Genomic DNA, 115,548 nt, shown 5'->3' on the forward strand with positions numbered 1-115,548 from the left:
CAGGTCAGGTACCATCGGCCTTCAAGTCTGCCAGAGTCGTGCCCATCCTAAAGAAACCAACTCTAGACAGCTTGGACATCGGCAACTACAGACCTATCTCTCTTCTCTCTTTCCTCTCAAAGATTCTCGAACGTTCCGTCTACAACCAACTGTCTCTCTTTCTCACTCTGAACAATCTTCAGGACCCCCACCAGTCTGGCTTCAAAGCTGCACACTCTACTGAAACTGCTCTCATTGCAGTTACAGAGAAGCTCCATGCAGCTAAAGCTGCCAGACTGTCCTCGGTTCTGATCCTTCTTGACCTCTCCGCAGCTTTTGACACAGTGGACCACAAGATCCTCCTGTCTATCCTTGCCGGTCTTGGAATTACCGGCTCTGCATGGCAATGGTTCGCATCATACCTGCAGGGACGCTCATACCAGGTAACGTGGCAGGGCGACACGTCCGCTCCTTGTAGTCTCTCCACTGGCGTTCCACAAGGCTCAGTTCTTGGTCCTCTTCTTTTCTCACTATACACCCACTCTCTTGGTAAAGTGATCTCCTCCCATGGATTCTCTTACCACTGCTACGCCGACGACACTCAACTCATGCTCTCTTTCCCACCGTCTGACACACAGGTTTCTGCCCGTATCTCAGCATGCCTCGCCGACGTCTCGTCTTGGATGGCGGCTCACCACCTCAAACTCAACCCCAGCAAGACGGAGTTGCTGTACATCCCGGGAACTGCTGGACCAAGAAACGATCTTGCCATCACCTTCGAGAACTCACTGGTCACTCCCTCTACTGAAGCCCGAAGCCTTGGTGTAGTTATGGATGATCAGTTATCGTTCTCAAGTCATGTTGCAAACGTAACTCGGTCCTGCAGATTTCTTCTGTACAACATCCGGAGAATTCGACCCTTCCTCTCTAGAGAGGCCACCCAGGTGCTTGTTCAGTCTCTCGTCACTTCCAGACTTGACTACTGCAACTCTCTTCTGGCTGGTCTCCCTCTGCGCACCATCAGGCCCCTGCAACTCATCCAGAATGCAGCGGCACGGGTCGTCTTCAATGTCCCTAAATTCAGCCATGTCACTCCACTGCTGCGTTCTCTCTTCACTGGCTTCCTGTAGCTGCCCGCATCAGATTTAAAACCCTGACGCTGGCCTACAAAGCCAAGAACGGACCAGCCCCTCCGTATCTGATGGCAATGGTCAAAAGCCGATCCGCACCAAGAGCCCTTCGAGCTTCAAGTACGGCTCGGCTCGACCCACCATCCCTCAAAATCCGCGGAAGACAAGCGTCCAGGCTCTTTTCTGTCCTGGCACCAAAGTGGTGGAACGAGCTGCCCCTGGATGTCCGAACGGCCGAGTCGCTCGCTGTCTTCAAACGCAGACTGAAGACCCACCTCTTCAGAGAGTACTTGGACGAATAGTTCTATGGTCGCCTTATTGTCTTGTGTTTAGTAATGTCTAAGCTTGGAGGTATCTTTTGTATTAGTCTATTCTAACTAGCTGAGGTTTTCTTGGGTAAATAGCAAAGCACTTTGTAAGTCGCTCTGGATAAGAGCGTCTGCTAAATGCCATAAATGTAAATGTAATGTAAATGAATGTTGCGGTCAGGGTTTGTAAACACATGAGTACATTTTGTTATTGCTGTACTGGAGTATCATTTTAGACAATGTGTACTTCCAAAGTATTGGAATTGAGTTTTTTTTTTTTTTTTTTTTTTTACTTATTTCTTTATTTTAATTACATTTCCCAGAGCAATTACAAATCTCAAGCCCATGAGATTTTCTGTATTTCTCTTGCCAGTGAGTTAACTTGCTGCAAGTGATTTATTTTTTAAATATATATATATATATAATTTGCTGCATATTTCCATATATTCCATATTATCCATGTTTTGTATGGAAATGTCCAGAAGTATCTGTGTGTAAGAACAAGTACAACACATTAGACACCACTGTTAAGAACTGTTAATACAAAGCTCAGCATGTCTGTGGTTATTTACAATAGATACCATATAACATTGATCATTATTGTGCACAATGGTTAGTGGTACATTCACATAAAAAGGAAGTTGTACAAGTTAACCTCCTGAGGCCCGGACTTTTGCTTAGCTTGGTGTGCATTTGTAATTTCTCCTATTTGGGATTAGTAGGCCCTAACAAGTATAAAAACTAAACTTAGTCATTTTTACAAAAAAACAATGTTCTCATATGAGATCAAAGGGAAGCATGGTCTAAAGAGGGTAAAGAAAAAAAGTACATAGGAAAATAAATAATTAAATAAATGCAAGAAAGGTGGTTCTTCTATGGCCTCACTTAAAGAATCTTTCATTTTTAAGAGTGTATTATAAATCATTGATTAATAGACAGATAATTGATCTGTTTAATCATTAAACATAAAACAAAGTACTTATTCCTTTAATTCCCTTGAGTGCATCTTTATGTGTATATTTTGACTTCATGCATGCAACTATAACTGGGTAAGATTTTGAGACAAGCTGTTCTTTACATAAGCTTCTTATGCTTCTTGGTACTTTTTAGATCCATGGATGACTCTAAAGGTCTCATAAGCTAGTGACCAATGTTAAAAGTCAGGGGACTGCTGATTTAGCCAGAAATAAACAGGATGTTCGACATGAAGACATGATGGGTTCACAAGGAGTTCAGTGTGAGTAGAAGACATTGGTAAAAACCTTAGGAATGTGGTTAAGACAGTGGTTCACAATCCTGGTTCTGAGGTAGCCAAGGTTGCACATTTGTGTGTTTCTTCTACTCTAACATACCTGATGGGGTGGGTCTGCCAAAACAGAAAAACCCTCAAATGAGCAGGGTAGTGATTTTCCAGGACCAGAACCGAGAGCCATTGGGTTTGGACTGTGGTCTTCAACCCTGCTCCTAGAGATTAACCTTCATGCAGACCTTTGCTCCAGTCCTGGGTTGGGTTTCCCAGAAGCATCTTGCACCTGAGTGAACATCACACTGGAAACTCTCTCTCTCTCTTAACATCTAAGATGTTTTTGGGAAAGTGGGCCTTATTCATATTCTCATCAGACATCCTTAATTTGCTGAATGAGGTGTGTTACTGTAGATTTGTGTAGTAGGTGGAACCTGCTAGAAGGTAGATCTCTAGTAAGCAGGTCAGTGACTAACATGGTGGTAATATGGAGGTGAACTATTCATTAAAGATCACCAAAATCAAGCTGATCATTACAGTAAAAGGGTTGAATGACCTATGTCGTAGGTTCTAATGCTCCTGACGATCAGATCCTTCCACATCATCTAGCAATCCCATTCATCTGCTGCTCAGCTCTCCCTCAAACATGTGGCAGAGCTGAGCTGTTCACTGTTCTCAGTGACAAGACCACCTTGTTCCCACTAGATGTCCTTGTCCCTCATTAAAAGCCACTTCTGGAGGTCCTCCTGTTCACTCTGCACTGATTGGCTGGACAGAGCCCTGCCTCCAGAAATCACTGCTAATCCTCTTAGGTCTGGCAACTCTAACTCGCCCAATCGCCTGCCTTCCCACCCTGTATCCCCCGCCTTCCTTCGGCCCCCCCACACCCCACCCCCTAGCCTGTGAACTCACTGTGTGAGGAGAGTGTAATCCAAGTGGATTACGCTGCAAAGCGGCGGATTGAGTGCTTTGGCAGTGAGTCCATGTAGCCACCCTGTCAAAACTGTTCAGTGGCTCTTTTGCACGTGGATGCAATGGCTGTTCTCATTTTGCTGAAGGTATGAGGTGTCATTTTCTCACGTGGCTGCCCGTCCTGCAGGAGGATGTAATCACCTGCAGGTGAAAGTTTTTCCACCTGATTTGGAGAACATGATTTCTTCAGTTGTCAAATTCAGAACTCAGTGGAAAAAGATGAACCCGAGATTGGATTATCTGGATTACTGAATTTGTTTGGGATTTTATTTTTCTTTTTTTTTTCTTTTTTCTTTTTTTGGACTTCCCCTGTCATCATGAAGAATGCTGAACTGGATTTCATGAAGAAAAAGACAGACCTGGACCAACCCTGCAAACCTACATCCCACCAGTGAACCCTTGAGTATGAACCAGCAGCACAGTAGATGATCAGCCTGGCAGAGGTTTGAAAATCTTGGAGACATCAGCATGACTTTTGGGATGAGAGCGGGTTTTCTGTGGAGTTAGTGGAGCTGTGAGCTCCACTGGACTGCTGTTGGATGGCAGCGCTGCAGAGGACACAGATGTGCTCCCCGGGGACGGCTGCCGGCACCGTCCGGCACAGGACCGGACCTACATGGGTCACGGTCTTCCTGCTTTACTCAGGCTGGTTTTGCCTCTTGACAAAAGCTCAGATGAAGATTCCACCAGAAACGTAAGACACCTCTCAGAAAGATCCATTTTCAAGGGAATTTCTGCCAGTATTTCAAAATGTCTGTAAAGAAAGTCATCTAGAGTGGTTTGGTGTGAAAGGCTCTATTCTAGAGAAACTTAGATCAGAATTGAATTGTGTAGATCTGAATCAGAATTGTGGTGACAGGAGTCAGACGTCTGCTGAGCTTAATGCTTTTGAAAGCTACGGCATAGAAAGCTCTTACAGAAAATAGGAACTGATTACAAATGCCCAGGCTACCTGATGCCTGTGGCCTTTTTGGGAAAGGTTGGAGGAGACACATTCAGGATGTTGTAAGGCAAATTAGCTTGCCTTTTCTCAGACTGTATTAATTTTTGTCTTTTGACAATATATATTAAAAACAGAGAAGACGAGTGTAGGTTCACAGGTCAGATAAATCAAATGGCTATAATTGCATTGTAGACAGTGTAACCCCTGGTTCCCATCACCTATAAGGAAATTTAAGTTAGTAAGTTCCTTTTCAATGCTCAGTTTCATATCAGGCCATTCTGGAATATCACAATGACTGAATTATGCTGAAATCTGGTGAAAAAAACACTGGAATTAAGGGGCAGTGGTGGCTGTGTGTGTTTGCTCCCTAAAGTGTATGAGTGTGTGTTCACTGCATTGAATTCCCTCCTAACGACTATCATTGTGTGTAGAAACATCTGATTCTATATGCTGATGTGCTGAACTCTTAATAGGACTCAGAGTGGCTCATCGCTCTAATGTGCTACCACTGTGGCCCGGAGGTCCCGACTTCGAATCTCAAGCAAAATGTTGCTTTGCCATCAGCGTCCGGAGTCCAAGAGAGCACAATTGGCTGTGCTCTCTCTCTCCGGTTGGGTAGATGGTGCTCACTCCCCTCATGACTCTTAAGTGATTTTGGCCGGGACCCCTCGCTTTTCTTTTGCGAAGCTGAATCAGCAGCAGTTCTGAAAGATCTGGTGGCTGGCTTTGCATGTAACAGAGGAGACATGAGTTATGTTCTTAACCTCCTAGTATTGGGAACATTGCTGGTGCTAGGGTGGAATCATGGACGGGTGGGTTAATTAGCAGTACCAAACTGTGAGAAATGGGGATAAATTTGATAAACGAATAAAAACAAATGTGTTATTTAAGGGCTCTTTAGAAAGGCAGGGGCACTATATATATAGAACCATAGCAACAAGAACCATTCATGGAGACAGGAACCATTCCACATGCTGCTGTGCTAGACTCTTAGTAAGGTGTTCTTTCTGGGTTCTTTAGATGGAAAACCTCTTGTAGCACCAGAAGAGATCGATTATTATTACTCTAAGTCTAAGAATTCCCTTTTTTATGTGTAGGTAAGTAGACACAGACAACATGGAGTATTTAATCTATACCCATATACTGTTGGGTCTGTTCCAGCTGCTAGAGCAACCCCTGAGCCTGGGCAGGATTATTTGGGGTTTAAGTTTAAACCACTTCAATTCCATGCAGTCTGGCATTAGACAACAGATAGTGGTTTAGGCAGTTGTTGGGTTATTTTTGATAATTCCCTCATCGAAAGGGTTTGCCTGCAAAATCCAGTTCTCATGAGACTCTCTGACATCATTCAGCAAATGGAAGAGAGAAAAACGAGAACCAGGCCATTTGACAGACGGCCGTTTTAGACTCTGCATGCATGCAGTAGGCATAATGCTAAAGGGTTATGATGTAAGGCAATATTAATCATCAAATGATTATTCATCAGTTGATTATGTTTTGCATTTATAAGCCGAGAAGGACGGGAAGGAACACTCATTATCAAATTCAGAGATTCTAGCGGGGTCTGCTTTCCATTTGCCTTGTTGCATGGCAGGTGTTCGGTTAGCTGCCTTGACCACATGCTAATCAAGTCATGTAAAGGCCTCTGTAGATAATGATCCAGGTTGCACCTATGGTGCCATGCTGGATGTTGCCCTGGTTAATATGACACTGGAGGGCAGCCAGATACTTGAGCTAGCACACAGATGGTCATATGGTTAGTCACATGGAGACAGGAACTTCATGCTAGCACTCTTCATGCCTTCCGTGCTTCTTTTATATACACGTATGTTTTGCTTTTCTGGTGTACGCTGCCAGTAATATGAGCAGAATGCATGTCATTTTTCGTTCTTTAGGACCATATTAGCCTCAGCTTTATGGTTTACATTGATTGTAGTGGAGCAAAGCACATGGATGTACCCATTCTCTGAAAATTAACCTTTTTACTGATGCATGAAATCAATGGAAGGTTGCTTCACTGAAATGTCACCACTGATCTAAATGAAAGACATGAAGGGAAACTGAAATTTTAGATTGTTCTGTTCGATAACTTTCTCTTTGCCAGTGTTTTTCTGTCTGGGTCTGTGTCTGTCTTGATCCTTAATAGCTTAATGGTGTAACCATCGAATATGCTGCCAAGCCACACAAACAACTCTCTAGATACTTCCAAAATCCCAGGCCTTGTCAGGTCAGAAGCAGTTCATGGTGCCTGGGTCAGCGTTAAGCTTCCCTGGTCACGTCTCTGAGTGTTTGCCCTGGGAGAGATTGTTTGCTTGTTTTCCATATCAACTGTTGTTGCTGTGTGCAAGTACTTTACAATTTACAATTTCTGACTGTAGCCTGTATATTGCTATAATACCACTGTGCCAAATACAATCGTGGCAGTGGCATACACACTACCATGTGACTACCATGACAGTGGTCATGGGTCTCACCACCCAAATACTGTCTGGCCAGCAGTGTTCCTGTGGTGGCCCTCTTCCACTGATGGATGGGATAGAAGGGGGTGATAAATTGTACAGCATCAGATGGGCTGGAATCAGTATACGACGTATATACATGATGGGTGTTCCTGGAATGGAATGGCTACTGGCTACGTCATTTACTCACTTGCATGTACACTAGACACCCAAAGGGGATATTGATCCATTTTTCTTCAAGTGCTGCAAATAAATCCAAAGTAATCCGAAGTTGCATTTACACCAGTGTTTAATTTCCTTGGTGTCCTGTAGTCTCCCAGGCCTGAAGATCACCTCATGCTTATGCAGTTATACCCAGTTGGGAACATTTCTTTGGAATGTTATTTAACACAGTCGGTGCTTAAGCACTAGAAAGACCGTTTTTGTCCACTATGGCAGGCTTGACAGTGGTATTTTCTTAATGTGACTAGAACATGTGTTTTGATCACATCCATTGATTTGCTTTCTTTGTCCACCAGGGTTCAAAAATGGGCCAATAGCCTTTCTGAGCAGTTGAATGCAGTTGCTTTAAAATATTCAGGAGCTGCTGTCCTACAGAAGGTAAACTGATCATTGCTTTAAATCATACCCTTACATGAACTACTTTTCTATTGTAACCCAGACATACTGTTCTGCTCTGCTTGGTTTTAGACAGGCACTTATTCTTGCCTATTCAAAATGGAATTAAACTGTTAACCTGTTAAAATGTCCAAACCTGTTCACCTGTTCACCCATTGTTACTCCCAAACTGAAAGAGATTGCTTATAAGCTTGCCTCTTTTGGAGAATAAAAGATAACAAACGCATGGTGTAGTTTGATATGAATTATTTTACACTTATTGGAAATGAATTAGATACTTTTTGTGGCAATTAACAAGCTTTTTTAAAATTTTGCTGTGCCTTTCGGTTCACGCTGCCTGCCATCAGCATCCGGAGCCTAAGAGAGCACAATTAGCCTTGCTTTTACTGGGTGGGTAGATAGCTCCCTTTCTTCCCACATCACCTCAGTGTGATGCTGGCCGGCACAGGCATCAATCTTCAGTGTATTGGGGAATTGGATGTATACAATTAGGGAGGAAAACTGAGTAAAAATTATGCAAATAAACTAAAAAAATAAATATTTACCATGCTTTTGTCATTCCGTCACATTGCTTAAACCTGACTATACAGAGCATAAATCAAATGTCAATGTAATACATGGGATACTAATGCTGTAGCATGGTGAAATGACAAAAATAACTGGTCTGGATTGAATGTGATATTACTGTGTTGTTATAAATGTAAAACTCTACTACATGTTTTACATCTGTCCCCAAAGACCTATTGCTTAGTCTGCCAATCAATAACCTGGCAGCCTTTAAAAAAACACAGGTTTGAGGATTGTTTTATTGAGTATTGTATTTTTCAGGCTGTCAGGGCTAGAACAGAGAGCCAGTGCAGTCATCTAACCCTAATGCCTCTTCCTAAACTCTTTACTGTAAGAAGATTTAATGTAGCATCGGTTCAAAATGCCTCTGTCCTGAAACAAGTTTACACTGCTGAAAGTATAAGATCCTTGAGAAACTTGGAGGTTCTTCAGTTTGAAACAGTGGAGGAACCTCTTAATGTGCTTTGAGGAATCTTTTTCTTCTAAAAAAAACTTTCTTGATAGTTCCTTAAAGCACCTTAAGAGATTCCTCCACAGTTTCAAATTGAAGAACCTCCAAAGGTTCCTCAAGGATCTTATACTTTTAACAGTGTAGTACTGATCAGTGCTGGCTCTGCTCAGTGTTCAGCTATATAGGTCCCTTTATTGGGGGTGTGGTTTGAGATCCTGTTGCTGATTGACACACATTGGCAACACTAACAAGATCTACCTAATGCTCTGGTTTAGTGCTCAGTGTCGTTTAGCATAATGCTCAGTAGGATTTGACGAGCCTAAGCTTGTTTTTGTATGTGAGGACCAAATTCTATATTTACTTGATAAAGCTATCCTCTTTTAGCCTCTATGTTCTTTATCCCCATTATGATAACTGTAATATATAGGAATATATAGAAAATATCAATGTATATATTTTTTACACTTCCCACAGGTTATTCAGGCTCTCAACCAGGACAATAATTAGGTCCACTTGCATGTAGGACAAGCACATACAGATATAGCATAGGACAATACACTGGACATTCTACATTCATCTATACTTTCATTTACATCATTATTTATTAACCAACTTAACTGGAGATTTTAAGTGGTGTTAAAAAACTATAGTCACCAGCCCAGGGGTAGACAATCGAGCTTCAGAAAGTAAAAGTCTCACCAGGACAGAAAAGCTGACTGGACTTTTACTGTCTGAAGCTGATCTTATCCACCTTGATGAGTTCCCAGAAGCGCGTGGGAGATAATGCAAGTTTCTGGCCGCTTGCTTTAATTCTTCTCCATGATACAATTAATCCAGAGATTAAGTCAGTCAGATTGAGAGTATCTGAGATTTTGCCCAGAGCCTTTGGTCTTGCTGAGCAAGCAGTTGGAACAAAATCCACTGCTGTTGACATCTAACCTTCTGTGGCGTGTCTACACACGGCCCAGCCTGGAGCAAAATTCCAAGTTCAGCTGAGAGATCTGGATTAATATTGAATTGTTTTAGCCTGTTAAAATCAGGCTCCCCATGCATGTATGTAATCATGTAGAGTACATATATATATATAACATGTGTCAAATCCAGTGTCTCACAGTTTTGTTGATTCACTCAGAAACTCAAAGACGTGGAGCCTATTATCAGGATAGAGGATGTGGATGGAACTGCCTTAGTCCAGGAATTTTCTGAGGACATTGAGAAAATGCTGGGAAGCAAAATGAAGTCGGTGAAGGTCAGTGATTTCCCTGAAATTGATGCGCAAAGTGTTAATTATTTCCATCTGCAGGTTAGAACTTCATATCTCTGCTGTAAAAAAAAATCACATAGGGTATGTTTTTATTTGAGTTTGATGGTTTAGCTGGTGTCATGATCAATCTACACCAGCTAGTGACGTTACTTTTCAGTTGTTACTACATTACATCAACCTGACCAAGCTTGACCATACTGGTTGACCAGCATGATCAAACTGGTTGACAATCATGACCAAGGTAGTCGACCAGTTTGGCCATGCTTGCCAGCAGCAGATCATTTACTGATGATTCTGAGTCAGCTCAACTCAACTCCAAACTCCAGATGTTAGGAGAACCAAACTAAGTTGAGTTGAAAAATACACAGATGCTTTATCATTTTATGTTTACTTGACTTACTTTTTTATGTTTATTGCATGGGTGCCCACACTTTTGCATACATATGTATATTGGTCATTTTTATGTACACTATAGCTGTGTCTGAAGCTGTGCTCTAATTACCATATAGTGCACTATAGCGGGGTCCCATCATTTTGTTCTGGTGTCTGACAACATAGTGCCAAATTTTCAGTGCACTGTAACAATCGCACAATGCACTACCATATTTAGTGGTACACAAACGATGTACACTAAATGGACATGAAATGCCCAAAATCCCTTATGTTGTTTGGTCTGAAGATTTGCGTGCAGATTCTCAGAGGATGACCGACTGTTGTACAGCAGGGAGCTCACTCATTTAACAACGGGTCAGAAATCGCTCACAACCTTGTCGAATTCTGTTCCCTGTAGTAGTGCTCTATACAGTGATTTTTACATGTAGGGGACAGTGGATAGGGCATCATTTGGGAGACAGCTTATAAAAATGTTAAGCTCGCTATTGCTAGATTACTAATGCAACTGTCTATGTTGCTCTGTTAGCATTTGCACTTGATGAAGGGATTTTTTTTTCTGTCTGAATTTGACATAAATATGTTCTGATCCTAAGAAATCCTAATAAGATCCTAATAAGAAAAGGTCAAATGATTTCTACACCAGTTCATTAATGAATGAATCTTTCCTTATATGAATCTCTCTCCAGCGGCTGGCAGACACAGCAGAGGACGCAGATTTATATCATGAGTATAATTCAACTTTAACGGTGAGGCCATTATCTTCAAATGTGCATATTTACGAGATGCATTGGATTGAATGTGTCTGATGAGTTTTGCCTTTTAACAGTTCGACTACTTCAACTCCATGCTGATAAACACGATGGACGAGGAAGGGAACTACATTGAACTTGGTGGGGAATTTCCTCTGGAAGAAAACGAACATTTTAACCGACTCCAAGTCAACACACTAATGAGTGACATCCAAGTCCCAACCAATGTGTACAACAAAGGTGAAACTCCAATAACCCCTAAAAGCTGAACCTTCACTACTGCCAAAATCACTATGAATAAGATTTCTACTTCTGTAGCCAATACTGTATGCCTTACTGCTCTGCGTCTCTGTCTCTGAGTTTAGACCCAGACATCCTGAATGGGGTGTATATGTCCGAGGCTCTGAATGACATTTTTATCAGTAACTTCCAGAAAGACCCAACTCTCACATGGCAGTACTTTGGCAGCTCTACAGGTTTCTTCAGGCTCTATCCAGGTACAGTGAGAAAACAGCATGACCACCTTTCTTCTACTTCTTCTCGTTGTAACTACACTCATATTTACACCAGCTAGTGACATTACTTTTTAGTTGTTACTACATTAGAAGTACCTTGTACCTGCACTAATCTGCTACTTTATCAGGCAAACCTACCATATACTTTGTAGGTTTGTAGGTTTAAAGTTAGAGTGTAGTGATTGTAGCCCATCTATACCTGATCACAATAAGACCACCACTGACAAATATACTATTACCCAGCAGTATTACCAACATTACTCTTAAAAATAAAGGTGCTTCAAATGGTTCTTTGGTCGATGCCACAGAACAACTTGTTGATGCCTGAGTAGTTTCGTTTTTCCTTTAACTTGGTAAACTGTGTTGCCTACATGTAAAGTCAGCATACCTTTTTTTGCAAAGAACTAACAGAAGAATCAGCAGAGCAAAACTGATGCAAAGTTTCAAGGCATTATGAAAGGATAAGTGGTGTAGGATAGGAAGAGTGTAGTGTAATGGAAGGAGTTTATGGAGACTGGCACCAGTAGACCCTTTTAACCCAAAAGACCTGAATGTGGGTACATACTTCATACATTTATATTATAGTTTCATGATAAATTCTGAATAATAATTACGTATTCAACAATTAGTAGAAACGGGATAATTAGTGTGTATTAAATAATAAGTACATTATGAGCAATTAGTACTTATTGGACAGTTAGTGGATACTGGATAATGAGTGATTATTAAATAATAAGTAGATTATGAATAATGAGTGCTTATTTGACAATTAGTAGATACTGGATAATTAGTGATTATTAAATAATGTGTAGATTATGAATAATGAGTACTTATTGGACAATTAGTAGATACTGGATAATCAGTGATTATTAAATAATAAGTAGATCATGAATAATGAGTGATTATTGGACAATTAGTAGATACTAGATAATTAGTGCATATAAAATAATAAATAGATTCGAAATAATTAGTGCTTATTGGACAATGCGTAGATACTGGATAATTAGTGATTATTAAATAATATGTAGCTTATGAATAATGAGTGCTTATTGGACAATGAGTAGATACTGGATAATTAGTGATTATTAAACAACAAGTAGACACTGAATAATAAGTAAGTATTGAAAAGTTACTTACTGAATAATAAGTAGATATTAAAAAAGAATAATGTTGAATAAGTAGCACTTATTAAATGACTGTAAATGTATAGTTTAGTAATTACTAAATGTATAGTACTGAATGTATAGTATAAATAATTAGTAGGTATTGAATGATTAGTAGATTAAAATGAAAATTAAAACTCAAACATATGTCTGGGGTTCAAGGAGTTTGAATCTGGCCCTTTGGAGAAAGTGTTTCAGGTACAGCAGCATTGCTAGGCTTTTTAAACACTGTGTACAGTATCTTTATTCTCTCCCATTAGGCATCAAGTGGACTCCAGACTCTAATGGAGTGGTTGCCTTCGACTGTAGGAACAGGAACTGGTGAGCGATTTTCTGCTGATGCCACAGAGTACTTGCAGTTGCAAAGCCTCAGCAATACTCTGTGTTCTACAGCCCGTTCTGTGCTTGCCCAGGGTGGCAATAGCAGATTAGCCGTGTGGATAGCACCCAAAATGTCTGCTGCTTGTAACGGGTGGCAGCACAGCCAATGAGGCCCTGATCCCACTCAAAGACTTTAATCCTGTCCTTAAGTGGTTAGCAGCTCAATAGCCAGGTCAGTGGGACTCACATGGGCACCATATGTGACTGTTTATACAGCCGTGCCTAATAGCCATGAAGCTGGTTCAGCTAGCGTGGATCGTCTTTATTTTTTACAGAAGTACGGCGAAAACAAGTCACATGACAAAAACAGTCAGTGGTGAATGGACCATTTATGTCATTTCTCTTCTCATTCTGCAGGAGTTGTCATGTTGTGTAAAATGACGTGTTATATAGTGAAAGTATGACATGAGAGATTATATAACACTGCACTCGCAGACTGTTGTAGTTTACCTTGCCTCCCCTGGTTTACCGCATGAGCGAAAGTGCTCAGACATGGTGGGGCCAAGGTTTTAGAGTGCAGAAGAGGCTGTCGCCTGGGTGCAAGGCGTGATCTTTGCTCTGAGCTTTTCCCCACTGCCTCAGGTACATCCAGGCTGCCACCTCTCCAAAGGACATCATCATAGTGGTGGACGTCAGCGGCAGCATGAAGGGGCTCAAACTGACCATTGCCAAGCACACCATTAACACCATCCTGGACACTCTGGGAGAAAATGACTTTGTCAATATTATTGCAGTAAGTGAATCAATGTTTACAGTCGTCTACACCTTATCATGGAACAAAAGGGGGGGCAGTGCCCCTGTGACAACAAGCTTGGCATACAACCTTTGCAAACACTGTGACAAAGTAGCACACCAGTGTAAAAACACTTTGTCCAGTCAGTCATTATCTTGTTTGTATGAAACATGAGAATCTATAGTGTACAGAATATAGCATTGTAAAAATTCACAAAAACAAATTATAAATAATTAAGATGTTAAATTATATTTAAACATTGACTCCTATTGTCCACAATGCACAAGTAAGAGATAATTGGTCCCTTTAACAAAGTCACTGGCTCCAGCCTGCCCCCCCACACCCTACTTCAAATGGTCTACAACCTCCAACCAACTTGTAAGCAGGACCTTCAGTCATGTTTTACACAGTATTTCAGTATCTTAACTTTAACACTCTGTCAATCACTTCCTTTTTTCTGCAGTACACTGATTACGTCCGCTATGTGGAGCCCTGTTTTAAAGGCACGCTGGTGCAGGCAGACTTGGACAACCGAGAGGTAAATCGATTATCTGTGAGATAAGTCGATTATCCACATCGCTTGATCGCGAGCCACCAAGGCAGCGATTTTTAAAAGACGCTCAGCAGGATACCTGAAGCTGAAGTAGTAGACTTCAGTGAACTATCAAAAGCGAAGGCCTATTTCTTCTGACACTGTCATTTCCTTCAGTTTAGGAGAGAGTGTCTTGCCCTGATACACTGCTCAGGCCATGTAGGGACTGGGGTGTAGACTCAGAATTACATGTGTCCTGATTTGTAATCAGGTAGTCAGTCAATGAGCATGTTACCAATGGTCATGTCAATCTGTCATTGAATGTTTAAGGAATATAAGAGCATAAGGGTAACTGGGGGGACCCACAAGTTAATACAGAGAAAACACTGTAGGAAAATTGATATTTTTTTTGTGTTCACATTTCTATGGCCTTGTATATGTTTCTGAACCCTGTTCCTGGAGGCACCATGCCCTGCACAGTTTAGTGGACTCACTGCTTTGACAACCCCCCTGCAACTCTAAAAGGGTTTGTAAATGAGCTGATTAGTTAATCAGGTGTGTTGGGAGCAGGGAAAGCACTGAAATGTGCAGGTCAGGGTGCCTCCAGGACCAGGGTTTAGAATCACTGGCCTATACTTAGGTCTATATGTTAGTGAAGGTCAGTGTGCCAGGGCCTGCTCAGCACAGATAGAGCCTAATGCAGGCCGGCAGGACTGGATGTAGAGCTGGTAATGATATTCCGGTCTTATCTACATTACATCTGTTTACAGGACTGCCTCAGATCCTCTCAGGAAAGTTCTGGAAGAGAAACTCAGTAGTAAAGATGGAATTTTTTTGGACTTTTGTCTTGCTTCCATGAAAGTGATCCAGAGGAGCTTCCGATAGGCTTGTATTTGATGGAAATGGCTCATGATTCAGATGTTAAAAGTGGTTACACATGCATGCAGTATGTTTAACACAAGGAGCTGAAGGTTTAGCAAGAGCTTTAGAGGTCCATGTAAAATTAGCTGTTTCTAACTAAGGTTTTAATAGCAGGGAAGTCTTTAAACAGCAGGTATTCTTCAAAAAGTTGAGGTGTTAATGAGTGAAAGCTTTTCAGAGCAACTGCATTTACATGTGTTTTATCCATCTACAGCATTTCAAGCTGCTGGTGGAAGAGCTGCAGGTGAAAGGGGAGGGGAAGGTCAAGAAGGCCATGAAGGAGTCCTTCCGAGTGCTGAATGAGGTCAATATCAAATGTTTACAATCACATACATACTTACCATATGGGAGCACTCTGTACTTAATTACAGACTGTAGACCCTCTGTTTCTCTGCATACTTTGTCAGCCTCCATTCAGAGGTCTTCAGAGAGCAGGTGTTATTTGGGTGGTTGGTCATTCTCAGCACTGCAATGACACTGACATGGTGGTGGTGTGTTAGCAGTGTGTGTGTTGTGCTGGTACGAGTGGATCAGACACAGCAGTGCTGCTGGAGTTTTTAAACACTGTATCCCCTCACTGTCCACTCTAATAGACACTCCTAGCTAGTGGGTCCACTTTGTCAATGTAAAACTACCACCAGGTCAATGTCACTGCAGTGCTGAGAATGACCTACCTCCCAAATACTACCAGCTCGGTGGTGGTCCAAAGAACTATCACATGATGCAAAGCTTCTTTACCAATAGAAAGATTCTTCACACAATCGCACATCTCTATCACAAACATGGTTCCTCATGGAAGCAAAAGTAGCATCTCTTAAAGAGCCATGATACAAACAAATGTACCATGATAAATGAAGTGCTATAACATACTTTTAGGCCAAATTGGTTTCATTGTTCTGAAGTCCTTCAGATTTGTGCTGGGACAGGGTCAGAGAACACATGCAGTTTTGTAGTAAATAAATCTACTGCTTATTTTGCACTGATCATGTTCTTTTGCACAAACCTGGATGACTTTCTTGGGTACTTTTTATTTATTACTGTAACTGTAAACTCCCTTATTTGTGGATAATCTTTACTATAACATTATTGTTGTAATGGTCAAAGGTGTGAAAGGTATTCTCATTCATTACTAAAATGCATTTATTTTCAGGGCAGATTTGCAGCTGAAACAGGCAGCCTAGTCCATCCCAACATTTTTCAACATCAACATTTTAATAGAACATTATCGTCATTATGGCTTTTAGAAAAATTCCCAGAAAGACTTTTGGGGATTTTTCTAAAAGCCATAATGACGATAATGTTCTATGAAAATGTTGATGTTGAAAAATGTTGGGATGGACTAGGCTGCCTGTTTCAGCTGCAAATCTGCCCTGAAAATAAATGCATTTTAGTAATATCAATTAAAGGAGCATCTCTGTGCACTACTGAGCATTAACATGCTACCTGAACATGAACCTGTAAGAAATGGCCTATAGGATGGTATTAGCTTTATTTTGAGAGTACTGGTTCCAAGGTTTAGTCTATTTTTTACTATGTAGCACTGCACAGCCTTACACACACACACACACACATACGTACATGCACATGTACTCTCTGTGTGACTCTTCCTCTCAGGCTACGGCGAATGGGCAGGGCAGCCTGTGCAATCAGGCCATCATGCTGATCACAGATGGAGCCATGGAGGATTTCCAGTCTGTGTTTGAGGAGTTTAACTGGCCTGACAAGAAGGTGATTTGTTCAATAAAAAAACACATGAACTACGATATCAAGTTATCATACAATATCGTGATGTATCAAGTGACTGCTGAACTGTGATCTACTGTGATCTACTGTACCTTATCGAAGTTATAATAAAACAATGATAAATGGTGTTATTACAAAACCGTGTCAGATCAAACATGGTACATTTTCAGGAGTTTAAGTTTTCAACTATTAATGTAATTTATTGTGAGAGGATTTTAATTCAGGTGTTTCGGTCAATTTATCTTGAAAAAGACAGTGAGAGCAAATGATGAGGTTTTGATAAGACCATATATAAAGAAAGTGTAATTTATTTGTTGTACTAATGGTTTAAACAATCAAGGTAATCGGTGGAAACAGTACGTGGACCTAAAACAATGAACGATGGAAGGTTTAACTGCAAAACCCATTTCAGTTCCAGTTTCAGCAGTGTTTTTCAGTGTAATGGAAATGGAAACTAGACAATATGCTATATGAAGGGTAATTAAGCAGTTATTAGAGAATGAAAATGTATAAAAACTAATCACAAGAATTGTTGTGGATTAGTTTTCTATACAGACAAAAATACTGTGGTAATAACTATACAAATACCTGTAATATTTATCCTGCAGTAGTGCAAATGGTTCCTGTGGTACAGTACTGTTGCTGTGGTAATGTATATCATCGCTGTCCAAAGAAAAACATGTATCTCCAAAACAGCAACTAAAACCTTACAGGAGGTGAAAAAAGCCTTCTTTACTTTCAAAGGAAGTCAATGTAAATATTTTATTCCAAGTCTTTTTCAAGCATTTCTATTGGTCCGTTCCAGACCCAGAATTATTAATACAGTGTACTGGGCAGCTACATGGTTCAAAGGATGGACAAAACCAAAAACAGACAAAAATGGAGATGCATGATTTTTATCGGACAGCAGCGATATGGTATCCTGTGGTATTGAACTTAAAACAGGAAATTTGTTCTTCTGGTAATTTTTTTGTGGTTTCTTGTAGGAATTATGGAATTTGTGGTATTATGTCTGTATTATTATTAACATTGGTTTTATTATAGTAATGTTAAATACAAGAGTCATTGCTAAAATCAGTTATGGAAAAAAATGGTTTATTTTGAATAAATGAATACAACTTTTTTAACATTAATACCCTAACATTTATATTGTTTCATTTAAAATAAGTCACATTAGTCAGTAAATACATTTAATAATTTGAATAAAAAATATATATATAGTAAAATTGTGGTAAATTAAAATATATTAATAAGGATCCAACCATAACATAAGATATCACTAAGTTACAGCTGAACATGTGGCTAAGTCTTCAGCATAAGCTAAAGCTAACATTTTTAAACTAGTTAATAAAGTAGTTTGCATTTTGAGATACTTTCCATCTTTTTGACAGCTGTGTGGTAAAGTTTCTCATAAATGGTAATGTTTGTTAACAAACTTGACATAAAATACAAGTATTAAAATGTCAGTCGTTGAGAGAACAGTTAGCGCTAGCTGGCTACAATGAAAGGTTTGCCACATGCAGTCATACATTTTTCACAGAGAAATTAAAAAATGAAAAAAATGAGTGCAATTCACCTTTTTTTGTCTTATTTGAAATATAACTACTGTTTTTCACTGAATTACAGTATTATTATATGTAGGTGTAATGTATATGTGTGTTCATAAGACTGTGATTATTGAATTAGATTAATTAGATTACATTTCAGGAGCCATTTATGCAGAAATACAGATAATAGGACTTACATATTAATAATAAGAACCCCATGGTTCTCCTTCATAATCAACATGTAATCACAATTTTATATTTATTAACAACAATAATCATATGAAATGATTCAACCATAGCTTCTGACAGTTGATTTATTCTGTGCCTTACAGGTGCGAGTCTTCACCTACCTCATCGGCCGAGATATGACCTTCGCAGACAATGTGAAGTGGATCGCCTGTAACAACAAGGGTGAATTTCAGAATTTCTAATGTTTTACATCATTTACTTTGAAAATAAACAGGTGTATGTTTTTAATGTACTTTACTACTGGAGATATGTCATGACTGTCTAATCATAAACTTCGTCTAATCTTGAATCTAAGAGATTTTTATAATCTGACAGGTTACTACACGCATATCAACACCCTGGCTGACGTGCAGGAAAACGTAATGGAGTATCTCCATGTTCTGAGTCGTCCTATGGTCATCAACCACGACCATGATATCATCTGGACTGAGGCGTACATGGACAGTGTGGTAAGAGCTCATGCTGTTCTGGCACTTCAGTGGACCTAGAAACACAGTAAATGGTGTTTCACACGAGAACCTAAAAATTATAATAAAGTATTTAGCCCTATTATATTTTTAGACTTTCAGGAGCATTGTAGAATTATGGAGTCTGCAACTGGAAGAATATGTGTGTTCCTAAAATCCGTAAGCTCCAGAGGACCCAGAAAGCTCAAGATCATTTTAGTTTAGAACATTTAATATTCATGCACCTTTCTCTGATTTTCCTTTGCTTGTGCATTGATGTGCATGACATAATTTTATTATTATTATCCCTCATATTACTTTATTTGTATGCCTAGGAAGCACCAGGTCTGCATATGTGGTGTGTGTGTGTGTGTGTGTGTGCTCTGACATTCCTCATTTCATTGTATTATTGTGTTTTTCTCCCCATCCTTTACATCCGTCTTCATTTTCATCCAGCTCCCCAACACTAAAGAGGTAAAAGGGTTAGCACAGTAGATCACCCTGTAGCCTGTGTAAGACATAGCAGAGCCTGACAGTGTTTGTGTAGTAGTCTAGCATACTGGGAAACTGACGGACTGCTGTTTTGCAATGCCCCCTGCTGTTCAGTGTGGTCATTTGCAGGGCTTGCTGATTGAAATCTGCTTTTGTCAGCAGTGACACGTTGGACGAGATGGTTTAGACTAATCCTCTCTAATTTCGCCTATAGCTCTTTAACAGCATGGCTCAGAGTCTGCTGTTGATGACCACAGTGGCAATGCCTGTGTTCAGTAAGAAGAAAGAGACGTTGTCTCATGGCATTCTGCTGGGAGTGGTGGGCACCGATGTTCCTCTGTTGGAGGTCATGATACTGGCCCCTCGATACAAGGTACAAACAGGTTAAGGGAATAGTTTGGTGAAAATCAAATTCATACAATTTACTCCTTACCTCAGATGGCGCTGGTTAGCCAGGTTTGGTGTCTGTTTGCTCTGGCTATGTAGCTGCAAATTTATTTGTATAGCTATTTTACAACTGGTGTTGTCACAAAGCAGCTTTACAGAATCAGTAATCAGTACAAAGGCAAGAAATCAACAACATAAGAAGACATGAAAACCTAAGACCCTCAGTGAGCAGCCAAACGTGACAGTGGCAAGGAAGAACTACCTCAGAGCTGGAGGAAGAAACCTTGGGAGGAACCAAGACCCACAAGGGGGACTGGACCCATCCTCCTCTGATCAGAACTATTTTAAAATTATTGATAAAAGTCCCTGAACCACCATATGAGACTGTTCTACTGCTCAGGTGTACAGTATAGTCGTAATATCATAATATAATAATCATGATAATCATGCTGTATTATAACATAATATAATCGCAGTGAAGGTCAGAGTGATGAGAGTAATCATAGTTAATAGTGGTAATATTAGTAGTGGCAGATAGTTAGGAGTCAAATTAGATTTTAACATGGTCATTGGGCAGGTAGCGGTGGCAGGAGGGTGTGCAGCTGGTCTGGCACGGGTGGTGGGGGAGCCTGTTGGTTGGACTGGTGGGTTGCAGCTGGTCTGATGCAGGTAAAGGGACTCCTGGGGGATTTCTGGCACTGTTAGCTATAAAATGCAGGCGCCTGAATTTTTCCAGTGTCTTAAAGCTTCCCAGCAATATCAGTCAGATACCTAATCCATATAATCTGCAGCATTTAAACGACATAATCAAAAGCATCAGACACCAACCCAGCTGGGCACCAATGTTGATAGATATTATCTGGGTGAATGCAGCTTGTGACGTCAAGTGACCAAAATTCAATGTCAGGACAACGTCTCATGCCAACGTCAGTTTGATGCAGAACTGTTGTCACAGCTGACGCTGATATTTTGTTGGCTTTGAGTCATGGTGTTAAGTTAGCAAAATTCAACGTCTGGCTAACGTTGAAGGTTGATATCAACCAAGTGTTGGCTTTTGATAGATATGGGACTATCATTACCAACCGAAATACGACATCTGTTCAACGTTAGGTTTTGATGTCCACTTGATTTCACTTTTTATATTTGAAGTAAGCTAAATTTGATTTCCAGTGAACTATTCCATTACTTACACCTCATTTTTGGAAGTATGAGTAGCACAACAGTAGCAACTGTGATTCTAATGATGTATGTGTCCCTTAGCTTGGAGCTCATGGTTATGCCTTTCTCATTACCAACAATGGCTACATTCTGGCACACCCCGATTTAAGGCCACTAGTAAGTATATCGGACCCCTGTCCTCAATTAACGGATCATTTTTTCTCTCCTGTGTTAATAATAATATATTCACTCTTACTCTTAAGCTGAACAGAACCTTTTTCTCACAGTATAAAGATGGAAAGAAGCTGAAACCCAAACCCAACTACAACAGTGTGGACTTATCTGAGGCTGAATGGGAGGACACTGAAGAGATAGTCAGTCTGACACATACATGCTAGTCACATGTACAGTACCAGCAAAGGTTTGGACACCTGTGCTCAGAAGATAATAGATCTAAAGAGAATAAAATCACACTGTGGACAGCGTTTGTGTGCAAAATGAACATTTGCGGTGTACAGTGTTGTTTTGTAATTAACACTTTGGGGCATTTAACACTTCTGGTGTTGTTTGTACTCATTTTGGTAGCATCCTTAATTAACACAAACTCCAGGAAGTCCCCCGACACTACTCATTGTCAATCCAGCTCTACTGGAGTGAATAACATTTAACACTGTCATTTTTACACTAATGATTTTAAACCGGCCACATCTAATAAAACTTCTATTTTAGTCCCTCCTTCTGCATTGATGCAGATTTGCACACTCAGCAGGCTCAAACAAGATCCACATTTACTGAGACCTTTGTTGGCTGCTTAAAGCTGCTTCTTGGGGTCATTTTAAAAAATCAATTAAATTAAATTAAACTGAGCATATACATTATATATAGTACTAGAATATAGTAATATATTTATTAAATAGTTACTTGTATAGTATAAAGTATTACTAGATCATTATATCGTAGGTATTTCCATACTTTTGCCTGGTACTGTATATAAACAATAAATAATCAGTTAATGAGTCTCACACCTATACAAAATAAAAAGTCTCAGATATGCAGTCTGTTTCTCTTTCAAACAGTTGAGAACTGCCATGGTGAAAGGAGAGACGGGCACTCTAACTATAGATGTAAGGTCCGCCGTGGACAAAGGGGTGAGTCACTATTTTATAGAATTTGACCACTGCATTGTTTAGTTACATCACATATACTAAACCAGTACAGGCCTAATAATTTCATAAATATCAGATGGTAGCGATGGTATTATCACTATCATCAGGGCTGCATGCTTAATACTTTATAGAAAGCATGATGTATAGAGCCAATTCAACAGTCTGTGTAAGAATGTGTTCCTCAAATTCAAATTCTGACTGTATTTATTGCCTTTCTTTTACAGAAAAGACCATTATTCCTAAAAAATGATTATTTCTACACAACCATCAATGAAACACCATTTAGGTAAAATATGTAACACTTTTAATTTCTTTTCATTTCTAATACACTTTTGTTGTCAGAGTGAAACTGATAATATTCAGTACAAGCAATATCATATGCTTCCTTCATTTTTTAAAAAGTATTTTTAGAAAATTAATTTTCATTATTAATTAGCACATTTCACACAGTTTATTCCTGTGTATGTGTTGTGTTTCAGTTTTGGAATGGTGCTGACTCGGGGTCATGGAGAGTACATGTTCTTTGGAAACGTCTCTGTTGAAGAGGGTAGGTTGGTCGTATGTGACATAATAATATGATAAATAAGATGCATGCAACAAAAGCAAAATGTTTCCCAAAGCTCTTTATTCTAAATGATCAGTCATGCTTTAGACACGTGACTGATATTGAAATAGCCTTTGCCGCTTGGTAATTCCATGCTTGTGCTTCTCTGCAGGCCTTCATGACCTCCAGCAGCCAGACCTGACTATAGCTGATGGTTGGTGAGTGCAGCTAAACAATTAAACCAATCACTGAATTGTGCTGAACCTTGTTGGTGCTATAAAACCTAATTGTAAAACCACTGTGATCATGTACTCCCATCAGCCATTGCATTAAAAACATTAGGGAAAACCTCTACAGTGGCTCCTGTCAAGGGTGGATATATTAGGCAGCAAGTGAACAGTCCGTTCTTGAAGGTGTTAAAAGCATAAAAGCACGGGCAAGCATAAGGATCTAAGCCACTTTAACAAGGGCCAGACTGTAATGGCTCACCAACTGGGTCAGATCTTTAAAACGGCAGATAGGTCTTGTGTGGTTTTTGTGGTATGCAGTGGTATGACGGGGTCATGAGTGCCTAAGGCTCATTGATGTGATCCTCGAAGGCCTTACTTACAGGCCTTACAGTTGACACAAGAGGGACCTACTCAGCGTACTCAATATCAGTAGGCAGGTGTAGTACAGTATATATACCGTGTGCCCTATATTTTCTGCTCTACCAGTCACTTTGTTCCTTAAGGTTGTACCACTTTTTTGTAGTCTGTGTATGTCTCGTATCATGTCTCATATAAGTACAATAATGTTTCTTACCCTGTCAGTCTGTTTTGATTGATATAAACTGTGATACTGATTGTGGATTTCACGGCTAGGACCTACTGTGAGACTGATATTGACCCCCATCATCGAAAACTCTCTCAGCTCCAGGCAGTAGTTCGGTACCTGACTGGGAAAGAGCCTGATTTGGAGTGTGAGTTCTACATGTCACTGAATTATTTGCCTTAGAACAACTCAAGCTCTGTTTTCTTCAGATTTAAGCGGATGTGTAAAATGCTTTTCGGCAGGTGATGAAATTCTGCTCCAGCAAACTCTGTTTGATGCTGTCGTAACAGCTCCTTTGGAGGCTTACTGGACGGCACTGATGCTGACTGACAGTGGGTGAGTGCCTTGTTTTATGTTTTATGAGCTAATGCTAGATGGAAAAGGCCGTTAATAGCAAATGTCATTAAGGGTTTATGTGGGTGTTTTGTGTCCTTTTTACCACCTTCAGTCTTCAAGTGTTACCAGTGATTATTTAGGTAAAACCTGCTCCTTGAACCAAGGAAGACCAATTTATGGACCTTAATGCAGAGCATAAACAAGACATTAGGAAAAGGTTGTTAATTATACCTTTGTGGGTAGTTAATGTAGTTATGATGTAAAAATAACTCTCCTGCAGGGTGGAGGATGGGATGGAGACAGCCTTCCTTGGGACCCGCTCAGGCCTCATGCGAGTCACCAGATACGCCGGCATTGAGAAGCGAAAGGGGAAGTGAGTAAGCCTTAAAGCCAGAGATCTTTATTTCTCCACCCATCCTGATATTTGTAATAATAGTACAAATTACAGTTTTGCTTCCCTGAGACGCAGCTTTTCACTACATTACCCTCATGAGATCCTTTTAACCCAATAACCCACAGGAAGTTCTTGACCCGGGCAGACAAGGAGAACCTTTTCACTGTGGACCACTTCCCCATCTGGTACCGTTTGGCAGCTGAAAACAAACCGGGACAGTTTTTATACTACATACCGGATGATGACGTCAACAAAGGTACCTATATGACCATTAATGTGATGATGGATATGGTCTTTTCTAAATTCCCATACACAGTACCACTCAAAAGTTTGTACACACGTGACATTTGTTTCAGGGACAGATATAAATAGCAAGTTTGGCGCCTGTACATGGTGTCTAGGTGCTAGGTATCTTCTTCGGGACTGTTGGAAAAGCATCCCAGGAGGCTCTTGATGGAGTTGAATGAGAGAATGCCAAGAGTTTATATAGCAACACAGAGTCAACTCAGAGTACTTGTAAAACAAAGCTTCTGTACATGAAACCTACAAACCTTTTCAACGTCAGGCATTTAAACATCAGCTTAATTTAACCGATTAACTAAAAACCTGTGAAGTGAGGCATGCACAGCCACAGATCTGTAGGTGACCTACAGCAGATGACTGCAGTTACCTCGTTTCCACAGGCAAGAACACGGTCGTGGCGGTGACCTCTGTGACTGTGACCGAAGGGAAAAGGACGGCCATGGCTGGAGGTATGAACGAGCTTTAATTTCTTCAGAAACAAGGCCTGTCAGTGCTCATCTGATGTTCACTGTGAACATGTTTAATATTATACATACATTCATTTGATATAGAAATATAATGTACACAGTTATAACATGTAGACTTGTAACATCTGTTGAAATATACAAAGTAAAGATTGACATTTTAATGAACTAAAACAAAAAGTAATGTTCATGGTCAGACAATAACATCTCCACATGGAAAGACAAATAGATGAAAAAGGAGGAGGGCGCTACAGTATTTCATAATACTGGGAAAGCAGTAATCTTTTTGATGTTTAGCACAATTCTGGGTAAGAGAGGTTTAGAGGTTAAAAAGAGACTTATGTTTCTGCAAACCCTGTGAAAGCTCTGCTTAGTGCATATGGGTTGTATAAGCTTCTGAAAAGATTATTGAGCTCTTTGGGCTGGAGGTTCGTTGCCAGTTTTGCTGTGTGGTAGTGTGAGCTTTAGTGGAGTGAGTCTGAGCAGAAGGCTGTGTCTTGGATGCTTTAGCATTAAAAAAAAAAAAACATAAACTTGTTCTCTTCCTAAAATCAATAATAAAATATATCCTGGATAGACATCACCAAAGACACAGTACTTTTACAGTTAGCAACACTCATTGTCAACATAGGAGTCTCATGGTACTATGCTATTTTCAAAGTATCCCAGAGACTAATTCTATTAAAATAACAAATAGGGAAAAGTTCTTTGTAAGTTGGTCCCCATTGCCATTTTGTGAGTCTCAGTTTTTCTGAAAGACAACCCGCCCCCGTTCCTGTTTGCACATCTGTTCAAAACAAAAACAAAAATAACTAAACTATTTAACTTGTTTACTGTCTGCTGATGCTACTAAGAAGCTACATTATTATGTCACACTTATACGTACCCCTATATGTACCCCTGTAAGGTTAAAAACAATAGTCAGAATGTCACCTATATGATGGTATATAATGATTATATAACCAATAATTACTATAATGATAATGACCATCATTACATCCATCATTCCAGAGAACACAGTTCCTCCACTGCTCAATGCTGGGGGACTTTATAGCCCTCTAGCCCACGCCTGGCATTAGACATGGTGGCAGTAGGTTCCAAAGAGTCCTATTCTATTGCCAATACAGTGACTAGTCAAGCTGTGCGTGTGCACATCTGTGCACATCTGTGTCAGCAACATAAAGTAGCTGAATGCCTTCATTTGACAGAGTGTCCACAAACATTTGGGCAAAGTATGTATGCACTATATATGGCTGTGCAGTGGGCCCTTTAAATACCTCCCGAAGACAGAGAGATTGATGGTACACAATGGTTGATCAGCAGATTGGTGCACTGTTAGAGGCTGCACAGATACATGAGGTCTTATTGGTCTCACACACAGACCTCTGGTGGAAACGCGATCCACTCTGTGCGTTTTGGAGCATTCTCTTCCTTACTAAGATCAGGCGCTGTCTCTTCCTCCTCTGGCTCCGTCTCCCTTTCATCCATCAGCGGCTGCTGCTGGACCTGCAGACCCCTCTCCAGTACCTGCTGCTGCTGGTGGGCTGCCAGCATGGCATAGATGCAGCCGTAGGTGGCTGCCACCACCATCATCACACACACCACTGCACATACCACCCCAGCCACCACCACGGTGACGGGCGCTCTGCGGACGCTGATAGTTCTGTGGCGTTGCCGAAAGCAGTCTGCAGTTGGGTCAGTGGAGACCAGGAAACCCTCAGCTGTCCGGAAACAGGAGGCAGAAGGGTTCCTGTTGTCTGGGAGGGGAAGCTGGGAGCAGTGTCTGAACATCTCCATTGGCACCCTGCGGAGGTCCCTACCTCGTAGAGTGGCAGGGAGAGAGCACTCTATGGAATCCACATAGCCACCTTTAGAGATACAGTAAAAAGGGACAATATCACAGTGATGCTCATTATAAAAGCAGTTAGGCTGATGCTACAACAAAACCCTGTACCACCACACAACCCTAAACTCCTGATCTGTAAGCTGTACCTCACGACTGTGACAAAGTTATGCATTCAAGTGAACTGTGATTAAGGTAACTCCTCACCTCTATAGAGCATCCATTCCAGCCAGTGTTTAAATGGAATCATGCTGCAGCTGCAATTCCAGTTGTTTCCCTCCAGCTGGAGATGCTGTAGAACAGTCAGGGGCTCCAGCACTGACCTCTGCAGGGTGCGCAACTTGTTGCCAGCCAACGAGATCCATGCTAGGGCCTGCAGCCCATCCAGGAGACCTGGGGGCAGGGAGGCCAGGCTGTTGAAGGAAAGATCCAGGTGCTGGAGCTGAGTCAGGCTCTGAAACTGTCCGGAGCTCAGCACATTTAACCTGTTGTCTCGTAAAACCAGTTCTCTGAGTCCAATGAGGTCGGAGAACACATCTACTGAAAGGTTTACTAGGAAGTTGCTGGAAAGGTCAAGAAGCTCCAGGCTGCTCAGTTGGGAGAAGGTGAAGGGGTGGAGGCTAAGCAGGTGGTTTCTGGAGAGATCTAGTTGTATCAGGCTGCTGAGGTTGGCAAAGGATCCCTGGTTTATCATGGTTACATTGTTTTCGGAAAGGGTGAGAGAAGTGAGGTTAGAAGGAAGCTGGTTTAGAATAGAGTCGAAGGAGATTGCAAGGTCAAGGCTGCTGCAGTCAGAGTGGGTGCTGTTGCAGGTGCAGATGGATGGGCAGCCTGCTAGAGGCCTGAAGACGCTCAGAATGGCCAACAGCGCTGCACAAACTACAGGGAAGAGAGCTTGATATGAGAATTTCCCTTTTGCAACGATGTTAACATGGCTAACAGTGAATGAGACCTAGTAACCAACAGCATACATGAGGTTTTGAGCTGTATTTACCATGAATGTTCATCGTGGTCCTCACACCCCACCTATACAGCATCCTAATTAATCAAGTCTTGCTCCAGTGCTTGTTTTAAGCCACCATGAAGGTTTCTGTAAGAAATTAGATTGTGTGTGAGTTTACTGGTCATTTTAAATACAGGATTTAAGAAATTAGAGCTATCTGAACATCCGGTTGTGGATTAAAAAGGGTGTTTAGTAAAGTAATGGTGTATTTTAGTGGACAGTTCTTCAAGGAAAACCTATGTTCATGGATTGGAGGCTCTTAGGCAAGATAACAGAGCAGAAAGTAGGTCTGTGGGTGTGTGTGTTTGTGTGTGTAAGATAGTAGTTTGTCTAAAAGCAGCCCAAAGGCTCTTCTTTTATCAAAGCTATACAAAGCCAAGGCAGGCTGCTCTCATGCTGTGTGGAGGTTTATTCTAAACAGAAATCCTGTTTTCAACATTGCTTTTGGGGATCTGCTGCCTTTCACCAATATACACTAAAATATGCTCTATGTTACATGATGGAAGAACATCATTAATTAATTACATTAATACATAAATAATTTGGAGAAGAATTACAGCTAGGTTTGGTTGGCTTCTACTGTAACCTTTACTGCACTCTTTTAGGATCCTTTTAACGATGCCATAAAAGATCCATTTTTGATTTCATAAAGAAACTTGTTTGTAATCGAGATTTAGTGAAGAAACTTTTAAAGGTCTGAAGAACCTTTAGCTGATGTAAAGGTTCTTCACACTGACACATCTCTATTACTAACATGGTTCTTTATGAGAGTGTGGAAAGCTTGTGCTGTGTGATAGTGTTGGATATCCAGTACTTATGTGGACACGGACAAGTCATTGTTGTCCTGAATGTCTTAGATTGAAAGCAATACAAGCCCTTTCATCCTTCTTTCGTTTGTTCTTTCTTTCATCCTTGCCCCCCTTTTCCACCACACATTTACACATTAAATCATTATCTCGTAATCAGACCAGACAGCGTCAGCAGCAGCAGCTTAATCAGGCTAGAGATGTTCAAATAATCCATAACAGAATGAGCACATCCCATAAAACCTACTGTCCGGAGCTTAAGAAGAGTTATTTTTAGAGAACAGTAACCAGAATAGTTGCAGATAATTGTAACTGTAAATATAATTCTTGTGAATTCATAGATTTGCCCATGCAAAGATAATTAATGTTATTTTATTATTAAATTAGAGCTGTTTAGTTATTTGTAAACAACATCCTTATTGGTCATATTTTGTCTGCTTTTGGGCAATTTATGCACACAAACTGTAGATTTAAATGTTTAAAAATGTTGAGCAACATAACAGTCTGGCAAATACTGTCTCTTAAACCATGTGAATGAAAGAAAAAAGACTGAGAGAATGAAGCACCGAATCCTACCTTCGCTCGGCACTCATGCAGGTGTAGAGATGTACAAACATTCTCAGAACTGAGGAAAGAAAAAGCTCCTGCTCCAAGCATGCCCGTCTTCATGTGAATGTGGGTCGCATCAGCCATCAGCAAGTATTAGAACAGTCTGCGCCTGCCCATTTATTAATGAGAGGCAGGAGTTAGGGAGAGGCAGAGCAGGAGGCAGAGGGAGAGAGAGGGAAATGAAGAGTATTTGGAGAGAGAGAGAGAAAAATAGAGAGGGATAGAGCGAGACAGAGAGAGAGAGAGGGGTCAACAGCTTAAATGCAAACGTTAGCCCCTTTGCAGACTTGCTGCTGTGCGTCTTCACTGTATCTTGTGTGACTGTTATATGAATGTAGATTCTTGCTGTTTTGCAATGTGGTAATCATATTCTTCTGTACAGTTATCATGGTAAAGTGATCATAACACTTTTTTTGTGATCTTGAGAAATCAAGTTGTTTTCTCCAGAAAAAATTGTGTATAAATGACCACAAGAAAACAATACAGAAAAATACCTATTATTAACTTCTGGCCTTTCTGTATATTATATTCACTAATCCTTATGACAATCAGGCCTTTAACCCCTTGAACTCAGGGCTTGAAGCATGGCCAGTAACTTCCATTCATAACTAGTTACAAAATTAAGGATTGGAAATCTAAACCCACCAACAGGCCCTTTAATTATTCAAATTAGACATGACCTGACATAGGGTGATGCTCCACTTACCCATGTGTTTTATTTCTGTTCCCACATGCAGCTATTGGAGTGCAAATGTCATTGGACCTACTGGAAAGAAGATTCTTGGCTACGGCTAAACAGGTGAAGAATGAAACTCGTGCTATTTCACAGGGTGAACTCATGCACACTAACATGGCACTGCGTATATACTATTCAGCATTTTGCCTCAAAGCACCCTTCTTTTCAAATGAAATGTGAAAGTTTCGCATGAATGCCTTAACCCTCTTAAAAAGCCTATGGCCCACTTTCTATTACCAGAGAATAGCCCCACCAGTTTCTACAGACGTCCCTGTAGTTACTGAGCATTACACCTTAGTGTGTAATAAGGGTAGATTGGAGTGTTAAGGGGTTAAAATCTTAATGGCTGCTGGCTGATTACACCAGACACACATAGCAGTCATTCCTAAATTAGTTAAAGGGCCCATATCCTAGTTTACTAATGCATTTTGTGAGGGTTTACGTAGCAAATACAGTCATAGTGTTACTGTGCCTTTAAGACTGATAAATGAAAATGATCTCTATTCTGATTGGCTGCCCTATGTTGTGATTCATTCAAAAAGCAAGCTGGGCTAAAATTGATATCCATATACCATGAAAGGGTGGAGCGAAACGGTTGTAGACCCAAAAACCTAACCCTAACCCTGGTGCTAATCCTAACCCCAACCTCACCCCAAAACCTAATTCTTACCCTCACAATGGCCCCTTAACCTCAGCCTAATCCAGTTAAGATCCAGTCCCAGGCTGGTGTCAGCAGCAGGTCTATAGCATACACTATAACACTATAGGTCTGAGTTTTTCAAATGAATATATAATGATATAAATATCATTGTCTTGTGACATGAACTCTTTCTCTTTACTGTCTTTCTGTCTTTTATGTTCTGGACAGTCAAATGAGACAGATGTAAGTGCACATCACACATGTTTAAGCCACATATATCAGATATGATTCTGTACACTGTCAGTGACTCTGCAGTGTTAGTTGTAAAAGTTGCCTCTTGCTCTTTCCAGTGCAGTAATATAGAAGGTTTATGTCCTCTCAGCTGTGAGAGTATTGTAAGTACATCTTCTGTTTCCCTCAGCTTTTCTGCAATCATTCAGTTTGCAACTGTGCCAGAAGTGTTGATAAGAGTTGCATGGTGTCAGCTATAATGCACAGTATGTATTTACTTATCATTGCTGTCACGCAAAAAAAAAAAAAAACATACAGTGACTCATATCTTCAAAAAGGCAACTTTTGGAGCTCAGTGTGGCTCAGCAGTCTAATGTCTAATGTGCTACCACATTAGACTCTGCCCAAGGCCCAAGGGTCTTAAGTTCGAATACCAAGCCATGTTGTTTTGCTATCAGCATCCAGAGTTAGAGAGAGCACAACTGACCGTGGGTAGATGGTGCTCTCTCCCCTTTTCACTCTAACTGGTGTGGCACTGCTGGGTGTGACATGTTAAGTTCTTAGACTCCCAGTGTCTGGAGCATTGCTAATACTAGTGGGTTTTGAAGGGGTGGGTTAACTGGCAGTACAAAACAGAAATATTCAACAAACAAAAAAAGCAAAAAAGGCAACAGAAAGAAACTAAACCTTCATCAAAAAATTGAGCATTTCTATTGGTCTGTTCATCATTAAATCTGGACATTATGCAAAGAACAGTTACCACATTCAAATTCTTAAAAATTAGAACAGTCAAAAATGGGGATATAAGGTTATTTTTTTGCATGACAGCAATGATATATAAGTAGCAATGCCAAAAGTAACTTGATTAGGCAGTTCACTTAAATATGTGTGTAAGCATTACAACCTTTTAAGACTGAATTTCCATTTCTGAGAAACTGAGATTTGTATAAGAACGTCACATATATTCATATACAGATCCCGTTTGAAACTGAATTTACATTTAATAATATAAATGTTTACTTTTTGAGAGATTGGTCATTCATGGGGCTTCGGTGAAAGTTCTGTTTGTCTTTATGAGGCCATCAGTATTAAATAAATAAACTCCTAATAGTACGATAACGGTAACTTCTTATCTGTTGCTTTAATTTTACCAGGATATTAATTGCTACCTAGTGGACTACAACGGCTTCACAGTCATGTCTAAGGAGAGAGGGGATGTGAGTATGAAACGCTTCATGTTCAGAAGGTCACATTTTTGCTCAAACATCATTTTTGACATTGGGAGTCTGTTTACAGCTGCTCTGTGTTAATTTGGTTGTGTAAACATTGCATTGACCTTCATGCTGACATGACCGCACATGCACATCTGCACATCAATGCAAATTTAATCTTGGGATATTTGAAAAATCCTAATTGTATGATGCCATGCTGCAACACCATGATGTATAGAGCGGCAGGGCACGTAACGTATCTACGGTATCTGCGGGATTACTGCACACTTATGGAGTTTAATCCCAAATTGATGTTGTGTGGTTGGGGCAGCACTGTGGGTCTTAGACATCTGTTAGCACATCTGTAGCAGAGCGCATTAGTGTGTGTGTGTGTGTGTGTGTGTGTGTGTGTGTATGTTTGTGTTTTGTGTTTGTGTGTTTTTGTTGGAGAGGGAGGGGAGGGGCAGGCATGTCATACTGAAGTAGGTTAAGCATGAACATATCGTATGCACGGTAAAGTTAACACAGGGGGAGCTGTAAACAGAAGTGCTCCCGCAGGTTCTAGCTTCATGTCAGTCTATTTCAGGGTTGTGCTTTTTGCTGGCCTCAAGCCCAGCTGCCCCATGTCTGTATACACACCTGGGCCAGATTTGCTAAATGTCTGTGACTCTTTTAAAGTCTGAGATAGCTGAAGCTGTATAGCTGCTATAGCTGAGCCCAAAATGAGTAGATAATAATTTAGCATCATGACTGTTATATAATCAGGGTAAAGAGGTGGTTGCAGATTAACTATCAATTATGCATACACACATACATTTCACACAGAGTCAAATTGCAGTATGTCATTATGATTTGTACTCATTTGTGCTGACAGATTGGAAAGTTCTTTGGGGAAATTGATGGCTCTGTGATGGCCCAGCTACTCAAATCAGGCTTGTATAAAAGGTAAGTTGTGTTTTTTTTTGTATTAGTGCACAACTAATTCAGATGATTCAGCATTTTCAGATGATTACACAATTTCCTTACATTTTATTTATTTCCCCTCTTATAATTTGTGCTGTGTTATGTAGCCCACCTAAACACTATTTTTACAAGATGATTTTCCAGCTATTCTTAATTCCAGTCATTCTCAAACAGGCTGTGACAGTATAAAAATGTGTGACTGTTCTGATTGGCTGACCCCTTCAGAAGTGAAATGAGACATACAAAAACATACAAAAACTAGCCCAACGCAGAAACAAAGAGCCCTATTTTACACCCTGCACAAGGCGCATCACGATGCTCATTGCTATCTTACACCGCACCAACAGTCAATTTTCACATCTCTGTCTGCATCGTTTATAGTATTGGGACACCTACTCATTCATTTTTTTCTTCTGAAATCAAAGGTATTAAAAAGAGTTTATCCTGCTTTTGTTTGAGTAACTGTCTCTACTGTATATGAAAATGCTTTCTACTAGATTTTGGAGCATTGCTGTGAGAATTTGATTGCATTTAGTGACAAGAGCATTAGTGAGGTCAGGATGTTGGACGATCACCACCCCACCTCGAACTCCAACTAATTTCCAAATCCAAAGTATTGGATAGAGCACCAACCATCATTCTAGAGAACACCTCCACTGCTCCACAGCTCAATGGGTTCATGTTTATCTGCTCCAAAGAGAGTACTAGGCGATACTACAGGGATCAGACAACGTATGTCAGCAATGGGTTTAGCTTTAAGTAGCTTCCTATTTACAATAAGAGTCCTTTAGAATGACATAGAAAGAGCTATTATTATATAATTATCCAAATATCGTTTGCAAAATAATACTAAAATGACCCTCACACAAATGATGTTCCTCTCTGCAGAGTGGCCCTATACGACTATCAAGCTATGTGCAAGAACAGCCATCATCACTCCAGCGGAGCCCGGCCACTGCTCAGCGTATGTGATCCTCAATACAGATCCACACTGGTCGGGGGAGCCTACTCATGCTCTTGGAGATGAGATGGAGAGGACAAAACAGTCGATTCTCTTTAGTTGTATCTGTAATGTTCACATGCTGGGAAATATTACTGGGACAGCTCAGTTAGACTGGAATTGGAACTAAGAAAGGGAAGATCTCTGGGAGCAGAATGGGCCACTGATGGCATACATAGACATGACATTTTCATGAGATTAACGTCTTCATGTCTTCTCTATTCATTCTGCAGCCTTTCTATGGCCTGATGGCAGCGGTCAAGTGGCTCTTCTCGAACCTCATGCTGTAAGTCCTTACTTCAGGTCCTCATTTTTGCACGTTTTTACTGTTTGAGGCTGCAGCTGTTGAGAAGCACTTTATTTGCCCAATTATTTTTTTTGTCTTTGCTGCTTTTAGGTTTTTGTTGGAGTTCAACATCTGCGGATTGTGGCATAATGACTATTTGGCTGATGGTAGGTCATAGCATTAAAGGCATGGTAGCATCATAGCATCATTAAATCCTATTTAATGGTGATGTGATGATGCCATCATTGTTGTCACATGTGTATAAATAAAACACACCTGGACACATTTGGAGTGTCTTTGACTTTAGAAACCCTCCCAGACCATGTAAACATCACCATTCTGTCAAACTGCCACCATGAAACCATTGTGCTGTTTTTGTCACGTTTCCTTTCTCATTTCATGTCATTTCTGCATGTACCCACCATCACTGCCTTACCACGTCCCTTTCCGCTGCTGTCCACCACCATTCCATGTCCTCTCTCGCTGTCTCACAGCCAAGTCCACATACCATGCCAGTAAGTATTTTAAGGTTAGGTCTTGGATCATTAACTAAAGGGTGTGTGTGCATGGTAATGTCCACATATGCTATTTTCTTGTTTACAGCTTGAATTTGTTGTCTCTATCTTTAGCTAAGGCCTGTTTCATCTGTTCCATCTGTTACAATCTAGACTCGAATCCTTGATTTGAACTATGACATTGATTAAATGTGTCTGTTTAATGCCCTGTTTAATACCTTACAATTTAGTCACCATTTAAAGGATCCTGCTTCTCTTGGCCTAAATGCAAACATGCGAGTTGCACATATGAGGACACTACAACCCACCATCATCAGTTATGTAGAACATAACAGCACTGTTTAAAGAAATAAGGAGAACACAGTCTTATTGCTCGTAATATGTACAGTATATGTCCCAATGTATGCAGACACAAGTGCAGGTGCAGTCATTGCTGACACCGATGTTCAACAGCTTTAAAAAGATCTCACATTGACAATATATTGAGACGCTCTGTAGCAGTGATGCATACGTAAGGTCACCATACCCAATGCTAAGTCTTATATTAAGGGGTGTAAAGAGTCCCCATCAATGGACCAATGGATTTGTGTTTCCTGGTGTGATGAAGCTTCATCCTGTACCTTTACATTTATAGCATTTAGCTGGTGCTCTTATTCAGAGCAACTTACAAGGTTACTCATATTACAGAGGTGGGACTCTTATTGGTGTAGCACAGCATAGTCACCCAGACCAGGAATCAAACCCTGGTCTCCCACATGTGGTAGCTCACTGGCAGGTAGTGATGTTATCTGTTGCACCACACCAACCCCATTCCAATACCTTTGGGATGAGCAGGAAAGGTGTTTGTTACCCAGGACTAAACATGTTTCATCAGCCCCTGTCAGAGCTACCTAGATGTGAAGCTTTCAGAAGAGTTCAGAAGTGCATTTCGACATATAGGGTAATTTGTAGCATGATCTTTCCATTGGGATGTGGTAGTATTACACATCATTTCAACAGTGAAGAGGATCCAGTGGGACTGAAACATTTGACTTTGGTGTGATGCAGAATTATCAGCTGATTATTGTTTATGTTTTCCAGCATTTTGACCTTTTTTGGCATGTATTTGCTTTGTCGATGTGCATAGTGTGCGTACATCATCATTATAATTGCTTGATTACCAAAACTGACTGGGTGCTCACTTCTGTCTTACAGCGCACAGACAAAAAAAGGTGGACTCCATGGTGCCCTGTAACACTGAATACCCTGGATTCATTTACGACACCACCATTAGGGAAACCAACAGCATCATCAAATGTGGTCGCTGTCAAAAGTGAGTGCATGTGGGGTTTCCAAACTCTCCGAACAACTAGATGGGGAGATGGGGGCACAACCTAATTAAATTAAAAATTAACATGGACCTTTAATGACCTGAATTAGGTTCAAGCAGAATGTGCTTTTGGCATCTAAATACTTTTGAGGATGAGGTTGGGTGAATGCAAGCAAATCCTCACAGCAATGCTCCATTCTTCATCCAAATCCAAGAACCAATAGTCCATGTTATGGTTCTCTAGACCTTAAAATTCTACACACTCACACATCTCTATTACACACATGGTAAATTCTGAAATAAAAAAAATGTGCTTCTATGGCACTTCCTGGAAACACTGGGTTGGAAACACGAACACTGTCATTCATCAGTGCGCTACATTAAATTCTCCCATAATATAATGTGAATTACCTGCATAATCCCATAATATATATCTGTACTTCATAAATGTATTTCCAGCAGAGCTCTGAGTTATTGTAATATACCTGTGTGTTAAAGTGTTGCTTTTCTTTTGTTCCAGGATGTTTGTGCTCCAGCAGGTTGTAAACAGTAACCTGGTGATGGTTGTGGTGCAGGCGGACTGCGACTGCTCTCGCCAGTATGCTTCCATCACCCTCACCCCCAGAGAGGTCAAATATATCCTGCACAACGTCCTTTTGTGTCTACAGGCCAGGTTACAGCCTGAATTAGGTGCTGCTAACATGAAGTATTTTGCCCAGATTAGTCAAAAAGTGTTTTCAGCCAGAGGATGATTAGCTCACTTGCTTAGCTCACACTGATGAGGTACCACTAGATCTGGTTCAGGAATATCTCCTCATTAGACATTATTACTTTTATTATTTTTTTTTGTTCTGTAGAAGTTTGTTTCCATAGAGGTGGTCTTAGATTGCACAGGATTTCACATTTGCTTCAGTTTGAGATTGTGTGAGTATTCATGTTGCTCATGACAGAGTTGGCCTTAACCTCTTTGAACATAATGCCACGGTGAAATGCAACAGGATGAAGTCACAGAAGATCCGCAGACGCCCAGAATCCTGTCATGCATACCATCCTCACGTAAGCCTTCTTTAATGATTGTAGCTTACCTGCATTCAGTCTTTTTACACGGTAATAATGTGCATGTGTATTATAGAAAATGCACTTGTCATCTGTAAGTGAATGAAAGGTGCTTTAATTCTTTAAAAATAATTCTCAATCACAGGAAAATGCAAAAGACTGTGGAGGAGCATGTGAGATATCCCTATCAGTGGCTCTCTTCTTCATATCCCTGGTCACATCACTGGCCCTTCGCTGAAGAGAAGAGACAACCATCCCTCTGCTGTGACTGCTAGGATACTGAGTCTTAGACCAGATCTACAGGGTCAGTGAGACAGCTGGCAGCTGTGGCAGAAGAAGAATTCCTGTTGGATGAGACGCTTATGGATTATCAACATCTCAACCTGTAGCATTAGGAAATCATCTGAAAATGGGCTACACTGTGTTTGTACTCTGGGTTTACTCTCCTGAGCCTCCCGATCTTTTCCAGCAGGAGGGTGTTTGAGGACAGTGACTATTAACTGTGTCTTGGATGAGTTTATGGGAGACTACAGCTGCACCACTACCAGCTACTCCCCCATGTGTTATGGTGCCCTCTACTGGACTTGGGGTGACTTTACAGACGATTTGACATTACTCCAAAAAATATTGCAGAAAAGTTCAAATATCAACTCTTTATTTTTTCTATAACAGTGTATTGTTTTTATAGATGAAAGATCAAAGACCAGGACAGTTAATGCTGTTGTAGCTCACTTTTTATGTTTTTCATCTTATCATAGTTTTCAATTTATGCATAAAAATGTTCATATTGTCATTGTCAGACTAAAACCTTGTATCTCCAATTTTGCTGTTTTTCACTTTGTGGCATAATCTAAATCTGGCAGGTTTTTTTTTTTTACATTGTGCAGCAGTTTCAAGATAAATGGACCAATAGAAAATCCCAAAAAACACAAAAATGACTTAGAATAATAACAACAACAATAATAATAATAATAATAATAATTATTATTATTATTATAACAATAATAGAATTATATATATATATATATATATATGAGCTTTAAAATGTAAGATGTTTTTTTCTTCTCCTGTGAAGCTGCTGTTTTAGAGATACATGTTTTCTCGCATGACAGTGACAATGGGCTACAAATCCTAAAGAAAAATCAAGATCATAACTTTATTTTAAATAAAGAAAGTGTTGAACATAGACTGTCGAGCTGAAAACAGATACCATGAACCAGTTTCAGTGAAAAGCAGGTTCATAATCAGGCCTGAATCAGCTCCCAGCCCTGAAGAATGCAGTCCATCTTGGCCTACTTCTGGAACACATGCAGTCATCCCACTGATGGCTACACCGCTTGATACACAGGTTTTATGGGATGGCAGAGCAGTGTGGTGGATCTGGTATTAGTTTTTATTTGAATAATAAAAGGTGCTGCATATTAACAGTGATATAGTAGTTTTATTTTGATTAAATACATCTGTATTTCTTAACATATAGATATTTTATCTTTATTTAAACAATACAGATATATAGAGGTTATATAACGTAACACATAAAATTGAGGAAAAGTCTTTATCAATCATCTGTAATTAATAAAAAAGGAAAGGAAAAAAGGAAAAAGTGGGATTACCATGATGAGATCCGAAGAGCTCTCTGACTCCTTCCAAACACACACTGTAGGTGCAGAAAAGTCTGGAAAGGAACTACAGGTAGCTCTGGCCACACTGTGAATGTCAAAATTCATACATCTACCAGCAGAAAGAGACAGTTTGATATTTTTCATTTACTACCCAAAATGTTTAAACTCCAATCTACTTCAAATGCAGACTTTCCAGAGTCCTGAGAATTTACAAGAAAGGATCACCTACAGTGCCTCTGTTTTCTACTCTTCTCTGCATTGAATATTTATTGGTGTTGGCACTGTTTGGCAACTTAATCAGTTTACCTCAGAAAACACAATCATCCAATCTGTCTTAATCAACAGCTAAATTACCTGCAGCAGTAGCCAGAGCCCCCAAAACAACGGATACCTCAAGCCCCCTCAGGGCGAAGCGGAGGAGTGGCCGGATCACAAACGGCTGGCAGCCGCTGATGAGCACTCCTACTCCTCCTGGACCGCCGGAGACCCTCAGTAAATATTCTTAACGGCCAATAGCGCCCCTGCTGGCAGCAGGTCACGTGTACCGCAAATGAACTGTATATGTATGAGCCTCAATATTTAGGCGGATGACGTCACAATGCTCCCACTCTATAAAAGCGTGAGTCACAGAGAGATCAAAGTCATGCCTCGCTGAAACGTACTGAAGTTATTGACCCTCTTCTGTGCCAGCATGAATGATACAGACAGAGCAAAGGGATCGCAGGTTCCATGCTTTCCGATGGTCCAGACACAGAAAACCTGTACAGAGAACCGGGCACAACGCAGAGCTGGGCACGAGAAGCCCATTTGTTCAGTAACTCCTGCACACACTAGATTGGCATCTATTGGAGGTACATTCACTGATCGAGGCCTGAAAAGAGAAGAAGCTTATTGGTCTACCACACTGTCCCCTAAGGTAGGTGGGACATCGGTCAAGAAAAACGTAAGCCCATTCCAAATGTGGCCCAAAGATAATAAAACGAAAAACATGAAACTGATCGATAGTCTCATCATCTCTTCTTATCGTAGTCACTCTAAGCTTGAGCCCCAGCCACCAAAGTCCATCCCCACACTGGTTAAGAAGTTCAGCTTGTCCCAGGATGCAGCTCCTGTTTCCAGGAAACCAGAGAGCTCACTACACACCCCAGTCACACCTACATCCCTACCTAAGATAGCTGCTCCAGCAGCTAGGAAAATACAGAATGTGCCTCAGACAGCCAGCAAAGTGGGGAGCTATTTTCCTAACATGTGGCCAAAGCTTCAGCTGGAGCGGCAGGCCAAGCCCGCAGTAAAGCAGCAGGCCAAGGAACCAGGAAAGAAGGTCCATGATTCAGCCAAGGTCTCTACAACTCCAATGCAGAAGACTCCTGACAAACCTCTCAGACCAATAGGCCAAAAGAGGTCAGCATTTAGGCCAGCGCCACCTGCAGGAATTAAACCACCGGAGCTCACAACTCGCACGAGGTGCGCTTGTTATCTCGGTTCTCTTGAAAAGAATCAGTCAGCAGAACAGCAGAAGCAACAGACCTACAATGAAGTTTACAAGCCTTGTGCAGACGACCGTTACAGTACTGGCATTGAGAGGCATCGCATCTATCTGCTTATTCAGAGAAAGAAACAGGAACTGCTGGACAATGTGCAGGTGTTGAGCTACCCAGACCAGTCTGAGACAGAGGATGATGATGATTGGGCCAAGTACAAGTACAAAGTACAAAGACTAGCTGGGGATTGAGTTGCTCCTTCTACCAGCTTTCAACAAGAATCATTGGATCCTGTCCCACTGTACTTACCCCCCCCCCCCTCAATTTTTGCTGTTTTGCTTATTGTTATGATCCAGTGTCGACCAGAGGAGGATGGGTTCCCCTTTGCCACTGTCGCCACTAGCTTGCTCAAAAGAGGCTCGGACCTGGAGACCTGGATCCCTGTGAAGCTGATTTTTGAATTCGTGAAAAGCTCAATATGAATCAATTTGAATCTAATTGAACTAAACTAAAGGTATGGAAATCTGAATCCAGTGAACAGAATAGGAGCTAAATCCAAATCCATACATGTTTAGGGGCTCAAAAGTAATTGGACAGAATGACACAATTGTAGAAATGGTCATGTGACTGTCTGAAGTCTAGAACCCATAGTCTATCAATGAGCTGTAAACTAGTTTAACTGTTTTTAGACTTATCAGTGGATTAAATCGTGTGGTAAGCCCTTGTGAAATTCCTCTGGAGAAGCCTTCTCTAGCTTCATGACTCTGACACAAATACCCCACCTCCTGGAGGGTGTTCTTGATTCGGCCGCCTGTTGTGAAGGGGGTTTTTCTTCATCAGGGAAGAAATTCTGCTTTCTACCACAGCTGGTTTCTGTGGTCTTCAGGGCCTGTCAGTGTTCTGAGTTCACTAGGTCGTGCTTTTTTAAAGAAAACACTAAATAGCTGGCTTGGCCTCTCCTAATAAACGTTTCTGCTGTTTCTCTGCTGGGTTTTTTTTCCTCAGCTTAATAATGGCTTGCTTCACTGGCAGTGGCAGCTCTCTGTACTTTACAGTGAAAGGTAAATGTTCATTCTAGACATTTAATCTGCTCACTTGTCAGTGAAAATGAGGAGGGAGGCGCACACACCTAACCACGGTACAGTTGAGCCCCTAAGAATGAGAAAGTCGATGTATGAAAATGAGTGCATCTCCGAAACTAGTGGTCACTAGTTTTGGATGGAAATACTCTTATATTAAGGTAGAATGTCCAAACTTGGAGCTTCATTGTTTTATTTAATCTCTAAATATTTATAAGTCGGACTGTATGCTGCTTCCTTTCAGTGTTTATTTAATAAAAAGCCCTGAAAGCACTCTATTCTGTCTGCTTGTAATTTGTTATACAGAAAAAATTACAAATTCTAATACAGACACATGAAAAGTTCATATTACATAAAATATATAATGTATTTGTGTCATCTGTATGTTAAAGGAATGGAACAATTATTCAATACTACCACTACTCCTAATATCCCAATAAGATACTACTGGGTTAAATATTTATACCTTGAATATAATGCACCCCACATTTTTTAAATTCCAAAATAGCAACATAATTTAGTATTGTATTTCTTCAAACTTGCTGTGGTTCAAAAGAGAACTGCTAAATGTATACACATTGTCCATCACAGGCTTGTGCTACACACATCAGATCACCCAAGTGGTGAAACTGTAACATTTCTTCTAAGGAATCTGCAAAGCCCTGAAGCTTCTGTAGCCCAAGAAAACACTCTCACAAAGCCCTCATGTGGGACAAAATGTACACAACATCTGTATCTTCATCACACAGTAAATCTTGGAGACCTTCATTTCATTGTGAGGGGTATGGGAGGGGGTATATTTTTGCAAGAATGGGTCACATAGTTTTAGGAGTTTTGTACATTCAGTGAAGTTGCCTTGATTCTGGCCAAAGTCCTGCTTGTCATGTCCTTGGAATGGGATGCCTTGCCTCCTAAAAAACACCCACCGCTTCTGATCCACCACTGGGTTTAATAGTGAGAGGTTTGTTGGTATGTGTGAGAGAGGTAATGGGCCTCTTATAAGACTCCCCTCTTATTTACAATAACCTTGTAAATAACCTAAACTGACAGGAGCAGATCCTAGATCAGCTCCCAGGTGTAGTTTTCATGTTGTGTAAACTCAGTGACCTGTGACCTCAGTGGCAGCATGATTAGGTCAGTTAGAGCACCCCACCAGCCAGAGGAGGACTGGCTCCCCCTGTGAATCTCGGTTCCTCTCAAAGTTTCTTACTCAGTTGGCTTGGAGGATGTTTTTCCCTGCCACTGTAGCCCTAGACGTGCTCACCAGGGGCTTTTGGGTCTGGGGGAAATAGAGGTCACTCCAGGACTGGTCAGGGTAAGAGACTGCAGTTACCAAATGTGCGCAAACCTTAACTTCTGTAGACAACAAGCAGCATAATGAACGTCAACAGCAATATAGCAAAAGAGTAAGACCCCTGTTCTTAATCTCAGGTGATGCTACTGCATTCTGCCACTCTTTGTATAGTCAACAACACTAGTGAGTTTTCTGTAAGCAGAACTCTCCTCAGACCACTGACTGAGATGTTACTGGTTGTGTTTATTGTCTACTGGTTTTTCCACTCTTTTTTCAGAAGGTCTGTTTATACCAACTACAAGCACCGAAGTGAGTGTTCGCATCCAGTATTGCATGACCTCATCATTATTCTTTGCTAAATATGTCCTAATGACCTCTAATGACACTTTCGAGTAATGTGAAAGATCTACCATGCACATAAGATGTGTGTATGAACACCACAGAAACTCCAGTCATACAGCACACCACATCAGTGTGAAGCCTTTCATTGATTAAGAGCTCCTGTTATGAACCCCTTATTGATATCAAACAGTGCAGCCCACACAGAGCACGGTACACAAATGTTCAGGACAAATAAGGCTGCCAAAAAAGGTTCTGTGGAGTGATGCCCTAGAAGATGCTTCTAAAGGATGGTGCTTTAAATAACTTCACCTTTAAAGAACCTTCACAAAAGGTTCAATAGCTATAACATGGGGTTTCTTAGAACTGTACACCTAAGACTGTTTTTCTGTGTTACTACTTGGTTTACTTGAAATTAGGTCACGTACTGTACACACAGTCTGTCTATAAAGCAGAATAAATTTAATGAACACAACACAGACCTTTAGAATTTAAATAAAGTTTATATTTAGTATTGATTTTATAGTGATTTGATATTTATGTTTATTTTGTCCCACTTGTGGCCCATGTTTTATTGATTGACCATCATTGCTACTACCATATTTGATGCAAAAAGGGCTCTATATAGTACTGAAAAGAGTTCTTTGGCCTCAAACAAATGTAAAACCCTTTTAGTGCCACATAGAACCTATTAAAACATCTACAAGTGGCTTTCTTTATATGCTTATATGAAAGTTTATTAAAAGAAATATGTTTTGACTATAATCAACACTAGAACCCCATTTTAATATATAGAACCATTTAAAGGGTTCTTTAAAGAATCATCTACAAGGTTTTCCTCATAGGTCAATATAATGCAGCATTTAACCTGTCAAGCAACCATTAAAACATTCAGCTTGGTTCTATATAACTTGCCTGTACTAAGGAACCACTGAAGGTGGTTTACCTGATAAAAGTTCAACAATGCAGTGCAACACAATTTCTGACGTTACTGCTGATATCCTACTCCACTCTGATAAGGGTAGAGTATTTGCCCTGCTTGTTTGAACTAGTCTCCAATTTACCCTCATGTTTACCCTCCTTTACCCTCGCCTGTGTTTTTACTATCATTTGTCATGAAGGTAATGTTTATGTACCTCCAAGACCAGCCCAGTGTGAAGAGGAGACAGTGTCTGAGGAGACAAGCACTGTCAAGTATTTGTTCAGCAGCAGCCCAGAGCTATACAGCCATGACTGACACCGAAGCGGACAGCAGCCTCAAGAACACCTCAAAGCTCAGACTACCAGCCCCACCGACTATGACCAGTAACAGAGCCGAAAGTGAGAATGTCAGTGCACCGTCCTCGGGCAATGACAAGCCTGCTACTGGTGCTTCAGCTTCTTTGTCTGCAGCCAGCTCTCAGCTGCTGAGGATGCTGGCGGCTGCAGAGGCCCGGAGGTCTGCATACCTTCACTGTGCTGAAGAAGCATCTGCAGCGAGAGATGGAGTGGTCAGAGAGGCCCCCAGGACAGAGAGAGTGAGTTTCTCAAAGTCTTTTTAGTTATCATGGTTCCACTCTGTCAAATATGAACAAGGCTTGAAATATTAGATGTGTAGATCTCACAGTTCTGTTACTGTGAAAAAATAAGAAATAGCAGCTGCTTGTAAATGTCTTCCTGCCCACCGAGGAACAAATATATGGAGGATAAAGACTGACCCGAAAAGGTGGATTTGGTGAATGCCTGTTCCAGTTTCAGTTCTAGATAGCCCCAACATTGTATAGTTAGTGGAGGAGGAGTGGAGTCATTAAAGGAATAGTTTTCTGAAAAATCCAGTCTGCACAACCTTTACCCCTTTTTAGCTCAACCAAGACTTGTTTGGTGTCCAAAAATTTCACACTGGAGCTTATGACCTCTATGTCAGTCTCTGAGACCTCTGTCTAAACTCTATGAATACACTAGTAACTTAATCGCCTCCTAAAGCAAGGAATTACACTCCATTCCTCCAAGCACAGTTGTTTACCATATTAATATTTGAATTAGGGATGTTTTAATAGAGTATGTATTTTTAAGCACAAACCCAGACGGCAGCTGGTTGTAATGTCTCCCTCTGCTGGCCTCAGTAAGAAGCTCATGCACAGGTCATGTGCTCCAATGTGCAAGGGCTAAGCTCCGCCCTTCACCTGAGCCTCATCTCCAGCACACAAGTGCTGTTAATAAATAGACTGATTAGGACTCCTATTGAGCTCCTCGGGTTAAAAGGTTCTCTAGGAAGTCACTGATGTTCTGACAATAGTGGCTGTGGCTGTGGCTGTGGCTGTGTTCACATGCAGCATGCCTCAACCTTTATGTATCTGGTCATGTGACTATTGAATGTAGCTGCTAGCTTAGAGAAGCTGTTACTTTCATGGGAGGTAACATACACTATATGTCCAAATGTTTGTGGACACCCCTTCTAATGAATGCAATTATGCAATAGTTGCATATATTGCTGACACAGATGTGCTAGTGCACACACAGCTTGTCTAGTCCCTGTAGAGAAACGTGGCCAATAGAATAGGATTCTCAGGAGCAGATAAACATAACATGAACCTACTGGGTGGGCTAGAGGGGAATAAGCCCCCCGGCAATGAGCTGTGGGGCAGTGGAACTGTAATCAACCAATACTTTTGGGATGGGCTGGGGAGTTGTTGATGATATGGCGCATTTGGAGGGGGCAAAATCATTGAGAAACTCTGGATATAACTACATCAGCCCACCTCCCAATGTAAAACTAATCCAGTACAAATATTTAGAGATATCTATTCTTTACAGCATTGGAACATTGAAACACTTTCTTGACGTAAAAGGCTTTGAGAGCTGATATCTGGGTTTGACTGAACGTAAAGTAAAAAAATGACCCTTGATTGGACACACTGCATTTGAAAACATTTGAAAACTTTACCAGAATTATTAAACAACCTTGACAAAGCTTGCATCCTGTGCCACCTGGTGTTTAAACATTGTCCCACCTTACACATTACAGAGTGTGACCTTTGTAAGGGGCCTACGTCCCACTGTGCTGGATTAAACTGGCTCTCCCTCAACCTTGCCATCAGACTTTCCATCCATTCAGGCAGTAGAACATTCTCCTCAAGCACTGCTGGGGAACTTTAACTGGCCTTTTTCTTTAATTGAACTGAAAATCATGAAGAAAATCTACAGTTTGGTCACCCTCACAAAGAACAGGGAGGCCAAGGATGCTGTTATATCTCTGCATATGAAGGTACAACTACTTTCTGAAGGATTGTCTGTCTTTTATATAATTGTACATTTTAAATGACCCTGTATCCACCGGTGCATTTAGATGCATTTATTTAGTCTGTGAGTGCTTTAAAAACAGTGATAGGCTTCGACAAGCTCTTTGAATATGGCTTGGCTTTGACTGGAATTACTGAAGCCAGTTAATAGCACTGTCTGAGGGGATAGTTTCATCCTCAACCAAATGTTCTTAGGCAAAGCAGGTGCACTTCTTTGTGTGTGTGTATGTGTGTGTGTGTGTGTGTGTGTGTGTATATATATATATACTGACCCACCTTAATGTATCTTTATTACAGAGGATGGAATAAATGTTTACTGAGTGGTCTGGGGTTGTGCTGCTACTGTGCAGTTCTCTGTTGTTACTCCTACACCAAACCAGGATGACTTGAGTTACTTGTGTGTCACTGGCTGAGCGGATATCTCAGATTTCACAACACTGTGTTCCCGCATGTTCCTCAAGGTGATCATTAATGTCTTTTGTCTGGCAGCAAATCCAAGTCCCACAGCCACCACAGGAGTTTAATGAGAGGCTCACTAAAACAGGCCACCGCTCACTGTCCCAGTCTTCTGCTGACAATCTCAGCTCAGGTATCTAACCCTACCAGTTACTTTATTACAGTCATTTGTCTAAGTTTGTAATCAGTGTTTTTAAGTCTGCAGTCACACAGGTCATATAAATGACAAAGAATATACCTGGAATATACACTATATGTCCAAATGTTTGTGGACACCCCTTCTCATGAATGCATCAAGCTACTTTAAGTTGCGACCATTGCTGACACAGATGTGACACACACACACACACACACACACACACACAGCTTGTCATTGTAGAGCTGTACTGCCAATAGAATAGGACTCCCTGGAGCAGATAAACATGAACCGATTTGCACCATGCCTAATGCCACTTTTAGCATTGAGCTGTGGAGCAGTGGAAGAACTGTGTTCTCGGGAATGATGGTTTTGGAATGAGGTGGGGAGTTGGGAATGAGGGGGCGTGGTGATCAACCAGCATCCTGACCTCACTACCGCTTTTGTCACTGAATCCTCAAAGCAATGCTCCCAAAATCTAGTAGAAGTGGATAGTAGAGGCAGTAACTCCAACAGCAGAATTGATTACCATGAAAGAAACCACAAATGAGGTAGTGTCAACATACTTTTGACCATATAGTGTACCTATAACAACTATAATACCCAGGTCTATGTAAGCAAAGATAGATGAAAATGTTCTTTTGCTTGATATTGAAGCCCTTTATAGTGCTTTATAGAGTTAATTAATTAGGGGTCTTTATAGCACCATAAAGGCTTGACTTAAGCAGACATATTTTTGATATTTGAGAACATTTAACCATGTACTTATGCACTTCACTTTTTATATTAGTTGGCACTAACTGTAATGATGCATGCTGAGGGTCTCAAACATTCTAAACTTTGACAAAACCTTTGCCAATTTTGCCCCCAAGAAAGCTCAGAAGATGAGACTTTTCCTCGAAACAAGGAGCAGAAGAACTCCAAAGGGAGTGACGACTTCCGCATTAAGAACATTCGTCAGGCTGCTTTTGGCCGCAGAGAGATAGAAATGGCAGAGCAAGGTACGGCCTGCTGTCACTTGTTTTGCTTATAATGTACGTTTCTTCTGTTAGAGGCTGATGTGTAATGCCTGCGTAATTTCTGTGCTTTTCTTTGGCGAAGAGATGCCAGCCCTGATGATTCTGAGAAAAGCGGCTCAGGGAGAGAAGCCACTTACTGGTGCTAGGATAGTGGGCTGCACCCACATCACTGCACACACGGCTGTGAGTGTGTCTGCACTTTTCTACATGTAATTATTACTAAGTAAGGATGTAGACTGTGGAACTATCTATCTGAGTAGACAAAAGTGCACTTCTTCTTGTTCTTGGAGAGCTGGAGAGTTCTGGAGAAGGCTGACTATATTTGTGTTTGCATGAAGAACTCCCAAGATGAAGAATGTCAACCGTAGTAGACACTAGTGTGTGCTTATGCTAAAGTATAGTCATTCCCTAGGTGCTGATAGAAACTCTGACTTTCCTGGGTGCTCAATGTAGATGGGCCGCCTGTAACATCTACTCCATCCAGAATGAAGTGGCTGCAGCTCTTGCAGAAGGAGGTAAATATGGAATCTCACTGTATACAGAGATAAACATATGCAACCACCAAGGTAAACCCCACCAAGGGGTTTAGGAATTGATGTCATATCATGTTGCATTATAGGACTATGCACCACATTTACCATATGCATATGCACCATTCTTCATACCCAACAATGAAAGCCAACTTTGTTTAGTGTAATGTTTCAAGAAATCTAGTCATCTAATTTACATAACAGATTAAGTGGTTGGTGTTGCGCAACAGATAACACCACTACCTGCCACTGAGCTACCACACCACGTGGGAGGCTGGGGTTCGATTCCCGGGCTGGGTGACTATGCTGCACTACACCAATAAGAGTACTTGGGCAAGACTCTTAACACTACATTGGCCCTCCGCTGTAATACGAGTAACCTTGTAAGTCGCTCTGGATAAGAGCGTCAGCTAAATGCAATAAATGTAAATGGCATTAAGACTTGGATAATCCTTTGCTGGTGTTTTAGAGTGAATCTAACCAAAATATGACCCACTTTTCATGTCCCAAGTTAGCACTGTTAGCTTTATCCCAGATTAGCATTGTTAGTAATACTAATTGCTAACATGATATTGTATTTTACGCATCCAAACACCATGGAAACACATCCACAGATAGAAGTTGGACAGCACTGTCTGATTTAGTGAGACACAAATAGATAATAAACTGTATAATACTGCTGCTTTTACTATTGTTGATATACAGTGAGGCCATCTTGGATTTTAAACCCTTAAAGGGTTGGTGATGCTCTCCCGACTTTTTGAGTAGGAAATCCGACTTGTAGAGGCGCGTCAGTTGAAGTTTTTTACTTGAATCTCAGAAATCGTCATCCCAGTTTAAATGAAACGTGGCACTAATCCACACAAAATCAACTGATCCCTCACTACACTGAGGCAGAGAATGAAGGACCTTTGGACAGAGTGCATTTTATGTAATAAGTGATAAATGTTTAGGAATGTTATTTTAAGGTAATGCTGCTAAGGGTTTGTTTCTTTGCAGCCAAACAAAATGATAGACATCACATTCTCAAGTTTAGCTATGAATTTATTTCACCCATGTATTAATAAACACACTAAAATATAAATGAACAAAATCACCCATCTTTTCACAAAATATCATCAACATCCATCTGTGAATGTCTCACATATGGAATTCCGCCCTCTCTAGACGTCCTCCTGAAGGGATGTGGGTTACATATGGACTCTGAAGTGATATCCTCACGGCTCTCACTGTGTCCTTGGTCACAATTGCTTTTGCAAAACTCAACAATTACAAAACATCCACTCAGGACTTCCATAAAGCCCCCGATGCATCCCAGGACTATGCAATGTCCCAAACGAATCTCAGCAGCTGGGGAAGGAATGTCAATAAGTAGGTAAGCATACCATACAGAGGGGATCATGGCCAATACCCCTGAACATGAGACTACGAATCCTCCAAAACCAGCGGTCAACCATCTCAGTCTTTCCACCAAGCTGTGGGCTCCAAGAACCACAACAAGGCCGACTATTGTGGCACCCAGAGACCCCACCATCATCCACTGCGCAATCATAATGATCTGGCTGTTGAAGTAGTTCTGGTCCTGGTGGCTACAGAGCATATCCTTCTGCCCATTTTTCATGATGTTCCAGCAAGTGTCCCATATCCCCTGCTGAAGCACCAGATCAGCTTGCTGTCCAGTGATGTTACGGAGAGTGCGCCAGTTTGGCGACGTGGTGCTGGTCAGGTTCAAGATCCAACCCCAAAGTGCCAAGACCACTGCGTGCATCGCCATTGCTGAAGGTCTCATCTTGGACTTGATGAAGTTTTGAGGAGCAGTTCAAACAGGAGCAGTGACTCAGTGAAACTGAGGATGTGTGCTTTTTCTATTGCAGTGAAGAGTCACGCCTGTTCAAACAACATCAATGCTTTCTCCAGTTTCTGCAGGATAATATTACAGGTTGGAGAGATGTTATTGAACTTCAGAAAAAAAAGCAGCCCTGCCAGTTTTCAAAATAATGCAGGATAGGTTCAGTCGAGGTAGAGTAGGTTAACTGAGAACGGCGTTCAAATGAAGTTGAATGAGGAACACTTTTACGGCCCCCTCAGTTGAGGTGTAATTCAGTAGTATGGATAGGGTAGGTATTAACTGTCTAGTATAATGAAGTTCTGATTGTGTTGTTTAAGTATGACACTCAAGAGATGATTGGCTGAGCTGCGTTCGAACCCATGGTAAAGTACATGACATACGCACTCCAATGACCACCTCCCGACATCTGAATTCCATTAATGCGACACTGTGTTAAACCCAGTCAGTTATCTGCAGCATATACAAATGGAAACCTTTAAGGTAAATAGTGTCTAACGTTTCTTGTAGGCCTGCTTAGCTAAAAGACTTTACACTGACTGCTGGAGGAATAGTAATCACTGAAAACTGTCCCTCATTTTTATCGCTGTTTAATTCAGTGATATCAGGAGAGACACAGAGAAATACAGGGCTATAGATTGCTTGGTTAAGTTAATGCTACTCAGTCAGCTTCTTGAGATAAAGGCTAAAACCACAGCCCTAGGCCAACCCGATACTTCCTGTGACCTCTCCTTTAAAGTAAGAGTCCTTTTAGAAAGGGGGAAAAACTATGCTTCTTAATAAATCTTCAATATACACAAACATATTTTCTTTTGTGGAGCAGACTATATTGTGTGGCTGAAGAATATAGTTTATTGTATTATGTTGTTGTGTACTATCATGTTTTATGTTTACTGCCAGTTTATAAAAGCAATAAGCCACTCGAAATCAAAATTTAGACACTTTAAAACATCCTTCCTCGTGATAAAATCGCAGTAACGCATGGCATCTCATTGCTTATTGCTTCAATAGCCTACACATACCATAAAAGTGTCTACCAATTAAGATTCTTCTTAAAACCACATCTTCAGGCCAAGAATCATTTAGGAACCTGCATTTCTATGTGTGAACTGTGATGCACAAACCAACAGAGCACCCCATAAAGACTTGCTTTTTTCCTGTGTTTGTTCGGCAGGTGTCCCAGTGTTTGCATGGAAAGGAGAGTCTAAGGATGATTACTTCTGGTGTATAGATAACTGTGTTAATGTGGACGGCTGGGAGCCAAACCTGGTAAAGTATAAATCTTTTCAATACTTTCCAACCTAGTTTACAGTACTAGGATGATGGGATTGGTGAAAGTGTCAGAATTTAAAATCAGATAAATCAGTAAATAAAAGCACAGTAAAATTTGCATTTACAGAGCTCCACCTCCACACCAATGAACACTGTAGGTGTTTAACATTAAGAGCTAATGGACTCCTTTGACCCTAATTGACTCCTTTGTTTAGTTCTTATTGATAAACTGCAATTAAATACACTGTACATGTCCAAATGTTTGCAGACACCCCTTCTAATGAAAGCATTCAACTACTTATGTGCAAATAGATAGAATAGGACACTCTGGAGCAGATAAACATGAACCTATAAGCAACTTGCCAAGCATCCAATACTTTTGGGATGAGTTAGGGAGTTGGGGATGAGGTGGTGTGATGATCACCCAACATCCTGATCTCACTAACACTCTTTACATTTAAATCCTCACAGCAGTGCTCCAAAATCTAGTAGGACAAAAGCAGGATAACCTCTTTTTTAATACCCTTGATTTCAAAAGAAACAACAAATGAGCAGGTGTCCCAATACTTTTGTCTAGATATGCTATGTTTGTAGTTATATTAAGGAATATGTGTTAACATGTAGATATATGTAATCTTATAATCATATACGCTCAGATGTAGACTGCAGTAACCGTCTGTTTTTGCTTCATTGGCAGATTCTTGATGACGGAGGAGATATGACACACTGGATCTATAAGAAATACCCCCGACTCTTTGAGAATATCAAGGGCATAGTTGAAGAGAGTGTGTCTGGAGTTCACAGGTATCAATAATCCTGTGCTGTTTTTGTATTCTTGTACTATAAGTGAGAGTTTATATACATACATTTCAGTGCTCTGAACTTGTACTGTTTGTTTCACGTCTTTAATTTTTCAGGTTATACCAGCTGTATAAAACTGGGAGGCTCTGTAGCCCAGCCATAAATGTCAACGAATCTGTGATAAAGCAGAAGTTTGACAACTTTTACTGCTGCAAGGAGTCTGTACTGGATGGGTAAGAGTCAATGTCCAGTCTCTAATCTCCAGTCTTGAGGAACACCTGAGCAGCTCTTAAATTCAGCCTTCAGCTGATTTGTGTCTGGCAATAGCAAACTCCTGTAGTACAACATGTTTTACAACAGTTAGCTGCTATTTATTAATGTATGTATGTGTTAAACGCTGCTGTAATTAATAATGTGATCACATTTATTATATATATATATATATATATATATATATATATATATATGATACAGACTTTGTATCATATATACTGTTACCTATATATACTGATACTTTGTATGTATATATATAAAAAATATAACAATATATAAAAAGTTGATTTATTTCAGTAATTCTATTCAAAACATGAAACCTTTGTGTTATATTCATTCATTACCCACAGACTGATATATTTCAAGTGTTTATTCCTTTTAATTTTGATGGTCATAACTGACAACTAATGACAACCTCAAATTCAGTATCTCAGAAAATTTGAATATTGTGAAAAGGTTCAATATTGAAGACATCTGGTGCCACACTCTAATCAGCTAATTAACTCAAAACACCTGCAGAGGCCTTTAAATGGTCTCTCAGTCTAGTCTCTCTGTTGGCTACACAATCATGGGGAAGACTGCTGACTTGACAGTTGTCCAAAAAAAACATTGACACCTTGCACAAGGAGGGCAAGACACAAAAGGTCATTGTTAAAGAGGCTGGCTGTTGAATGAATGAATATAATATACAAGTTTCACCTTTTGAATGGAATTACTGAAATAAATCAACTTTTTCATGATATTCTAATTTTATGACTAACACCTGTATATATTTATGATAATAATTTACATGTGTGTGTATACCTGATGCGCCTCAGTTTAGCTTTAATAGTTTCTTCTTTTTGTACATTTTTCAGGCTGAAGAGGACCACTGATGTTTCTCTGAGTGGGAAGCAGGTGGTTGTTTGTGGTTATGGAGAGGTGAAGGACCCATAATTATGATCTATCTCTGAATAAAGTATATTATTAAACTTTTCTTTGGACTGACTCATGCATGTATTTGTGCTGTGTCTAGGTGGGAAAAGGCTGCTGTGCTGCACTGAAAGGGTTGGGAGCAATTGTGTATGTGACAGAGATTGACCCCATCTGTGCTCTACAGGCCTGGTAATTGTTATTTATCCTGTCAGACTTTGTAGATATTAAATCAATATGCTGCTTTACTCTACAGTGTGTGGTATCACTACACACACTAATATTTCCTCTGCTTGCATTTTAGCATGGAGGGTTTTCAACTGGCCAAACTGAATGAAGTCATAAAAATGGTAGACATTGTCATCACCTGCACAGGTATGTCAAATATGACATTTGTTATCAGATACTGTATATATCATGTAAAAGCACCTCTGATAGTGCAGGAACAGAAGGGCCTCTGAGGACATGTGGGCTTGAGATTGAAACATGAATAGAATTTCAACTTTTATTTCTTGATATTTACAACTAGATGTGTTACACAAGCCATAGCTCTGTTTGTAGGAACACACCCATTCTTCAACTGAGTTGAAGACTCGCATCCGTTCTGGACTTCTGAGCGACACTGGGCATGCGGACTGAGTTGGTAGAGTAATTTGACAGGATTTTACATGAATATGACTCAGATGTCCTGCTCACTTCACATACATTTACATACATAGTGCAGTTAACATCGTGCTGAGCCTGGAATAGCAATTCTCCTTGTTACAAGCCAGTGCGCATGTAGTGAGCATCACAATGATTTTGAAGCTGTTATGTTAAGGTAAAATGTTACACAGTGTTGCTTTAAACCATAATGGAGTCCCGAGTGTGAAAAAGCAAAGTGGTCACAGAGGTCAAATCAGTCCAAGCCAAACACTGGGCATTTTTTATACATTTGTGTTTTTGCTTCTAGGAAATAAAAACGTAGTCACACGGGAACTCCTGGACAGCATGAAGAGCGACTGCATTGTGTGCAACATGGGACACTCCAATACAGAGATTGATGTGGTAAGATCAAAGCCCAGAGATGGGCTGGACACTCTTTGAATTGAGAATGGTCAACATTCAGGGCATTCATTTGTAAAGTCGTTGTATAGCCTTTCCTAATCCTGATAAATGTGATTACGCATACTGCAGAACTATGCAGCACTCAATGAACCCTCTGTTCTCAGGCCAGTCTTATGACACCAGATCTGATGTGGCGGCGTATAAGACCACATGTGGATCACATCGTCTGGCCAGATGGCAAGATAGTAGTACTGCTCGCAGAGGTGAAACAACAGTATCAATAAATGAACACAACATTGTAAATGTTAAATAACAGGCAGTTCTAACCTGTGCGCTGTCCATGGAATGAAATTTATTCTTCATGTTGCTTTATATGATATTATTAAAAAAGCGAAAAGATTATTGCTCTACTAAACACATCCAGTCAGCACTGAGAACACTGTTGCTGTGTGTATAATGACTGTTGTGTCTGATTCTGAAGGGCCGCCTCCTGAATTTAAGCTGCTCGACTGTGCCTGTTTATGTGTTGTGCATCACAGCCACAACCCAGGTGTGTGTGTAGGTTGTTCATTGGAAGAGATGTGTTCCTTATGTAATGTACAGAGCTATTATTATGACTGTAAACACTGAGTGTATTCATGAGCTCTGCTGTCTCTCTAGGCTTTGGCATTGATTGAGCTGTTTAATGCCCCAGAGGGCCGCTACAAACAAGACATTTATATGTTTCCCAAGAAAATGGGTAAGGCTCACAGCAGAGAGTCATTATTCAGCCTTGTATTTCTTACAGGGATGACAAGATCCCATTGATGTGTTTTGTGCTTTCAGATGAGTATGTGGCAATGCTGCACCTGCAGAGCTTCGACGCACATCTAACTGAGCTCACAGACGAGCAGGCTAAGTACATGGGCGTGAACAAGAATGGGCCATTCAAGCCAAGCTATTACAGGTGATCACCATTACACACATCACTTCTGACATCTAGGGGCACCAAAATACAGACCCCTTGAAAAGGAAAGCTGGAAAAATATGATATCCTGCCTAGGAAATGTATTTTCTCAAATGAATTATTTTGAAATAATTATCTCAGGAAAATGATCTCAATATACTTTTTATTCCAATAATTTAATTATCAATTTAATTAACAAATCATTATTTCACGATAATTCTCTCAGAATAATTATCTCAGGATAATTATTTCAAGATATTTTGCCAGGATAATGTTTTGAAAGATAATTATCTCCAGATATTTTTTTAGGATTGTCATATCACAGATAATTATCCAGAGAAAATGACCTTGAGATAATTAAATGTAATAAACCCATAATAAAAAATCATGGTCAACTCAAATGAGTTGTCTGTTAACATAAAACAGGCAGTTAAATCTATTCACCCTGGAGTAGTTAGTGTAGCAATCCAGCCGCAGATATCCCCTTAGTGTCTTTATAATGCATAAAGGATGACAGTTTAACTTGTTCCCAAGGCCTGACTTCTACTAATTAGCTCAAACCAGCAAGCAGAAGCGTCCAAGTAATTGGAAGTTTTTACTTTCTAGACCTACATTTTCCACCTCTGATTATCCGTTCCCTAAATCTGGTGGACAGTGGCATCTACATGTAAAACATACAAATAAAAAAAATGCTTTGGCATCTTATTAGATGTGCATTGTGGCATTTTGACAAGCAAGCTGAAGCTGGCATACCTGGCTGTAATAAATAGCTGGCTGTATTTAGAGCTAAAATGATTCTTATCCACTTTTATATGTTGACTCCTATATTCTCAATATTCTATTTTAAACACATAAACTGTTTTTGTTTTCTTCTCTAATGTGATGCTTATGATTTGTGCAGGTATTAAGCTGAACACATACCACTGATGATCTTAAATGGAAGCGATATATCCACCTGAACCTGGATCTACACTGCACTGGTCTTCGTCTGTATTTTCTTTTGTGTGTATGTGGTTGAGCACAATCCTGAGTCTACCAGCCATACTACCAATAACTAATGTTGCAGGTCTGCACACATGCTGTTACCAAACTAAACAAACCTATAGCAAGCTGTTTTAGCCTGTAACTCAGTTTATACTAGTAAAAAGGGGCATCACTGTAATGATTTTAGGCTAAAACATCTTGCCATTCATTTATTTATTTTTCTGAATGGGAACTGCTTCAGCTGTTCAAATCTAGCTATTTGTAACCATGCAAAATAACACATTAAATACACAGCCTGTGCAACACTTTTAACTAATGTACTTTTTCATTAAGAAATAATCAGCTGCTAAGTGCATTTGTTGAGTGTTCATCAGTTGTAAACAGACTCCTATAAAATGCCGTTCATATGCTGCTAACTTTAAAATGTGCCCATTGTCATTGCCAGAAAAGTTTGCAAATATGTCCTATGTAAGGTAGATTATTTTTGGCTGGGTTGACACGCCTCATACTTCTTTGTTCTTTGCTGTTGTCACTTAAAACTTGCAGTTGGAAAGAGTATACAAGCCATTTATATAAAGCCATACTCTGTTCAGTGAGATTTCAGGAGTTCTAAAGCTCTGGAGTCCATCAAAACCCAATGGGTAAGGGTAATACGTCCATTTAGCAAGCAGTGTATTGTGCCATGGATGTGCAATCTCCCAAGGATAGCCCACCTCAATCCACCCTCCAGCAACTGCACCACTACTCCAGTACTGTAGGTGGGAGCATCGTGCCATGCAACTACAGGTGTCAGCCATATTTTGAAAATCTCTCAGTCTTCTGTTGACCTTACTATGCTGTGTGAAATCTCCTCTGAGAAAGTCGGCCAAGTCGGCCGGATGGATTCCCCAGTAGTGACCTTTCCCATCCTCACAGCAACCCAGCTTCATGAATCAGTCGTTGAGGGACAGGTTGTGGTGGACACTGTTTCTTCAGCCTCGGTGTCTGGTCTTGAAGTACGGAAAGTGCTCTTCTGTGTAGCTGTGGATGGCGGATAAACTGAGCTTTCTGAAAGCCTTTGGCAATCAGAGCAATGAAGGACGAGGAAGGCTTGGAGGGCACATTTGACTAGTTTACCTCAAACACATTGTTGCTGTTTTGGGTTCTGTGTTTTGGGTTGAAAGTTCTCCTAGAGGAACTGAATGAGGTTCTTCACCATAGGGTAGTCCATTAAAGGTTCTGCCCTTTTTGAGCACCTTCTTCACATCATCCATCTTTAAACTGGTCTCCTTTCCTGTCCCTTCAATATTCTTACCATCCTGCTGCTCAGAGCTTTCCTCAGTTGAATTCATCAGTTGATCCATTTCTCCACTGTGTCACATCTTGTTTTTGGTTCGTTCTTCGCAGACACAGACACCATCTTCTGCACTATGTAGCATAAAGCTCTCAGGATCCTGGAGCTTTCATCCTGTCAGACAGTACATGCTGTGAGCCATGCTGGATCCAGTACTGTTCAGACCACTCCCTCCTCTTGTCTTTTATAGCTTTTTATCTGTCTAATACCTGAGCTCACATTGTGTAGAGCTGATTTGTGCACAATGTGCAACTCAAGCACAGTACATAGAGTTTAAACAGTGTGACTGACATAGTTTTTAAGTTATGAAATGCTGACACTGATAAGATTGCTGACAAAGAGACTGTTTGCTCAGAAGGTCTTATCAGTTTCTCATGCACTGACCTAACCTTTCCCTTCCAGAAAACATTCCTGTTTAAATATTTCAATCCCGCCTCACTGAAACTCTGGATTCTGATAAGGGCTGTGATTCTTTTGTTGAGGCCTTACCAAAGCACATGCACGTGGAAAAAACTACAGATTTTTACATGTATAAGTGGGACAAAGGGTAAAGTGGGACACTTAGCCTCAGTTAAGCTCATCCTTTGGGTACTGTTACACTGCTATTGTTCAGTGTTTGAGATGTAATTTGTTGGGGTGTGGTGGACTACCTATAAACCAGGATCAGGACAATCTATGCTGAGTACATTGAAATTAGAGGTTGAAAATATTCATTATTATTATTGTATTTTCCTTCTCAATTTTAGATAATCAATTACCCAACCCACTCCATTAGCACGCTCCCTCTATCACATGTAATGCTCCCGACACAGCCACCTTTTCTTTTCAAACTTCCACTGGTGCAACGCGATGCAGACGCCCGTGTCTGCCAGCATCACACTGATGTGATGTGGGGAGAGAGAGAGAGAGAGCGTCATCGTCCCACCCGGAGAGAGCAAAGCCAATTGTGCTCTCTCAGGCTCCGGCTGCTGATGGCAGACGGCATGACCCAAGATTCTAACCAGCGATCCTCGGGTCATAGTGGCAACATCTTAGTCCGCTGGACCAGAAAATAATTTCTAATCATTTTTTAAATTATTTGATTATTTTTCATTTCAAGTATTTCTTCTTCTGTTACTAATACACTCAAATAATAGGTCCTTTTAAATTTGAGTTAGTTAGTTAACTTGTTCCATTCAAAGATTTGAAGAGTTTGCCGACAATAACTAAAATATTGTTATTCATTTTAATTTACTGTTGTAATGTAAAGAAACTTTATTGCACTCTTGAAAATAAATGTGCTTCAAACATCAAAGGTTCTTTGGTCCTTTTGGCTTCATAAAGAACCTTGTTTGTAACTGTAAGAGATGTGTGAGGTTGAAGGGCCTTTTAAAGCTCTAGAGAACCTCCCCTTGATGTAAAGGTTCTTTACCAAACTGAAGATTCTTCACACTCACACATCTCTTTTAAGAACATGGTCCTTGGTTCTCTATGGAACCAAAAGAGGTTCTTCTATGACATTCCATATTCTATGGCAGAACCAGCTGAAGTGCCTTTATTTTAAAAAGTGTGGGACGATGGAAATGGAGGAAAAGAAGAACTGATAGAGTTGAGGAAAACACAACAGCCAGGTAATGATGAGGTAGAAAAGAAGACCTGTGAAAGAAGAGATGATGTCCAGATGGTGTAAAGGGATTGGTTCTTCAAGAGGGAAATGGCCTCACTTAAGCAGTGTTCACCTTATTTCACTAAATGGCAAAAGTTCATTTTAGGGACTGTGTCACTGTTAACATTATGCATGACGTGTTTGGAAGCTATACTTACAGCATTCCCCCTGAGCCTCAGCTGCATTGCTGAAGTCGTTTGGGGCTCTATTTATAGTGCTGGCTTCTTGCTACAATGTCAAATGTAACTCGATTCGGTCTGCTAAGTCACACAGTGTTGTGTGTCAGCTGTTGGCCACCCAGCCTTGGGTTCTCTCTCACTCTGCCTGATGGAGCCTGTGGTGGGAGAAGTGTGGAGCTCCGGCCGGGATGGCTCCAATCTTCTGGGCCTGCCGGGGCCTTGCCCCTGGGATGATGACGATGAGCCCCTAGGCCTGGGGGGCATCAAACCCAAATCCTCCCCCATCCCGAGGCGCCGGAGCTCAGATTTTTCATGCTCCGATGACGAATGCCAGCCTCCACCGTCTAGCAGTCGGAGGGTATCTTTCGCAGATGCCTTCGGCCTGAGTCTGGTCTCAGTCAAGCAGTTTGATTCCTGGGCCATGTGTGGCACCTCGGATCCGTTGGAGGGTGATCTGAGGGGCAGTGAAGTGAAAGAGTACTTCCTGTCCCTGCTCTTCACTCTACCACCTACAGCAGAAGAGCTGATTCAGAAGGTCCACGAGAATAAGCTGGAGCTGGAGAGTCTGGAGCTTCTTCCTGGCACCACCACGCTGAAAGGCACCATTCGCGTTCTCAACCTGTGTTTTGATAAGCTGGTCTACATCCGCACCTCTTTGGACTGCTGGAGCAGTCATTTTGATTTGCTGGCAGAGTATATTCCTGGGTCGAGTGATGGCGATATGGACTGCTTTTCCTTCAGGCTGACTTTGGTACCTCCGTTTGGGGAACAAGGAGCCAGGGTGGATTTCTGCCTTCGATATGAAACACCATTCGGGAGTTTTTGGGCAAACAACAGTGGCCAAAACTATGTTTTGTTTTGCCATGAAAAGGCTAAAGACCAAAGCCAGAATGAGAAGAAGCACACAAAGAAAAGCTGCCTGAAATCAACCAGGTAAGATGTCAGGTCACAATGAGATTACCAATAATATTTACACTGTGACATTGGTCTTGAGTATGTCCTCTTATAATACTTAAAAACATCTACATTTTGTTAATGTGTATCTTGCCATCATCTAGTGAGGAGACTCCAGTGTACTCTGTACACTGTACAAGCATTTGTATAAGGAATATTTTCTACATGATTACTTTTAATATACAGTATATTTTATATGGTACCTGGTTTATGGTCTCACTTTCTATATGCCAATCATTTAAAGCCAAAATTATTATGGGATGTTAATAAAAAAGACTTATCTGTGATTAAATGAACTTCTCAAAAGTCCTATTTATTTACCTTACCCTTTTTCAGCTTTGACTGTTCCTCTGAGACCAGTTCTACCTCAAGCACAGAGGACATTCCAGGTAGTATTTTCAAACAGTTGGTCAATGAGTCCGTGTCTGGTTTAGATACATGACAATATTTGATCTTCTCCTAGAAATAATCCTGAATTGTGGGATGGCAGCTCTTACTGAACCTGTGAAAGAGGATCTCATTAAACTGCAGGTCAGTTCAAATATATTTAGCCTAATATATTCTCACTGTCACACAAACAACCTTATAATCTCCAAATATTGCAAGGATAAAGGAGTAATAATGTGTTTGTCAAAGTTTTCCCTTTTCCCTACCAATTTTGTACAGTCAGTTAACCCACCCATTCATGGCCCCCCTAACACTAGCAATGCTCACGACACTAGGACTTAACACACAACTCCTCTGACACATGCAAAGCCAGCCTCCGCCAAACCAGCTAACCGACGTCTGTGCAGGCCAACATTACTTCAAGAGGTGAGGGGAGAGAATGCCATCTATTAATCTGGAGAGAGCACGGCCAGTTGTGCTTTCTCAGACTCTGGATGCTGTTGGCAAAGCAGCATGGCTCAGGATTCGGGCATGCGAACCCTGGGCCACAGTAGTAGTGCATTAGACCACTGAGGCACTTGTGCTGTGCTCAGAGCCCCCCAAAAGCCTTCTTAACTTTAAGGTCGGAGGTCGGCTCTTACCGGAGGTAAATTTATATTTATCATGAAGACATTTCTGAGCATTTCTTTTTGTCCATTCAGCACAAAATCTGGACACCATATAAAGAACAACTTCCAGATTTATATTACGTCAAAAAGTAAACAACGGCAAAAATGGAGATCCAAGGATTTTGTGTGGCAGTGAATATCCAGTGTGACAGTGTGCTCTGCCTAGTTCTATTTGTTACATGAGGAGTGTCACATTTGTCAGCACCTAAAAATCCTGTTTACACATTGCTTTAAAATTAAATAAATCTTGCACTGTTTGCCATAATGCTTCGCTTAAGTCACTGTGTCTAAGATTTTAATGAGGGTATGGGTGAAGTATAGGCAGCAAATGTAAACAACAAGGCCTAACATGGGGGGTGGGTTGTGTAGGACACATGGGAATGTTGTGACACTGTGATCCCGGCTGCTCTTTTTCTGAGGGAATGTCATGTGACTGTTGATGCTTTGACAAGCTTGCCTTGACATACTGTATCAGATGGCTAAATTAGACATGGAGGAAGCACTCCTTTGAGAGCAGCCAAACAAAGGCACTTGTGTATGTGTCACTAATTGCAAACACATGAAATTACAGATCGCTGGTACAGTGGGAAGTATGATTTACACACAATTTAAACATGGAAAGATGACCAAATATGAAAAATGTAAAACATGCCATGCATATCATTCCATACTAGATCTTAGACTGGTCTTACTAGATTCATCAAACCTGATCCAACTAAGATCTCACTTCTCTATCAACAGGCGGAGAACATTAGGAACCGCAGTAGGAGAAGCAGGCGAAAAGCTGCACGACTGGCAAAAGTAAAGCAATACTTTGCTGATAGAGAGGAAAAGGACAACCAGCAGGTTGCGAAAGACACCAGTGAAGCTGCTCTGAAAGCAAATGTGGAAAATCCTGTTCCAGAAAAAGTGGAGGCACTCTCAAACCTTTCAACAACACAAACAGACGTGTGGACAGAGATGCAGGATAGAGTCTCGTTTTCACCTGCTAAAGAAATCAATAAGCAATCAATAACCTGTTCCTCAGGTTCGTTGGTAGCTCATACTGACAGCAAACACGTTCCTGCTACCCATATTCAAACACAGGACAAGGAAAACCTTCCAGTAAGACACTGTGAACTAACTACTTCCATATCTCAGGCAGAGCTGTCCCCTGTGGACCCTGTAAACTGTTATAAATCTGCGGTGAGCTCAGTCTCACAAGCACTGGATGACATCCAAAACAAAGAGACACTTACTGGCCAGGCTGTTTCAATCACGCAGCAGCTTCTTAAGGGCCAGAGCTCCGAAACATCTATTAGCAAGAGTGTGGAAAAGGCATGGGAATGTTTTGAAAAAGGTACTATGGGAAGGATGGGAAGCACAGTGGACAATAGAGTGGGCGAGGACACAGCCAGCAGTAAAGACAAAGAAAATCACGGTGATATCTGTGAAAATAAGACAGGTGTTCAACCATCTGGTCATAACTTTACATTTGAGACAATAGTGGCTCCACTTTACCACCAAGTCTTCGAAAGAATGGAAGCTGAGAGGAGAGACTTCATGAACACAAAATTTTATGCTGGAAGGTCAGTTGGAAAACAGGAAGACGAATGTCTGAGAACAGTCACGTACCAGAGTTATCCCAGGACACGATGCATAACAAGGCCAAAATCTGAAAACCAAGAGGTTAATGATGTTTATCATGGGGCGTCCAGAGAACAGCGTCCACCTGATTTATTCACCACAAAGGACGCCACCGAAGAACCTCTATCTGACACAAATGTAAATAGAGAACTTGCAGAAATGGAGGCCACCTTTCACGATATCTCGGTAACTGACATCCCACTGGATACTAATATATCAGAATCGAAGACAACTACACATAAACAACACTTAGCAAACAGCTTGCCTTTCCCACTGGAGTGTTTTAATAAACCATCCATGGGTTCCTTGGCAGAGTGCATACCTGATCAAGAAGAACAGCAACACCAGGACAGGGTGATTTTACAAAGTGAATGTTTACTGGAAGGCACTTTAGAAGATACATTACACAACACACGTTTCCTGAGTGAATGTCCACCAGAAAACTTACAGCAAGGGCATACAACTGTACCTGTAGTTCATATGGATTTACCTACACAGTCTGACTTATACAGTACAAGTGCCAAGACATCACCCTCTATAGCTTCTGAAAACCCATCACCCACAGACAACTCAGTCACCCACATATCTTTTGAAACTGGACTCAGCACTGAGGTCGCTAAGATACAAAGCAAGGAGGCCAAAACACTGCAACCCCGACATTCAGAAGGGACACAAATGCCCATGGAATCAACTTTCGCTGAAATACTGCCTAGCAGCAAGTGTCTCGAAGAAAGCCTCAGTCTCAATGCGGAATCTTCTTCATTCTGTACTCATATTTCATCAAACGTCACGCCTAACTTTATCCAAAGTAAATCTCCAGAACTGTCCCACAATCTGACTTCACTGATCCCCCTCACATCATTTGAGGACAGCCAAAAAACAGCTGGTGTTGCACTTGCCCAGTTCCAAATTGTAGAGGGAACAAGTCTAATCCAGGGATCGGAAAAAACGTGTCTTATTATTGATGGTAATTCCCATCACGCTGGCAGTGAGACTACATCAATCAGTGACAGAAATGAAGAAACAGGTGGTTTGGAAAGAATAAATATAAACCCAGAAGAGGAAACTCTGGATGGGACCTTATTACGCCTTCTGTCTGTCAACCAAATTAATGAAAATAATAAAAAAGGTCAAGAAAGTTCAGTACTTAGTAGCACCAATTATGCTAATGGTGTTTTACTAGAAAAAAATGAGTCTAAGGAGGAAGTAGAGCTAGCAGAAGAAGAAGAAAAACAAGAAGGAAAAGAAGAACAAAAACGAAAAGAAGATGAACATAAACAACTAGAAGAAGAAGAAAACCTACAAAAACAGGAGAGAAAAGAAACACTCAAATGTGAAGACCATGAACATAAACAAGGCCTACAGGAGGAAGAAGAACAAAACCAAGTAGAACAAAAACAAGAAGAAGAAGAAGACCAAGAACAAGAAGAACTAGAAGAAGAAGAAGGACATAACCTAGAACAACACAAACAAGACAAACTAAAACAAAAAGAACAAGAACAAGAACTACAAGATGAACAACAGAACCTAGAAGATCATAAACAAGAACATGAACATAAGCAACAAGAAGAACAAAACCCAGAACAACAAGAAGAAGGTAAAGATAACCAAAGACGAGCAGAACATGAACAAAAACAAAAAGACAAACGTGAGGATGAAGAAGAACAAAACCTAGAACAAAAAGTAGAAGCACAAAAACAAGAAGAACATAAACATAAACAACAACAACAAGAAAATAACCTAGAACAACAACAAAAAGGGAAAGGACATCATAAACAAGCAGAACATGAACAAAAACCAGAACTAGAAGAAGAAAACCTACAAGAACAACAACAAGAGGAAAAGGAACCACACAAATGTGAAGACCATAAACTTAAACAAGGCCTACAAGAGGAAGAAGAACAAAACCAAGTAGAACAAAAACAAGAAGAACATGAAGAACAACAAGAACAACAAGAAGAAGAACATAACCTAGAACAACAAAAAATAGCAGGAAAAGAAGAACAAAACCTAGAAGACCAAAAACCTGAAGAACATGAACATAAACAAGAAGAAGAACAACAAAAACAGGAACAACACAGACAAGAAGGAAAAGAAGATCATAAACAAGAAGAACATGAACAAAAACCAGAAGAACTAGAAGAAGAAGAGCATAACCTAGAACAACAAAAGCAAGCAGGAAAAGAAGAACAAGAACAAGAACTAGAACTGGAAAATGAGCAACAAAACCTAGAAGACCAAAAACAAGAACATGAACATAAACAAGAGGAAGAAGAACAAAACCAAGAACAACAACAAGAAGAAGGAAAAGGACACCATAGACGAGCAGAACATGAACAAAAACAAAAAGGTGAATGTGAGGACGAAGAAGAACAAAACCTAGAACAAAAACTAGAAGCACAAAAACAAGAAGAACATAAACATAAACAACAACAAGAAGAAAATAACCTAGAACAACAACAACAAGGAAAAGAAGACTGTAAACGAGAAGAACATAAGCAAAAACCAGAAGAACTAGAAGAAAAAGAAGAGGAACATAACCTAGAACAACAACAAGAAGGAAAAGAAGACCATAAACGAGCAGAACATGAACAAAAACAAAAAGACGAACGTGAGGATGAAGAAGAACAAAACCTAGAACAAAAAATAGAAGCACAAAAACAAGAAGAACATAAACATAAACAACAACAACAAGAAAATAACCTAGAACAAGAAGAAGAAGAAGGAAAAGAAGACCATAAACGAGCAGAACATGAACAAAAACCAGAACAAGAAGAAGAAAAACAAGGAGAAGCAGACCAAAAACGAGAAGAAAAAGAACATAAACAAGAAGTAGAACCTGAAGAACAAGGTGATGATGAAGAAGACGAACTAGGGAATGAAGACACTTTTGAGGATGAGTTACTCTACCTAGATGATAATGATGAGGAGGAGGAGGAAGAAGAGGAAGAGGCAGAAAAGGAAACAAAGCAAAAAGATACAGAGCAGTGTTTGGAAGAAGATGAAGATGAAGAAGACCACCTCTCTCTTAAAGTGGAGGCCGGGGAGCAGGACAGAGTCAGCAGAGTGAGTTCTGTGGCTACACCAGAAAACACCACTAATGTAGGGGTTCACTTACAGATGAGGCTGGAGCAGCAAAGCACAAGCAGAACCTCTGAGGAAGAGTGCTCTATCAGTGGAGAAGAAGAAAACCCTTGGGATACAGAATCTTCACAGCGTGCTCTGGCAGGAAATAGTGACACAACATTTAGTGACAGGGTCACTAAGTTCATCGTGCCCTGTCGAACAAAGGAAGAACAAGCTGCGGAGATCAACAGATTGCAGGAGAACACTGAGGACATTAGAGAGCAGAGTGAGAATAACGTGGCTGACGATGCATCCACAGAATCTCTGACTGATGACGAAATGGACCTGTATCTCCACAAACTGAAGAGCACCCAGCAGCCAGGATTCAAAGATACTGCTTCCAATGGGAACTACAGCAAGAGGTCATCCTTGAGTAGAACGCGGATGACGCCTTCACGTATGCCTTCCATTTCAGAATCTGTTGATGAGGACCAGCCAAACGCCTCACTGGAGGATCTGACAAATGAGGAGATGGCAGAGCTAGAGAAGGCCACATTGCCTCTGGTGGATGAAGAGGAGGAGATACTTCGGCGTAATGTGCTCTGGTGGAGAGAGTTCTTCTCCTCTGATAACATGTCAAAAATGATGGGGTGCACTTTTGTGTTGCTTGTTTTTTTGGTTACGGCATACTACTATGACTTTGTTGCGTGTTTTGGGCTCTACTTGCTGGCCTTGTATTGGCTTTACTTTCGAGGCGAGTCAGAACCTTTCAAAGTCACACAACCCAACAGATAAGTATGAGACAAACTAGACCTTGTTTGGGAATTTAATGGGATTTCTTTATGAATTATTATAAAAGAGTGAACTACATTTGTAAAAAAAAAAAAAAACTGATGACTGATGATTTCTAGAAGATGAATAACTGGTAATTAAAAATAACCCAGTTTATGATTATTAAATTGACACCACTCACCCATGACATTAACACCACCGGCCTAATATTGTGTAGGTCACCCTCGTGCTGCCAAAACAGCCCTGACCCATCAAGGCATGGACTTCACAAGACCTCCGAAGGTGTTCTGTGGTATCTGGCACCAAGACGTTAGCAGTAGATCCATTAAGCCCATGACAGAGAGGTCTGGTGTCCGAGACCAACTCCCCTCCAAGCTCACCTCACAGAAAGATCACTTAACCAACCTAAACATCACTGGCCCTTCCTGATGACTAAGGCTGTACCTAGCCTTAGTCACCGCTGCATGCTCAGTGCCACCACGTCCATGTGGGCTTTACACACTACATCAACAACCGTCCAACACAATGCACACCCTCACTACATTGATGTTACTCCACACTGACCTCCCTAATGACTAAGGCCATAGCTAGCCTCACTTAGCCTCACCTAGCACTTTTGCTGCATGCTCAGTGCCACCACTTCCGTGTGTATTTTATGCACAACTTCAATAACACTACATCAACATGTGCAAAAACCAGCCTATATCACCCACCACGGTCCACCACACATTCAATCACCCAACCTACCCAACCTCAGCCCCTCTTATCCATAACCACTGACTAGACTTCTCAGCTACTTCCGATAGTTGAAGAGGAGCTAAAACAGTTCCTATCTGTAAGTTTACAAAGCTGTGCTTCATCATTTTTAAAACTGGTGGCTATGGTCTTATCTCCTCTAGACAGAACCGTTGCTAATACTGTGGTCAGACAGTTCTGTGGACACAGCTGTCTACCGCTGGACATAAACACGTCTATGTATTGTAAAAATGAAGACATTGTATTGTTTCAATTGTGAAATGAAGTGGAACACACACAAGTGTGTTTGAGGGTATGTCAGTGGACATATTATGTTGTGGAAACTGAATTTATACTGTATATCTTGGTGATCACTATGTTTATGTCCATGACCATATTTTTCTGCTGATAATACACCTCTGTGCACCTGTTTATTTGGTGTAGGCCTACGTTTTGTGTGGCATGTCTGAATAATTGCTTCCTTTTTTAAAGACGAATCTGTGGATTTACATGGGAACAAAAACTAGATTATAAGACAGGCCTCTAGGGAACAACACAGAGTAACCACAATACCATAGTCAAAGCATCTAGACACAGCAGTGTTCAGGGAAATATGGAAATAAGAGGAACGAGAGCTCTGCATAAAAGAACTCCAGCCTCAGAAAGCTGGTCATCCAGACAAAAACATACCCTATGCTTGTATTAGCCTAACACTGGTTAGGCAGGTTGACAAGCCTAATTCTTGACCAGGATAATATATGTTTTCATTTGATTTGAGTTTCATTTGATTGACCAGCTCATACTGCTCAAACTGGTCAACCAGCTTGGTTATGCTGGTCAACAAGCTTGCTGACTAGCTGGTTGAGAAGCTTGTGGTGGTCAGGCTGTGTATGTTTGTAGACCAGCTAAACCATCCAACTTAAATGAAAACATACCTTATACTGATCAAAAGATTTTAGTGCTTCACACATCCCAGCACTATTATATAATACTCCCCATAATTCTATAATACAACTGTAATGTGCTTCAATGTGATCAGCTAATTGCATGCAGCACATTTGTGACCTTTCCTGTGAAACTTATAGAGAAGAGTATGCGCAGCACAGCTGCCATCCCCCATCAGAGGGGTTCAGAGAAATCCTCCTGTGAGGATTAACACTATCTAAATGCCAAACATGATGACATTTCAGACTCACAATAGAACTGCAGGCACTGTATTTTTTGTACTGTGGTCATTTTAAATCAGATGCTTCATCAAAAGTTATAGATCTTCATTTTACAATTTTACTTATATTTACTGAAACATGAAGTCGATTTTTAGAATAATGGGTCTTTGGGCCCTCATAACTTTTCATTTTGTTTGACTATTCATCACATCTATAAGACATAAAACATACTTGTCAAGTTTAATCACTTTACTTTGCAACAGCAGGAATTTTCTGGTGCAACCACGAGTTGTGTCCACCCTGTCACGGATAAGCACAGTAATTATAACTGACGTTTCTAAAGTACCGTAGAAGTAGAAGGAGTCATTTTCAGAGTGATAGCATGTCCCCTTTTCAACAGTACTTCTCATAGCGCCTCAAAATAATTCAGAATTATGTTTTATATTGTAAAATTATTCTTAGTTCCCCAAACACCAACAGCAACACCCAACATATTTGTACAGACTCTTGACGCATTGTTAGGAACGATAAATCAATTGTAATGGTTTGTTTACCTTGAAGAAATTACTGATTTATTTTAATAAAATATGAAGATGGCGGGGTGGACATGGCCATGAGAGAGTGGACCAGAATCTGACAGGGTGACCAACAAGCAGTAAGTTAGTAAGTTAGGTAGTTAAACAACAACTAGAACAACAACAGCAGCAAAACAACAAAGAAAGGCATGTATATGTCTACCAGATCATGCATGCGTCCAACCTGTGATAGCAAGATGCGTGACAGGGCGGACAATTGTAGCTAAAATTGTGGAAGAGATGGTTGACCTACAGTTGTTAAATTGTTCAAGATGACTTTGTTTTGTTTTAAAGATAAATATTAGATTTTAATTCATTTTATCACAATTATTTTAATTACCTTGATATTTTAACATGACAGGGTGGACATCTTAAGCTTGACTTCAGCAAAATATGGAGGCAGTGTGAGAAATATTAAGTGTAATGAATATTCTTAATGATGATTTTCAAGCAGGTGTCCTTAGTTCCATGAAGATGAAGCAGTATGAAGGTTGTGTGTCACAGGTGTTAATGGTTACTTTCTTAAAGGGGCGGTTATGCAAAGATGATATGGTGGCAAGGGTTTCTCAGACACGCAATAGCTTAATATTTTTATAAAAATGGCTAATTAACAAACATCGTACTGGTTGATAAATGGTTAATAAAGTGGTTGGTGTGGCGCTATGGACAACACCACTACCTGCCAGTGAGCTACCACACTACGTGGGAGACTGGGGTTTGATTCCCGGTCTGGGTGACTATGCTGCGCTCCACCAATAAGAGTCCTTGGGCCAGACTCCTAACACTACATTGCCCCCGCCTCTGTAATACGAATAACCATGTAAGTCGCTCTAGATAAGAGCATTAGCTAAATGCGTTAAAAGTATAAATATACTATATTATAATATATATGATATAATATGTGATGTAACCATTTAGCAATGACATTCAACTTCAACTTCTTTTAAAGAAAACTGTATGAAATGTAGCAAAAATATTTTTTACATTCCTGAATATGTATGATATTGTGTTCTTTCAAAGTAAAACTTGAAAAAGGTATTGTGATGTAGTGTTTGTATGAAATTAAAACAACTATGCTGCAGACACAAAAGGTATGTTATATTATTATTGACCCAAGTACGGAACAGCTGGCACAGTAATATTAATAACAATGACACAAATCTGATTCTATCTACCAGCAATAAATTAGATACCAGTTTTCTTATTCTTATTATTCAGTTTACTATTTCAGTAACAGCACAAAGCAAAGAACCACTGGGGGTCAATGGCTGCCAGATAATATCATATCAATCCAACACCTGTGCAATAACGGACATAAACAGTTCAACTGGAGTCATCTTTATTGTGTCATGACACTGTAAACCACCATATGGATATTACATAATGTGATAATAATAATAATAAAAATAATGGGCAAGTTGAGTTACCTTGACTCAGAACCTGAAGGCATTCAATGGCCTGGATGACTGAAAAGATACTTTACAGTAAGGAGTTATAGACCTGCTGAGTTTCAGTGGCTATTTTCAGTCTCAGGGTGAACTGGTGGTGAGTTCATCCACAGTGTATATATGCCCTTTAGCCTATTCAGGCCATTGCTTTGGCAATGCCTAGAAAGGGTATTACAAGGTTGGTCTCTAGCAACCACCTTAAAGGATTACCAAGCATAGTGGGAAAGTCTAGAGAAGCACAGTATGAACAGTATGAACAAAATATTAGCAATTTCATTATACACTTAAATTTGGGTTTGGTTTGAGAAGAACCCAAAGTGACCATATAAAATTTAAAGATTTCATTCATCTACAGTGGCATCTGGCAAGGGGTGGGATCTACATATTAGGCAGCAAGTGATCAGTCAGTTTGTGAAGGTGATCTGTTAAAAGCAGGAAAAAGGGGCAAGGATAAGCATCTGAGACATATCGACAAGAATCGAACTGTGATGACTGGATGACTGGGTCAGAACACCTCTAAAACATCAGGCAGGGGTGTTTCTGGTATGCAGTGGTCAGTACCTACCAAAAGTGATCCAAAAAACAGATCCTGGGCTGTAATGTGAAACTTGCTTTTTTAACTTTTTTTTTTCTCAGAAATGAATTATAATGATAAAAACTGACCCCTGTTGTATATGCTCAAAGAACTGTGGGTATCTGAGAGTCTTGAAGGATACATCAGTTGCATCCTTCAAATTGCTGTAATTGTGGGCTCAATTTCTGGGCTGTATCTGTAAGGTCTTTACTTTGGAACAATAAACAAAAAGTCACACAATGGATATTATGCTCAAACCAAACTGGCTGAAATGATGATTTTCTGTGAAGCCCTTAATGCGGAAAAGCTTATTACACTATCTAATAATAATAAAAATAATAATAAAAAATAAATAATAATAAATAAGTACTAAAAGTTTGTAACACACTTTCAGCCCGCTGACAGGCTTTTTGAAGGGTTAATATTAATAAATGTGATATATTCAGAAACACCACAATATAAAAGCCACATATTTATAAAGCAAGTTTGTTTGTAATTTATATACATTTGAAGGTTGATCACGAGCACCTTAAATGTAAATCTATTAAACTTATTAAATGCAGTTTTTATGTGAATAAACCCTAGAAAACCGTTAAGCAGCTGGTTTTTCAGGTAATGCTGAGCAGTTTAAATGCTGAAGGGTGACAGTGCGTTAAACTTTAAGGCATGCATTTGCATCAGCTTGCCAGCAATCCGGTGAAATCCTGTGTAGAACCACTAAAATATGTCCTCACATTTGTCTTGAATTGAAACAGCTTTCCTGAATACTAGCTAGCTTTTCAGAATAAATGCAGAAACTTCATTTCTGTATTCTGGAAATGTAATTCCAGTAGTTCCATTATTTATTTATTTTTGCAGAGCCTCTAAAAGAAGGTAAATAATATTTAAATATGTTTTATATTTAAAACATTCCCTTAGTTTAATAAATCATCCCCTTATTATTTAGAATAATTGATTTTTAAATTCTCTGAACTTCTTATTAAATTGTGGAACTTTCTATTATATTGTGGAAGCGGTTTATTAAATTGAGGGAATGATTTATGTTTATTATTTTTTTTTACCTTGATACTCTATCTAAGTGGTCTTAATTTTCTATTTTTGACTTTTTTTCTTTTTTTAATTTGACTTTTTTAAATTTCTGTAGTTTCTCGGGTTTCACAGTTTGATGGTTGCTATGGTGACGTGAAGGACGTCTCAGCTGCCCAATCGGCGAGCTGCCTGCCCGGTGGCTTTTTACTTTCTGGACCTGGATTTGCCACCATAGTGTGCAGATGTCTCACTTCACAGCAGTAAGCTTGAATATTCTGAAAGAGGCTAAAAGCGCAAATCGGAAAGAGTAGGCAGGCTATTGGGATAGCTTAGCTAAATTACTGTAAGAGAGGGCAAAGCGAATATATTTGAGGTCATCAGTAAATTAATCAGTCAATTATATTTTTGTTTAATTTTATTCAACACTTTTTAAACACTTAAACCGAATAATAACAGTAAGCTAAGATTTTATAACAGAATTATCATGAAAAACATTAAAAAAAAAAAAAAAGTAGGACAACTCCGCAGAACCCCGTTACGAACTGAGAGCCAATCATAGCGTGCGGGAGGCGGGACCTGTCGGAAAGCAGGTGGGGAGTGGAAACGCAGCGCTTGCGGACCCGGCGCGCCGGTGCAGCACAAGAACATCAGTGCTATGGATTTACAGAACAATGCCCAGACAGAAAGCGACTCCGAGGTGTACTTCTCGTCTGTCCCGAAAGATCTGCTATGCAAGCAGAAAGAGCAGGAGAAACTGTCGGGTGTTGTGAAAAGCGTCCACCGCAAACTTCGGAGAAAATACATTGAAGGTATGCGGCTAGCCTGCTAACCGTTAGCTAGCGCAGTTAGCTAGCTCCCATGTCTGGGTTGGTTGCCATGAAAAGACGGCCTCGAAAACAGCGAAAAGTTGGTACAGAAGCATGAACAGTGCAATTATGGCAAAAGTCTGTTGGTCTTCTTTGTTGCCATCGAGTTGTCAGGCCGAAAATAGCGTCAGCTCTCTGCTCGTTAGCCAGTTAGCTAGCTGCTGTTGTCATTTCTGGCTTACCTCGCTAGCTTAGCTATCTAGCTACTTCTGCTGATGGAGGTCTGGAGCTTAGTTGGTTCCTGTTTTGCTGTTTTCTGTTTCAGAGCTGCTTGAATGTGTCCCGTTTTGATCTCGATTTATACAACCTGCAGTTCATGATAATCAAGTGGAGCCTTAACCGTATATAACAGTGGACACTTTACTAAAAGTTCAGTTACAGCCTGGTAAAGAGGATAGCTGCGTTTCTACGACATGGTTCTTCAAAATGATGAACTTGCTCAGTTGACATCTGTTGCGCACATAAATCACAGCTGACGTTTCCAGGTTCTGCACTGTGCAAATTCAGGCCGGACACAGGCTGAGCCTGGTCTTCGAATTCAGACCAAAACCAGACCTGACACAGGCTGAAATTGAGGATTTAAGATCTGTCACAGGCCAAACTTGGTCTGCAAATTTAGATCTGAAACAGGCTGTCTTTGGTCTGAAAATTCACCCCTCATACAGGCTAAACTCGATCTGCAGATTCGGGCCTGACAAAGGCTACACTCAATCTGCAGATTCAGGCCTGACACAGGCTACACTCAATCTGCAGATTCAGGCCTGACACAGGCTACACTCAGTCTGCAGATTCAGGCCTGACACAGGCTACACTCAGTCTGCAGATTCGGGCCTGACACAGGCTAAACTCGATCTGCAGATTCGGGCCTGACAAAGGCTACACTCAATCTGCAGATTCAGGCCTGACACAGGCTACACTCAGTCTGCAGATTCAGGCCTGACACGGGCTACACTCAATCTGCAGATTCAGGCCTGACACGGGCTACACTCAATCTGCAGATTCAGGCCTGACACGGGCTACACTCAATCTGCAGATTCAGGCCTGACACGGGCTACACTCAATCTGCAGATTCAGGCCTGACACGGGCTACACTCAATCTGCAGATTCAGGCCTGACACGGGCTACACTCAATCTGCAGATTCGGGCCTGACACGGGCTACACTCAGTCTGCAGATTCGGGCCTGACACGGGCTACACTCAGTCTGCAGATTCGGGCCTGACACAGGCTACACTCAGTCTGCAGATTCGGGCCTGACACGGGCTACACTCAGTCTGCAGATTCGGGCCTGACACGGGCTACACTCAATCTGCAGATTCGGGCCTGACACGGGCTACACTCAATCTGCAGATTCGGGCCTGGCGTGGTGCAAGTCAATCTGCAGATTCGGGCCTGGCGTGGGCTAAAGTCAATCTGCAGATTCGGGCCTGACGCGGGCTAAAGTCAATCTGCAGATTCGGGCCTGACGCGGGCTAAAGTCAATCTGCAGATTCGGGCCTGACGCGGGCTAAAGTCAATCTGCAGATTCGGGCCTGACGCGGGCTACACTCAGTCTGCAGATTCGGGCCTGACGCGGGCAAAAGTCAGTCTGCAGATTCGGGCCTGGCGCGGGCTAAAGTCAATCTGCAGATTCGGGCCTGGCGCGGGCTAAAGTCAATCTGCAGACTGAACCCAGTCTGATCTTGGTCCACAGATTCAGACCTGACAAAGGCTGAACCTGGAGGTCTGAAGCTTAGTTGGTTCCTGCTTTGCTTTTTTTCTGTTTCAGAACTGCTTCTGTCTGCAGATTCAGACCATGTTCAGTCTGACACTGACAAATTAACAGACCACTATGTTCCCCTCAGTCTGCTAGTTTCCGTCTTATCAGGTGAAAAATAAAGTCTTGTTCTGTCTTAGGTTTTACAGTAACTCCTTTCTCAGAGCGGTGGGTGCCAGCAGTCTTCTACTGACACCTCAGTACTATTTGTGTAAATTATTACAACACTACAGAAATAAAGAGTTCCTGAAAGTGTGTCTTGTGTTTGGCGTGTATGCCCCTGTGTATGATACAAAGGTATCAGAAACCTACAGTGCCCTCCACTTTTTCCTCTTAACAAATAATAATTGATTTATTAAAGGGAAGCAAGTGAATGGATCATTTTGGTTTGGTTTTATGAGAGTTATGAGAGTTCAGTACATGGATGTGACAAACCATCAACCTCAAACACTGTTGTCTCTTTTCACACTGTGAAAGTCCACAACAGAGTTGTAAAGCGGGCCAAATCTAAATTCCCCAAACTGTCATGCAACAGTGGCTTCTTATTTAGCGTATTAGGTTTATGTCCCTAACATTTACATACACCCAGCCCATTTGTGAAAGGCTAAAAGCTAATGCAGGGCCAGTCAGAGAAAGGATAATAGCTGACTGGAGGAAACTCCAAGCAGGAAAGTTGGTGGAGTATGGAAACCAGGGAGCAGCTAAAATGCTCAAAGCTACTGCTAGACCTATCGGAGAAAGCAGAATGGCTGACTGGAGGAAACTCCAGGCCAGGGAGCAGCTAAAAAGACTAAAAAGTGACCAGAGGAGGTTGGGGGATTAAGGGAAGCTGGGAGAGGAAGTGGGTGCTGGTCTAAATGAAGGTTGTAAATTTCGATAGATGTAAGTAAACTGGGTTGGTGGCATTAATTTTAAGGATCTTTAGCACTGTCACATTTCTTTAGGCACATCTTTGACATTTGCTCCTCCTCTCCAAAATGGTCCCAGTTCAGTGCATTAGGTTCTGAAGTCCTGAAGACCCCACTACTTCACTTCTCAACTTCCCTGCTCATTGCTTCACAGCTCAGCTCTATAAATCGGCACACAGTAGTTCATTCAGTTGACTCCATGATAGGATAATAAGGAAGGCATGATCTAGTCTGCTGGGCATTGTGGAGTGATATTCATACTTGGGAGGCCCTGCAGTTTGTTCCATTCCCTCTTGTTGTCTAATTTTCTTCCAAATCTGATAGGGCCTGTGTTTTCCAGTTGGTCATGAGACTGCTGGCTGTTTCATTTGCTTGCACTCACAAGTCCTGATCAGGTTTTTGTGAGGAAAAGTTTACTTCTAGATGTGCACCCATGAAGTGCTGTTTTTTTTTTGGATGTTTACCTAATACATTAGGCAGCTGTTTGAGATTTTTGTAGAATATGTATTGAGATATTATTGGTGATTGTAATAAGCTGACACTTGTGTTTAGTGATCTTGGTGATTTTGCTGGGTGTCTGTCGTCAAATGCAAGGTTAAGTGCTGTCACACATCAGCTGTGGATTAGTGCTGACTTGTAAGAGTAGGTAAACATTTTACTTTAATTGTTGCAATGTATTTGATTGCTGAGATCGAGCTATTTACCAAAAGCAAATACGGTAGTAATTGAGTTATTTTGCAGTAACTGTAACTTAAATGCAAAAAAAAGGCTAAAATTAAAGTAGAATGGGACGTTATCATGGATGTTGGCTGTGTATCGCTTTCATTGCACTTAAAATTTATGTTGTTTTTCACTTGTTGACATCATTTGAATCTGGAAGTTGTTCTTTACATTGAGTCAGATTTTCATGATGAGTGGACCAATAGAAATGCTCCAAAATGACTAAGAATAAAATCCTTTTACATTGAGTTCCATTGAAGGTTAATAAGATTATTTTCCCTCTCCTGTAAAGTTACCATTTTGAGGTTGTTGTTTTGTATTGTTTTGTTTTTTTTGCAATGACTGCAACAATATATTTTGGTCATATATTAGTGTGAATCTTCTGAGCCTATGTTAAACTTTTAAAAATAAATTATATGATATGATAAATTATATGATATGATATTTAGCTGATACTTTTATCCAGAGCAACTTACAAGGTAACTCGTATTACAGAGGTGGGCCTATGTAGTGTTAGGCGTCTTGCCCAAGGACTCTCAGTGCCCTAGCACTGCATAGCCAGCCAGACTGGGAATCAAATCACATGCAGTGGTAGCTCACTGGCAGGCACTTATGTTACCCGTTGCACCACACCAACCACCGAGCTCTTCTTAAAACCTATCATAATTATTTAGTGATTTTTCTTTTTGCTGAAAAGTTTGGTCATATTTTATTGATGAGCCGTTTTCATGACGTGTAACCTATTATCTGCCATAAATTATCAAGCATTTCTGTCCAACTGAGCATAACCCCTGTCCCCTTGGCTGCAGTGGGGGACTTTGACAAGATATGGCGTGAGCACTGTGAGGACGAACAGACTCTGAGTGAGTATGCCTTCGCCATGAAGAGTCTCGCAGACAATCACTGGGCCAAGAAAAGTGACGGAGAGGGGCGCATTGAGTGGTGCCGCAGGTGAGCAATGATGGACCGCGTTCTGTTCAGATTTTAGCTTCTTGCTCCATGGTGTAAATGGTGACGCTTCACAGTAACGTCTTATGAACAGGATGAAACTCATTTTTCCCTTTCTTAGTGTTTGCGAGGAGTATTTCTTGGATGGGGGGATGAAGAAAGTCTTGGAGAAGGATGAGAAGGCTGCGAAGCACGCTACTTCTTCAAATGGAGCACCTTTAAACACTCAGGCAGACTCCTCTTTGCCCAGGTGTGCTAATGTTTCTAGTATATATTTTTAGTTCTGAACATGGATTAAGACTTTCTACTGACATATCTGAACGGTACAGAACTAAACTTCTTTAAAAACTGAAATCAGCTCCTACATTTGTTTTGTACTAATGTAGAAAAATGTTCTCAGACAGCAAACGCTGCTTCTACAAGACATCTACTGCTTAGTTAACACAGCACCAGCTGTAATTCTGTACTCAGTAACTGTAAATACTTGGTGTTTTTTTTGTCTTTTGTCTTAAACTCAGTTTTAACTCAAACCTCCGATTTGAGAAGATGCGTCTGCTGGATGTAGGGAGTTGCTTCAACCCCTTCTTGAAGTTTGATGAGTTCATTACAGTTGGAATTGACATAGTGCCTGCCGTTGAGGTATGTGTATCTGAGTGCTGACTAAGCATCATGTCTTCGGTCTTTCCCTAGATTTTTAGACTGACCCTTGGTACTTTTAGGGTATTTTCAGCAGATTCTGAGGAGATGTTGTTGTTTTTTTCTCTGTTTTTGGGGGAAAATTGAGGGATTTTCTTCTTTGAGGGTATTTTGCTGAATCTTTGTTGCAGCATTTATCTTAGATTAAGGATTATATTGACAGAATAGAGAGAAAATGCCATTAGGCAATATAATTGCATTTCTGTACTCAGTATGTATCAAAAAACATGTTAATAATGTTATTACTTCCTGGTAATAATGGGGAGTCTAATGTTGATCTTATTACCATTGGCATAAAAATCATTAGGTATAATGAGAATAGGGTAATTTTTTTATTCACCTAGGTTCAAGTATAGATTGCTGTATGGAGGCTGGTGCCAGTATTGTCTTACAGTACTGAGCAGTCATGAGCTGAAAGTGTTGTATCTTGCACACAACCTTGAGCGTTTTAATGCTTTTATACAACAGTTTGGAAAATAAATAAAGTAAGAAATAAATCCCTAACAAGCAGCTTGTTGCTACGTCACAGTAACAAACTCCATTCACTAATTGCACAGCCTGCTGTTCCTTCTCCATCTCCTTATGCAGACCAACACCTTAAACTGTGTTCTTAATGCATGGCTGGAACTTCACTATTGTATAACACTAAATAATGGCGCTTATCTAATGTAGTAGTCGAATGCCGCTTCTCACAGGTGAGAAATAAATAAATCATAACCATGTTGTTTCCATTGCCTTTGTCCTTCCTTTTTCCAGAGTGTGTACAAATGCGACTTCCTCAACCTGCAGCTGCAGCAGCCCCTACAGCTGGCCACCGATGCACTCGAAGCTTTCCTGAAGCAGCTGCGCGGGCCCATCGATGCCTTGCCAGCGCAGCTATTTCACGTGGTGGTCTTCTCACTGCTCCTATCCTACTTCCCCTCTCCATACCAGCGCTGGCTTTGCTGCAAGAAGGCCCACGAACTGCTGACGCTGCACGGTCTCCTCCTCATCATCACGCCGGACTCCTCGCACCAGGGCCGCCACGCGCTCATGATGCGCAGCTGGCGCGTGGCCGTGGAGTCGCTGGGTTTCAAGCGATACAAGTACGTCAAGTTCTCGCACATGCACCTGCTCGCCTTCCGCAAAGTCTCAGCCACCACCACGAGTGACCTGGTGAGCCACAACTATCCAGAGATGCTCTACATACCGCAGGACTTCAATATGCTGGAGGACGAGGAGGGCTTCACAGACTGCCGTGAGCCGTCGCGCTCCGATTTTGAGGATGACCAGCTAGCGCGTCGCTTCGCAGAGCTGCCCGACGCTCCTTACGACTCCGACTCTGGCGAGAGCCAAAGCAGCTTGGCGCCTTTCCACGAGCTGGAGGACCCTATTCTACTGCACAGCTGAACCCCACTCTCCACTGCTGAGCTTTGCTGCCCTATATCAGCTGGGCTCTCTTGCTCACCTTTTTTTTTGTTGTTGTTGTTTTGTTTTGTTTTTTAAATACGAAAAACAATGCAGTTTGCACAAAGTATGAAGATGATGTTTACACAGATGACCCCAAATGGCACATCTAGTATGGTAAAAGACACTGGGGCGAAGTCCTAGCGTTCAAATCCCAGCTGTGTCATGTGCCATCTGGGGGTTCATGTGAATGCACTTGGCAGGGTCCCTCCCTCTCTCCCCTGTTGCTAAGTGCCGCCCTAGTCAATCAGGCTTTGGAGTGATGGCGGGATTGTGAGTGATTGCGACAGTTACTAGCATTCTTCATTAATGCGCATCAGCTAAGCCTTCTCAGATTGTTGGCGATGACGTGTGATGGGGAGAGAGTTATTGCAGTTTTAATTGACAGATGACTAAATTGGGAAAAGACGTTTACACTTGGGTGGTATTGATTCTTTTTACTAGATGAAAGACACTGTGTTTTACACGTTTAAACATATCCACAAGACGTAAGGAAGCTGATAGTTTTATAACCGAAAGGGGTTGATTTTGTAAGCGAAGCCGCTGAGTGAGCTCAGGACAAAGGATTTGTGTGCTCAAGTCCTCCTTTGTCTTACAGTGTCATCTGGACGGGATTTGTCTTAAGCCTTTTGAAGTAAGATAGATACTTTTTGTATTTGTACACAGTCAGTGGCTAAAATAGAATAGTTTGACTAGTTACTCTACAGAGTTTTAGCACTGTTTGATCATTTCATGATAGGTTTGCTGCTGTTGGACACTGACAGTAGCTTGTACAATTTTAAACAAGCATCTTTGGTATAGACTTTGCCAGTGGTATTTGTAGCATTTTATGTGTTCAGTAACAACACATAGGCTCTGTGTTCTTTGGCTTGCTTATGTGACACTGTGACTGTAACTGTTTTCTAATGAATCACTTTACATGGTACAAATCATGCGAGGTAGTTGTAATTCAGAAGAACAATCTTGGTGAAGACTAAGATGGGAGGTCTGTTTCGCCACCTTTGGTGAAACCCACCCCCCCCTCCACATAGAAGTAGTCCTCGCTGCAGAACTAAAAGTCTAGTGAGTGGAGTCGGACCACATTCAGATCCTCTCGCTGTGTGTTTTTATTTGTGTAAAACCACGCAACTTAAGCAGAGAGACATACGGGTTTCTGATAAGGTTTATGACTGGGCCATTTAAGGACGTAACTTCTACAGGGTTTGTTTTGGCTGTATGCTTTGGGCCAATGGGGTCATGTTGAAAGGTGAACTCTTGCCCAAGTGCTGTGGAGTTGCTGCTGAGTAGCTTAAATGACGTCACTGACTCTTTATCACATCGTTTAATGTGTCAGAACTTATTTTTATGCTTACATAAAGTCGGTGTGGGTGGACAGCAATCAATTATTCAAATTTACAGAAAATCTATGTTTTATGTCCTCAATATTTGTAGTATCAGATCAACATGGAAATGATACACATCTAAACGTGTCAAGGTGTTCATACAATGTTTTATTACAACATTAATAATAAAATTGCATTAAAAAATATAATAATATTAAGGCTATAATGCCGAAATATGTTGCAGGGCCCTAACATTTGCTTCTGACTTAAACAGACTGTAGCGGAGTCTGTTTCCTCACGTAGCAGTCCGTTCTGGTTCAATCCAAGGACAACATAATCGGGGGGGAGTGCTGGGTCAGATCCAGCTCCACTTTCTAGACTGTTGGTTCTGCAGTGAGGGCAATCTCTCTTTGGGGGTGTTTGAATGGATGTTGTATAAAAACCTCTGTTATCTTCTGATCAAAGCAGTGAGTTAGCTGTGAACTTGGTTTTGTGAGATTACAGTTCTAACCTTCAGGCTCCTGTCCTTGACTGGATACTCATTTAGTGATATATACGCGGGCTGGCTTTCTGTCCTCTTTGCCAAGCCTTTACCGAATATTGATGATGATCTGTTACTTTCAGTGACAGTTTTCAGAGCAACGTGTGATTCGCGAAGACGCATACCAATGTCTTAAGCTACTTATGATTTTGATATTTACTGTATGACTGATTTTACATCTCATTAAAGCTCTTAGTAGCTTTTAGATGCATACGTCAAAAACGTTCATTGCTGAAACATATTTGTCACGCAGGTTTGGAGAGTATACTTAAAGCCAAACCTTTCAAAGTGGTGGTGTTTTCTTCTTTTTTGTTTTCCGGGATGATTAACCTCAATGAGGGTTTTCTCTTATGATATCTTATTGCGTAATTGTGCCAAGTGCTTTACACCCCCTTTGTATTTCACTGTGAAATATAGGCAGTTTCTTTCACTGCAGGAGTTGCACTTGTTTAAGAACACTGTCTTTACTGTCGTTTAATAAGAGCTGTTTGACATTGTCCCTACGTTTTCACAAAAATAGCAGCAATACCTCCATAGTTTCCAGTGGTACGTTTGTCATCACAGGCCAATTTCAGACCCAGTTTCTCTGAACGTATGGCGATGCGCTCAGTACACAGACAATTCAATAGCTCGTATTAACCCGTCAGAGGAGAGTGTTCAATCTCGGAAAGCTTTGTTTGAGCGGATGCATAGATTGTTCCAGTCTGAAAGTCGAAATCAGTTTTAAGGGTGCCAAAAATACCAGCGCTTTGTTGTAGTTTGTGTAGAGTGATTTTCGGAGTCCGTAGGACAACGGTGAAGGCACACCGTGAAGCCCGGGTTCGCTTGTTTTGATGTATTGAATCGGTTCGAGAAATCCTTTAGGTGCCTTTTAGCCCAAACTGTAGTATTTTTGCATCTGCGAGAAGAATGAGAGTAAGAAGAAACATGGTTGTGGCTTGCTGCTTGAGGATGGACAAATCCTGAAATGTTCTTAATATCAGAAACCAAACTGAACTTTTTAAAGAAAAGGCTGGCCTTTAACCAGCTGGTGAGAATTAACATCACTAAATACTGTCAGCCACTTTAATCGCATTAGCAATAGTATTTATAGGCCTTGTGTTTAGTGTGTATTTAGTTGAGATGAGAACTTTGGACGTTTTGCAGCAACAAGAAGCTTTTTATCGTGCTTTACTTGACGTGTTCATGAATTGCTCTGCCTTGTCTTCCCGTGGCCCTAATTAATCCACAGTGTGCATGAATAGTTTCTCTTCAGTGTTTGACTTCAAGATTGTTGGTGTGAGTTGTTGTATGTTGCTCCTTTTATAATTAAATGTAAATGTTGGCTTTAGATGCAAAAAAAATACATTTAAAAAATAAATAAAAACATCAACTTTTACATTTGACCTGGCCCTGCGTGTTTATTAGTTGCCTGTGTTTCTTTCAGTGGTTGCCCACCTCTGTAGTGCTGTAGGTGCTGTAGTCCACATGCAGCTCTCAGTTCTGTGTGTTGTGTTGTCTTGTTTGTTTGACCTCATTAGCTAATGATTAAGTCCTTTATGGTCTGGATTTGAATTCACATACCACCTCAGCAATAATAGAGCTGACCTAGAATCAGTTGGTGCAGCCATGACCCTCATAGACTATACCTACAGAGGTTTGTAGACGCCTGCTCCAGGAAATCAAGGGCAATAATAGGGAGTTTGTTGTCTTTTTGTTGCAGGAATGGCATCTACTGTTCTGCGGAGGCCTTACACTAGATTCTGGAACATTGCAGTGAGTTGGATGGCTGGATGATTTAGTTATAGATCGAAAATGCCATTCAGACTTATCCAAGAGGGGTATGGCTGGAGATCCAGGCTCTCTAGCAAAGTCAGTTCCACTGCTCCACTGCCCAGTGATGTGGGGCCATATACCCCTCTGTCTGCTGGATGGCATTGGGTGATTAAACAAGCCGTGCAGTTAAATGCTTGTGTCAGTAATGGGTGCACTATAAAGAGGCTAAATTCACTCATTTAAAGAAGGGTCTGGATACTTTTGTATATGTGGTGTAACGCCTAAATGTCAAGACTGACTACAGGACTGGAAGGAAATAATATACAGCAAAATACAGAAGTTTGGACACCCCTGTTCAAGTGAAACATTTTATTCATTTTCTCAGTAAAAATAAATAAACAATAAACAATAAAAAAGGACTGCCTACATAAAAATACAATCGTTTTCCTCAAATAAATAATAAAAGTGCAGTGTTTCTCTATTGAGGAGAACTTCTCTACCAGGGGTGCCCAAACTTTGACACATAACTCTGTAGCGCATCATTGAAAACTGAGCATGAAAAGGAGCCAAATGAGGAACAAAGGGAAAAAATAAAAGGGGAACTGAAAGGAAACCAAAAAGCTGGACTACTAAGGAGTAGCTGTGTGTAGGAGTAGACTATATTTCTATATTTCTGTTTTAAAACGTACGTAACAATAAATTTCTTTACTAACTTTAGAAAAATAATAATAATAATAATAATAATAATTTTCTGTTAATGTATAGAGTTTTTGCACAGTAATGTATATTGTCTACATAAACTATAAAGAAAAATATATACATAAACATGCTTTGTTAAACTCGTTACAGGTTTTGCCATGGAAGGCGCCACTCAAGTGGCCCAGGACTCCATAGACCTGGCTGTGCTGACAGTGGCTGTCTGTAAAACCGTGTATCTGGAGAGTAAGCATTTAACAACACTTAAATATATACAAATAAAATATATATATTTTGTGTGTGTGTGTGTGTGTGTTTGTGCATTCTAATTTTAATCATGCATAAATCTTTTCTGAATTTCTTAATGACTGATGACATTGTGTTAAATGTTTACAATGAATGGACCAATAGAAATGCCTCAAAATGACCTAATATCTGTTTACATTGACTTCCATCAAAGTTAAGAAGGTTTTTCCCTTCTCTTGTAAAGTTGCTATTTTGGAAAGACAAGGTTTTTGACTGACAGTGATGATACATTTTTACAGGCCCCTAAAATATCAGCAATAGAGACTAATATCCCTTTTAATGAATAATTCCTTCAGTTTAATATGTAGTTTATATAAATGTAATAAAATGTTCCCTCCCCTTGAATTATGTATTTAATTTAGAGGGAAAATGTATTTCATTGAGGGGATTATTTATGAAATTGAGAGAAAGTATTATTAAAATTTATAAAAGATTTATATCTCTAAAATATTTTTTTTATTTTACTATGATAGTTTAAGGCCTCTGTGCTGCGATTATGTGATGTCGATATCTTTTATAATAATTAATTAAATAAAAATGATTAACAATAATACATCATAAACAATGTTTTTTTCAATATAGAATAATAATTATAGGAATATTATTGTATTATAATACAGGATAAAAACACAGGGTGACTTTAAGGGCATCTTCTTTCTATGGGAGGCGACTTCACCACCACTAGGGGAGGGGAGGGGAGGGGAGGGGAGGGGAGGAGACGAGACGGGAGGGGAGGGGAGGGGAGGGGAGGGATTAGCGCTCCTCTTGTCCCGGCCGGCTTTCCGTAGCTATTTACAGATGCAGGATAAACGGAGAAGAAAGTTTTGAAAGTAGTTCAGTGACTGGAGGTACTTTCAGCGCTCCTGTACAGTCGCTCATATACACGATGATTTCCATCCTTAAGTACGACCCTGCTGTCAGAAGCTGCCCAAACCCGGACAGGAGGAAGAGTCCTGTCAACTTTCTGTCAAAATCCAGCTCCAGCTAATGCTAATGCTAACGCTAACGCTAGCTAGCGGCTAATACCGGCAGCGGACCGAGTTAACGCTGCTTCAGCGGGAACACTGACTGTGTTAATCGGCTACTTTGGTCTAAACGTCTTTCGGAGGTTGTGTTTGGATACTTACTGAAGCGGGGCAGACTGATTTCTGCGGGTTTGACACTTTTGCAGGCTGTAAGAAGCGGAGGATAGGAGGTGTCCGGCGCGGGCCAGCGTGGACTAGCCTGTCTGGGTGGCTGCTCGTGCGTTTCACGCTGCATTTCTCCTCACGGGGTAAAGAATGGCTGGAGATGTTCCTCTGAACTCTGAACGATGAGCTGCAGTGCACAGTTCTGACGCTTTAACCCTCCCCTGAGTCAGTTTGGGGGTGTTTTAGTGACCCAGAGACTTACATTTGATTTGGCTGTGTGTTTATCAGCTGCATGGTGTGTGGCTGCTCTTTCATTTCCATGGTCCTGCCCTCTTCCAGCCCACCTGTAGTGCTGTGGTCCACATGCACTTCACAGTCCTATGTGTTGTTTTGCTAGTTTGACCACTTGTGCTGATGGTTTGCTAATGAAGTCCTTCTCAGGAACATGGGAGTTGGCCTAGGATCAGTGTTTGTGACCATGACCCTCATTAACACCTGAGGAATCTGATCTGACATCAGTTTGAGAGCAGACATGTGCAGGCTTTTTCGTTACTGCGTGAGCCATTCGCTCTATGCAGCGATGACCAGACTTGAGGAGATCAATAAAGGAGTCAGTCTGTCAATGTCCATTCATTACTTGGGCTACTTGTCCACGCTTAACTTGCTTGTGGCCATATGCCTGGGCCTGTATGTGCGCTGGGAGAGGACTGCGCAGCCTGTGCTGCTGGTCATTTTCATCCTGGGCCTGTTTGTCTTGGGGATGGCCAGCATCTTCTACTACTACTTCAGTATGGAGCGGGTCAGCCTCTGTCTCTTCCACCTGTGGTTGGGCTTCCTGCTGGGCTTGCTGTGTTTCGTCAACGGGCCTTCCTTAGAGGCAGACCTGAAGGAGCAGGTCACCTGCTACATGCTGCTGGCCAGCATGGCGATAAGAACTCTGTGGGCTCTGGTGGAGCGGGTGTGTGGTTACACCAGGCACCGACCTGCTCTGTTGAAGTCTGCCGAGGCCCTGGAGCTCACTGGCTTTGCTGTAGCCAGCACCACCCAAGTGGCCCGGGACTCCATGAGCTTAGCTGTGCTGGCGCTGGCCGTGGCCACCCTAGTCGCGGACTTGCGTATGAAGTCTTTCCTGGCTCTTCCCAACCTGATCTGCTTCTCCGTGGTCGCCGCAGTCTTCTTCTTCAAGTCTCTGGGGGTGTCTACGAACCCCTATGCTCTGGCCTGCTTCCTCAGCCGGCTGGTCTGTGAGCCCCTCCTGGACATCTACTTTAGTGGTCTGTCTGTGACTGAGCGCTGGGCACACTTTCTGAGGAGAGGAGGTCTGTGGAGGCGCCTCACTCTCCTGCCCCTCCTGGCCATCGAAGTGGCCTTTCTGGCGCTGTCGGCTCTCAAAATGGGCAATCTGGATCAGTGGTACATCATCATCCCCAGCTTTTCCGTCTCTGGTGTTTTCTGGATCATCTGCCACATGGTGTTCTTGGTCACTCTCTGGGGCTTCCACAGCAAGCTGAGCGACTGCCAGAGGGCGTGTGTGGTTCAGAGGGCAGAGCCTGGCAAGCTGGACCGGGTGATGGCATCCAGGGGCATGCGGCACTTCTGCCTAATCTCTAAACGCCTGGTGCTCTTCAGCCTTGTGTCTACCATCATGCTGGGAGCCCTGTCATGGCAGGTACGTTAGTGCGCTGCCTGCTAGGGCAGTTTGATGTTAGAATTGAGAGTATGTTGCAACTTATTGAGGCAGTATATTAAGAGTATTGTTGTACTGATAATGTAACATGGCTAAAGATTTTGCTTTATTCTGAGCATAACATTACATTGATTTATCAAAGAAAAGCATTATAAAAATATCAGAAATCTAATTAAACCGTGAGTCTGAGAATATAGGCATTGTTATGCTCCTAGCATGCACATATGTAAGCTGTGTTCAGGGTGACAACAGACACATATTGAGGCACCGTAGTGTCATCGCATCAAATTTTACATGTTACACCCTATTAGAACTGCTAGTACATTGCAAGTGGACTTCTACATAATCATATGCTTTGCTATATACTCTAAGAACACTAATAAGATTGGCATGTTTTATTCTGACCCAAACTGTTGGATTACATTACCTTGATTTATCAAAAACACCCACAGGAACACTTAATTGGAGCTGTGATTGGTTGGTCAGAATGCATACAATAAAAATACTGATATGACACTTCAGGGGAGCATTATAAGACTTTCTAAGTCTGTATTCAAGTGCTGCCTCAGAAAAGTCTCCAAAAATCTCCTTTTTCCACTTCCAGCCGTCCAACAGTCTGTTCATTAGTGTGTTTCTGCTGGTCTTGCCTCTTGAATCTCTGGCTTACGGCCTCTTCTATGAGCTGGGAAACTGCCTTGGAGGAACGTCTGTGGGCTATGCAGTGGTCATCCCAACCAACTACTGCAGGTATGTATAATCTCTGGCTTGCTAGATCTTGAACGCTCTCTCTCCTCTCACTTTCAAGCAGGAGATATTTTTATGAGCTGTCATGATTCAGCAAGTGTTTTCTTTGTCTGCACATTTGGCCCCTACACCTATCCTTCTCTATCGTTACCCTGTCTCGTTTCTAGCCTGGATGGTCAGCCCACACTGCTGCCCCCTGATCAGGTGCAAGAGCTGAACTTGCGCTCCACGGGAATGCTGAACAATGTGCAGCGCTTCTTCTCCCACCACATGATTGAGACACGTGGCTGTGACTACTCCACCAGTGGACTGACACTGAGCGCGATACAGGCCAAACTCCGCTCCTTCCTGGAGGCGCACACAGCTGATGGGCCGCGCTACGACACCTACATTCTCTTCTACAGCGGGCACACACACCGCACTGGAGAGTGGGCTCTGGCAGGTTAGAGTGAGGAGGGTGTTATGAATTATAAACAACGGGAACAGCTAATTCTCATTATGTGCTCTTATAGCCTTTTAGTACTGTCATTATGAGTGAATATATGGTATCGGGAGGGTCTCTGAGCTGCTAAGTAAATGTGCCCAATGACTGGTGGAAGTGGGGCTCGGTATTAATTGATATTTTAGTTTGTAGAAGGACAATTTTAAAAACATCTGGTCTGTTTTTTTTTTTCCCTCTCATTAGGCGGAGACGTTGTTCGCCTGGATGAGATTGTTCAGCTCTGGAGGGAAAAGAATGCTGGCTTCTGCTCTCGTCTTATTCTGGTTCTGGACACGGAAAACTCCCTTCCATGGGTGAAGGAGGTGCGGAGGGTACCAGAGGTGTACGTAGCCGTACAAGGGGCCACACTTTCAAAATTGACGGACCTGGAGATCCAGGATGCCCCCCAGCTCGGAGATTTCACCTCTCAATGGGTGGACTTCAACTGCAACCCCGACAGCCCTGTCCGCTGGGCCGAGCGGGGACGAAGCGTCATGGCCGCATACGGTCTCTCAAGACACTGGGGGGACTACAAGCTGCACCTTCCTACTGGAAACGATGTCGCCAAGCACTGGAAGCTGTACTTTCCACGTTTGACGTACCCCGTGGTTCAGCTGGTCCACTGGTGCGGCGCTCTGAACCTGTTCTGGCTCTGCAGCATCTGTCTGCGCTTTCTACGGAGGGTCAAACTCACCTGGTTCCCTCCAGCAGTGCTTGACACTGGCCAGGGCTTCAAATTGGTCAGGTCATAAAAACGGACCGTGTGCTGTCACTGTAAACAGTGTCAGAATTTAGCAGGTCCTAAGACCTGTCATATCATTGCTGTCGTTCCCAAACCTCACAGCTCCATTTGTTTCCCCCCGGTTCTTGTTTTGTTACAGCAGAGGAACAAGCCAACATCATACAACCATTTGATTTTCACAGAGGCGTATTACTGTTAAGCACAATAAAGAGAAATCTTCAGCATGATGTTATTATGAGATCTTAAGTCCTAATTATGAAATTAACATCTTGGTTTTATGAGAATCTTATTATTGTGAGATTTTATACAATAAAAACAACAAATGTTGTAATTATGACAACACCTCAAATTAGTGTCTTGTTATTATGAGACATTATCTTGTAAAAAATTAACAATATTTAACAATACTTCAGTGTTTGAATACCACTAAATACCAAAATACCATTTCTACTCATTGGCACTAAATTTTATACTGTGACCTAAGGCAAGCTGAGCATGAAGTAAAATTTGGTTAACTGTGCCTTTGGGTCAAGTCAGAGAGACTGTATCTTCTTATTTGGTAGCCTACGGTCATGACGCTGAGCCATTTCATGAAAACTGATAAAGATATTTGTTGTTTTTTGAAGTATGCTGTTTGTACAACATATCTCAACTAGACATTATCTCATAATAACGAGATAATTAACACCTTATGTCTCATAATAATTCTGAAGGTTATTTATATTTTGCTCGGCAGCAATGCGCCTCTGTAAGTTTTAGATAATTGTATACAATAATTCTGATATTCTTGTCCTGTGCACCTTCATGGGTTTGGAATAATTTGTAGGAAACTGAAAGGACCCAGTTCACTTTAGGATCTTAGTTTTAAGATCAGCTTTTAGCATTTAGCATGATGCTCGCTCAACCATTTAAAAAAATCTTTGGGAAGCCCAGCCCTGAGCTGCAGATGGTTTTTAAAATGACTGATGAAGCATGACCAAAGTTAAAGTTATAAGTTATAAGACCAAAGTTATTATAAATATATATCCATTCATTTTTTGCAGAAAATCTGGCAAATTTTCTAAACAATTAAATACGTTCTATAATTTATTATTTCTTGTTCCTAAAATACATAAATAATTGAATCAAACATGAGACCTTCTACTAGGGGTGGCCGATATGGTAACAATATTATATCACAATATTTAAAGACAATTTTATGAAATGTAGAGTTGACAATGTGACTATTTTATTGTATCATGATAAATTCTTGTGTTCTTGTGATACACACTACACTTTTGTAAGCATATAAAAAAAACAACTACTATTCAAATACTCTCTCGTGCTGAGTAGATTGATTTATATTCAGCATCTGCTGCACTTGATTTAATTAAACAGGACGAATGACACTCCCTGTAATGAAATGTGCAGTTGGTCAGTGTTCTTTAAGCACAATATTTACAACTCTCTTGCTTGTATCACAATTTTGATAAAATATCATCATATTGCCCACCCCTACCTTCTATATTCCAGCTTAATATTTAAATCTACCCTCTAAATTATGATTAAGTATAAAAGAAATAGAAATAGAAATAAATCAGGAAAAATATGATTCCAAAATGTTGAGTATGTTTGTATGTTTTCTTTATTAGTATTTTTTTGGGTAATCAAAACTCTGGCTTCCCATCATGATGAACCGAGCACTAGACATGATCTGATGTTACTGAACTCGTTACATGAATGGTTTTCCTGTTAAGATGCTATCTTTGTTTTGGGGATACAGGTTTTTGTTACGACAGCAATGAAAATAATTGTCTGATGACCCTCAGCAGCGGCAGCTTTTAGTTTTAGTGACTATGGTGTGGTAATAATTTTTTATCTCAGGAGTGAAGGGAACCTGCGTGTGTGTGTGTATGTGTGAGTGTGTCTGTGTAGGACAGAAATGATCTAAAATTAACTAATGAGAATGAGTAAATGGGAAACTGCATGTGCTGAGGCCAGAGGTGGCCTGCACTGGCCACCATTGCTTAAGGCATAATCACCAGCGCTTGTGCCAAAAAGCACAACATTTCATTTCATTTCATTCGTTTTCTTACTTTATTAATCTTGCTGTTACACAGCTTACAACTACTGCTATTGAACCTTTTAACAGTTTATAACCATTTTAAACACTCGTTCAAGGTTTGGGGTTTGGGGTTTTGACTTTGACGTATTCATGAAGACCGTACATCAAGTCTGGCTTTGAGGGTTACTGAATCACCTTGCTTTGTCAGTATCATTTGCACCAGCCATCACTTCCATACAGTATAAAAGATACTCAGCTGGTCATGGTTTACCATCTCCGACAAACTGTATAGCTTTAAAAGTGAGGAAGATCTGAAAGACGAGTCACTTCAGGTTATAGGCCACTGGGGTCCTGAATCAGATCAGATCGGATCAGATCTCGTTTTTTTTTTTTACTAGATGTTGATTATATTTATATTGAAGTATTTTGGTAGTAATTAGTTTATTACAAGGTATTTTACCCCTTTGTAAAGTTTGATATTGATGCTTTACCTCACCAGAAGTGTTTGGCTTTAAAAGTAATGTAGTAACACTGTGCTTGTTTTGTACTGACAATGCGGCAGGACCAAACCAAGATAATGTTTTAACCAGCTATTTTTTTTATTCTCCTTTGATAATCAGTACATATCCCAGCACTTTTGCACCAGAGTTACAACAGATACGATCTGTGATTCACTGCTGAGAATGTACAGAGATAGAGTTTCCAGATTTTCTGCCTCGATATCACTGTTAAGGAAGATTTTCTGCAAAAAATTCAGCTCCTCCTTGAGGTAGACTTAGTAGTGTGCACAAGCTGGCATGTACAGTATGTTAAACTATACAATAATACCCCTCGCCCCCCAAACAAGTGCCTTGTTATGGCCTCTCACTGATAGGCCTTCCTATAGAGTTACTGACTGAAGATGATCTGCATCAACAGCTGTTGATTAAGTAATGGACTAGCTCCCAGATGTATGAGGCTAACGGTTAATCTGTTGGCTGACTTGAACGTAGCAGTGTAACATATGCAAGACATGTGAACTGTCCAGGCTGCTCTAGGGTGATGTTGACCTGAGTAAAATGCTGTTTACTCGCGTGCATGATGTCAGCTTTACTGAACATGTTTTTCCCTGAAATAAAAAAACACTCCTTTCCCTGCAATGTAGTCTTTCATTTATCATATACACAACATGTCCAGAACATCCAATACTTTTAGCAAGGTTCAAATATTTTATTATGCAGTGCCAACACTAACAACTGCGGTGTATGGGGGTGTTTTCCAGATATAATTTATGCTGCATTTTTTTACATCAAAAGAAAGTAGCTGAAATCACTATTAATAAACATAAATAGTCTTACAATAATATTAACAGTTGGATTTGTGGTATCTGATGCTCTTTTCCACAACAACATCTCTTGTACACAAGAAGCTAAATGTAGAATTAGGAGTCTTGCCCAAGGACTGTTATTGTAGTGTAGGGTGACATATTTACCTGGTCTGGAAATGGAGCCCTACTCTGCCACAAGAAAGGCAGTATTGACAGAGAACTTGTAGAGAGAATTGCCACTTGATAACGTCCTCCGGGTTTGTCAAACACTAGAGGGCGCTCCCGAGCAGATCCAAAATGAATGGGTTAATATGGAGCAAAATCATATATATATCTATTTTATATTTATTATAGATTTATATACATAATTTATCATTTAAGTGTTTGATCATTATTATACTGCATTTTCTCAGCACCACAGACATGTTTTTGAAAGTCTTTGTTTGCTGTAGATAAATTGAAATAAACAGCTATATTTTCTTTTTTTATTTTATACATCATTCTACTTTCCAAAGTTAAAGGAAGATCCTGGAAAAGTGGTTAGACACTAATTTAGCCCGTTCGCCCCCATTCATTGAGGAACTCGCAGTGGCCAGGCTTTCCATAAACCGGCTCTGGTATTGATGCCCACTAGGCAACTCTATTTTCAGTGTATCAGAGCGCTCTTCATTATAGATATGCGATATTAGAAACAAAAAAGTAGCACTAGCATTACAGTGTTGCAGTCTAAGCCATAAGCTAACACACTAGTAACATATTAAAGATGTCATAAAATACATGTTTTGATCATATTTGAAGTCGTTGTTTGATGTATAAATGGTAAGTATGTGACTTTGGTTGGGGTGGAAATACTCAGATGCAGTATTACAAACCAATTTACAACCCTGTTATTTTGCCTCAGAATGAAACACACAGATTTCAGACAGAGGGATCATGCGTCTTTTATTGCCTGCTTTACGACACTGCGATGCACCACAGAAGCCACGCATTGCAATTCTTTTTTGCAATTATTTTTATGGCAGATAAGCGGTGCTGTCCTGTTGGTGCGGTGGGTGGTTTTCAAGGTGAAGAGAGTGGCTAGTGATAGCTATTAGGTTAGCACCCGCTCGCTTCTCTGGGTTTTGACTCCTTCGCTCTAGTCCTCTGATGTGTAGTTGGCTCTAGTCTGAGGTAGCCCAGTTTGTTTTCATGGGAGCAGAATTAGTTGGCTTGGCCTTGCATGGATACCCGCTGACATCCCTGGCTTTGAATGAACTAAATTTGAGTCTAGCTGTCCTTCTGCGGACACGAGGCCTGTTTAATACAGCAACCTGTATTCCCATAACTAGCAGATACTGTTGCTGATGTGCTGCTTGTCTCAGAAAACTGATTAAGGATCAACTCCACCATTCAAGTGAATATCACATTTTACCTTGTTGTAGTTTTAGTTGTGGAATAGCTTTCTCTAGTGGGCTGGATGTATGTGCATTTTTGGGGTGTAAATAAAAGGAGTTAAGACTGTTTTGGGGCCTGTTTTCCTGCTCTGTTTTGGTTTGCGTCAAATTTTCTTTTGTAAGAAACATCAGTAGAAATTAAATAAAAATGAAAAATGAAATAAAAACAAATCATTTAAAATGAAGTATTAAATGTGGTAACCATGGTATTATTGGTTAATATAAATTTTCTGCAGTCAGCGGTGTATAGTTTTTACATTTAAATGGAAAAATAGGGGAAGACAATATTTTGCCTTTTAAATAATATCATAACCTATTATGTATCTCATTGCAAACAAGCCACATACAAGCAAAATGTAATTTTAACCTTTAAAAACACCAATATGAACATTTTGTCCCCTTCCCCATGAACAATTTGGAGATATGAGGTTTTGACTATATACATATTTACAGTATCGAAGGTCTGAGTTGGTCACAGAATCTGTCTACAGTATAATTACACCATCTTGCACATTGCTAGTCTCACATTACCCTGTGTAAAATGTCATCCTTCTCCTTTGCCAAGTGTCAGAGTGATGACAGCACAAAGGTCCTGAATACAACAACCGAATGTAGAATATTCAGCTGGACACAGCACTTCATCCAAACCTCCGACCATGTTCTGCTGCTGAGCGTTATCATTGAGCATGTACTTAATAGTGGAGGAATGGCAGATGGGTGTGGCAGAGCACAGAGAACTCAGAGAACTATAGGCTGTGGCTGTAATCATCTAACATTAATGCTGGGTGTGAGAGGCTGGAGTTGCTATAAGGTTACTGCTGTAGCGGGACTGTAGAGCAGAGCAGCAATGGTCTGGAGGCTGTAGGGAGTCAGTTGTGCAGGTCATGAGTTTGTGTTGTTTGTACGGCTGAAGTTGCGCTTAGCTGGATATGGGGAGTGCAGCCTCGGTGAGAAAAAGCACAGGAGAAGCCAGCACACTCCGCTGGGAGGTAAGTGAGAGCTGAGGTTTACCAGTTACACTGATGGGTCTGCATGGTGACAGGGTAGACAAAGTTAGCTACTTTAAGTTGCACCCATTGCTGATACAGATGTGCAAATGCACACACACAGCTTGTCTAGGTCATTAAGAGAAGAATTTCCAATAGAAGAGGACTCTGAGATAAATTTTCAGGTGTGGGCTAGAGGGGTATAAAGCCCCCCAGCATTGAGCTGTGGAGCAGTGGAAGAACCGTATTCTCTGGAATGATGGACGGTGCGCCATCCAATACTTTCGGGATGAGTTGTGGGGAGTTGGGGTTGAGGTGGGGTGGTGATCATTCAACATCCTGACCTCACTAACAAGGTCAAATCCTCACAGCTACAAAACCTAGTAAAAAGCCTTCTTCCCTGGACAGTAGAGACAGTTACTCCAACAAACACTTTTTAATACAACTGATTTCAAAAGAAGCAACTACTGAGCAGGTGTCCCAATACTTTAGTCCACATAGTGTATTTATGTGATGCATGCTGAGTATTGTGGTGAGCAAGTGAAGCTGAGACAGAGAACCATATACGTGTATACGTACGTGGTTAAATAGCAATAGTGGTGCTTGGGAATATATCTACACCGATGGGCGTGGTGGTATCGAAATGAGGTGTGTTCGGGTACATTTCTGGCGTACTGCTATCTTGGCAATGGAAAACACAGGAGGTGCGCCACTGACTGAACACAACCTAGACAGACGTTATTGCTATCTTGGCAGTAAATTGTCAACACAGGCACGTGCCCAGCGTGTGTACACCCCTATTTGCGCAATTGAAATAGCTATCCGCCAAAATCAGACGCACCTGGCTCTTAAAGGGAAGGGCAAGTGACACGCTGATTGGTTTATTGCACATTACGCCGAGAACACACCCATGATTAATTAAGAGACTTAATACATGCCTTTTTTGAGCATTTCGAGCTGTGCAAGGTGTACCTTTCCTGTTGTTACCATAGCAAAGACACACTGACACGCCCTAAATCAAGCTGCAAGGTACGCGGTTGACGGCTCGTCTATCTAAAATGCAGCGCACGTTGAAAAAGTCCAGAGTGAATTTATTTTGTTCATGATATTTGTTTTCTGTATAGAAATTTCTTCACAGCAACAAGGTTGCACCTACTGCCCCCACACTGACTGAAGATGGTCGTCTGAGTGGGGTTTATATCCAGGGGAAAGGAACTCTCAGGATCTGCATGTTTGAGGTTGCTACTACACATTGCCTCTCTTACCCCAGTCTATTTCAGATCTATATTTTGGCAACGTGAAGCAAACTCTTCTTCTCTTACAGGAGACAATCAATATCTGCAGGTACTTTGATGCTCGGACAGGCCTGTGGCTTCTGCTGCCTCTACACTGGGAGATGGATATTGATTTTGTTCGTCACAGAGTCCAACAAGTCATAGTAATTCCCTGGTTTCTCCTTTCTCCAGTCTGTTCCTTAATACAGTTCATAAAATCTCACCAGATTTAGCTCTTTCAGCCTGTTCACACCTGGTCACTTCACTGTAGAGAATCAGGATTATCCCTGGATGAAGGCCGAGCCACATGTTACAGCAGTGTAAACACATCTGTCTCTGTAAAACGCATTAGACAACCAAAACCCCTCCCAGCACAGCCCAAACACCAGTAGGAACGGTCGCAGAACAAACGAGTTTGCATATTCTGTCCTACACAGCAAATGGATTTCAGTCTGACGAACAGGGATGCATTAGAAATGCATGTGGTGGCACAAACATGAATCTGTTGCCACCATGCCTATTTCCAGGTGTGGGCTTGAGGGTATAAAGCCCCCCAGCATTGAGCTGTGGAGCAGTGGAAGAACTGTGTTCTCTGGAATGATGGACGGTGCGCCATCCAATACTTTCGGGATGAGTTGTGGGGAGTTGGGGTTGAGGTGGGGTGGTGATCGTCCAACATCCTGACCTCACTAACAAGGTCAAATCCTCACAGCTACAAAACCTAGTAGAAAGCCTTCTTCCCTGGACAGTAGAGACAGTTACTCCAACAAAAGCAGGATTCACACTTTTTAATACCCTTGATTTCAGAAGAAGCAACTACTGAGCAGGTGTCCCAATGATTGTGCCTTTAAAGAACCATCTGTCTGAAGAACCAAGTTCTTTTTAGAAGATATGTTAGATATGTAAGATATGTAAGATATGTAGAATATGTAGCTATGAGAGAGACTGAGGAGATGTGGGCCTACATGTAGGCTTTTAAAGGGATTTCATGGGTTATTTGGGCTAAACTGTGCTTTTTTCAAATAGTTCTTGACCTGTATGCCAGCAATTCACAGAAGGTCAATGCTCTGATCTGTCTCTTCCAGAAAGCTCTCCCAGGACTAGTGGATCAGAAAGAGATTGCTGCAGCTCTTAGGCAGTGCAATTACGACCCTGACGAGGTCATCTCCGTCTACCTCACCATATTTGGGGACGTCCTCTCTGAGCCACATAAAGCAGCACAGTGTTATCCTGAGGTAAACTCATTCAGGTAATTGCACCTGGGAAAGGTATTTCAGAGTATTTCTGTTCTTGCAAATGTAAAATAGGCTTATTTTATTTGGCTAGGTTTATTTGGAGAGGTGTGACACTGATATTTGTGAAAATCTACACTCTGTAGAAGTCATTCTGAAAAGGACCGGCTCATTGAGGAGCTCCAGAAGAAGCTCCAGTCGAAAGAAAAGGAGGCTGAGGACCTGCTGCAGAGAAACAGCTGTCTGTCTCAGGAGTCTCAGCATTTATCTGATGTGGTGCAGAATCTGACCCGCAGAGTGGTCCAGCTGGAGGCAGATAAGCGCGTTGCCATGGAGAAGCTCCGATCTCTTCTGAGCCACTCTGCTGACCCACATGCCAAAGCTGACCTCATACCATCAGTGGACCCCCAGCACCTTCAGCAGGTCATTTGTCAACCTAATGTCTAGTTCTCACATCTTTGTCATAACACACATTACCACAGAGAGAGATCTGCAAGCATTTCCCTATATAGAGAGAACCACTACACTGCAACTCTACAACCTGTAGCGTTTATTTCATTTGCCAGATGTTAGTATCCAGGGTTACCTCCAGTTCAATCATGGTACAGATAAGTGCAATAGGAGCCCAAGGATCTTACTGGCATATTGTGGGGTTCAACCCCAAGCATTAGGCTTTAGCATCACGCTTTAAATACAGGGCAATGTGATGAGGTTGTTGTTCCAAGATAATCCATATTACCCGACAGTTGATAGGAATCAGATAAAAAAGGAAAAACAGTGCATTCCTTTAAATTACTGCCCATTTACCGGTGTTGTATTTATAATTGTAGCAATTTTAACTGGAACCACTCGAATTATTGCTTCTTTTTTTCCAGTTTATGTTGTAAATGTTGACCCGCTGTGTCCATACTGCCTTGCAGGTTAGCTGTTTAACCCGGGACCTGAGATTCTTCAGTAAACACCTGCGTGGCCTGGTGTATGACACACTCGCTGACATGCAGGAGCAGCTACAGCAGTTTAGAGCTGAGACTGAGCTAATGATTCAGAGATGGCAACAAGAACACGGAGCTGTGGAGGAGCTTCGCTCCCTCTTTCATAAGGCAGGCATCTAAAGTTCTAAAAAAGAAAAAAAGTATGTTTTATTTAAGGAGAACCGCTGTGCACTATTTGTTGGGGCCCACAGTTTCTGAAGAAGTTCTCGTTGCTTATTCTCATGACATGTGAGAAACCGCCCTGGGGTTGCAGTTCAAAAGTGTAAAAAGAGTTGCTGACGGTTTGTAAACATCTGTAGGAGGCCTCAGAGAGGAGGGCACTGCATAACAAGCTTCTGGAGCTGCAGGGGAAGATACGTGTGTTCTGCCGCTGCAGACGCCAGTCAGACTCAGCAGGATCTGCAGGCTGCCTGGAGGTTCCCTCGGACCAGGAGCTGCTGCTGGTCCAGAAAGGAGGCAAGAAGAAGTTCATCTTTGACAAAGTCTTTTCCTCAAGCGCATCTCAGGCAAGAGAAGCTCCAAACTCATTTTCTGAATGTAGCGTTCACTCCCTCGTCCATACAGTCCATATGCAGAAAGTAATCTGCAGAGACAGGCTGTTTGACTTCAGCAGGCTCGTAACCATGAACGCATTTACATATGACCTCCCATTTAGCTCACAGATCACTGCCAAAGGATCCACACATCCAAAAGGAAAGATTAAAACAAAGTTTCTCCAGGATTGGGAATTTTAGTCCAAACTTTTCCATAACAATTGGGCTTATGCAGTATATGGGCAAAAGTATTGGGACACCTGCTCATTAGTTGCTTCTTCTAAAATCAAGTGTATTAAATAGAGTTGATCCTGCTTTTGTTGGAGTAACAGTCTCTACTGTCCAGGGATAAAGGCTTTATACTAGATTTTGCATGGCATTGCTGTGAGGATTTGACTGCATTCAGCAACAAGAGCGTTAGTAAGGCCAGGATGCCGGATTATCACCACCCTAATGCATCCCCAACTCCCTAACTCATCCCAAAAATCAAGCTATGCCACTTTGCCATCAGTGGCCTGAGTCTAAGAGAGCACAATTAGTCATATTCTCTCTAGGTAGGTAGATGGCGCTCTCTCCCTTCATCACTCTTAAGCAATGTTGGCCGAAACAGGCATCTGTTAGCTGGTGCAGTGGAGCTGGCGACCCGGCGTTTTCCCCTGAAGGCATCAACTGTCCCACGATGCTGCATCAGCAATAGTTCAGTAAGAGGCGGTGGCTGGCTTCACATGTATCGGAGGAGCCTAGTGTCGGGAGAATTGCTAATGCTAGGGGAAGCTATGGAGGATGCACTAATTGGCAGCACCAAATTGGAGGGGAAAAACTTCAGAATAAAGTCATTTTGATATAAGAAAATACATCTAAATGTAATCAAATAAAACAGTCAAATCTTTTGAACCTTTTGATGAAATTAAAGTTCCCATTTTTATTTCGAATATAGGAGCAAGTATTTGATGGGATTCTACCCATTATAACATCCTGTTTGGATGGATACAACGTCTGTATCCTGGCATATGGTCAGTCGGGCTCTGGGAAGATCTACACAATGATGGGCCTTAAAGACAATCCAGGCATCAACATCCGGTAAGAAAGCTTACAATAATCTCCCACAAATAATGACCCAAACATGCCTAGCGTATTTATTAAACATACACTACCAACGTAGACTGAAAAGCAATAAGCATAGAGATCCACTGATCAGTTTTTCTTCATTACGATGGCTCTTTTTTCAGAAATTAGGCTACAGTGTGTGTAACCTTAGGACAGACTAGGGTGTTATATTTGATTATTGAGGCGTAAAGCAGCCTAATCCACCCTGATTGTTTGGGATTCTGGTAAACACGGCCTTAGCCAACTCATTATTGTGCCTGAGGGTGTACTCAGGTTTCAACAAGGAGTTTGGGTTTCCTTCTGTTTTGATAGCATGATAGCATCATCACCTCTTACACAGTCATTGCAGAGATATGTGTGTGTGGTAGTGAGATGGGTTGCCTTTGTTCTGGACTCAGGGACCTTCGCGCAATCGCAAATCACCCAGCCGGCCACATCATCCAAAACTATTGTCTGCCTTCTTCAGAAAGGAGTCTTCTGTAAGGCATGCTTTGTGTTTACTCTTCTTGCCTTCAGGTCAGTCACAGAGTTGCTGCGCATGTGTAATGAGAGAGAAAGCTGCACATACACGCTTAAGGTATGATATTAAACAAATTAACGTCACAAAGCTCTACGATTATTAACCTGAGACATTTTTCTCCATTTTTATTTTTCCCCATTATTTAAGTCCGGTTTCTCTTAACATTGCATGACAATGTCTTGATAAATGGGATCACATGAACTTACATAAGAAGTCATGTATGTTTTTGCTTGTATTTTAAAGTTACTATTTTGGAGATAAATGGTTTTCTCGTGTTGGTTGGAAATTACATGACTGTATCTTATAAGATTGCTCTAGAAATCTAGACCGCCACTGGACAGTTTTTTAGGTCAATAAACCCTCCCATTTGTAACTTCCCTTACCACTAGCAATGCTGCCGACACTAGAAGAGTCAAGACTTTACACGTCTCCTCTGATACATGCAAAGTCAGACACCTCCTCTTTTAGAACTGCTGCCAAGCGGCATTACCAGGCAGGAAAGCACACCCGACATCGCTTTAAGAGTGATGAGAGGAGAGCGCCACCTACCCACTTATCCTAACTACGGTGAATATATATATATATATATATATATATATATATATATATATATATATATATATGATCACGCCCTAGCACCTAGATCAGATGTTTTTGTGTTTTAATGTTCTCTGAAATGATGGTGCTCCATACAAAACTTTTGGGGCTAAGTTGGGGTGGTGATCATCCAACATCCTGACCTCACTAATGGTCTTGTCGCTGAATGCAATCCAACGCTCACAGCATTGCTCCAAAATCTAGTATAAAGTCTTGACAACAATAAATGTGCAGGTGATATTTTTAACCATTCATTGATTCTCATTAGATTTCCATGCTGGAGATCTATGTGGAGAGCCTGATTGATCTCCTGTCTGAGAACCCGGGCAGTGAGGTGGAGATCCGCGCTCAGGGCAGGTCAGTAACCGTACCCGGCCTGACCCAAGTGGAGGTGAAAACGCGAGAAGACGTCATAAACGTCATTGAAACGGGGGGGAAAAACTCCTGCCTCACTTCAGATGAAGCAAATACAGGAAGGTGAGATCACTACTGTTCTCTGGTTACTCCTCCCAAAAGCAAGAGTGCATTTCTCTCAGACCCATTACTGTCAGTAACTGTTGGCCTGCCATTATTTCTGATTGCACTCTTAAAAAAGTAAGGTTCCCAGATGGTTCTCTAGCTTTACATGATGTGGAGGTTCTTCACACTCACACATTTCATTCCCAAAAAGACTGAACGTGGTTCCTCTATGGTACCACTCCAAAGAACCTCATTTTCAGCCTCAGTGTTTGAGAATACACCAAACAGTCCAGCAATTGACTGACTCTTTCTCTTCGCCAGCTCCTGCTCTCATCTCCTCCTCCTTGTTACGGTGGAGTGTACAGAACCAGTGTGTGGAGTGACCACGCGAGGAGTGCTGACCTTGTGTGAGCTGGCCGGCTCTGAGCGCATGTCTAAAACACAAGCCACAGGCCAGCGGCTCACAGAAACAACAGCCATTAACAAGTCTCTGATGACTCTCAGACAGGTGTGCCAAAGAAACCCTCTTCTTCTCTGGATAAAAGTGTGAAGCTTTTCTGAACATTTAGAAGAAATGAAAGTAATGACTTCACTATTTCAAGCAAATATCTGAATTTAAGCAATTTGAGACACCAAAGCCCCAAATCGGTTCTATTTATCAGAAGCTTTGACCCCTTTAAAAGCCTATACCCCCCTGAGTGTTATTACAAACTTCTATTACCAAAGAATAGCCCCACCGGTTTGCACAGAAGTCCCTATAGTTACGGAGTAATACACCTTAGTGTGTGATAAGCCTTCCTGCGTTAAGAGGTTAACACACTGACTGGAGTCCAGGCAGCTATTGTGCACACTGTCATTATAGCAAAAGGGGGACAAACACCAATACTAAGAAATTTTAATCTGCACCTAGAGATTCTACTATTTTCACTATTGGTCTCAAAATGTTAGACCCCACTGCCTATGTATGTGTATACGCCAATCAGCCATGACATTAATACCACCTCCTTACACTTATTGTCCATTTTATGAGTTCCACTAACCACATACTGTCTAGGGAGGGCTTTCAATTAGTGTTAGTGTGGTCAGGATGGTGGATGCTTACCATACCATCCTCAAAAGTATTTGATGGAGCACCAACCATCATCCCGGAGAACACAGTTCTTCCACAGCTCCACAGCTCAATACTGGGGGCTTTATACCCCTCTAGCCCACGCCTGGCATTAGGCAGCATGGTGCCAACAGGTTCATGTGTATCTGAGAGTCCTATTCTATTCTATTTGGAATATTTCTCTACAGGGACTAGACAAGCTGTGTGTGTGTGCATTTGCACATCTGTGTATTTATCTCTATCATCTATCTAACTTTAGTTTTGTGTTTAAGGCAGGTTTATTTATGCTGTGAGACAAGAATTTAAAAGCTCACACACTTCTTAACGTTAAGTGGAAAACAGTGTGAATGAAGATTAATGTGATTTACTTGTTATCCTAAACCTCAGAAAGCGTTCCTGTGGTCCTTCTTCACGCTGTAGGTGTTCAGTGCTCTGAAGAGTAACGCTCTTCACGTGCCTTTCCGGAATTCCAAACTCACTCATGTGCTCCAGCCCTGTCTTAGTGGTGATGCTAAGGTCAGTCGAAGCACTGCTTATGAGATATATAAAACACACACACACGTTATTTAGAATATTCCATGTCCTCCATCATTTATACCTGAATAATGTATGTGCTGATCATTAATCCGTCCGTCCTTCTATGTGACAGGTGTGTGTGTTTGTGCATGTGGGTCCTGACGTGGAAGATGCTGCAGAGACTCTGAACACTCTTACGTTTGGATCGTCCATTCGACAGATCGCTCTGGGCAAAGCACCACAGAACAGAACTCCGGCAAAGACCAGTAAGGCTGAGAAGTTAACTGGACGAGGAACCAGTGAATGGCTCTAACTGCACCTGACTTACAGAGTTAGCTCGGATTTCAAGAGAGGAGATTCTTATATAGGGGATGGATGTATATTTTAGTAAAGCAGAATAACGTCAGGTCATATTTAGCCATTTCTCTTAGAAGTCATGCATCCAAAACATCAATACACACTAAAATGTTCAGTCAAGTCTCATATGGAGATTTGATCGTCATTTGAACAGGATTAAGAGATGGAGGCATTATAACTAAACGGCAAAAGACATTTCCTTAAAAATCATTGATTTGTAAATGTAATTAATACAAATATAATTTTCTTCTAAGGAAAAAATATGTATTACTTTACATGTATTACTAAGTATCTGCTGAATCATGTTTAATTACAGCCAGTGATCAGGTATATGTTTTTATTCTTAATATAAATATTAAGAAACAAAATGTAGACCCTTGAGATATGATTTCAAGGCAGGTCCATCACAGTGCCAGGCCAGAATCAAAAAAGGCTAAATGTGAAGACATGGTGTTTTTAATGTATTAGAAAAGGAGTTGACATAAAATTATTGGAAAGCTTTCTCAGATTTTCTATTGAGGACAATCACTTAAGGGAGGCTCTTTCAGTCTGAATGACTCTAGAGCAGGAGCATACACAAGCTTCCGAGCGAACGTTCTTCTGCAACAGTTTTCCCCAAAATATCCCTGAGGAAAGTCGGACGCTTCGTCAATGTACCTTTTCACACAAGCTCGCCAAAAGTGGTGCTTAGTGAGCACGATATCCGCTCACATTAACATAAATAACACTCCCTTCCTTTCAGTCGGCAGCATCATCAATAGGCTGCTCTGTATAAATGAATCATAGAGCAGTTGCGCAAAAGGCTTCAACATGCATCATAGAGAGCCCTTTCCATTGCAAATGAGCAACCTGCAGGTTTCCACTCTGGCAGCAAAGTCTGCGTAAACGCTGCATGGCAGCTTTAGTTGGGGTCGCCTCGGTCCTTGAGGAGTTTGCTCAGCACGCTGCTCTGCTTTATGGCATTCAGGTTGGAGATGTCTTCAGGAAACACTGGGACGTTACAGCTGCGGTCAGCTCCTTCAGACTCGCTGTCACTGTCCGACAGGGCAGTTAGGAGGGCATCGTTCTCATATGTAGGGAAGTAGTACCTAAATACAGAGGGAGGTACAGACATCAGATCAGTCATAGAGACATTCTTAAACTACTCATTTGTTTAAAGGAAGCTCTCAGACAAATAGATAAATGTAACATCATTACGTCTGTTGTAAACATGACTACCTGCATCCTACAGCAGTAAAAACCCGCTTCTCATTTTTTAAATAAGCGCTTTGTGTGGATTTTGATGGGCACGGGAAGTCAGATCCTTATCACTGGCTTATCATATTTGCAACACTGCCTGGTAGTTATTTCCAGTCACACAAGACCAGGCTCCAATCTCTATGAATGAGGAGAGACCAAAACTTGAAACTGAAGGTCAAACATATTCTAATTCACTGATCAAATCTGACAAAAATAAACATTTGACAAAGCATTTGGTTCAAATATGCATCAAATACTGATTTTCGGTTTTCGGTTTGAAGAGCAAGAATTTATCTGTAGACGTTGAGATGTTGAGCATTTCGAGAACTCCTATTCATATTTCAACCAGTGACTGATCTCCTCATTTAGATTGTCTCTGCCCAAATATGCCAAATATCTTGTATTTATTTATTAGTCTTTACATTGCTTTTTTGCAGCCTAAAAGCTTATTTCAATCAAACTGATAAACTTTTTGTGTTAAAAAAAAGTTTATCATGAGGTCAGTTCCAGAAAAAAGGCTGCTGTATTAGTTTAAGTTAATCTATATAAAACTTTGTGTTTGACATGTAAACAAACTGCTTATCCAATCGCTTATCCCAGCTCAACCGAAAACATTGACATTTATTAAATATTACTGATAATTTCCAGTTCCACAGCCTCCACCAACAAATGTCAATTAATCCTGTTGATGGAAGTGTAGCTAAAGACTGTATGATGTATTTAGCCAATGGAAGTGATAGTTTTCACAAAAGCATCTTGTAAATTTCATATTAATTATATAATCATATATCACTGACGCAAGAGAATATTCTGCGTATAGTGCTGACACTCAATAAAAAAAATCAAAATCAATAAATAAATCCTTTGTATTTGTTCCATGCTACTGCTATTATGCATTTTTTTCAATTAGCAGCAAAATGACAATAATAACTTCAGACTTCTACAGTTACAGAGTTGATTAAGAGCTTGCATAAGAGCCTTGTAAGGGGGTCTAGCATTTAGAAAGCACTGAATTATTGAATGTAATGATTAATAAATAAGCTTAACAACTTTTTACACTCTACTGTGGTGTGACGGTGTAAGGTGATATATGCAGACAACACACACTGGCACACAAAAACACAGTAACTGAGGTACAGTAAAATGATTACTTCATATTATCTTTGGATGCTGCTTGAATGGACAGTAGATTCAGGCCAAAGCTGATTCCAAATAATAATAATCCACAAAAAGTATATGTCTAAATCTACACTTACTGTGGTTGGTCCCAGTGAGACACCTCTGGAAGCTGCATCACATGACCTGCCTCCATTATGTGCTTCACCACTTCCTCCCTGGCTTTGAACTTCTTTTGGCAGCCATAGCAGCGGCACTGGTGGAGCTCACGGCGGATGTAGTTCACCAGTTTGACTTGTTGGTAAAACTTCAGATCTGAGGTCATTATTAGCATATATTATACAATTAAAATTAGTCTGAACAATTAATTGTAATATTATTATTAATGAGGAGGATCCAATTCTGTAAGGTCCTCGAATTAAGTGTATCAAAGGTTAAGCTCTACTTACTGAGGTCTGTTTTTAATTTGTGGAGGTCAAATTCATGATCTTTCTGTAACAAATAAAAACAAACAAACACACATGTACGGCAAAATGGTGACTTCTACCTTTGTATGCTGCGTGAATGGACAGAGGATCCAGGCCAAACATGATTCTAAATAATATTAATCCAGTACATCTACAGTAATATATATACCAGTCCACCATGTTTGCTCCTTGACATTCTGATTCCTGGCTGTGTCACATTTATAATATATAATGATACTCAGTGGGAATCTGACCTGCATATGTGTGTAGATCTTCTCCATAGTTTCCTCCTGCTGCTCACAGAACAGACACACTGCACACACCGGGTGAGCCTGCCAGTCCGACCAGTCACTGTATTCACCACAGAGCAAAGGATAAAGATCATGTAGGGGCTGTTGAGGATTTAAAACACTTAAAGAACGCAAACATAGATTGTCAAATAGAGATAGTGTCAAGGAGTGGCAGGAGTGCCAATTCCCTAGTCTGAGACACAGCCGTTTAGAATACTGTAAATACTGTAAATCAATGTGTTCAATAAGGTAAGACCAATTTGGTCATTGAAAAATGTCTGAAACGACATTATTTAAGATTTAGCATTTCTTGTTATTCATGCACAAAAAAAATGATAAAGCATGAAAAATTATTGTATGCAAAAGTTTGCCCCAGTGAAAGGTAAGTACACTTTTTTCTGAATTTAACATTTTAGCATATTGGAAAAAATAAAATGACATGTACAAAGGTTATGGCACATTTTATATGTTATATTCAGCAAATGAATGTTTGACAGAGGCTCTTACTCATCCTCCTCCTCCAGCAGCTCTCTGTCATCCTCAGACTGCACCTCCTCCCAGGTCTTCCCCAGCTCCTGCTCCAATCACAGCTCACATCACTAACTCTGTGCGCTACTATTTACCTGTTTTATTTATATTTCCAGCCTGGTCTAAATAAAACAGAATGATGGTCCTTAAAGCAATAGTTTAGCAAAAAGTCTGATGACCCTGATTGACCATTAACAGTCTGCCAAAGACGTGTTAATATCAGTATATTATGCTTCTTTAATTTAGGACGGGAGATGCCAGGCTAATATCACTAACAAACGTAGGATTTAGACTGTCGCCAATCTGAACTCTGTAAACACACAACCAAGTCTCCATTTATTTGCTTCTAAAATCTTTCGACAAGCTAAATAAAAAAAGTTATTGTAAATGATTTACTAAAATGGCAAGGATAGACCTTATTAAACATTTAAACTAAATCTGGAACCATGTTACCATCCACACAACGTCCTGCTTTGTACTACTATCCTACTTTCAAACTGGACCACAGTGTGTAGAGTAATACCTCTTATTGTGAGATAAAAGATCTACTTACTCAAAATTACTGTCCCACCATTCAGCCTTGTATGGTCATTCATACTGTCGCCGTTTACACTTGGCCACCTGGGTTTCAGGATTATATCTGGATCAGGCCAAGCCACATAAAAAATTTTGAACGCACCCAAGACTTATTTAAACCAATCTGAAACCAATCCGACCACTCAAACCACTTCAGAGAGTGGTCCGAGGCCCTGTACACACCTGGTCACTTCATGTGACCAGTATCTAGATCGTATCTTAAGAAGATTTTAGCCACTTGGCAGTCAAATACGTCACCGGTCAGTCAGGCTGACATCCGATCACTGTGTGGGACGGAATATGCAAATCCACTTGTCATGCAGCTATTGGTGATCTGGGTTGTACTGGGAGGGTTTTTTTTCCATTGTTGAATGCGTCTTAGAGACAGATGGGTTTACACTGCTATAACATGTGGCTCAAATGTGTCTCAGACTACCTCCTGAAGTGGTTTGAGTGATCGGATTTGTATCTGGCCTTGGTGTGTTTACACTTGGCCTTATCCAGCTAAAATCCTGGACAATAATAGGCGTGTAAATGCATCCGTCTCTCCAAAACCCTTCCAAGTACAACCGAAACACCAGTAATATTTTCAGCACAACGAGTGAATTTGCACATTCTGTCCCACACAGCTGTCATATCAGTCTGACCAACTGGTGATGCATTTGACTACCCAGTGTAAACACATGTGGCTAAAATCTCATCAAGATACAATCAAGAAACTAGTCGCATGAAGTGACCAGGTGTAACTAGGCTCTTAACTATGGTGATGTGTCTGCGTCAAACTAATGATGGTGTGAGCCCTCTTTAAGAGAGGGACTGAGAGACGTTTCAAAGCGAGACAAGATTAGGGACAGCCCAAGTCCAGTGTTTGTAAGCAATGTTAGCCTAGCATCTCCGGTTGTAAACTAAAGACACACGGCAGAGATCAAACATCTTGGCTGATCAACTAAATCTGGAGTCAGTGATCAATCACGTTCACTTGATTTTTCTCTGAACTGTTCCTATAAGTGATCTTTCCCAACAGAGACTGGAATTGAATACCTGTGATACAAAAACATACCAAGTAATTGATGACGTAGAAGCGATCGTAGTCGTGATTGTTGGCATTTATCCTCCTGTGTTGCTTTTTCCGCATGTGATCTTTTAAGGTTGTCTTGTCTCTAAAGGTTTTCTCACAGTAAAGACACTGCATGCTGTCAAAATAAACCAAAAAAAACTAAACAATTTTATTCAAACTAACACTTTGTAGAAGCAGCTTTTCACGACAGCCACCAAGAGAGGGCGCTGTACTCAATGTTTCCTTTTCTTTCCATTGGAAAGCGCACAGAAACCTAATAAGATCTACTGTATCTCTGCAGTAATCTGGGGTTGTGTGCTCAGTGCCTGAAGGCTTACTTGTCCAGCTTCCTCTCCAGCGTGTCGAGGAACTCTGTGCAGTAGACGATGTTGTCAGGCAGGCCGATGCTGAAAGAGTGCTCTCTGGCCATGTGATTGAGCAGCAAGGACCTACAGCAGGGAAGGAATGCACAAATACGTCTCTAGCTTTACCAGTCGCTGTAATAATTAAAATATTTAAAACAAGATAACAGGTTTATCTATACAGTGCTTTGACAGGAAAATGGGAACTGTGTGAGGTAGGCAGCAAGCAGGAGGCATCCAACAGCAGTTCTCACCTGTTTCCGATAAATTCCTCAGTACAGAACATGCAGGTACGCTGAAAACCATCGTCATCTCTTTCCCTCTGCTGCTGTTCAAGAACCTCCTCCTTTTCAACACACATTAATAATAAAACTAGTCAAGCACAAAATGCCAACATACATAATATGTACATATTAAAAATAGATGCTTTATTAAGGTACATGTATTCTGTAACGTTACATTTTATGCAATTTGTGTTAAATTTAAACCTATTCAATTCTTCAGCAACAGCAAGATGGTGTAAAGGTGAGTATTCCTGAAAAGCTGGTGTTGTTTATACACAAAATTACATCATAAACAACAACCACCAATATAATCTTCATTAACATACAGGTCAGAATAAATTTGTATAATTAAACGAAATCAGCGACTGAAGTTTCGTCTGCGTATCGGCGCGAATGCCTAAGGAAGGTCACAGTAGCGCTGTTCAACAGCTGGCCGCCGCGCTGCGGTACAGGCTGCAGAGGTGAGGGGAATACTGGTTGCCTAGCAACCACTATCGCAGATTTTCCCAGAGATGTGTGCGAGATGATGATGTTGACTCATTATATCCCACAGAAATAATCTTAGAGGCAGCCCAGGCTCCTCGGCATGTTCTTTATTAATAATTCTCATAAGACTCACCGGTCACATCGTATTTACAGAATGCATGATCAAATATCACATCAGATTTGTGTGTGTGTGTTTCTTTTTTTTAATAAAAAAATATTTACCTAAGATTTGGCTAATTTACCTTTATTTTAATATATATCTGGTTTTTATTTCTATTTTAGTTGACTTTCAATATGCCAAAAATATGTAAATAAAATGGACATGAGTAGAAAGCCATTGAGACTCCCACTGCTTTCTCAGCCAACCATGGGTGCCAATCTCAAGTCTCTGTGTAACGCGGTCAGCGAGTCTCACACTGGGCTAGGAGGGTGTTTGGGTCAGTGGGTTGAGGCTGAGTGACTACACACCAGTCGTTTCTGCTGTAGCTGCTCCCGAAGGATGCGGTCCTCTGGCAGAACATCACACAGGAGGAAGTAGTTCTCCTGCAGCTCTATAAAAAAAACAACAACAACAAAGGCAGAAAATGAGCGTAAAATGTAAGCAGCTTAGGATGCAGATAATGTAAGCAGATAAGGATGCCGCCGTGTATTAACAGCCTAGTAAACGTATACACACACTATATGGACAAACGCACCTACTCGTTTTTTGCTTCTTTCATTTATTATCCTGCATTTGTCAGAGTCTTGATTCCACTGAATTCCAGAGAACACACTTCCACTGCTCCACAGCTCAATGCTGGGGGTTTTTAAACCCCTCTATCCCACACCTGGCATTAGGCAGCATGGAGCCAACATGTTCATGTTTATTTGCTCCAGAGAGTCCTATTCTATTGGCAATACCTCTCCACAGGGACTAGACAAGTTATGTCATCTGTGTCAGCAGTGGGTGCAGTCTAAAGCAGTTGAATGCATTAATTAGAAGGGATGTCCACAAACATTTGGGTATTTAGTGTTTATGCTTTGCATTTATGATCGCAGGTACAGTAGGTGTGACTAAATGAGGACAAGAAAATCTGGGTTTCTGACCTCCTGACCACATCAAAATTTCTCCTAGAGTTTAAATCAATTCTAGAGTTTAAATTTGTCTTTTATAGTTGTTTTAGTTTGTTTAAGCCTTTTAAAATAACATAAAATGATGCAAAAAGGTGAATGGAGGAACCATTTTGACAGTAGTGGAACACAGGAAATCATTTTTGACCCAGAATTACACATGAATGTTTATGTTGCTAAATAAAAAAGAAAAAAAAGACCTAATTAGCCTGATTTGATTCTCTTCATGCACTTAATGGACATGGCTTGAAACTCACTCACTCACGTATAGCAATGTGAAGATGCGCCACAGGGGGGCGCTGTTATTACTCAACTAGCTTTTGGTGCTTTACATTAAAAACACTGTGTTCTTATTAGTCAGTGTAAAATGCCTAAGAAATAAATAAATAAGTCTTTTGTACCAGTGGGTCCTTCAGAGTTGGTCTTGATGACACTGCAGAAGTCTGTGATGGGCTGCTCTGCAAACCTTTTCCTCCAGTATAGCGTGTACCTGTATCATGAGTAAGGCACTGAATTACATCTTTAAATCTAACAGTGGGGATAATACACAGCCTCTGTCACTATTTATTAGCTATTAACAACTTCTATGCGTAGAAGTAAGGTCACGTTTCAGACTTAGGGCTTGTTTTAATGTTATTATAAGTGATTATAACAGGAGTGACCAATCATTCTCTTTATTTTACCAATTATGTCACATATGTAAGTTTTTTGCCTTGATGAAAGTACACAGGTTTAACAAATAGCATGCCAAACACACTCAACCAGCACTTCTGACCATTACTAAATGAACGGTATGACGTACGGTAGGTAAGGTATAACTAAAATAATCTACAGGTATAAAAGAAAGGAGCTGAACTCAGGCCAAGATTTCAGAGACACCACAGAGACTTTAATCAGAGACATACTTTGGAAAGTCAGCGATGAGTTTGATGTCAGCGATGACCAGTTTGTGGTCCAGAACCATGTGCTTCAGGAGCCCATCCTTGTCAGACATTGGAGCCAAGTGTGAGCACAGCACGCAGCTCACCAGACAGGCATCATTGGAGGAGGCATGGCTAACACTAGAGCTCAGCTGCTCGGGAAAGCACAGCGGCTCCAAAATACAGTCCTGCCCACCTAGAGGAAGAAAGAGACAGTGAGAGTGTGGAGAATTACAGGCAGCAACACATCTGTTATATATATATATATATTCTATGTACTATATTGCGTGTACACCGATGAGAGACGCACAATGATTCACTATATGTCCAAATATCTGTGGACACCCAATCTAATGAATGCATTTAGCTACTTTAAATTGCTGACCCAGATGTGCACTAACACCAGCTCCCAGAAACACACAGCTTGTCTAGTCCCTGTAAAGAAATACTGCCAATACATTAGACTATCGAGAGAAGATAAACATGAACCTATTGGCACCATGCCTAATGCTAGGCGTGGGCTTGAGAGGTATAAAGCCTCCCAGCTTTCAGCTGTGGAGCAGTGGAACTGCTGTGTTCTCTGGATTGATGGTGCTCCATCCAATTCTTCTAGGATGAGGTGGGGTGGTGAGTATCCAGCATCCTGACCTCACTAATGCTCTTGTCGCTAAATGCAATCAAATCCTTACAGCAATGCTCCAAAATGTAGCAGAAAGCCTTCCCTTGGCAGTAGAGACAGTTACTCAGGATGGAAGGATAAATTATTTTTTTAATACCCTTGATTTTGTGGAAAGACATAAATTAGCAGGTGTCCCAATACTTTTGTCCATGTAGCGTATCTGAATAATCCAAATAGCGTATACAAAAAATACCGGATAACGGAATAGACCCACAATTGAATTACATTCAATTACACCCCATTTGAAAACACATCACACCTCTGACAAACGGTCTCCACTGCAGCATACAGCATGAACATCACCCGTCCACAAAGCAGCCCCGTGATTCATGTATGATTCAAAACATGACTCACACACACGTGACATCACCCTCTTCTCAAACAACCTGTCACAGGCTCTGCTGTAATTGCACTTCACCATTCCTCTCTCTCTCTCCAGACTGTGCCTCAGCCCTGACCAGCAGAGATGATTCATCTACAGAGAATAAAGCCCTGCTGCTCTCACTGCTCGTACTACCAGCTCCACATGCTCTCAATGAGGGGAGTGGAGTGGAGCAGGGGGCTGCACACTGGGTCACAACCTGAACACCCCCGTCCCACCCACTCCTGCACTCTCATTCATACACACACTGCTCATATTCACGCTACTCTTACTCCTCACATTCACTCTTCCACCGCTCTTTACACACTACTCGTACCCCTACTAATGTCCTCTCCCCCACTCACTCGCCTTTTATTCAATCCTACACTCACTCTCACACACCTTATATTCACTCCTACATTCACTTATAATTATATTAACTGCTATATTTACCTACAAATATTATATTCACTCCTACATTCATTTACTATTATATTTACTCCTTATATTCACTCCTACATTCTCTCACAGCTTATATTCACTCCTACATTCACCCACACCTCATATTCACTAATTATATTCACTCCTACATTCACTCACACTTTATATTCACTAATATATTCACTAATTATATTCACTCCTACATTCACTCACACCTCATTTTCACTAATTATATTCACTCCTACATTCACTCACACTTTATATTCACTAATATATTCACTCCTACATTCTCTCACAGCTTATATTCACTAATTATATTCACTCCTACATTCACCCACACCTCATATTCACTAATTATATTCACTCCTACATTCACTCACACTTTATATTCACTAATATATTCACTAATTATATTCACTCCTACATTCACTCACACCTCATATTCACTAATTATATTCACTCCTACATTCACTCACACTTTATATTCACTAATATATTCACTCCTACATTCACTCACACCTTATATTCACTAATTATATTCACTCCTACATTCACTCACACCTCATATTCACTAATTATATTCACTCCTACATTCGCTTACAATTATATGCACTCCTAAATTTACTTAAATATTATATTCCCTCCTACATTCATTTACTATTATATTTACTCATTTTATTCACTCCTACATTCCCTCACACCTTATATTCACTCCGACATTAACTCACACTTTATATTCACTAATATATTCACTCCTACATTCACTCACACCTTATATTCATTTATTATTATATTCACTCCTTATAGTCATTTACTATTATATTCACTCCTACATTTAGTCACACCTTAAATTCACTCTTTCATTCACTCACTCCTTATATTCATTCCTACATTAATTCACACACTCAAAATGCATTTACTATTATATTCACGCCTACCTTTACTCACACCTTATATACACTAATTATATTCACTCCTACATTCACTCACACCTCATATTCACTAATTATATTCACTCCTACATTCGCTTACAATTATATTCACTCCTAAATTTACTTACAAATATTATATTCCCTCCTACATTCATTTACTATTATATTTACTCATTTTATTCACTCCTACATTCCCTCACACCTTATATTCATTTATTATTATATTCACTCCTTATAGTCATTTACTATTATATTCACTCCTACATTTAGTCACACCTTAAATTCACTCCTACATTCACTCACTCCTTATTTTCATTCCTACATTAATTCACACACTCAAAATGCATTTACTATTATATTCACGCCTACCTTTACTCACACATTATATACACTCACACCTTATTTTCACTCCTACATTCACTCACACCTTA

General features: G+C 40.9%; 9 protein-coding genes across 10 annotated transcripts in view; 6 read left to right on the plus strand and 3 right to left on the minus strand.

Moving 5' to 3' along the window:
• Positions 1–3,598: 3,598 nt before the first annotated feature.
• cacna2d4b (calcium channel, voltage-dependent, alpha 2/delta subunit 4b) lies at positions 3,599–38,597 on the plus strand. Of its 2 annotated transcripts, XM_072663554.1 has the most exons (38): positions 3,599–4,326; positions 7,553–7,634; positions 9,803–9,919; positions 11,014–11,073; positions 11,154–11,316; positions 11,442–11,573; positions 13,015–13,075; positions 13,718–13,868; positions 14,332–14,406; positions 15,536–15,625; positions 16,936–17,049; positions 18,944–19,022; positions 19,176–19,309; positions 20,013–20,171; positions 21,446–21,520; positions 21,631–21,717; positions 22,420–22,491; positions 22,734–22,795; positions 22,989–23,056; positions 23,226–23,271; positions 23,917–24,014; positions 24,109–24,202; positions 24,483–24,575; positions 24,722–24,852; positions 25,280–25,348; positions 30,362–30,423; positions 31,229–31,243; positions 31,351–31,395; positions 32,386–32,448; positions 33,317–33,387; positions 34,294–34,369; positions 34,639–34,691; positions 34,803–34,858; positions 35,186–35,206; positions 36,401–36,518; positions 37,036–37,151; positions 37,489–37,571; positions 37,717–38,597. In XM_072663554.1, the coding sequence occupies exons 1-38, from the start codon at positions 4,172–4,174 to the stop codon at positions 37,807–37,809; spliced, it is 3,339 nt and encodes a 1,112-aa protein (XP_072519655.1). In that variant the 5' UTR covers positions 3,599–4,171; the 3' UTR covers positions 37,810–38,597. The 2 variants fall into 2 exon arrangements, with proteins under 2 accessions (XP_072519655.1, XP_072519656.1); XM_072663555.1 differs by lacking the exon at positions 35,186–35,206.
• Positions 26,735–28,288, minus strand: lrtm2b (leucine-rich repeats and transmembrane domains 2b). Its single transcript, XM_072663556.1, is given in 3 exon segments — positions 26,735–27,231; positions 27,414–28,085; positions 28,201–28,288. Coding segments are annotated over 3 exon segments (1,257 nt in total).
• Positions 38,598–44,615: 6,018 nt separating the features above from the next.
• Positions 44,616–55,906, plus strand: ahcyl2a (adenosylhomocysteinase like 2a). Its single transcript, XM_072663032.1, has 17 exons — positions 44,616–44,903; positions 46,866–46,868; positions 47,154–47,253; positions 48,129–48,257; positions 48,358–48,458; positions 48,688–48,790; positions 51,826–51,920; positions 52,621–52,727; positions 52,841–52,957; positions 53,855–53,918; positions 54,013–54,101; positions 54,214–54,284; positions 54,862–54,956; positions 55,121–55,219; positions 55,438–55,506; positions 55,617–55,695; positions 55,782–55,906. The coding sequence occupies exons 1-17, from the start codon at positions 44,616–44,618 to the stop codon at positions 55,904–55,906; spliced, it is 1,734 nt and encodes a 577-aa protein (XP_072519133.1).
• Positions 49,911–50,594, minus strand: LOC140541578 (claudin-23-like). Its single transcript, XM_072664270.1, has one exon. It carries the CDS (start codon positions 50,592–50,594, stop codon positions 49,911–49,913), a length of 684 nt encoding a protein of 227 aa, XP_072520371.1.
• Positions 55,907–60,191: 4,285 nt separating the features above from the next.
• ppp1r3ab (protein phosphatase 1, regulatory subunit 3Ab) lies at positions 60,192–62,492 on the plus strand. Its single transcript, XM_072664203.1, has 4 exons — positions 60,192–60,976; positions 61,334–61,386; positions 61,461–61,528; positions 62,472–62,492. The coding sequence occupies exons 1-4, from the start codon at positions 60,192–60,194 to the stop codon at positions 62,490–62,492; spliced, it is 927 nt and encodes a 308-aa protein (XP_072520304.1).
• A 1,078-nt stretch (positions 62,493–63,570) lies between these two features.
• LOC140541537 (uncharacterized) lies at positions 63,571–68,600 on the plus strand. The gene is made up of 2 exons (XM_072664204.1): positions 63,571–63,620; positions 64,668–68,600. Exons 1-2 carry the CDS (start codon positions 63,571–63,573, stop codon positions 67,537–67,539), a joined length of 2,922 nt encoding a protein of 973 aa, XP_072520305.1. The 3' UTR covers positions 67,540–68,600.
• A 5,061-nt stretch (positions 68,601–73,661) lies between these two features.
• On the plus strand, positions 73,662–83,642 carry samtor (S-adenosylmethionine sensor upstream of mTORC1). Its single transcript, XM_072664024.1, has 5 exons — positions 73,662–73,872; positions 78,121–78,262; positions 78,381–78,509; positions 78,778–78,898; positions 79,712–83,642. The coding sequence occupies exons 1-5, from the start codon at positions 73,719–73,721 to the stop codon at positions 80,342–80,344; spliced, it is 1,179 nt and encodes a 392-aa protein (XP_072520125.1). The 5' UTR covers positions 73,662–73,718; the 3' UTR covers positions 80,345–83,642.
• Positions 83,643–85,832: 2,190 nt separating this feature from the next.
• tmem168b (transmembrane protein 168b) lies at positions 85,833–92,981 on the plus strand. Its single transcript, XM_072664054.1, has 4 exons — positions 85,833–87,820; positions 88,443–88,585; positions 88,750–89,024; positions 89,268–92,981. The coding sequence occupies exons 1-4, from the start codon at positions 86,684–86,686 to the stop codon at positions 89,813–89,815; spliced, it is 2,103 nt and encodes a 700-aa protein (XP_072520155.1). The 5' UTR covers positions 85,833–86,683; the 3' UTR covers positions 89,816–92,981.
• An 11,728-nt stretch (positions 92,982–104,709) lies between these two features.
• Positions 104,710–115,548, minus strand: part of znf277 (zinc finger protein 277) — an 11,938-nt gene continuing 1,099 nt past the window's right edge. The window contains exons 2-12 of the mRNA XM_072663459.1: positions 112,690–112,900; positions 112,186–112,274; positions 111,143–111,225; positions 110,159–110,250; positions 109,881–109,991; positions 109,546–109,678; positions 107,889–107,956; positions 107,346–107,442; positions 107,074–107,116; positions 106,765–106,939; positions 104,710–105,357 (exon numbers count right to left, since the gene is read on the minus strand). Coding sequence (XP_072519560.1) covers positions 105,171–105,357; positions 106,765–106,939; positions 107,074–107,116; positions 107,346–107,442; positions 107,889–107,956; positions 109,546–109,678; positions 109,881–109,991; positions 110,159–110,250; positions 111,143–111,225; positions 112,186–112,274; positions 112,690–112,900 — 1,289 coding nt within the window. The 3' untranslated portion in view covers positions 104,710–105,170. The remainder of the gene's footprint in view (positions 105,358–106,764; positions 106,940–107,073; positions 107,117–107,345; positions 107,443–107,888; positions 107,957–109,545; positions 109,679–109,880; positions 109,992–110,158; positions 110,251–111,142; positions 111,226–112,185; positions 112,275–112,689; positions 112,901–115,548) is intronic.

Source organism: Salminus brasiliensis, chromosome 19, assembly GCF_030463535.1.
Source record: "Salminus brasiliensis chromosome 19, fSalBra1.hap2, whole genome shotgun sequence".
NCBI classification, from domain to species: domain Eukaryota; kingdom Metazoa; phylum Chordata; class Actinopteri; order Characiformes; family Bryconidae; genus Salminus; species Salminus brasiliensis.

What these genes read in the sequence shown, in the direction of transcription:
- cacna2d4b (XM_072663554.1), top strand. Translation starts at nt 4,172, where the DNA reads ATGGCAGCGCTGCAGAGGACACAGATGTGCTCCCCGGGGACGGCTGCC. An exon ending in CAGACTTGGACAACCGAGAG is followed by an intron (nt 14,407 to 15,535) that starts GTAAATCGATTA and finishes ATCCATCTACAG; the next exon opens with CATTTCAAGCTGCTGGTGGA. An exon ending in CAAGTCCACATACCATGCCA is followed by an intron (nt 35,207 to 36,400) that starts GTAAGTATTTTA and finishes TCTGTCTTACAG; the next exon opens with CGCACAGACAAAAAAAGGTG.
- ahcyl2a (XM_072663032.1), top strand. Translation starts at nt 44,616, where the DNA reads ATGACTGACACCGAAGCGGACAGCAGCCTCAAGAACACCTCAAAGCTC. An exon ending in TTGTTTGTGGTTATGGAGAG is followed by an intron (nt 53,919 to 54,012) that starts GTGAAGGACCCA and finishes TGCTGTGTCTAG; the next exon opens with GTGGGAAAAGGCTGCTGTGC. An exon ending in CATTGTCATCACCTGCACAG is followed by an intron (nt 54,285 to 54,861) that starts GTATGTCAAATA and finishes TTTTGCTTCTAG; the next exon opens with GAAATAAAAACGTAGTCACA.
- LOC140541578 (XM_072664270.1), bottom strand. Translation starts at nt 50,594, where the DNA reads ATGAGACCTTCAGCAATGGCGATGCACGCAGTGGTCTTGGCACTTTGG.
- ppp1r3ab (XM_072664203.1), top strand. Translation starts at nt 60,192, where the DNA reads ATGGAGCCTGTGGTGGGAGAAGTGTGGAGCTCCGGCCGGGATGGCTCC. An exon ending in AGCTGCCTGAAATCAACCAG is followed by an intron (nt 60,977 to 61,333) that starts GTAAGATGTCAG and finishes ACCCTTTTTCAG; the next exon opens with CTTTGACTGTTCCTCTGAGA. An exon ending in AGGATCTCATTAAACTGCAG is followed by an intron (nt 61,529 to 62,471) that starts GTCAGTTCAAAT and finishes TCTTTTTCTGAG; the next exon opens with GGAATGTCATGTGACTGTTG.
- LOC140541537 (XM_072664204.1), top strand. Translation starts at nt 63,571, where the DNA reads ATGGAAGCTGAGAGGAGAGACTTCATGAACACAAAATTTTATGCTGGA. An exon ending in ACAAAATTTTATGCTGGAAG is followed by an intron (nt 63,621 to 64,667) that starts GTCAGTTGGAAA and finishes TCACGCTGGCAG; the next exon opens with TGAGACTACATCAATCAGTG.
- samtor (XM_072664024.1), top strand. Translation starts at nt 73,719, where the DNA reads ATGGATTTACAGAACAATGCCCAGACAGAAAGCGACTCCGAGGTGTAC. An exon ending in TCGGAGAAAATACATTGAAG is followed by an intron (nt 73,873 to 78,120) that starts GTATGCGGCTAG and finishes CCTTGGCTGCAG; the next exon opens with TGGGGGACTTTGACAAGATA. An exon ending in GCAGACTCCTCTTTGCCCAG is followed by an intron (nt 78,510 to 78,777) that starts GTGTGCTAATGT and finishes TCTTAAACTCAG; the next exon opens with TTTTAACTCAAACCTCCGAT.
- tmem168b (XM_072664054.1), top strand. Translation starts at nt 86,684, where the DNA reads ATGTGCAGGCTTTTTCGTTACTGCGTGAGCCATTCGCTCTATGCAGCG. An exon ending in TGGGAGCCCTGTCATGGCAG is followed by an intron (nt 87,821 to 88,442) that starts GTACGTTAGTGC and finishes TTCCACTTCCAG; the next exon opens with CCGTCCAACAGTCTGTTCAT. An exon ending in TGGAGAGTGGGCTCTGGCAG is followed by an intron (nt 89,025 to 89,267) that starts GTTAGAGTGAGG and finishes CCCTCTCATTAG; the next exon opens with GCGGAGACGTTGTTCGCCTG.